Source organism: Scyliorhinus torazame, chromosome 2 (assembly GCF_047496885.1).
Source record: "Scyliorhinus torazame isolate Kashiwa2021f chromosome 2, sScyTor2.1, whole genome shotgun sequence".
NCBI classification, from domain to species: Eukaryota; Metazoa; Chordata; class Chondrichthyes; order Carcharhiniformes; family Scyliorhinidae; genus Scyliorhinus; species Scyliorhinus torazame.
In genome coordinates, this window is record NC_092708.1 from 15,180,383 (window position 1) to 15,324,561 (window position 144,179).

At 52.4% G+C, this 144,179-nt stretch overlaps 1 protein-coding gene across 1 annotated transcript; it reads left to right on the plus strand.

The window, feature by feature from the left end:
* Positions 1-2,537: 2,537 nt before the first annotated feature.
* Positions 2,538-119,970, plus strand: plcd4a (phospholipase C, delta 4a). Its single transcript, XM_072468692.1, has 13 exons — positions 2,538-2,691; positions 3,943-4,072; positions 14,189-14,423; positions 30,663-30,864; positions 38,030-38,174; positions 44,391-44,543; positions 73,540-73,704; positions 75,324-75,480; positions 81,561-81,677; positions 85,572-85,750; positions 95,311-95,446; positions 116,829-116,978; positions 118,301-119,970. Exons 1-13 carry the CDS (start codon positions 2,666-2,668, stop codon positions 118,396-118,398), a joined length of 1,893 nt encoding a protein of 630 aa, XP_072324793.1. The 5' UTR covers positions 2,538-2,665; the 3' UTR covers positions 118,399-119,970.
* Positions 119,971-144,179: the final 24,209 nt, after the last annotated feature.

A 144,179-nucleotide genomic window follows, 5' to 3' on the forward strand; every position in this document is an offset into this window, starting at 1 on the left:
CTCCTATGGGCCATTGCATGGCATTATCCATCGGGGAACATGTTGGGGCCTGTATGGGCTCCGCCCATGTCTCCTCCCCTTGAAGGGAGGTATAAAGAGCAGTCGACCTGTAGGTGGTTCTCAGTATTGGATCAGTCGCAGGCAGGCACTGTTCTAAGTTGATTAAAGCCACAGTTTACTTCTACTCCCGTCTCGAGTGAATTGATGGTCGCATCAGAGGTATAGACAGGGTGGATAGCAAGAAGCCTTTTCCCCAGAGTGGGGGACTCAATTACTAGGGGTCACGAGTTCAAGGTGAGAGGGGAAAAGTTTAAGGGAGATATGCATGGAAAGTTCTTTACGCAGAGGGTGGTGGGTGCCTGGAACGCAGTGTCGGCGGAGGTGGTAGAGGCGGGCACGATAGCGTCATTTAAGATGCATCTAGACAGATACATGAATGGGCTGGGAGCAGAGGGATGCAGATCCTTAGAAAATAGGCGACAGTTTTAGATCGAGGATCTGGATCGGCGCAGGCTTGGAGGGCCGAAGGGCCTGTTCCTGTGCTGTAATTTTTCTTTGTTCTTTGTTCTAGTCCTGGAGGAGCAGTCACTTTCTGGATTCCTCCCACCTTTCCAAGCTCCTCTGTCCTGTCTCTCAGGCAGGATTAAGAGAGCGGCTGGGATGCTCCTCGGAGCATGCTGATCTGGCCGCACACTCCCACCTTCTTCAAGGTGGTATTCGCCAGGAAGGCGCCCAAGACCTTTGAAGACATCTTTGTGATTTTTCGCGGATTTGTCCAGCAGCCAATGGCTTTGCGCCGTGTGAAACACCGCAAACCGCTTCGGGTACACCGAGGGAGGGTTGCCAGTCCAGGTGTTTGACTTGTCCCAGCTGAGGTGTGGGCGATTTTGTTTTGTGTTTGTCATTTGGAACCACAAATCTCTTTCCTTCCCATTACACTGGCTCTCAGCTTAGTTTGCCCCTGAGGATGAGGACTGTTCCATCATATCGCCTCAACTCTACCTCTGTCTTCAGTTCCGGTCTCCATCTGGAGCAACTTCACACAGGTCCGTGAAGATCATGGTATTGCTTGTAACACCGGTGTTTCACCTGACACTTCATATTAACGTGATGCTCTTGGGTCATAAAATCATAGAATTTACAGTGCAGAAGGAGGCCATTCGGCCCATTGAGTCTACACCGACCCTCGGAAAGAGCAGCCCACTCAAGCCCACGCCTCCACCCTATCCCCGTAACCCAGTAACCCCACCTAACCTTTTTGGACGCTAAGGGGCAATTTAGCGCGGCCAATCCGCCTAACCTGGACTGTGGGAGGAAACCGGAGCACCCGGAGGAAACCCGCGCAGACATTGGGAGGATGTGCAGACTCCGCACAGACAGTCACCCGAGGCTGGAATTGAACGCGGGACCCTGGCGCTGTGAGGCAGCAGTGCTAACCACTGTGCTACCGTGCCGGTCATCATTCCAATAGTCACACACCATTTTTTTTCTTTGAGAGTTGAGGGTGTCGCCCTGTTCTGGGACGTAACCTGCCGCCGGAATTTCCCGAGAGGAAGAGCGAGGAGGAGAGAAAGTGAGGAGAGGGGATGAGTGAGAGGGGAGCTAGAGAGTGAGATAGAGGAATAAAGAGGGCAAATAATTCAATTCTGATTGGTGAACATTTTAATACGGACGCGGAGAATCCACACCGAGTGAGATTAAAGAACTTTGGTTTATTTCCAGTTATGTTATATACAACTCCCGGTAGATCCCTATCGGAACTCTCCAGGGTCACTGCCTTACTGGTCGACCTTCTATACACAGACGAATGGAGTTACCCCGCCCCTCAGCGGAGAGTTTGTACTCTTGCGAGAACCACGGGCAGTGAATCATTCCCACCCCGTATAACTCGAGCGGGATATGACAAACGCATTTGAATAAATTCAATTTCTCCCTCATTCTGCAACGCCGCAATTTACAAATTCTCACCCACGTTTTCCAATCCCTCCATGGGTTCATCGTTCATTCTCACTCCACCATCGAGGGCCCAATCTCCGGAATTCCCTCCATAACCCTCCCAACCTTCTTGAAGCCAGTCCTTAACACCTGCCTCTTTAACCGAGCTTTTGGTTAATGTTCCATTCATCCCCATGTGACTTCGGATAATCCATAGAACCCCTACAATAATAATAACAATCTTTTATTGTCACAAGAATGAAGTTACTGTGAAAAGACCCTAGTCGCCACATTCCAGCGCCTGTTCGGGGAGGCCGGTACGGGAATTGAACCCATGCTGCTGGCCTTGTTCTGCATCACAAACCAGCTGCCTAGCCCACTGAGCTAAACCAGCCCCATACAGAAGGAGGCTCAAATGTTTGTCCTTGAGCATGGGGATGTTTTATTCGGCTAAAGATGTTGTTTATAGAAACCCTGTTGACTGTTCAGTACGGGAGAGGTTCTGCACTTTGCTCTTTTCCGCGCAGTCTCCATCAGTGACATCGAAACCGTTCGTGAGGGGCACCAATCGGAGGTCCTGCAGAGACTGGCAGATGAGTTTAATCCTGACCGCTGCTTCACCATCGTATTCCGTGGCAGGCGAGGGAACCTGGATCTCGTGGCAGATTCAGCTCAGCAGGCAGATCGCTGGGTCCAGGGACTCCGCAAGCTTATTGAGAACGTCAAAAACATGGACCTGAAGGAGAAGCTCGATCAGTATCCTTTCGCAATTTCTTCTTCATTGTTAATGAGTTTCCTCTGACAGCTATTAGGAAGGAGAATTTCACTGGCAGGAGTCAGGATGGTCCCGTTAAAGGGCTCGAGCATCAAACACAAAACATAGACCAAAACCTGCTGCGAGTGTTTGATGGGGACAGTGTAGAGGGAGCTTTACTCTGTATCTAACCCCGTGCTGTACCTGTCCTGGGAGTGTTTGATGGGGACAGTGTAGAGGGAGCTTTACTCTGTATCTAACCCCGTGCTGTACCTGTCCTGGGAGTGTTTGATGGGGACAGTGTAGAGGGAGCTTTACTCTGTATCTAACCCCGTGCTGTCCCTGTCCTGGGTGTGTTTGATGGGGACAGTGTAGAGGGAGCTTTACTCTGTATCTAACCCCGTGCTGTCCCTGTCCTGGGAGTGTTTGATGGGGGCAGCGTAGAGGGAGCTTTACTCTGTATCTAACCCCGTGCTGTACCTGTCCTGGGAGTGTTTGATGGGGGCAGCGTAGAGGGAGCTTTACTCTATATCTAACCCCGTGCTGTACCCGTCCTGGGAGTGTTTGATGGGGACAGTGTAGAGGCAGCTTTACTCTGTATCTAACCCCGTGCTGTACCTGTCCTGGGAGTGTTTGATGGGGACAGTGTAAAGGGAGCTTTACTCTGTATCTAACCCCGTGCTGTACCTGTCCTGGGAGTGTTTGATGGGGACAGTGTAGAGGGAGCTTTACTCTGTATCTAACCCAGTGCTGTACCTGTCCTGGGAGTGTTTGATGGGGACAGTGTAGAGGGAGCTTTACTCTGTATCTAACCCCGTGCTGCACCTGTCCTGGGAGTGTTTGATGGGGACAGTGTAGAGGGAGCTTTACTCTGTATCTATCCACGTGCTGCACCTGTCCTGGGAGTGTTTGATGGGGACAGTGTAGAGGGAGCTTTACTCTGTATCTAACCCCGTGCTGCACCTGTCCTGGGAGTGTTTGATGGGGACAGTGTAGAGGGAGCTTTACTCTATATCTAACCTCGTGCTGCACCTGTCCTGGGAGTGTTTGATGGGCACAGTGTAGAGGGAGCTTTACTCTGTATCTAACCCCGTGCTGTACCTGTCCTGGGAGTGTTTGATTCGGGACAGTGTAGAGGGAGCTTTACTCTATATCTAACCCCGTGCTGCACCAGTCCTGGGAGTGTTAGATGAGATGGAGTTTTACTCCACATCACTCGCACTGGATTTTTATTTCCTGAACTCCCCTCTCAGGTGGATTGGTGACTGGTTCCAGAAAGCTGACAAGGATAAAGATGGCCGGATGAACTTCAAGGAAGTGCGGGATTTGCTGAAAATGATGAATGTTGATATGGCTGAAGTCCGCTCCCTGCAGCTTTTCAAGGTGGGTCCCCAACTGCACTCCTGATATGATTGTGGAATGATAGACTCTCAGAGCACCGATTGAGTCCATTTGGCCCATCGTGCTGTACTGGCTGAGTTAGCCTGTGTGGTAAACAGAGAATCCTCGCGACCGGCGCGAATTGCGCAAGTTGCCCCGACGCCGGGACACGATTCTCCGCAGAGCGGGGAACCCCTGCCATTGGCACCGGCGTGGCTGGCACAGCGCCGGTCAGGGGCCGCTCTATGCATCCCCCCCGCCGATTCTCAGCCCGGGTTGATCCGAGCGGCCGTCGTAAAAAACCCGAGTCCCGCCGGCGCCGTTCACACCTGCTCTGAGCCGGCGGGACCTCGGCGTGGTAGGGTCCGGGGGCGGCCTGTGGGGGGCAGGAGGGGGCCGACCCCAGGAGGGGCCTCCGATGTGGCCTGGCCCGCGATCAGGGCCCACCGATCGGCGGGCCGGCCTCTCTGGTTGGGGCCCTCCTTTCTTTCGCGCCGGCCCCTGTAGCCCTGCGCCATGTTGCGTCGGGGCAGGCGCGTTGAAGGGAGTCACTGCGCATGCGCGCGTTGGCGCCAGTGCCGCTGCGTATGCGCGGACCCCGCGGTTCCTTGTTCACGCCTGGAGTTCACTTCAGTGCCGTGTTGGCCCCCTGTAGGGGCCAGAATTGCTGATCCTGAGGCCGTGTTGATGCCGTCGAGAAACGCGACGGCGATTCCGACAGCGTCAACACTTAGCCTCAGGATCACAGAATCCCGCCCACCATTTGCCTCCTTTACTGCCGGCTGTACCCGCGCGCTTACTTTCAGCGACTGATGCATGAGGACACCAAGATCTCGCTGAGTATCCGCCTCTCTCAATTTACACTCATTCAAATAATAATCTGCCTTCCTATTTTTGCTACCGAAGTGGATAACCTCATATTCATCCACATTATACCGTATCTGCCATACATGTGCCCACTCACTCAGCCTGTCCAAATCCCACTGAAGCATCTCTGCATCCTCCTCACTGCTCACCCTCCCACCCAACTTTGTGTCATCTGCAAATTTGGAGAGAATACATTTAATTATCTCGTCCAAATCATTAATATATAATGTGAACAGTTTGGGTTCTAGCACAGATCCCTGCGGTACCCCACTAGTCACTGTCGCCAATCTGAAAAAAAAAACATTTATTCCAACCCTTAGCTTCCTGTCTGCTAACCAGTTTTCTCTCCATCTCAGGACACTTCCCGTAATCCCATGTGCTTTAACTTTACAGTTTGTCATGTGAGACTTTGTCGAAAGCCTTCTCAAATTCTAAATAAACCACTTTCACAGGTTCTCCCTGATCAACTGTACTAGTTACATCTTCAAAGAACTCTGGTAGATTTGTCAAGCATGATTTTCCTTTGTAAATCCACGCTGACTTTGTCTGATTACACCACTGCTTTCCAAATGCTGTGCTGTGAAATCCTTGATAATGGACTCCAGCAACTTCCCTACTGCCGACGTTAGGCTCTCTGGTCTCTCGGTCCCTGTTTTCTCTCTCCCTCCCTTTTTGAACAGTGGGGTTACATTCGCTACCCTCCAATCTGTAGGAGTCATTCCAGAGTCCAAAGATTTTGGAAAATGACCACCAATGGATCTACTATTTCGAGGGCCACTTCCTTAAGGACTCCGGGATGAAGATTATCAGGCCCTGGAGATTTGTCCACCTTCAATCCCAATAATTTCATCAAAACCATTTCTTTACTAATACTGGGCGGAATTCTCTGATCCTGAGGCTAAGTGTGGAGGCTGTCAGAAACGCCGTCGCGTTTCCCGACGGTGTCAACATAATAATAATAATCGCTTATTGTCACGAGTGGGCTTCAATGAAGGATCTGTGAAAAGCCCCTAGTTGCCACAGACCGGCACCTGTTCGGGGAGGCTGGTATGGGAATTGAACCCGTGCTGCTGGCATGGTTCTGTATTACAAGCCAGTGAGTTAGCCCACTGTGCTAAACACGGCCGAAGGATCGGCAATTCTGGCCCCTACAGGGGGCTAGCACGGCACTCGAGCGACCCACACCGCTCCAACTGCCGATCCCGGCGTCAACTGGGTGCCACGGGGTCCGTGCATGCGCAGTGGCACCGGCACCAACAAGCGCATGCGCAGTGGCACGGCGCCAACAAGTGCATGCGCAGTGGGACCAGCGCGATTGCCGCGCATGCGCAGTGGCTCCCTTCTCCGCTCCAGCCCCGATGCAATATGGTGCAGGGCTACAGGGGCCGGCGAGGAAGAAAGGAGGCCCCCAGCCCCAGAGGCCTGGTCCACTGATTGGTGGGTCCCGATCGCGGGCCAGGCCACAACGGAGGCCCCCCCCCCCCCCACCGGGGTCGGACCCCCTCTTCCCCCCCACCCCCCTCCACCCCCCACAGGTCGCCCCCGGACCCTTCCACGCCGTGATCCCGCCGGCTAAGAGCAGGTTAGAACGGGGCTGGCGGGACTCTGGTTTTTTGTTACGGCCGCTCGGCCAATCCCGGGCCAAGAATCGCCGGGGGGGTGGGGGGGCCCGTAGAGCGGCCCCTGGGCGGTGCCAAGCCGACCACGCCGGTGCCAATGCCCGCCGACTCGCCGCTCTGCGCAGAATCGCATCCCGGCTTCGGGACGATCGCGCCGATTCTCTGGCCCGGTGTCGGGCTGAGAAAATCCCGCCCACTAATTTTCAGCAGCTCACTAAAATTTGTGTTTCTCAGAACCTCCGGTACATTATTCATGTCCCCCTTTGTGAAGACAGAAGCAAAGTATGAATTTAGTTCCTCAGCCATTTCTTTGTTCCCAGTTACGAATTCCCCCGTTTCTGACTGTCAGGGGCCTACATTAGTTTTTATCAATCTTTTTCTCTTCACATACCTGTAGAAACTTATGCAGTCAGTTTTTATGTTCCCGCTAACTTATTTTCAAATTGTATTTTCTCCTTCTTAATCAATCTGCCTTTGCTGAATTTTAAACTGTTCCCAACCCTCAGGTCCATTGCTTTATTTTTAAGCTAACTTGTATGTCTCTTCTTTGAATCTTAATACTAACTCTAATTTCCTTTGTAAGCCATGGTTTGGCCTCCGCTCCCTTTGTACTCTTGAGCCAAATAAGAATAAACAACTTTTGGAGTTCACCTATTCGTTCCTTGAATGCCTGCAATTGCCTGTCCGCTGTCCTTTCTTTCAGTAATGTTTCCCAATCTGTTATAGCCAGCTCATGCCTCATACCATCATAGTTACCTTTATTGAGGTTCAGGACACTGGTCTCAGAATCAACTACCTCACTATTCATCTTGATAAAGAATTCTACCATGTTATGGTCACTCATCCCCACGGGTTCTTTCACAATTCGATTACCAACTAATCCTTTCTCATTGCACAATACCCTCTTTAGCACAGGGCTAAATCGCTGGCTTTGAAAGCAGACCAAGGCAAGTCAGCAGCACGGTTCAATTCTCATACCAGCCTCCCCGAACAGGCGCCGGAATGTGGCGACTAGGGGCTTTTCACAGTAACTTCATTTGAAGCCTACTTGTGACAATAAGCGATTTTCATTTCATTTCCAAGACGGCCTGTTCCCTTGCTGGTTCCTCAACAAACTGGTCCAGAAAACCATCCCTTACACACTCCAAATAGAAATTCCTCCTCTATTGCACTGTGACTAATTTGACCCACCCAATCTATAGGCAGATTAAAGTCACCCCTAATCTCATATGTTCCTTTATCACATGAATCTCTGATTTCCTGTCTAGTGCTATTCCCAATATTACCACTGCAGTTTGGTGGTCTGTATACAACCCCTACCAATGGCTTTTGCCTCTTGATGTTTATGAGGTCTCCCATGAACTGAGGATAAATAACCTGAGTGAATAATCAGAATTAATTACCTTAGAATACTGTGTGCAGTTTTAATCCCCTTATTTACTTGGTTTAGCACACTGGGCTAAATCGCTGGCTTTGAAAGCAGACCAAGGCAGGACAGCAGGACGGTTAGATTCCCGTACCAGCCTCCCCGAACAGGCGCCGGAATGTGGCGACTAGGGGCTTTTCACAGGAACTTCATTTGAAGCCTACTTGTGACAATAAGCGATTTTCATTTCATTTGAGGAAAGGTTGTCACTGGAGGCAGCACAGAGGAGGTTTCCCACGATGACCCTTGATATGGAGTGACTGCCATAAAATGCATCTTAAATAAGCACCCACTTATTCTGAGACTGCGCCCCCTGGTCCCATGCTCTCCCATGAGTAATGGCACGGCAGCACAGTGGTTAGCGCTGATGCTTCACAGCGCCAGGGACCCGGGTTCGATTCCTGCTTGGGTCACTGTCTGTGCGGAGTCTGCACGTCCTCCCCGTGTCTGCGTGGGCTTCCTCCGGGAGCTCCGGTTTCCTCCCACAAGTCCCGAAAGACGTGCTGTTAGGTGAATTGAACATTCTGAATTCTCCCTCTGTGTACCTGTAGCGCACAAAGACTCCGTGAGACAAATAGAGTGAAGTCGATGAGGCTCTATTAAGCGTGTCTGTTCCCCCGCAGCTCGATAATAAACTGGCCTGCGGGGGAAGGCACCGGCTTCTTATACTCCGCCTTCAGGGCGGAGCTTGAGGTCAACGGCCAACCAGGACCCGGGATCTGTCAGCCAATGACATTAGGGCTTCCAGTCCCACATGACCCCCAATACATACTACCACATTCACCCCTTGTCAAAAATGAACCCGGCGGGGTGATGCTTCGTATGGTGGTAAGGGTTTACAGGGCTGGTCCTGGGAGGAAAAAAAACATTCACATGGCAATACGGTATGTACAATTTTGTCCTGTTGCAACTATTTACAGAGGGTATAGGAAGAAAAGCAAAATGTTCTTGTGAACAGTCCATATTTGTGTTACATCGACGCCACGAGTCGGTCGGGTGGTCTGGCCGTCCGTGTCGATCGCCTCGGCCCCGGCGGTGGTGGTGCTTGGATCGGTGTTGTCGCCTCCAAGAGCCTTACGGTTTCAGCTTGGGCTTTATTCTTGGTCAGTGCTGAGGGGAGGGGAACCGATCCTCCTGGGAAGGGGGCGGTCGCGGGGTGCGGCGGTGGCAGGAAGGGGGGCGGTTGGGTTGATGGTGTCGGGGGGGTGTGCGTGGTGCCGGCGGGCGCCAGATCCCGCAGGGAGACCGTGTCCTGTCAGCCGTCGGGGTACTCCACGTAGGCGTACTGGGGGTTCGCGTGGAGGAGGTGAACCCTTTCGACCAACGGGTCCGCCTTATGTGCCCGCACATGCTTTCGGAGCAGGATGGGTCCTGGGGCCGCCAGCCAGGTCGGCAGCGACGTTCCAGAGGAGGACCTCCTAGGGAAAACGAGGAGACGCTCATGAGACGTTTGATTAGTGCTCGTACATAATAACGACCGGATGGAGTGGAGAGCGTCCGGGAGGACCTCCTGCCACCGTGAAACTGGGAGGTCCCTGGACCGTAGGGCCAGTAGGACGGCCTTCCAGACCGTGCCGTTCTCCCTCTCTACTTGCCCGTTCCCCCGGGGGTTGTAGCTGGTCGTCCTGCTTGAGGCTATGCCCTTGCTGAGCAGGAACTGGCGCAGCTCATCACTCATGAAAGAGGACCCCCTGTCGCTGTGGACGTATGCGGAGTAACCGAACAGTGTGAAGATGCTGTTCAGGGCTTTAATGACTGTGGCCGCGGTCATGTCAGAACAGGGAATGGCAAAAGGGAAGTGGGAGTATTCGTCCACCACATTAAGAAAATATGCGTTGCGGTCGGTGGAGGGGAGGGGCCCTTTGAAATCGAGACTGAGGCGTTCAAAGGGGCGGGAAGCCTTAATCAGGTGCGCTCCATCCGGCCTGAAAAAATGCGGCTTGCAACCTGCGCCGATGTGGCAGTCCCTTGTGACTGTACGGACCTCCTCTAAAGAGTATGGGAGATTGCGGGACTTGATGAAGTGGAAAAACCGAGTGACCCCCGGGTGGCAGAGGTCCTCGTGGAGGGTTTGGGGGCGGTTAATTTGTGCGTTGGCACATGTGCCGCGGGATAGGGCATCGGACGGCTCGTTCAGCTTTCCGGGACGATACAAAATCTCATTGTTGAAGGTGGAGAGCTCGATCCTCCACCTTAAGATCTTGTCGTTTTTGATTTTGCCCCGCTGTGTATTATCGAACATGAAGGCTACCGAGCGTTGGTCAGTGAGGAGAGTGAATCTCCTGCCGGCCAGGTAATGCCTCCAATGTCGCACAGCTTCCACTATGGCTTGGGCTTCCTTTTCTACTGAAGAGTGGCGGATTTCTGAGGCGTGGAGGGTTCGGGAGAAGAAGGCCACGGGTCTGCCCGCTTGGTTAAGGGTGGCCGCTAGAGCTACGTCGGAGGAGTCGCTCTCGACCTGGAAGGGGAGGGACTCGTCGATGGCGCGCATCGTGGCCTTTGCGATATCCGCTTTGATGCGGCTGAAGGCCTGGCGAGCCTCTGTCGACAGAGGGAAGGTCGTGGTCTGTATTAGGGGGCGGGCCTTGTCTGCGTACTGGGGGACCCACTGGGCGTAGTATGAAAAGAACCCCAGGCAGCGTTTCAGGGCTTTTGGGCAGTGCGGGAGGGGAAATTCCATGAGTGCGCGCATACGTTCGGGGTCGGGGCCTATTATCCCATTGCGCACTACGTAGCCCAGAATGGCTAGCCGATCGGTGCTAAAAACGCACTTGTCCTCGTTGTACGTGAAGTTCAAGGCTTTGGCGGTCTGGAGGAATTTTTGGAGGTTGGCGTCGTGGTCCTGCTGATCGTGGCCGCAGATGGTTACATTGTCGAGATACGGGAACATGTTGATCAACCATTCGGTCCATCTCCCGTTGGAAGACCGAGACCCCGTTTGTGACACCAAAAGGGACCCGTAGGAAATGGTATAATCGCCCGTCTGCCTCGAAGGCTGTGTACTTGCGGTCACTTGGGCGGATGGGGAGCTGATGGTAGGCGGACTTGAGGTCCACGGTGGAGAAGACTTTATATTGGGCAATCCGGTTGACCATGTCGGATATGCGGGGGAGAGGGTACGCGTCTAGTTGTTTGTACCTGTTGATGGCCTGGCTATAGTCAATGACCATCCTTTGTTTCTCCCCTGTCTTCACTACTACCACCTGCGCTCTCCAGGGACTATTGCTGGCCTGGATTATGCCCTCCTTTAGTAGCCGCTGGACTTCGGACCGAATGAAGGACCGGTCCTGGGCGCTGTACCGTCTGCTCCTAGTGGCGACGGGTTTGCAATCCGGGGTGAGGTTCGCAAACAAGGACGGGGGTTGCACCTTGAGGGTGGCGAGGCCGCAGATAGTGAGTGGGGGTATTGGGCCGCCGAATTTGAACGTAAGGCTCTGTAGGTTACATTGAAAATCTAAGCCCAGCAAGGTGGGGGCACAGAGTTGGGGAAGGATGTTTAGTTTGTAGTTTTTGAACTCCCTCCCCTGCACCGTTAGGGTAACTACGCAGAATCCCTGGATCTGTACGGAGTGGGATCCTGCAGCTAGGGAAATCTTTTGTGCGCTGGGATAGGTGGTCAAGGAACAGCGTCTTACCGTGTCGGGGTGTATAAAGCTCTCCGTGCTCCCGGAGTCGACTAGGCATGGCGTCTCGTGGCCGTTTATTAGCACCGTTGTCGTCGTTGTCTGGAGTGTCCGGGGCCGAGCCTGATCGAGCGTAATCGAAGCGAGATATGGTTGTAGTAGTGGAGTGGGGTCCGTTGTTGCCGTCCAAGGTGGCGTCAGGGATGGACAAAATGGCCGCCCCATACATCGCACGTGGCTGGGGGGTCACAAGATGGCGGCGGGGGTGGACAAAATGGCCGCCCCATATATCGCACGTGGCTGGGGGGTCACAAGATGGCGGCGGGGGTGGACAAAATGGCCGCCCCCACGCGTCGTACAGGTCTGGGGCGGTCCAAGATGGCGGCGCCCCATCTCCCCTCGTGGTGGCCGGGACCCAAAATGGCGGCGTCTGTGGGTCGCACATGGTGCGCTGGGGGGGGCTGGGGAGCGCTAGGACCGCGAGCGCTAGGACCGCGCGGAGCTGCCTCACCGGGGACAGCGGTGGTCGGGGCCCAAGTAGGTGGCGCCGGTGGGTCAGGCGTGGGGCGCGGGGTGAGGGTTAGGGGGGCGTTAGGGACGCGCAAAACTCCCTCCTCTCCGTGGAGAGTGTTGGCCGGGACCCAAAGCGGTAGCGCCGGCGGCGGGTCATACATGGGCTGCGGGGAGGGGGGTTGGGGAGCGTAAGTGGCGTGCAGGGCTCCCTGTTCTCCCGGGACCGCGGTGGTCGGGACCCAGAGCGGCTGCGCCTGCGGGTCGTACATGGCGTGCTGGGGGGGTTGGGGCGCGTAAACGGCTTGCAGGGCTCCCTGTTCTCCCGGGACAGCGGCGACCTCGCGGGACCGGCACACAACCGCATAATGGCCCTTTTTCCCGCAGCTCTTGCAGATAGCTGCGCGGGCCGGGCAGCGCTGTCGGGGGTGTTTCGCCTGGCCGCAGAAATAACAGCGGTCGCCCCCGATGCGACTCGGCGTTGGGACCGCGCAAGCCTGTGGGGTGTCCGGGGGGGGGGTTTGCCACGACGGGTACGTACGGGGCCCAATGGGCTGCCGCGCGGTTGGGGCCGTAGGCGCGGGTATTACGCGCGGCCACGTCTAGGGAGGCTGCTAGGGCCCGTGCCTCTGAGAGTCCTAGCGACTCTTTTTCTAGAAGTCTTTGGCGGATTTGGGAGGATTGCATACCTGCCACAAAAGCGTCGCGCATTAACATGTCCGTGTGTTCGTTTGCGTTCACCGACGGGCAGCTGCAGGCTCGTCCCAAAATCAGCAGCGCGGCGTAGAATTCGTCCATCGATTCTCCGGGAGCTTGCCGTCTCGTCGCGAGCTGGTAGCGAGCGTAGATTTGGTTAACTGGGCGGACATAGAGACTTTTCAGTGCTGCGAACGCCGTCTGGAAATCGTCCGAGTCTTCGATGAGGGAGAAAATCTCCGTGCTCACCCTCGAGTGCAGGACCTGCAGTTTTTGGTCTTCTGTGACCCGGCCGGTGGTCGTTCTGAGGTCGGCCTCGAAGCAAGTCTGTCAGTGCTTGAAGGCTGCTGCCGCATTCACTGCGTGGGGGCTGATCCTCAGGCATTCCGGAATGATCCTGAGCTCCATAGTCCTTTTTAGGCACGCTTAATAAATTGTAGCGCACAAAGACTCCGTGAGACGAATAGAGTGAAGTCGATGAGGCTTTATTAAGCATGTCTGTTCCCCCGCAGCTCGATAGTAAACTGGCCTGCGGGGGAAGGCACCGGCTTCTTATACTCCGCCTTCAGGGCGGAGCTAGAGGTCAACGGCCAACCAGGACCCGGGATCTGTCAGCCAATGACATTAGGGCTTCCAGTCCCACATGACCCCCAATACATACTACCACAGTACCCGAACAGGCGCCGGAGTGTGGCGACTAGGGGCTTCTTTTCACAGTAACTTCATTGCAGTGTTAATGGAAGGCTACTTGTGACAATAATAAAGATCATCATTACCCTGTTTAACCCCCTAAGAATCTTACAAGTTTCAATCAGATCACCTCTCATTTTTCTGAAATAATCGCTTATTGTCACAAGTCGGCTTCAATGAAGTTACTGTGAAAAGCCCCTAGTCGCCACATTCCGGCGCCTGTTCGGGGAGGCTGGTACGGGAATTGAACCGTGCTGCTGGCATCGTTCTGCATTACAAGTCAGCTGTTTAGCCCACTGTGCTAGACCCAACCTGTTTAATCTGCCCCTCTCTCAGAGAGTGGTGAATCTTTGGGATTATTTAGCGCAGGAATCTGTGGAGGCCGAGTCCGCGAACATTTTCCAGGTCGAGACCGAGAGGTCTTTAATCAGTTGGGGAATGAAGGGTTACGGAGTGACGGCAGGAAAGTGGATTTAGTGAGTGTGAGATCAGCCGTGATCTTAGTAAATGCCGGAGCAGGCTCGAGGGGCTGAATGGCCTCCTCCTGTTCCTATTCCTTATGGTCTTGCGATTGGTTGGTGCTCTCAGTGGCATTCTCTGATAGATCCTGCCAAAGCCTCTTTTGGTTGGTTGGGTGGACAGCCGTCTTGGGATAGCCTGATCAAACAGTTATTTCTGTGCCTTTCAGATGGCAGACAAGTCACGATCAGGAACACTGGAGGGAGATGAGTTTGTTTTGTTTTATAAAGCACTAACTCACCGTGACGACATTCACCGACTCTTCAATGAGTTCTCCAAAGACGAGAAGAAGCTGACGCTCCTCGAGTTTGTCGACTTTCTGACGTGTGAACAGCTCGAGCAGATAGACAATGTGGAGATGTTTGCCATGGACCTAATTGCCAGATATGAGCCATCAGAGACAGGTACTGCACCCGCTTAGACTAAACATCCTGTCATGTGACAGGCACACCTACTCCAGGCGACACGATCCGCACAGAGAGGAAAATCCCCTCCACTCTATCTTAAATCCCCTCCACTCTATCTTAAATCCCCTCCACTCTGTCTTAAATCCCCTCCACTCTGTCTTAAATCCCCCTCCACTCTGTCTTACATCCCCCTCCACTCTGTCTTAAATCCCCTCCACTCTGTCTTAAATCCCCCTCCACTCTGTCTTAAATCCCCCTCCACTCTGTCTTAAATCCCCTCCACTCTGTCTTAAATCCCCCTCCACTCTGTCTTAAATCCCCCTCCACTCTGTCTTAAATCCCCCTCCACTCTGTCTTAAATCCCCCTCCACTCTGTCTTAAATCCCCTCCACTCTGTCTTACATCCCCCTCCACTCTGTCTTAAATCCCCCTCCACTCTGTCTTACATCCCCCTCCACTCTGTCTTAAATCCCCTCCACTCTGTCTTAAATCCCCTCCACTCTGTCTTAAATCCCCTCCACTCTGTCTTACATCCCCTCCACTCTGTCTTACATCCCCCTCCACTCTGTCTTAAATCCCCCTCCACTCTGTCTTACATCCCCTCCACTCTGTCTTACATCCCCTCCACTCTGTCTTAAATCCCCTCCACTCTGTCTTAAATCCCCCTCCACTCTGTCTTAAATCCCCGTCCACTCTGTCTTAAATCCCCTCCACTCTGTCTTAAATCCCCTCCACTCTGTCTTAAATCCCCTCCACTCTGTCTTAAATCCCCTCCACTCTGTCTTAAATCCCCCTCCACTCTGTCTTAAATCCCCGTCCACTCTGTCTTAAATCCCCGTCCACTCTGTCTTAAATCCCCTCCACTCTGTCTTAAATCCCCCTCCACTCTGTCTTAAATCCCCCTCCACTCTGTCTTAAATCCCCTCCACTCTGTCTTAAATCCCCCTCCACTCTGTCTTACATCCCCTCCACTCTGTCTTAAATCCCCCTCCACTCTGTCTTAAATCCCCTCCACTCTGTCTTACATCCCCTCCACTCTGTCTTAAATCCCCTCCACTCTGTCTTAAATCCCCTCCACTCTGTCTTAAATCCCCCTCCACTCTGTCTTAAATCCCCCTCCACTCTGTCTTAAATCCCCTCCACTCTGTCTTACATCCCCTCCACTCTGTCTTAAATCCCCTCCACTCTATCTTAAATCCCCCTCCACTCTGTCTTAAATCCCCCTCCACTCTGTCTTAAATCCCCTCCACTCTGTCTTAAATCCCCCTCCACTCTGTCTTAAATCCCCTCCACTCTGTCTTAAATCCCCCTCCACTCTGTCTTAAATCCCCTCCACTCTGTCTTAAATCCCCTCCACTCTGTCTTACATCCCCTCCACTCTGTCTTAAATCCCCCTCCACTCTGTCTTAAATCCCCCTCCACTCTGTCTTAAATCCCCCTCCACTCTGTCTTAAATCCCCTCCACTCTGTCTTAAATCCCCTCCACTCTGTCTTAAATCCCCTCCACTCTGTCTTACATCCCCTCCACTCTGTCTTAAATCCCCTCCACTCTGTCTTACATCCCCTCCACTCTGTCTTAAATCCCCCTCCACTCTGTCTTAAATCCCCTCCACTCTGTCTTAAATCCCCTCCACTCTGTCTTAAATCCCCCTCCACTCTGTCTTACATCCCCTTCCACTCTGTCTTAAATCCCCTCCACTCTGTCTTAAATCCCCTCCACTCTGTCTTAAATCCCCTCCACTCTGTCTTAAATCCCCCTCCACTCTGTCTTAAATCCCCCTCCACTCTGTCTTAAATCCCCCTCCACTCTGTCTTACATCCCCCTCCACTCTGTCTTAAATCCCCCTCCACTCTGTCTTACATCCCCCTCCACTCTGTCTTAAATCCCCCTCCACTCTGTCTTACATCCCCCTCCACTCTGTCTTAAATCCCCCTCCACTCTGTCTTACATCCCCCTTCCACTCTGTCTTACATCCCCCTCCACTCTGTCTTACATCCCCCTCCACTCTGTCTTACATCCCCCTCCACTCTGTCTTACATCCCCCTCCACTCTGTCTTAAATCCCCCTCCACTCTGTCTTACATCCCCCTCCACTCTGTCTTAAATCCCCCTCCACTCTGTCTTACATCCCCTCCACTCTGTCTTAAATCCCCCTCCACTCTGTCTTACATCCCCCTCCACTCTGTCTTAAATCCCCCTCCACTCTGTCTTACATCCCCTTCCACTCTGTCTTACATCCCCTTCCACTCTGTCTTACATCCCCCTCCACTCTGCCTTACATCCCCCTCCACTCTGTCTTACATCCCCCTCCACTCTGTCTTAAATCCCCCTCCACTCTGTCTTACATCCCCCTCCACTCTGTCTTAAATCCCCTCCACTCTGTCTTAAATCCCCTCCACTCTGTCTTACATCCCCTCCACTCTGTCTTAAATCCCCCTCCACTCTGTCTTAAATCCCCTCCACTCTGTCTTACATCCCCTCCACTCTGTCTTAAATCCCCTCCACTCTGTCTTAAATCCCCTCCACTCTGTCTTAAATCCCCCTCCACTCTGTCTTAAATCCCCCTCCACTCTGTCTTAAATCCCCTCCACTCTGTCTTACATCCCCTCCACTCTGTCTTAAATCCCCTCCACTCTATCTTAAATCCCCCTCCACTCTGTCTTAAATCCCCCTCCACTCTGTCTTAAATCCCCTCCACTCTGTCTTAAATCCCCCTCCACTCTGTCTTAAATCCCCTCCACTCTGTCTTAAATCCCCCTCCACTCTGTCTTAAATCCCCTCCACTCTGTCTTAAATCCCCTCCACTCTGTCTTACATCCCCTCCACTCTGTCTTAAATCCCCCTCCACTCTGTCTTAAATCCCCCTCCACTCTGTCTTAAATCCCCCTCCACTCTGTCTTAAATCCCCTCCACTCTGTCTTAAATCCCCTCCACTCTGTCTTAAATCCCCTCCACTCTGTCTTACATCCCCTCCACTCTGTCTTAAATCCCCTCCACTCTGTCTTACATCCCCTCCACTCTGTCTTAAATCCCCCTCCACTCTGTCTTAAATCCCCTCCACTCTGTCTTAAATCCCCTCCACTCTGTCTTAAATCCCCCTCCACTCTGTCTTACATCCCCTTCCACTCTGTCTTAAATCCCCTCCACTCTGTCTTAAATCCCCTCCACTCTGTCTTAAATCCCCTCCACTCTGTCTTAAATCCCCCTCCACTCTGTCTTAAATCCCCCTCCACTCTGTCTTAAATCCCCCTCCACTCTGTCTTACATCCCCCTCCACTCTGTCTTAAATCCCCCTCCACTCTGTCTTACATCCCCCTCCACTCTGTCTTAAATCCCCCTCCACTCTGTCTTACATCCCCCTCCACTCTGTCTTAAATCCCCCTCCACTCTGTCTTACATCCCCCTTCCACTCTGTCTTACATCCCCCTCCACTCTGTCTTACATCCCCCTCCACTCTGTCTTACATCCCCCTCCACTCTGTCTTACATCCCCCTCCACTCTGTCTTAAATCCCCCTCCACTCTGTCTTACATCCCCCTCCACTCTGTCTTAAATCCCCCTCCACTCTGTCTTACATCCCCTCCACTCTGTCTTAAATCCCCCTCCACTCTGTCTTACATCCCCCTCCACTCTGTCTTAAATCCCCCTCCACTCTGTCTTACATCCCCTTCCACTCTGTCTTACATCCCCTTCCACTCTGTCTTACATCCCCCTCCACTCTGCCTTACATCCCCCTCCACTCTGTCTTACATCCCCCTCCACTCTGTCTTAAATCCCCCTCCACTCTGTCTTACATCCCCCTCCACTCTGTCTTAAATCCCCTCCACTCTGTCTTAAATCCCCTCCACTCTGTCTTAAATCCCCCTCCACTCTGTCTTAAATCCCCTCCACTCTGTCTTAAATCCCCTCCACTCTGTCTTAAATCCCCTCCACTCTGTCTTAAATCCCCTCCACTCTGTCTTAAATCCCCCTCCACTCTGTCTTAAATCCCCTCCACTCTGTCTTAAATCCCCTCCACTCTGTCTTAAATCCCCCTCCACTCTGTCTTACATCCCCCTCCACTCTGTCTTAAATCCCCCTCCACTCTGTCTTACATCCCCTTCCACTCTGTCTTACATCCCCTTCCACTCTGTCTTACATCCCCCTCCACTCTGCCTTACATCCCCCTCCACTCTGTCTTACATCCCCCTCCACTCTGTCTTAAATCCCCCTCCACTCTGTCTTACATCCCCCTCCACTCTGTCTTAAATCCCCTCCACTCTGTCTTAAATCCCCTCCACTCTGTCTTAAATCCCCCTCCACTCTGTCTTAAATCCCCTCCACTCTGTCTTAAATCCCCCTCCACTCTGTCTTACATCCCCTTCCACTCTGTCTTAAATCCCCTCCACTCTGTCTTAAATCCCCTCCACTCTGTCTTAAATCCCCTCCACTCTGTCTTAAATCCCCCTCCACTCTGTCTTACATCCCCCTCCACTCTGTCTTAAATCCCCCTCCACTCTGTCTTAAATCCCCTCCACTCTGTCTTAAATCCCCTCCACTCTGTCTTAAATCCCCCTCCACTCTGTCTTAAATCCCCTCCACTCTGTCTTAAATCCCCCTCCACTCTGTCTTACATCCCCCTCCACTCTGTCTTAAATCCCCTCCACTCTGTCTTAAATCCCCTCCACTCTGTCTTAAATCCCCCTCCACTCTGTCTTAAATCCCCTCCACTCTGTCTTAAATCCCCCTCCACTCTGTCTTACATCCCCTTCCACTCTGTCTTACATCCCCTTCCACTCTGTCTTACATCCCCCTCCACTCTGTCTTAAATCCCCCTCCACTCTGTCTTACATCCCCTTCCACTCTGTCTTAAATCCCCCTCCACTCTGTCTTAAATCCCCTCCACTCTGTCTTAAATCCCCCTCCACTCTGTCTTACATCCCCCTCCACTCTGTCTTAAATCCCCTCCACTCTGTCTTAAATCCCCTCCACTCTGTCTTAAATCCCCCTCCACTCTGTCTTACATCCCCCTCCACTCTGTCTTAAATCCCCTCCACTCTGTCTTAAATCCCCTCCACTCTGTCTTAAATCCCCTCCACTCTATCTTAAATCCCCCTCCACTCTGTCTTACATCCCCCTCCACTCTGTCTTAAATCCCCCTCCACTCTGTCTTAAATCCCCCTCCACTCTGTCTTACATCCCCTCCACTCTGTCTTAAATCCCCTCCACTCTGTCTTACATCCCCTCCACTCTGTCTTAAATCCCCCTCCACTCTGTCTTAAATCCCCCTCCACCCTGTCTTACATCCCCCTCCACTCTGTCTTAAATCCCCTCCACTCTGTCTTAAATCCCCTCCACTCTGTCTTAAATCCCCTCCACTCTGTCTTAAATCCCCTCCACTCTGTCTTAAATCCCCTCCACTCTGTCTTAAATCCCCTCCACTCTGTCTTAAATCCCCTCCACTCTGTCTTAAATCCCCTCCACTCTGTCTTAAATCCCCTCCACTCTGTCTTAAATCCCCTCCACTCTGTCTTAAATCCCCTCCACTCTGTCTTAAATCCCCTCCACTCTGTCTTAAATCCCCTCCACTCTGTCTTAAATGGGAGGCGCCTTGGGTGGGATTCTCCCCTACCCGGCGGGGCGGGTTTCCCGGCGGGATGGAGTGGCGGGAACCACTCCGGCGTCGGGCCGCCCCAAAGGTGCGGATTTCTCCGCAACTTGAGGGGCTAGGCCCGCGCCGGAGTGGTTGCCGTACCGCCTTTGGCGCGACGCCCGCCGGGGCCGAAGAGACTCCCCCGGCCGGTGGAAGTCCGCGCATGCGCGGGAGCATCAGCGGCTGCTGACGTCATCCCCGCACATGCACAGGGGGGGGGTCACCTATGCGTCGGCCATCGTGGAGACCTACACGGCCGACGCGTAGTATAAGAGTGCCCCCACGGCACAGGCCCGCCCGCGGATCGGTGGGCCCCGATCGCGGGCCAGGCCACCGTGGGGGCACCCCGCCGGGGCCAGATCGCCCCGCGCCCCCCCCCCCCCCCCAACCAGGTCCCAGGATCCCGCCCGCGCCGCCTAGTCCCGCCGGTAAGGGAGGTGGTTTAATTCACGCCGGCGGGACAGGCATTCCAGCAGCGGGACTTCGGCCCATCGCGGGCCGGAGAATCGCCGGGGGGGGGCCCGCCGACCGGCGCGGCACGATTCCCGACCCCGCCGCCCCCCGGCGATCCGTTCCCCCGGCGATCCGTCCCCCCGGCGGGGAGTCGGAGAATCCCGCCCCTTATCTTGAAACTGTAACATCTGCTTCAGATTCCCCCACAGGGGGAAATATCTTCTCAGCATCCACCCTCAGGACCATAGAAACCTGGAAAATAGGAGCAGGAGGAGGCCATTCGGCCCTTCGAGCCCACTCCGCCATTCATTATGATCATGGCTGATCATCCAGCTCATTAATCTGGTACCACCTTCCCCCATCCCGATATCCTTTGATCCCCTTCCTCCAAAGTGCGATTTCTAACTGCTTCTCGATAGCATACAACACTGGAGGGAGAGGAGTTTGATAGGGGCTGGTTTAGCACTGTGGGCTAAATAGCTGACTTGCATTGCGGAACCAGGCCAGCAGCGCGGGTTCAATTCCCGTACCAGCCTCCCCGAACAGGCGCCGGAATGTGGCGACTAGGGGCTTTTCACAGTAACTTCATTGAAGCCTACTTGTGGCAATAAGCGATTATTATTATTACAATGTTCTGGTCTCAGCTACTTCCTGTGGTAATGAACTCCACAGGCTCACCACTCTCTGGGTGAAGAGATGTCTCCTCATCTCTGTCCGAAATGGTTTACCCTGAATTCCCAGACTGTGACCCCTGGTTCTGGACACACCCACCATCAGGAACATCCTTCCCAGGGGCATCATGTGGCGCAGTGGTTAGCACTGGGACTGCGGCGCAGAGGACCCGGGTTCGATCCTGGCCCTGGGTCACTTTCCGTGTGGAATTTGCACATTCTCCCCGTGTCTGCGTGGGTTTCACCCCCACAACCCAAAGAAGTGCTGGTTAGGTGGATTGGCCACGTTAAATTGCCCCTTAATTGGAAAAAAAATAATTGGGCACTTTAAGTTTATAAAAAAAAAAGGAACATCTTCCCTGCATCTACCCTGTCTAGTCCTGTTAGAATTTTATACGTCTCTATGAAATCCCCCCTCATTCTTCTGAACTCCAGCGAGAACAATCCCAACCGAGTCAATCTCTCCTCATATGACAGTCCCGCCATCCCTGGAATCAGTCTGGTAAACCTTCGCTGTACTCCCTCGAGAGCAAGAACATCCTTCCACAGAGAAGGAGACCAAAACTGCCCACAATACTCCAGGTGTGGCCTCACCAAGGCCCTGTACAATTGCAGCAACACATCCCTGCTTCTGTACTCGAAACCTCTTGCAATGAAGGCCAACATCCCATTAGCCTTCTTTACCGCCTGCTGCACCTGCATGCTTACCTTCATCGAATGGTGCACAAGGACACCCAGGTCCCGCTGCACACTCCCCTCCCAATTTACAACCATTCAGGTAGTAATCTGCCTTCCTGTTTTTGCTTCCAAAGTGGATAATCTTACATTAATCTACATTATACTGCATCTGCCATTGGTTTGCCCACTCGCCCAACCTGTCCAGATTACATTGCTCATCCTCCCATCCAGCTTTGTGTCCTCTGCAAATATGGAGATAATACAATTAGTTCCACCATCACTGGTCTTTTTACCTCAGGAGGGATACACTGGCGTGGGAATCAGATTTCTGCATCCCAGTGCTGAGGGAGCGCTCTGTCCCAGTGCTGAGGGAGCGCTCTGTCCCAGTGCTGAGGGAGCGCTCTGTCCCAGTGCTGAGGGAGCGCTCTGTCCCAGTGCTGAGGGAGCGCTCTGTCCCAGTGCTGAGGGAGCGCTCTGTCCCAGTGCTGAGGGAGCGCTCTGTCCCAGTGCTGAGGGAGCGCTCTGTCCCAGTGCTGAGGGAGCGCTCTGTCCCAGTGCTGAGGGAGCGCTCTGTCCCAGTGCTGAGGGAGCGCTCTGTCCCAGTGCTGAGGGAGCGCTCTGTCCCAGTGCTGAGGGAGCGCTCTGTCCCAGTGCTGAGGGAGCGCTCTGTCCCAGTGCTGAGGGAGCGCTCTGTCCCAGTGCTGAGGGAGCGCTCTGGCCCAGTGCTGAGGGAGCGCTCTGGCCCAGTGCTGAGGGAGCGCTCTGGCCCAGTGCTGAGGGAGCGCTCTGGCCCAGTGCTGAGGGAGCGCTCTGGCCCAGTGCTGAGGGAGCGCTCTGTCCCAGTTCTTTTTTTTAGAAATATATTTTATTCAAGATTTTGTGGTCAAACATAACAGTACGTAGTGTTTCTTTTAAACAACAATAAAGCAATATAAATAACAGTGGCCAGTTTTAAACAAATAAATAAATAATATATAAACAAGAACAAAAAACAAACTAAATGGCAACTGCCTTGTCAAAAATAAATACTCTCCAAAGATACAACCCAACAGTCCAATATACATGACCTAAAACAAGTGCCTATACATATACAATAACATCCCTGAGAGTCTGTCCGATTCCTCTCTCCACCCCCCCCCCCCCCTCCCCTGGGTTGCTGCTGTTGTCTTCTTCTTTTCCATTCCCTCTATCTTCTCTATCTTTCTGCGAGGTATTCGACGAACGGTTGCCACCGCCTGGTGAACCCTTGAGCCGAACCCCTTAGTACGAACTTAATCCGTTCTAACTTTATAAACCCCGCCATGTCATTTATCCAGGTCTCCACCCCCGGGGGCTTGGCTTCCTTCCACATTAACAATATCCTGCGCAGGGCTACTAGGGACGCAAAGGCCAAAACATCGGCCTCTCTCGCCTCCTGCACTCCCGGCTCTTCTGCAACCCCGAATATAGCCAACCCCCAGCTTGGTTCGACCCGGACCCCCACTACCTTCGAAAGCACCTTTGTCACCCCCACCCAAAACCCCTGTAGTGCCGGACATGACCAGAACATGTGGGTGTGATTCGCTGGGCTTCTCGAGCATCTCGCACACCTATCCTCTATCCCAAAAAATTTACTGAGCCGTGCTCCAGTCATATGCGCCCTGTGTAACACCTTAAATTGTATCAGGCTTAGCCTGGCACACGAGGACGATGAGTTTACCCTACGTAGGGCGTCGGCCCACAGCCCCTCCTCAATCTCCTCCCCAGCTCTTCTTCCCATTTCCCTTTCAGCTCATCTACCATGATCTCCCCCTCGTCCCTCATTTCCCTATATATGTCCGACACCTTACCATCCCCCACCCATGTCTCTGAGATCACTCTATCCTGCACCTCCTGCGTCGGGAACTGCGGGAATTCCCTCACCTGTTGCCTCGCAAAAGCCCTCAGTTACATATACCGAAATACATTCCCTTGGGGCAACCCATATTTTTTGGTCAGCGCTCCCAGACTCGCAAACGTCCCATCTACGAACAGATCTCTCAATTGTGCTACCCCTGCTCTTTGCCATGCTCCAAATCCCCCATCCGTTCTCCCCGGAGCAAACCTATGGTTATTTCTTATCGGGGACTGCACCGAGGCTCCCGTCTTTCCCCTATGCCGTCTCCACTGCCCCCAAATTTTCAATGTAGCCACCACCACCGGGCTTGTGGTGTATTTCTTCGGTGAGAACGGCAATGGTGCCGTCACCATAGCCTGTAGGCTAGTCCCCCTGCAGGACGCCCTCTCCAATCTCTTCCACGCCGCTCCCTCCTCTTCTCCCATCCACTTACACACCATTGAAATATTGGCAGCCCAGTAGTACTCACTTAGGCTCGGTAGTGCCAGCCCCCCCCTGTCCCTACTGCGCTGCAAAAATCCCCCCCTCACTCTCGGGGTCTTCCCGGCCCACACAAAACTCATAATACTCTTCTCGATTCTTTTGAAAAAAGCCTTCGTGACCACCACCGGGAGGCACTGAAACACAAAAAGGAATCTCAGGAGGACCACCATTTTAACCGCCTGCACCCTACCTGCCAATGACAGGGACACCGTGTCCCATCTCTTAAAGTCCTCCTCCATCTGTTCCACCAACCGCGTTAAGTTAAGCCTATGTAATGTACCCCAATTCTTGCCTATCTGGATCCCCAAGTACCGAAAGTCCCTTGTTACCTTCCTCAGCGGTAAGTCCTCTATTTCTCTGCTCTGCTCCCCTGGATGCACCACAAACAACTCACTTTTCCCCATGTTCAATTTATACCCTGAAAAATCCCCAAACTCCCCAAGTGTCCGCATTATCTCTGGCATCCCCTCCGCCGGGTCCGCCACATATAGCAACAGATCATCCGCATACAGAGGTACCCGGTGTTCTTCTCCTCCCTGAGTACTCCCCTCCACTTCCTGGAACCCCTCAATGCTATGGTCAGGGGCTTAATCGCCAGTGCAAACAATAACGGGGACAGAGGACATCCCTGCCTCGTCCCTCTATGAAGCCGAAAATAATCGGACCCCCGTCCATTCGTGACCACGCTCGCCATCGGGGCCCTATACAGCAGCTGTACCCATCTAATATACTCATCTCCAAAGCCAAATCTCCTCAACACCTCCCACAAATAATCCCACTCCACTCTATCAAATGCTTTCTCGGCATCCATCGCCACCACTATCTCCGCTTCCCCCTCTGGTGGGGGCATCATCATTACCCCTAGCAGCCTCCGTATATTTGTATTCAGCTGTCTCCCCTTCACAAACCCAGTTTGGTCCTCATGAACCACCCCCGGGACACAATCCTCTATCCTCGTTGCCATTACCTTGGCCAGAATCTTAGCGTCCACATTCAGGAGGGAAATAGGCCTATAGGACCCGCATTGCAGCGGGTCTTTTTCCTTCTTTAGGAGGAGCGATATCGTTGCCTCTGACATAGTCGGGGGCAGCTGCACCCTTTCCCTCACCTCATTAAAGGTTCTCATCAGTAGCAGGGCCAGCAAGTCCATATATTTCCTGTAGAATTCAACTGGGAATCCGTCTGGTCCCGGGGCCTTCCCCGCCTGCATGCTCCCAATCCCTTTCACTACTTCCTCCATCTCAATCTGTGTTCCCAGTCCCGCCCTCTCCTGCCCCTCCACCTTGGGGAATTCCAGCTGATCCAGAAAGCACATCATTCTCTCCTTCCCTTCCGGGGGCTGAGCTTCATATAATCTTTCATAAAATGCCTTGAACACTCCATTCACACTCTCCGCTCCCCGCTCCATCTCTCCCTCCTCATCTCTCACCCCCCCTATCTCCCTCGCTGCTCCCCTTTTCCTCAGTTGGTGGGCCAGCAACCTGCTCGCCTTCTCCCCGTATTCGTACTGTACACCCTGTGCCTTCCTCCATTGTGCCTCTGCATTACCCGTAGTCAACAAGTCAAATTCTACATGTAGCCTTTGCCTTTCCCTGTACAGTCCCTCCTCCGGTGCCTCCGCATATTGCCTGTCCACCCTCAGAAGTTCTTTCAACAATCGCTCCCTTTCCCTACCCTCCTGCTTTCCTTTATGTGCCCTAATAGATATCAGCTCCCCTCTAACCACTGCCTTCAGCGCCTCCCAGACCACTCCCACCTGGACCTCCCCATTATCATTGAGTTCCAAGTACCTTTCAATACACCCCCCTCACCCTTAAACACACCCCTTCATCTGCCAATAATCCCATGTCCATTCTCCAGGGTGGACGCTGTTCTTTTTCCTCCCCTATCTCCAGGTCCACCCAATGTGGAGCATGATCCGAAATAGCTATAGCCGTGTACTCCATCCCCGTCACCTTCGGGATCAGTGCCCTTCCCAAAACAAAAAAGTCTATCCGTGAATAAACTTTGTGGACATAGGAGAAAAACGAAAACTCCTTACTCCTAGGTCTACTAAATCTCCAGGGATCTACTCCTCCCATCTGCTCCATAAAGTCCTTAAGCACCCTAGCTGCAGCTGGCCTCCTGCTGGTCCTGGACCTCGATCTGTCCAGCCCTGGGTCCAGCACCGTATTAAAATCTCCCCCCATTACCAACTTCCCCACCTCTAGGTCCGGGATACGTCCTAACATACACCTCATAAAGTTGGCATCATCCCAGTTCGGGGCATACACGTTCACTAATACCACCGCCTCCCCTTGCAATTTGCCACTCACCATCACGTATCTGCCCCCACTATCCGCCACTATGGTCTTTGCCTCAAACATTACCCACTTCCCCACTAGTATGGCCACCCCCCTGTTTTTTGCGTCTAGCCCCGAATGAAACACCTGCCCCACCCATCCTTTGCGTAGTCTGACCTGGTCTATCAGTTTCAGATGCGTCTCCTGCAGCATAACAACATCTGCCTTAAGTTTCTTTAGGTGTGCGAGTACCCGTGCCCTCTTTATCGACCCGTTCAGCCCTCTCACATTCCACGTGATCAACCGGGTTGGGGGGCTCTTTACCCCCCCCCTTGTCGACTAGCCATCTCCTTTTTCAATCCAGCTCCTCACCCGGTTCCCACGTAGCCGTATCTCCCCCCAGCGGCGCCCTCCCGCCCCGACCACCCCACCCCATACCAGCTCCCCCTTCTCCCCAGCAGCAGCAACCCAGTTAACCCCCCCCCCCACCCCCCCCCCCCCCCGCTAGATCCCTCACTAGCGTAATTGCACCCCCCATGTTGCTCCCAGAAGTCAGCAAACTCTGGCCGACCTCGGCTTCCCCCCATGACCTCGGCTCCCACTGTGCGAGGCCCCCTCCTTCCTGCTTCCCTGTTCCCGCCATGATTACCATAGCGCGGAACAAAGCCCGCGCTTCCCATTTGGCCCCACCCCCAATGGCCGGCGCCCCCAGCTCCTCATCCTCCCTCCCCCCTCCCCCACGACATGGGGAAGAGAGAAAAGTTACAGGGTCGCAGGATTAACAACTTGGGAATTCATCTCTTCCCCCTTTTCCCCCCCTCTTCACCCCACACATTCGCCCCACCACTTTGTCCCAAACGTGCTTATTCCAGTTTCTCCTCGACAATAAATGTCCACGCCTCTTCTGCCGTTTCAAAGTAGTGGTGTTTCCCTTGATATGTGACCCACAGTCTTGCCGGCTGCAGCATTCCAAATTTAACCTTCCTTTTGTGCAGCACCGCCTTGGCCCGATTAAAACTTGCCCTCCTTCTCGCCACCTCCGCACTCCAATCTTGATATACGCGGATCACCGCGTTCTCCCACCTACTGCTCCGAGTTTTCTTTGCCCATCTGAGGACCATCTCTCTGTCCTTATATCGGAGAAATCACACCACTATGGCTCGAGGAATTTCTCCAGCCCTCGGTCTTCGCGCCATAACTCGATAGGCTCCCTCCACCTCCAGCGGCCCCGTCGGGGCCTCAGATCCCATTAACGAATGCAGCATCGTGCTCACATATGCCCCGACGTCCGCCCCTTCTGCACCTTCGGGAAGACCAAGAATCCTTAAATTCTTCCTCCTCGCATTATTCTCCAGCACCTCCAGCCTTTCCACACACCTTTTGTGTTGTGCCTCGTGCGTCTCCGTTTTCACCACCAGGCCCTGTATGTCGTCCTCATTCTCAGCAGCCTTTGCCTTCACGACCCAAAGCTCCTGCTCCTGGGTCTTTTGCTCCTCCTTGAGCCCTTCAATCGCCTGTAATATCGGGGCCAACAGCTCCTTCTTCATCTCCTTTTTAAGTTCTTCCACGCAACGCCGCAGGAACTCTTGTTGGTCAGGGCCCCATATTAAACTGCCTCCTTCCGATGCCATCTTGCTTTGTGCTTGCCTTCCTTGCCGCTGCTCTAGAGGATCCACCACAATCCGGCCTCCTTCCTCTCCTTTTTCCATCCGTGTCCAGGGGGGATTCCCTTCTGGTTTACCGCACAGTGATTTTAGCCGTTAAAATTGCCTTTTGGGCTCCGATTAAGAGCCCAAAAGTCCGTTCCACCGGGAGCCGCCAAAACGTGCGACTTAACTGGTCATCGCCGCACCCGGAAGTCCGCTCTGTCCCAGTGCGGAGGGAGCGCTCTGTCCCATTGCGGAGGGAGCGCTCTGTCCCAGTGCCGAGGGAGCGCTCTGTCCCAGTGCGGAGGGAGCGCTCTGTCCCAGTGCGGAGGGAGCGCTCTGTCCCAGTGCGGAGGGAGCGCTCTGTCCCAGTGCGGAGGGAGCGCTCTGTCCCAGTGCGGAGGGAGCGCTCTGTCCCAGTGCGGAGGGAGCGCTCTGTCCCAGTGCGGAGGGAGCGCTCTGTCCCAGTGCGGAGGGAGCGCTCTGTCCCAGTGCGGAGGGAGCGCTCTGTCCCAGTGCGGAGGGAGCGCTCTGTCCCAGTGCGGAGGGAGCGCTCTGTCCCAGTGCGGAGGGAGCGCTCTGTCCCCGCAGCCGAGGGAGCGCTCTGTCCCCGGTGCCGAGGGAGCGCTCTGTCCCCGGTGCCGAGGGAGCGCTCTGTCCCCGGTGCCGAGGGAGCGCTCTGTCCCCGGTGCCGAGGGAGCGCTCTGTCCCCGGGGCCGAGGGAGCGCTCTGTCCCCGGTGCCGAGGGAGCGCTCTGTCCCCGGTGCCGAGGGAGCGCTCTGTCCCCGGGGCCGAGGGAGCGCTCTGTCCCCGGTGCCGAGGGAGCGCTCTGTCCCCGGTGCCGAGGGAGCGCTCTGTCCCCGGTGCCGAGGGAGCGCTCTGTCCCCGGTGCCGAGGGAGCGCTCTGTCCCCGGGGCCGAGGGAGCGCTCTGTCCCCGGGGCCGAGGGAGCGCTCTGTCCCCGGGGCCGAGGGAGCGCTCTGTCCCCGGGGCCGAGGGAGCGCTCTGTCCCCGGGGCCGAGGGAGCGCTCTGTCCCCGGTGCCGAGGGAGCGCTCTGTCCCCGGTGCCGAGGGAGCGCTCTGTCCCCGGTGCCGAGGGAGCGCTCTGTCCCCGGTGCCGAGGGAGCGCTCTGTCCCCGGTGCCGAGGGAGCGCTCTGTCCCCGGTGCCGAGGGAGCGCTCTGTCCCCGGTGCCGAGGGAGCGCTCTGTCCCCGGTGCCGAGGGAGCGCTCTGTCCCCGGTGCCGAGGGAGCGCTCTGTCCCCGGTGCCGAGGGAGCGCTCTGTCCCCGGTGCCGAGGGAGCGCTCTGTCCCCGGTGCCGAGGGAGCGCTCTGTCCCCGGTGCCGAGGGAGCGCTCTGTCCCCGGTGCCGAGGGAGCGCTCTGTCCCCGGTGCCGAGGGAGCGCTCTGTCCCCGGTGCCGAGGGAGCGCTCTGTCCCCGGTGCCGAGGGAGCGCTCTGTCCCCGGTGCCGAGGGAGCGCTCTGTCCCCGGTGCCGAGGGAGCGCTCTGTCCCCGGTGCCGAGGGAGCGCTCTGTCCCCGGTGCCGAGGGAGCGCTCTGTCCCCGGTGCCGAGGGAGCGCTCTGTCCCCGGTGCCGAGGGAGCGCTCTGTCCCCGGTGCCGAGGGAGCGCTCTGTCCCCGGTGCCGAGGGAGCGCTCTGTCCCCGGGGCCGAGGGAGCGCTCTGTCCCCGGGGCCGAGGGAGCGCTCTGTCCCCGGGGCCGAGGGAGCGCTCTGTCCCCGGGGCCGAGGGAGCGCTCTGTCCCCGGGGCCGAGGGAGCGCTCTGTCCCCGGGGCCGAGGGAGCGCTCTGTCCCCGGGGCCGAGGGAGCGCTCTGTCCCCGGTGCCGAGGGAGCGCTCTGTCCCCGGTGCCGAGGGAGCGCTCTGTCCCCGGTGCCGAGGGAGCGCTCTGTCCCCGGTGCCGAGGGAGCGCTCTGTCCCCGGTGCCGAGGGAGCGCTCTGTCCCCGGTGCCGAGGGAGCGCTCTGTCCCCGGTGCCGAGGGAGCGCTCTGTCCCCGGTGCCGAGGGAGCGCTCTGTCCCCGGGGCCGAGGGAGCGCTCTGTCCCCGGGGCCGAGGGAGCGCTCTGTCCCCGGGGCCGAGGGAGCGCTCTGTCCCCGGGGCCGAGGGAGCGCTCTGTCCCCGGGGCCGAGGGAGCGCTCTGTCCCCGGGGCCGAGGGAGCGCTCTGTCCCCGGGGCCGAGGGAGCGCTCTGTCCCCGGGGCCGAGGGAGCGCTCTGTCCCCGGGGCCGAGGGAGCGCTCTGTCCCCGGGGCCGAGGGAGCGCTCTGTCCCCGGGGCCGAGGGAGCGCTCTGTCCCCGGGGCCGAGGGAGCGCTCTGTCCCCGGGGCCGAGGGAGCGCTCTGTCCCCGGGGCCGAGGGAGCGCTCTGTCCCCGGGGCCGAGGGAACGGTGTGTTGTTCAGTTCCTTGATTGGCCGAGAGGTGATTTTTGATTTTCCTGCTGACTTTGTATCTCTGATGTTCGAATAATCCGTAATTTTATTTACCATCTGTGTGTTTTCAGCCAGGAAGCTTCATGCTATGACCCTCGATGGGTTCCTCATGTACCTCTGCTCTCCTGATGAGTCTATCTTTAATTCCAAACATGAGTCTCGATACCAGGACATGTCACAGCCAATCTGCCATTACTTTATCTCTTCATCGCACAACACATATCTGATGGAGGACCAGCTGTGTGGACACAGCAGCGTGGAAGGTTACATCAGGTATTGACACAACTCATCCTACTCACTGGATGCTACAGCTTACCCAGAGTTTCATTTGCACTGTGTCCCATTCCATATTAACCCCTTTACTCACTGACCCTTATTGGGACCCGTTCCACCTTTGCATTGATTTTAAAATTTGCATCCTTATTTTCAAATCCGCTGTGATCTCTGTAATCTCCTCCATTACCAATCCTCCCTAATCTCTGTAATCTCCTCCAATCTCGCAATTCCCTCCGAATCTCTGTAATCTCCTACAATCCCTCAATCCCCCCAGAATCTCTGTAATCTCCTCCATTACCAATCCCCTTCTAATCTCTGCATTCTCCTACAATGCCGCAATCCTCCCCGAATCTCTGCATTCCCTTCCAATCCCTCAATCCCCCCCGAATCTCTGCATTCTCCTCCAATCACTCAATCCCCCCCGAATCTCTGCATTCTCCTCCAATCCCTCAATCCCCCCCGAATCTCTGCATTCTCCTCCAATCACTCAATCCCCCCCGAATCTCTGTAACCTCCTCCATTACCAATCCCCTTCTAATATCTGCATTCTCCTACAATCCCTCAATCCCCCCCGAATCTCTGCATTCTCCTACAATCACTCAATCCCCCCCGAATCTCTGCATTCCCCTCCAATCACTCAATCCCCCCCGAGTCTCTGTAATCTCCTCCATTACCAATCCCCTTCTAATATCTGCATTCTCCTACAATGCCTCAATCCTTCCTGAATCTCTGCATTCTCCTACAATCCCTCAATCCTCCCCGAATCTCTGCATTCCCCTCCAATCCCTCGATCCCCCCCGAATCTCTGTAATCTCCTCCATTACCAATCCCCTTCTAATCTCTGCATTCCCCTCCAATCCCTCAATCCCCCCCGAATCTCTGCATTCTCCTCCAATCACTCAATCCCCCCCGAATCTCTGCATTCTCCTCCAATCCCTCAACCCCCCCCCCGAATCTCTGCATTCTCCTCCAATCACTCAATCCCCCCCCGAATCTCTGCATTCTCCTCCAATCACTCAATCCCCCCCGAATCTCTGTAAACTCCTCCATTACCAATCCCCTTCTAATCTCTGCATTCTCCTACAATGCCTCAATCCTTCCTGAATCTCTGCATTCTCCTACAATCCCTCAATCCTCCCCGAATCTCTGCATTCTCCTACAATCCCTCAATCCTCCCCGAATCTCTGCAATCTCCTCCAATCCCTCAATCCTCCCGATCTCTGTAATCTCCCAAATCCCTCAATCATCTTTGAATCTCTGCAATCCCGTACCAGCCTCCCCGGACATGTGCCGGAATGTGGCGACTAGGGGCTTTTCACAAACTTCATTTGAAGCCTACTTGTGACAACAAGCGATTTTCATTTTATTTTTCATTTCAATCTTCTCCAACCCCTCAATCCTCCATGATCTCTACAATCCCCTCCAATCCCTCAATCCTCCATGATCTCTACAATCCCCTCCAGTCCCTCAATCCTCCATGATCTCTACAATCCCCTCCAGTCCCTCAATACTCCATGATCTCAACAATCTCCTCCAAACCTCCAAACCTCTACAATCTCCTCCAGCCGTCCCAATCCTTAGAATAATAATAATAACAATCTTTATTGTCACAAGTAGGTTTACATTAACACTGCAATGAAGTTACTGTGAAAAGCCCCTAGCCGCCACACTCCGGTGCCTGTTCGGGTACACAGAGGGAGAATTCAGAATATCCAATTCACCTAACAGCACGTCTTTTGGGACTTGTGGGAGGAAACCGGAGCACCCGGAGGAAACCCACACAGACACGGGGAGAACGTGCAGACTCCACACAGACAGTGACCCAAGCCGGAATTGAACCCGGGACCGTGGAGCTGTGAAGCAACAGTGCTAACCACTGTGCTACCATGCCATCCACCTCCCTGATCTCTGCAATCTCCTCCAATCCCCAAATCGTCAGTGATAGCTGCAATCGCCTACAGTGCCTTAATCGTCCATGATCTCTGCAATCTCCTCCAATGGCTCAATGCTCCGTGATTTCTGCAATTTCTTATAATCCCTCAATTCTCCGTGATTTGTTCAATCTCCTCCAATGCTTCAATTCTCCATGATGTCTGCCATCTCCTCCAATCCCTCCAACCTCTCTAATCTCTGCAATCTTCTCCAATCCCCTGTGATTCTCCTTCAATCCCCCCAATGCTCTGTGATTTCTGCAATCTCCTCCAATCCCTCAATCCTCCATAGTCTCTGCAATCTCCTCCAATCCCTCAATCCTCCATAGTCTCTGCAATCTCCGCCAATCCCTCAATCCTCCATAGTCTCTGCAATCTCCTCCAATCCCTCAATCCTCCATGGTCTCTGCAATCTCCTCTAATCCCTCAATCCTCCATGGTCTCTGCAATCTCCTTCAATCCCCCCAATGCTCTGTGATTTCTGCAATCTTCCAATTCCTCAACCCCCCATAGTCTCTGCAATCTCCTCCAATCCCTCAATCCTCCGTGATCTCTGCAATCTCCTCCAGTCCCTCAATCCTCCGTGATCTCTGCAATCTCCTCCAATCCCTCAATCCTCAGTGATCTCTGCAATCTCCTCCAGTCCCTCAATCCTCAGTGATCTCTGCAATCTCCTCCAATCCCTCAATCCTCCGTGATCTCTGCAATCTCCTCCAATCCCTCAATCCTCAGTGATCTCTGCAATCTCCTCCAATCCCTCAATCCTCAGTGATCTCTGCAATCTCCTCCAATCCCTCAATCCTCAGTGATCTCTGCAATCTCCTCCAGTCCCTCAATCCTCAGTGATCTCTGCCATCTCCTCCAATCCCTCAATCCTCAGTGATCTGTGCAATCTCCTCCAATCCCTCAATCCTCCGTGATCTCTGCAATCTCCTCCAATTCCTCAATCCTTAGTGATCTCTGCAATCTCCTCCAGCATCGCAATGCTTCGTGAATTCCTGCAATCTCTCTCTCGAATTCCCCCCCTAAACCTCTCGACATTGGGCAGCACGGTAGCACAGTGGTTAACACTGGTGCTTCACAGCTCCAGGGTCCCAGGTTCGATTCCCGGCTGAGTCACTGTCTGTGCGGAGTCTGCACGTTCTCCCCGTGTCTGCGTGGGTTTCCTCCGGGTGCTCCGGTTTCCTCCCACAGTCCCAAAAGACGTGCTGTTAGGTGGATTGGACATTCTGAATTCTCCCTCTGTGTACCCGAACAGGCGCCGGAATGTGGAGACTAGGGGATTTTTGCAGTAGATTCATTTCATAAATACATACATGCATGGAAGATAGGAGCAGGAGGAGGCTTTTGGCCCTTCGAGCCTGCTCCGCCATTCATCACCATCATGGCTGACCATCCAACTCAATAGCCTAATCCTGCTTTCTCCCCATAGCCTTTGATCCCATTCTCCCCAAGTGCTATATCCAGCCGCCTCTTGAATATATTCAATGTTTTAGCATCAACTACTTCCTGTGGTAATGAATTCCACAGGCTCACCATTCTTTGTGTGAAGAAATGTCTCCTTATCTCTGTCCGAAATGGTTTACCCTGAATCCTCAGGCTGTGACCCCTGGTTCTGGACACACCCATCATTGGGAACATCTTCCCTGTCTAGTCCTGTTAGAATTTTATAAGTCTCTATGAGATCCCCCCCTCATTCTTCTGAACTCCAGCGAGAACAATCCTGACCTAGTCAATCTCTCCTCATATGACAGTCCCGCCATCCCTGGAATCAGTCTGGTAAACCTTCGCTGCACTCCCTCGAGAGCAAGAACATCCTTCCTCAGAGAAGGAGACCAAAACTGCTCACAATACTCCAGGTGTGGCCTCACCAAGGCCCTGTACAACTGCAGCAACACATCCCTGCTTCTATACTCTAAACCTCTCGCAATGAAGGCCAACATACCATTAGTATTCTTTACCGCCTGCTGCACCTCATGCTTACCTTCAGCGACTGGTGCACAAGGACACCCAGGTCCCGCTGCACACACCCCTCTCCCAATTTACAACCATTTAGGTAGTAATCTGCCTTCTTGTTTTTGCTTCCAAAGTGAATAACCTCACACTTATCCAAATTATACTGCATCTGCCATTGATTTGCCCACTCGCCCAGCCTGTCCAGATCATGCTGTAGGATCCCTGCATCCGCGTCACAATTCACCCTCCCACCTAATTTGGTATCATCGGCAAACTTTGAGATGTTACATTTTGTTCCCTCATCCAAATCATTAATATATATTGTGAATAGCTGGGGTCCCAGCACCGATCCCTGTGGTACCCCACTAGTTACTGCCTGACAATTTGAAAAGGACCCATTAATCCCTACTCTTTGTTTCCTCTCTGCCAACCAGTTTTCTATCCACCTCAATACATTTCCCCCAATCCCATGTGCTTTAATTTTGCACAATAATCTCTTATGCGGGACTTTGTCAAACACCTTCTGAAAGTCCAAATATACCACATCGACTGGCTGCCCCTTGTCGACAGTACTGATCACCTCTTCTTTTTTGTTTGGAAAATATTTTATTGAAGCATTTGTAATTTTCACAATTTAACATATTTACATTTCTAAAACAACCGCGCGGATCGACGCACAAAATACTCCCTAAAGTAACAATAAACCACGTACCCCACTTCTCCTGCCCTATCCCCAATTACCTGTATACTAAATTCCTTGTCCTTATTTAACATTACCCTGCCTCCTATTTTCCGCCCCCCCCCCCCCCCGCCTTTCCTTTTCCCCCCTCACTGCTGACGTTCCGTTTCTGTTCAAGAAATCGATGAACGGCCGCCAGCTCCAGGCGAATCCCTGTATTGATCCTCTCAGAGCGAACTTGATTTTCTCCAGACAGAGGAACCCGACCATATCGCTGACCCACACTCCTGATTTCGGGGGCTCCGAGTCCCTCCATCTCAGCAAGATCCGTCTCAGGGCCACCAGGCGAAGGTCAGGATATTGGCCTCCCCCCCCCCCCCTTTGCCCCCGGAACTTCCGACACCCCAAATATTGCTAATTCTGGACTCGGAGTTACCCTACCTTCCAGGACTTCCGACATAACATCTGTAAATCCCTGCCAGAATTCCCTCAGTTTCCGACATGCCCAAAACATTTGAACATGGTTGGCCGGCTACCCCCACACCGCCCACATCTGTCCTCCACCTCCTCGGAGAACCTACTCATCCGGGCTACTGTTATGTGGGCCCTGTGGACCACCTTGAACTGAATCAAGCTGAGTCTAGCACAGGACGAGGATGCATTTACCCTTTTCAAGGCTTTTTCCCACAGTTCAGTTTCCAGCTCCCCTCCTAGCTCCTCTTCCCACGTCCTCTTCACCTCTCTGATAGGGGCCCCTTCCCACTCTAACAATTCCCTGTATATCTCCGAAACCTCCCCACCTCCAACTCCTGTTTTTGACAGCACTTTATCCTGTAGTCCCCTCAGGGGGAGGCGAGGAAAGCTTGGGACCTGTCTCCGTACAAAGTCTCACACTTGAAGATACCGAAACACCGTTCCCACCCGGTAAATCAAACTCCTCCTCTAATGTCCCCAAGGTCGGAAAGCCCTCCTGGATGAATAGATCCCCAAACCTCTCAGTCCCTGCCCGCTGCCGTACCTTAAAGCCCCCATCCAGCCCCCCCGGGACAAACCGGGGATTGTCACAGTTCGGTGACCACACTGATGCCCCCTCCAGTCTCATATGCTGCCTCCATTGCCCCCACACCCTCAGAGCTGCCACCACCACAGGACTTGTGGAGTACCGAGCCGGCGAGATCGCAGGGGCGCCGTCAGTAAAGCCTCCAGACCCGTACCTTTGCAGAATGCTGCCTCCATCCGCTCCCAGACCGACCTCTCCCCCACTACCCAGTAATAGTTAATAAAGCTCGGGAGGGCCAGTCCCCTTCCCCGCAGGCCCGTTCCAGGAGTGTCCTCTTTCACGTTTTACCCGCCCATATAAACCTCGATATCGCCACATTCATACCTCTGAAGAAAACCTTTGGGACAAAAATCGGGAGATACTGAAAAAAGAAAAGCAGTCTCGGAAGGACCGTCATCTTCACCGTCTGAACCCTCCCCGCCAGCGTCAGCGAGAGCATGTCCCATCTACAACAATCCCTTCTCATTTGATCCACTGCTTTGAGCAATTTAACTTGTGAAGCTGCCCCCAATCCTTGGCCACTTGAACCCCCAGATACCCAAAACTCCTCCCAACCACTTTAAAAGGTAGCACCTTCAGCCTCCTTTCCTGCCCCCGGGCCTGAATCACAAACATTCTTTCCCATATTTAACTTATAGCCTGAAAATCATCCAAATTCTCCTAATACCTCCATGATTTCGGTAATCCCCCCACCGGGTCCGTGATATAAAGCAACAAATCGTCCACAGAGAGAGAGACCCTGTGCTCCACACCCCCTCGCACTATTCCCCTCCAGGTATTCGCTGCTCTCAGAGCCATTGCTAAGGGTTCTATGGCCAGGGCAAACAGTAATGGGGAGAGCGGGCATCCCTGCCTTGTCCCCCGACAAAGACTAAAGTATTCTGACCGAACTCGGTTAGTTCTTACATTTACCACCGGGGCCTGGCACAGCAGCCGGACCCACTCCACAAATCCCTGCCCAAACCCAAACCTGGCTAAAATATCCCACAGATACTTCCACTCCACCCGGTCGAAAGCCTTCTCCGCGTCCACGGCAACTACCACCTCAGCCTCACGCCCCTCCGCTGGCAGCATAATTACATTAAGAAGCCGTCTAATGTTGGATGTCAGGTGCTTGCCGTTTACAAATCCCGTCTGATCCTCCCCAATTATCTTCGGGACACAATCCTCTATTCAAGTAGCCAGGATCTTTGCCAATAATTTGGCATCTACATTCAAGAGGGAGATTGGCCTGTACGATCCACAGCTCTCCAGATCCTTGTCCCGCTTCAGGATGAGAGAAATTGGTGCCTGTGATAACGTTGGGGGGAATACTCCCAGCTCCTTGGACTCGTTGAAAGCCTTAACCAGGAGCGGCCCCAGTAACCCAGAGAACCTCTTATAAAGTTCCACTACCTCACTGGCCAAGTTTCAGGTTAGCTGCCTGGTACCTCACATTGCCCTAGACCTGGCTCTCCGGTCTCAGCTCCTCCCCTGGTCTCCAGGTTGTAGAAATAGGGAAAAGCTCTGATTCCCATTCTCCATGTTCCCCCTCAGAGCGTTGAAAAAGGGGTGTCGATGTGTGGAGGTTGACTGCTGGGATGGACCGCACCTGGAACCGGTTGTATACCACGGACACACGCTGACCTCCAAGATCCTCTTCAAAGATGTCATCTCTGCGGTCAACAAGTATGCCTTCATGGTAGGTACATGCGGGCGAGGCACTGGCACGTGTGCGAGGAGGTCACGCACTGACCTGTGCCCCACAGTGAGTGGCCAATTGGTTTTGAACCTTGAGGTCCAGTGACAGCCTGTGGAGGAACAGTGGGAAGTGCAGCTTCCAGAATGTTCTTCATGACCTCCCAGCAGTCCGTGTGGAACTTTATTCCTTGATGGGATGCGGGTGTCACCGGCATTTATTGTCAATCCCTAATTGCCCTTGAGGGGCAGTTAAGAGATCAACCACATTGCTGTGGGTCTGGAGTCACATGTAGGCCAGACCGGGGTAAGGATAGAAATTAGGAGCAGAAGGAGGCCAGTAAGTAAGGACGGCAGAATTCCATCCCGAAATGAGATTAGTGAACCAGATGGGTTTTTATGGCAATTGATGATTGTAAGAGGGAAATAATGAATATGGTTTATGACAACAATGATGGTGGCACAGCGGTTAGCACCGCTGCCTCACGGCGCCGAGGTCGCAGGTTCGATCCCGGCTCTGGGTCACTGTCCGTGTGGAGTTTGTGCATTCTCCCCGTGTCTGCGTGGGTTTCACCCCCACAACCCACAGATGTGCAGGGTAGGGGGATTGGCCACGCTAAATTGCCCCTGAATTGGAAAAAGAAATTGGGTACTCTAAATTTATGACAACAATTTCTTGGGGACGGTGTAAGAGTGAATTAATAGGTTGAGTAAAAGGGGAAATGATCTAACGCCCCTGCCTCAGAGTAAAACCACTTGCTAGTTAAATGCCTCAAGGTCCTAACATCAGTAGAACTTGCCAGCAAGGTGGTTTACACTTTAGAAGAAGACAGTTTGGGACTAGACAGTTTGAGGCTAGACGATTACAAATGAGCCTTTGGACGTGGGTTTAATAATAAACCTACATGAGCAAGATCGAAATTTGGGGACTTCTGGTGGTGGCCATGGAGTGAGTGGTCGCACATTTGGTGTCTCTTGCTCAAGGAGGATTCTTGAATTTGGTTTTGGGTTTATTGTCAGGTGTACCGAGGTACAGTGAAAAGTATTGTTCTGCGTACAGTCCAGACAGATCGTTCCATACATGAGAAACATAAAACATACGATAAATACGCAATGTAAATACATAGACACAGGCAACGGGTGAAGCATACAGGAAGGAGTGTAGTACTACTCAGTAGAGATCAATTCAGTCCATAAGAGGGTCATTGGAGAAGCTGTTTTTGAGTCTGTTCGTGCGTGTTCTCAGACTTCTGTATCTCTTGCCCGATGGAAGACGTTGGAAGAGTGAGTAAGCCGGGTGGGAGGGGTCGTTGATTATGCTGCCCGCTTTCCCCAGGCAGCGGGAGGTGTAGATGGAGTCAATGGATGGGAGGCAGGTTTGTGTGATGGACTGGGCGGTGTTCATGTATCTGTTGGTCTTTCCCCATCTGTATGGGGGTTATTCTGAGGGCAAAAGGTGTGTGAGTGCTCAGGGAAGGTTATACTCCTCTGGTGAACCTGGCGTATGGAGCAGATGACGAGAAGCACCATGAGAAAGAGAGAGCAGCTGGAGCAGGAAGGTTTTCGTGATCCGCCTCAGGTGAAGATGGCAGAGGCCCAGTGGTCGATGGTGCAGATGGTGGAGTTTGCGGACGGACAATTCCAGCAGCAGAGGGAAGAGGCTTCGGAAGACCTGGCTAAGGGGGTGGAGCCGCTCAGAGCTGCGATTGAGAGAGTGGAGCAGAGATTAGAGGCTCAGGGCCTGGCGATCCAGGAGGTGGCAGGGGGGCATGAGGAGTGGATGGCCTTGTTGGAGGCAGAGTTAGACCATAAGACATAGGAGCAGAATTAAGCCACTCGGCCCATCGAGTCTGCTCCACCATTCAATCATGGCTGATATTCTCAAATCCCCATTATCCTGCCTTCTCCCCATAACCCCTGATCCCCTTATTAATCAAGAACATAAGGCCATAAGACATAGGTTGTGGATGGTTCTGGACGGCCAGAAGAGGCTGCGAGAAGTTAGAGGTCCTGGAGACAGAACCTGAGGATGGTCAGGGTGCCTGAGGGCACTGACGGAGTGAAGGCCTCCAGGTATGTGGCGAGGATGCTGGAGAAGTTGATGGGGGACGGGGCCTTTGACTGTCCCCTCGAGGTGGACCGGGCGCACAGGCCACTGAGGAGGGGGCCGCAGGCGAGGGAACCGCCGAGGGTGATGGTGGTGAGGTGGCATCGATTCTTGGACACAGAAAAGATCTTGAAATGGGCGAAGCCGACCAGGAGGTGCCCCTGGGGAGGGAGGGAGCTGCGGGTCTCCCCGGACCTGGGTGTGGAGTTGGCAAGCTGGAGAGTCGGGATCAACCGGGTAAAGGCTGCCCCCCTTTGAGGAGTTTGAAGTGAAGTTTGGGGTTTTGTACCCGGCCCGCTTGTGGGTGACACATCATAATCAAGAGTTTATTTTGACTTGCCAGAGGAGGTGATAGAAATGAGGGACTATGGACTGGGAGGAGGGGGAGGACACGGAACTTTGGGGAGGAACTTGGTGTTTTTGGTGTTTATGGTAAAGTTTGGAGTGGGTTTCGACGGGAGAGTGGCGATGGGGAATGTGCCTTTTGTTCTTTGGGGTGGGCTGGGGGGGAGAGGGTGGACTGGGGGGGGGGGAGAGGGTGGACGGGGGGGGGGGGAGGGTGGACTGGGGGGGGCAGAGGGTGGACTGGGGGGGGCAGAGGGTGGACTGGGGGGGGGAGAGGGTGGACTGGGGGGGGGAGAGGGTGGACTGGGGGGGGAGAGGGTGGACTGGGGGGGGGGAGAGGGTGGACTGGGGGGGGGAGAGGGTGGACTGGGGGGGGGAGAGGGTGGACTGGGGGGGGGGGGAGAGGGTGGACTGGGGGGGGGGGAGAGGGTGGACTGGGGGGGGGAGAGGGTGGACTGGGGGGGGGAAGAGGGTGGACTGGGGGGGGGAGAGGGTGGACTGGGGGGGGGGAGAGGGTGGACTGGGGGGGGGGGAGAGGGTGGACTGGGGGGGGGGAAGAGGGTAGACTGGGGGGGGAGAGGGTGGACTGGGGGGGGGGGGAGAGGGTGGACTGGGGGGGGGAGAGAGTGGACTGGGGGGGGGGAGAGGGTGGACTGGGGGGGGGGGAAGAGGGTGGACTGGGGGGGGGGGAGAGGGTGGACTGGGGGGGGAGAGGGTGGACTGGGGGGGGAAGAGGGTGGACTGGGGGGGGGGAAGAGGGTGGACTGGGGGGGGGAGAGGGTGGACTGTGGGGGGGGGGGAAGAGGGTGGACTGTGGGGGGGGGAAGAGGGTGGACTGTGGGGGGGGGAAGAGGGTGGACTGTGGGGGGGGGAAGAGGGTGGACTGTGGGGGGGGGAAGAGGGTGGACTGTGGGGGGGGAAGAGGGTGGACTGTGGGGGGGGGAAGAGGGTGGACTGTGGGGGGAAGAGGGTGGACTGTGGGGGGAAGAGGGTGGACTGTGGGGGGAAGAGGGTGGACTGTGGGGGAGGGGGGTGGACTGGGGGGGAGGGGGGTGGACTGGGGGGGAGAGGGGTGGGCTGGGGGTGGGCTGGGGGTGAGGGGGGTAGACTGGGGTGGGCTGGGGGTGAGGGGCTGAGGGGGTGGACTGGGGGGGTGGAGAGGGGTGGGCTGGGGGTGAGGGGGTGGACTGGGGGGGAAGAGGGGTGGACTGGGGGGGGAAGAGGGGTGGACTGGGGGGGGAGAGGGGTGGATTGGGGGGGAGAGGGGTAGATTGGGGGGGGAGAGGGGTAGATTGGGGGGGGAGAGGGGTGGGCTGGGGTGGAGAGGGGTGGGCTGGGGGGGGTGAGGGGCTGGGCTGGGGGGGGGAGAGGGGTGGACTGAACCCCTTGGGCTAGCTGGGTGGGCTAATTAACGGGAGTGAGGTGGGGGTTACCAGGAGGTAGGCGTGGGGGGGGGGTTGTTTGAGGGTGGGGGTGTGGAGAGGGGGAGGGTTACTGACATGGGCGCGGTTGGTGTTGCGCAGTTGGGACGGGAGAGATGGTGGCGGACATCCGAGGACAGTTCTGGAGGGGAGCTCCCCGACCAGGCTGCTCACCTGGAACGTGTGAGGGTTGAATGGGCCACATGGTCACGTGTGTTCTTGCACCTGAGAAGTCTGAAGGCGGATGTGGCATTTACAGGAGACACAGCTGTAGTTTGGGGGTCTGACGAGGCGGAGGAAGGGATGGGTGAGGCTGGATATGAAGGTGAGGGGGGTGGCGGTGTTGGTGAACATGAGGGTGACGTTTGAGGTGGGGCGCATTGTGAGCGATCCGTGAGGGGGGAGCTGGAGTGGATGGGGGGGGGGAGCTGGAGTGGATGGGGGGGGGGGAGCTGGAGTGGATGGGGGGCGGGGGGCTGGAGTGGATGGGGGGGGGAGCTGGAGTGGATGGGGGGGGGGCTGGAGTGAATGGAGGTGGGCTGGAGTGGATGGGGAGGGGCTGGAGCGGATGGGGAGGGGCTGGAGCGGATGGGGAGGGGCTGGAGTGGATGGGGAGGGGCTGGAGTGGATGGGGAGGGGCTGGAGTGGATGGGGAGGGGCTGGAGTGGATGGGGAGGGGCTGGAGCGGATGGGGAGGGGCTGGAGCGGATGGGGAGGGGCTGGAGCGGATGGGGAGGGGCTGGAGCGGATGGGGAGGGGCTGGAGCGGATGGGGAGGGGCTGGAGCGGATGGGGAGGGGCTGGAGCGGATGGGGAGGGGCTGGAGCGGATGGGGAGGGGCTGGAGCGGATGGGGAGGGGCTGGAGTGGATGGGGAGGGGCTGGAGCGGATGGGGAGGGGCTGGAGCGGATGGGGAGGGGCTGGAGCGGATGGGGAGGGGCTGGAGCGGATGGGGAGGGGCTGGAGCGGATGGGGAGGGGCTGGAGCGGATGGGGAGGGGCTGGAGCGGATGGGGAGGGGCTGGAGCGGATGGGGAGGGGCTGGAGCGGATGGGGAGGGACTGGAGCGGATGGGGAGGGGCTGGAGCGGATGGAGGTGGGCTGGAGCGGATGGAGGTGGGCTGGAGCGGATGGGGAGGGGCTGGAGCGGATGGGGAGGGGCTGGAGCGGATGGGGAGGGGCTGGAGCGGATGGGGAGGGGCTGGAGCGGATGGGGAGGGGCTGGAGCGGATGGGGAGGGGCTGGAGCGGATGGGGAGGGGCTGGAGCGGATGGGGAGGGGCTGGAGCGGATGGGGAGGGGCTGGAGCGGATGGGGAGGGGCTGGAGCGGATGGGGAGGGGCGGAGAGGATGGGGGGGGCGGAGAGGATGGGGAGGGGCTGGAGCGGATGGGGAGGGGCTGGAGCGGATGGGGAGGGGCTGGAGCGGATGGGGAGGGGCTGGAGCGGATGGGGAGGGGCTGGAGCGGATGGGGAGGGGCTGGAGCGGATGGGGAGGGGCTGGAGCGGATGGGGAGGGGCGGAGAGGATGGGGGGTGAGCTGGAGTGGATGAGGGGAGGTGCTGGAGTGGATGGGGAGGGGAGGTGCTGGAGTGGATGGGGGGGGGAGGTGCTGGAGTGGATGGGGGGGGGAGGGGGCCCTGGAGAATATTTATGTCCCGACTTGGGACAAGGTGGATTTTATGAGGCGGATGTTGGGGAAGATTCTGGACCTGGACACGTAGCGGTTGATAATGTTGGGTCCTGGACCCAGGTCTGGGAGTGTGAGTGGTGTGGGTGTGGGGTGAGAGCAGCATGGTGGGGTGGGTGGGTGTGTGGGGTGTGGGAGGCTGCGGGGGGGTGAGTTAGGGTGTGGGTTTTGATTGGGGCATGTGGGTGTATGTGGGTGGGGGTGTGAGCTGTGTGTGGGGTGTGGGAGGGTGTGGGTGTGAGTGGGGGTGTGAGCTGTGTGGGTGGGTGTGGGAGGATGGGGTGGGGTGGGGGGGTGCAGGGTGTGGGTGGGGGGGTGAGCTGTGTGGGGTGTGGGTGGGGAGGGGTGCAGGGCGTGGGTGGGGTGGGTGTGTGGGAGGGTGGGGGGGTGTGGGGAGGGGGGGTGCAGGTGGTGGGTGGGGGTGTGAGCTGTGTGGGTGGGTGTGGGTGGGGTGAGTGTGTGGGAGGGTGGGGTGGGGTGGGGTGCGGGTGGGGGGGTGCAGGGTGTGGGTGGGGGGGTGAGCTGTGTGGGGTGTGTGGGGTGTGGGTGGGGAGGGGTGCAGGGTGTGGGTGGGGTGGGGGGGTGCAGGGTGTGGGTGGGGAGGGGCTGTGTCCTGTGTCACTGTCGGGCAGTTTTGTTGATGGTTTTTGATGGGTTGCAGGTTTCGGAGTGCCCGGTGATCCTGTCCATGGAGAATCACTGCAGCATTGAGCAGCAGACGGTGATGGCCCAGCACCTACACAACATCCTGGGAGACAAGCTGGTCAAATGCACCATTGACGGGAGGATCCCGACTCAATTCCCATCTCCGGAGGTAAGAGCTGAGTACAGGAACGCACAGGGCAGGATGCCCCCCGGTGTCATGGGACATGTGACTGAATTCTAGAGGTTTCTGCAATGACTGTGGGTTGGTAACAAAATGAAAACCATTTCTGTTGCTCAATGAGGCTGTTGACAAACAGGAAGAAAACACGGCGTGTATTTAAACGGAATCGCAATTCTCATGACCACCAATGTCTCAACGTGCTGTACAGCTGACACAACCTTCCCTCACAACTCCATCCCTGTCAACATCCTGGTAAATCTCCTCTGTGTCCTTTCGAATGCAATTACACTCTAGCCTGTTATATTACTCTGTGGTAATATATTGTTACTCTTTGCTTCGTAATGCAGAATGGTCTGATGGTGTGGTTGGAAAGAAACCACCAATCTCTAACTTAAAGCAAAACTGATTTACTGAATAACGATTCATTAATGTTGAGTTTGCACACTCCACAGAACCATAAGACCATAAGACATAGGAGCAGAATTAGGCCACTCGGCCCATCGAGTCTGCTCCACCATTCAATCATGGCTGATATGTTTCTCATCCCCATTCTCCTGCCTTCTCCCCATAACCTCTGATCCCCTTATTAATCAAGAACCTATCTATCTCTGTCTTAAAGACACTCGGTGATTTGGCCTCCACAGCCTTCTGCGGCCAAGAGTTCCACAGATTCACCAGCCTCTGGCTGAAGAAATTCCTCCTCATCTCTGTTTTAAAGGATCGTCCCTTTAATCTGAGATGGTGTCCTGCCGTTCTAGTTTTTCCTACAAGTGGAAACATCCTCTCCACGTCCACTCTATCCAGGCCTCGCAGTATCCTGTAAGTTTCAATAAGATCCCCTCTCATCCTTCTAAACACCAATGAGTACAGACCAGAGTCCTCAAACATAGAACATAGAACATAGAACAATACAGCGCAGTACAGGCCCTTCGGCCCACGATGTTGCACCGAAACAAAAGCCATCTAACCTACACTATGCCATTATCATCCATATGGTTATCCAATACACTTTTAAATGCCCTCAATGTTGGCGAGTTCACTACTGTAGCAGGTAGGGCATTCCACGGCCTCACTACTCTTTGCGTAAAGAACCTACCTCTGACCTCTGTCCTATATCTATTACCTCTCAGTTTAAAGCTATGTCCCCTCGTGCCAGCCATTTCCATCCGCGGGAGAAAGCTCTCGCTGTCCACCCTATCCAACCCCCTGATCATTTTGTATGCCTCTATTAAGTCTCCTCTTAACCTTCTTCTCTCCAACGAAAACAACCTCAAGTCCATCAGCCTTTCCTCATAAGATTTTCCCTCCATACCAGGCAACATCCTGGTAAATCTCCCCTGCACCCGCTCCAAAGCCTCCACGTCCTTCCTATAATGTGGTGACCAGAACTGTACGCAATACTCCAAATGCGGCCGTACCAGAGTTCTGTACAGCTGCAACATGACCTCCTGACTCCGGAACTCAATCCCTCTACCAATAAAGGCCAACACTCCATAGGCCTTCTTCACAACCCTATCAACCTGGGTGGCAACTTTCAGGGATCTATGTACATGGACACCTAGATCCCTCTGCTCATCCACACTTTCAAGAACTTTACCATTAGCCAAATATTCCGCATGGCAGGGGGGTGGACACAGGAGCAATAGGTCAGAAGGTGAGAGCATTGAGGGAAAACTAGGGAATAGGGACAGTGTGGCTCTGAGGCAGAGCAGACAGGGAGAAGTTGCTGAACACAGCAGGTCTGGTGGCCTGAAGTGCATATGTTTTAATGCAAGGAGCATTACGGGTAAGGCAGATGAACTTAGAGCTTGGATTAGTACTTGGAACTATGATGTTGTTGCCATTACAGAGACTTGGTTGAGGGAAGGGCAGGATTGGCAGCTAAACGTTCCAGGATTTAAATGTTTCAGGCGGGATAGAGGGGGATGTAAAAGGGGAGGCGGAGTTGCGCTACTTGTTCGGGAGAATATCACAGCTGTACTGCGAGAGGACACCTCAGAGGGCAGTGAGGCTATATAGGTAGAGATCAGGAATAAGAAGGGTGCAATCACAATGTTGGGGGTATACTACAGGCCTCCCAACAGCCAGCGGGAGATAGAGGAGCAGATAGGTAGACAGATTTTGGAAAAGAGTAAAAACAACAGGGTTGTGGTGATGGGAGACTTCAACTTCCCCAATATTGACTGGGACTCACTTAGTGCCAGGGGCTTAGATGGGGCGGAGTTTGTAAGGAGCATCCAGGAGGGCTTCTTAAAACAATATGTAGACAGTCCAACTATGGAAGGGGCGGTACTGGACCTGGTATTGGGGAATGAGCCTGACCAGGTGGTAGATGTTTCAGTAGGGGAGCATTTCGGTAACAGTGACCACAATTCAGTAAGTTTTAAAGTACTGGTGGACAAGGATAAAAGTGGTCCGAGGATGAATGTGCTAAATTGGGGAAAGGCTAATTATAACAATATTAGGCGGGAACTGAAGAACATAGATTGGGGGCGGATGTTTGAGGGCAAATCAACATCTGACATGTGGGAGGCTTTCAAGTGGCAGTTGAAAGAAATACAGGACCGGCATGTTCCTGTGAGGAAGAAAGATAAATACGGCAATTTTCGGGAACCTTGGATGAGGAGTGATATTGTAGGCCTCGTCAAAAATAAAAAGGAGGCATTTGTCAGGGCTAAAAGGCTGGGAACAGACGAAGCCTGCGTGGAATATAAGGAAAGTAGGAAGGAACTTAAGCAAGGAGTCAGGAGGGCTAGAAGGGGTCACGAAAAGTCATTGGCAAATAGGGTTAAGGAAAATCCCAAGGCTTTTTACACGTACATAAAAAGCAAGAGGGTAGCCAGGGAAAGGGTTGGCCCACTGAAGGATAGGCAAGGGAATCTATGTGTGGAGCCAGAGGAAATGGGCGAGGTACTAAATGAATACTTTGCATCATTGTTCACCAAAGAGAAGAAATTGGTAGATGTTGAGTCTGGAGAAGGGTGTGTAGATAGCCTGGGTCACATTGAGATCACATTGAGGATCTACTCCCATTTGGAAGCAAATGGACTTATTAGTGAGAGGCAGCACGGTTTTGTGAAGGGGAGGTCGTGTCTCACTAACTTGATAGAGTTTTTTGAGGAGGTCACTAAGATGATTGATGCAGGTAGGGCAGTAGATGTTGTCTATATGGACTTCAGTAAGGCCTTTGACAAGGTCCCTCATGGTAGACTAGTACAAAAGGTGAAGTCACATGGGATCAGGGTTGAGTTGGCAAGTTGGATACAGAACTGGCTAGGCCATAGAAGGCAGAGAGTAGCAATGGAGGGATGCTTTTCTAATTGGAGGGCTGTGACCAGTGGTGTTCCACAGGGATCAGTGCTGGGACCTTTGCTGTTTGTAGTATATATAAATGATTTGGAGGAAAATGTAACTGGTCTGATTAGTAAGTTTGCAGACGACACAAAGGTTGGTGGAATTGTGGATAGCGATGAGGACTGTCGGAGGATACAGCAGGATTTAGATTGTCTGGAGACTTGGGCGGAGAGATGGCAGATGGAGTTTAATCCGGACAAATGTGAGGTAATGCATTTTGGAAGGTCTAATGCAGGTAGGGATTATACAGTGAATGGTAGAACCCTCAAGAGTATTGAAAGTCAAAGAGATCTAGGAGTACAGGTCCACAGATCATTGAAAGGGGCGACACAGGTGGAGAAGGTAGTCAAGAAGGCATACGGCATGCTTGCCTTCATTGGCCGGGGCATTGAGTATAAGAATTGGCAAGTCATGTTGCAGCTGTATAGAACCTTAGTTAGGCCACACTTGGAGTATAGTGTTCAATTCTGGTCGCCACACTACCAGAAGGATGTGGAGGCTTTAGAGAGGGTGCAGAAGAGATTTACCAGAATGTTGCCTGGTATGGAGGGCATTAGCTATGAGGAGCGGTTGAATAAACTCGGTTTGTTCTCACTGGAACGAAGGAGGTTGAGGGGAGACCTGATAGAGGTATACAAAATTATGAGGGGCATAGACAGAGTGGATAGTCAGAGGCTTTTCCCCAGGGTAGACGGGTCAATTACTAGGGGGCATAGGTTTAAGGTGAGAGGGGCAAGGTTTAGAGTAGATGTACGAGGCAAGTTTTTTACACAGAGGGTAGTGGGTGCCTGGAACTCGCTACCGGAGGAGGTAGTGGAAGCAGGGACGATAGGGACATTTAAGGGGCATCTTGATAAATATATGAATAGGATGGGAATAGAAGGATATGGACCCAGGAAGTGTAGAAGATTGTAGTTTAGTCGGGCAGCATGGTCGGCACGGGCTTGGAGGGCCGAAGGGCCTGTTCCTGTGCTGTACATTTCTTTGTTCTTTGTTCTTTGTATTCCTGTTATTCCTTCCAAAGTGAATCACCTCACACTTCTCTACATTAAACTCCATTTGCCACCTCTCAGCCCAGCTCTGCAGCTTATCTATATCCCTCTGTAACCTGCTACATCCTTCCACACTATCGACAACACCACCGACTTTAGTATCGTCTGCAAATTTACTCACTCACCCTTCTGCGCCTTCCTCTAGGTCATTGATAAAAATGACAAACAGCAACGGCCCCAGAAAAGATCCTTGTGGTACTCCACTTGTAACTGAACTCCATTCTGAACATTTCCCATCAACCACCACCCTTTGTCTTTCAGCTAGCCAATTTCTGATCCACATCTCTAAATCACCCTCAATCCCCAGCCTCCGTATTTTCTGCAATAGCCTACCGTGGGGAACCTTATCAAACGCTTTGCTGAAATCCATAAACACCACATCAACTGCTCTACCCTCGTCTACCTGTTCAGTCACCTTCTCAAAGAACTCGATAAGGTTTGTGAGGCATGACCTACCCTTCACAAAGCCATGCTGACTATCCCTGATCATATTATTCCTATCTAGATGATTATAAATCTTGTCTCTTATAATCCCCTCCAAGACTTTACCCACTACAGACGTGAGGCTCACCGGTCTATAGTTGCCGGGGTTGTCTCTGCTCCCCTTTTTGAACAAAGGGACCACATTTGCTATCCTCCAGTCCTCTGGCACTATTCCTGTAGCCAATGATGACATAAAAATCAAAGCCAAAGGTCCAGCAATCTCTTCCCTGGCCTCCCAGAGAATCTTAGGATAAATCCCATCAGGTCCCGGGGTCTTATCTATTTTCAGCCTGTCCAGAATTGCCAACACCTCTTCCCTACGTACCTCAATGCCATCTAATCTATTAACCTGGGGCTCAGCATTCTCCTCCACAACATTATCTTTTTCCTGAGTGAATACTGACGAAAAATATTCATTTAGTATCTTGCCTATCTCTTCAGACTCCACACACAACTTCCCATCCCTGTCCTTGACTGTTCCTACTCTTCCCCTCGTCATTCGCTTATTCCTGACATACCTATAGAAAGCTTTTGGGTTTTCCTTGATCCTCATACGACAAGTTCTTCATTCCAGGGATCATTCTTGTGAACCTCCTCTGGACCCTTTCCAAGGCCAGCACATCCTTCCTTAGATACGGGGCCCAAAACTGCTCACAATACTCCAAATGGGGTCTGACCAGAGCCTTATACAGCCTCAGAAGTACATCCCTGGTCTTATATTCTGGTAACTATAACTAGTAATCAAGTAATCTATATTTAAGTAATAACTAATTTAAACTACACATGCTACTTCTATCTAGCCTTAACTATGCTGTGATCTAACTCTCTCTCTGCTTATACGCTACCGACTAGTTACCCAAGATTCCCTGAGTTCTTATATTTATACTGGGAACTAGTGTTGCCCTCTAGTGGTTGTGTTACACTGAGATGTAATAATTAACCCTTTACTTGTATGCATATATACATATCATTACATCCCCCTTTTTTAAAAAACATTTTATGTGTGACAAAAGGAAAAAAATGCAGACAATTTTTGTGTCACCCACAAACTTCTTAAACATTCCACCTATATTTACGACCAAATCATTAACGTATCCCGCGCAAAGCAGGGGTCAAGTGGAGTCAATTCCGACCATTCTGGAGGTGCTATTCCTGTGAGATTTGGAGAACGGGGATCACACAGTTTATAAGGGACTGAATTAGAAATATTTCCGCCATCCCCAAATTTCAATTTTTTACATTAATGGAGTCCAAGAAAACTATTTCTTTTAAAATTGACAATTTTACTGAAGGAATTGTTTGTCAACAAAAGAAAACAGGAACAATTTTAAACCTTACGATGACATAACACAATATATACCTGAAGTGCAATTTACAAATCGCAATAGTGTACAAAGGGCATTGTCCTCAATTCAGAAATACAAACAAAGAACAAAGAAAATTGCAGCACAGGAACAGGCCCTTCGGCCCTCCCAGCCTGCGCCGATCCAGATCCTTTATCTAAACCTGTCGCCTATTTTCCAAGGAAATACTTCCCTCTGTTCCCCACCCGTTCATATGTCTGTCTCGATGCATCTTAAATGATGCTATCGTGCCCGCCTCTACCACCTCCGCTGGCAAAGCGTTCCAGGCACCCACCACCCTCTGCGTAAAAAACCTTCCACACACATCTCCCTTAAACTTTCCCCCTCTCACCTTGAACTCATGACCCCTTGTAATCGACACCCCCACTCTTGGCAATAGCTTGTTGCTATCCACCCTGTCCATACCTCCCAGAATTTTGTAGACCTCAATCAGGTCCCCCCCTCAACCTCCGTCTTTCCAACGAAAACAATCCTAATCTACTCAACCTTTCTTCATAGCTAGCACCCTCCATACCAGGCAACATCCTGGTGAACCTCCTCTGCACCCTCTCTAAAGCATCCACATCCTTCTGGTAATGTGGCGACCAGAACTGCACGCAGTATTCCAAATGTGGCCTAACCAAAGTCCTATACAACTGTAACATGACCTGCCGACTCTTGTACTCAATACCCCGTCCGATGAAGGCAAGCATGCTGTATGCCTTCCTGACCACTCTATCGACCTGCGTTGCCACCTTCAGGGTACAGTGGACCTGAACTCCCAGATCTCTCTGTACATCAATTTTCCCCAGGACTCTTCCATTGACCGTATAGTCCGCTCTTGAATTAGGTCTTCCAAAATGCATCACCTCGCATTTGCCTGGATTGAACTCCATCTGCCATTTCTCTGCCCAACTCTCCAATCTATCTATATTTTGCTGTATTCTCTGACAGTCCTCCTCGCTATCTGCAACTCCACCAATCTTAGTATCATCTGCAAAAATGTTCAAGAGGATTTGACAATCGTGGATGGATTGTTGCTTCGACTTGACCGGATTGTCATACCACTGACTCTCTGACCACTGACTCTCGGACCACTGACTCTCGGACCACTGACTCTCCGACCACTGACTCTCGGACCACTGACTCTCGGACCACTGACTCTCCGACCACTGACTCCCCGACCACTGACTCTCCGACCACTGACTCTCCGACCACTGACTCTCCGACCACTGACTCTCCGACCACTGACTCTCTGACCACTGACTCTCCGACCACTGACTCTCCGACCACTGACTCTCTGACCACTGACTCTCCGACCACTGACTCTCCGACCACTGACTCTCCGACCACTGACTCTCCGACCACTGACTCTCCGACCACTGACTCTCTGACCACTGACTCTCTGACCACTGACTCCCCGACCACTGACTCTCCGACCACTGACTCTCCGACCACTGACTCTCCGACCACTGACTCTCCGACCACTGACTCTCCGACCACTGACTCTCTGACCACTGACTCTCCGACCACTGACTCTCCGACCACTGACTCTCCGACCACTGACTCTCCGACCACTGACTCTCCGACCACTGACTCTCTGACCACTGACTCTCCGACCACTGACTCTCCGACCACTGACTCTCCGACCACTGACTCTCCGACCACTGACTCTCCGACCACTGACTCTCCGACCACTGACTCTCCGACCACTGACTCTCCGACCACTGACTCTCTGACCACTGACTCTCCGACCACTGACTCTCCGACCACTGACTCTCTGACCACTGACTCTCCGACCACTGACTCTCCGACCACTGACTCTCCGACCACTGACTCTCCGACCACTGACTCTCCGACCACTGACTCTCCGACCACTGACTCTCCGACCACTGACTCTCTGACCACTGACTCTCTGACCACTGACTCTCTGACCACTGACTCTCCGACCACTGACTCTCCGACCACTGACTCTCCGACCACTGACTCTCCGACCACTGACTCCCCGACCACTGACTCTCCGACCACTGACTCTCCGACCACTGACTCTCTGACCACTGACTCTCCGACCACTGACTCTCCGACCACTGACTCTCCGACCACTGACTCTCCGACCACTGACTCTCCGACCACTGACTCTCCGACCACTGACTCTCTGACCACTGACTCTCCGACCACTGACTCTCCGACCACTGACTCTCCGACCACTGACTCTCCGACCACTGACTCTCGGACCACTGACTCTCCGACCACTGACTCTCCGACCACTGACTCTCCGACCACTGACTCTCCGACCACTGACTCTCCGACCACTGACTCTCCGACCACTGACTCTCCGACCACTGACTCCCCGACCACTGACTCTCCGACCACTGACTCTCCGACCACTGACTCTCCGACCACTGACTCCCCGACCACTGACTCTCCGACCACTGACTCTCCGACCACTGACTCTCCGACCACTGACTCTCCGACCACTGACTCTCCGACCACTGACTCTCCGACCACTGACTCTCCGACCACTGACTCTCTGACCACTGACTCTCCGACCACTGACTCTCCGACCACTGACTCTCCGACCACTGACTCTCTGACCACTGACTCTCCGACCACTGACTCTCCGACCACTGACTCTCCGACCACTGACTCTCTGACCACTGACTCTCCGACCACTGACTCTCCGACCACTGACTCCCCGACCACTGACTCTCCGACCACTGACTCTCCGACCACTGACTCTCCGACCACTGACTCTCTGACCACTGACTCTCCGACCACTGACTCTCCGACCACTGACTCTCCGACCACTGACTCTCCGACCACTGACTCTCCGACCACTGACTCTCCGACCACTGACTCTCCGACCACTGACTCCCCGACCACTGACTCTCCGACCACTGACTCTCTGACCACTGACTCTCCGACCACTGACTCTCCGACCACTGACTCTCTGACCACTGACTCTCCGACCACTGACTCTCCGACCACTGACTCTCCGACCACTGACTCTCTGACCACTGACTCTCCGACCACTGACTCTCTGACCACTGACTCTCCGACCACTGACTCTCTGACCACTGACTCTCCGACCACTGACTCTCCGACCACTGACTCTCCGACCACTGACTCTCCGACCACTGACTCTCCGACCACTGACTCCCCGACCACTGACTCTCCGACCACTGACTCTCCGACCACTGACTCTCCGACCACTGACTCTCCGACCACTGACTCTCCGACCACTGACTCCCCGACCACTGACTCTCTGACCACTGACTCTCTGACCACTGACTCTCCGACCACTGACTCTCCGACCACTGACTCTCCGACCACTGACTCTCCGACCACTGACTCTCCGACCACTGACTCTCCGACCACTGACTCTCCGACCACTGACTCTCCGACCACTGACTCTCCGACCACTGACTCTCCGACCACTGACTCTCCGACCACTGACTCTCCGACCACTGACTCTCCGACCACTGACTCTCTGACCACTGACTCTCCGACCACTGACTCTCCGACCACTGACTCTCCGACCACTGACTCTCCGACCACTGACTCTCTGACCACTGACTCTCCGACCACTGACTCTCCGACCACTGACTCTCCGACCACTGACTCTCCGACCACTGACTCTCCGACCACTGACTCTCCGACCACTGACTCCCCGACCACTGACTCTCCGACCACTGACTCTCTGACCACTGACTCTCCGACCACTGACTCTCCGACCACTGACTCTCTGACCACTGACTCTCCGACCACTGACTCTCCGACCACTGACTCTCTGACCACTGACTCTCCGACCACTGACTCTCTGACCACTGACTCTCCGACCACTGACTCTCCGACCACTGACTCTCTGACCACTGACTCTCCGACCACTGACTCTCTGACCACTGACTCTCCGACCACTGACTCTCCGACCACTGACTCTCCGACCACTGACTCTCCGACCACTGACTCTCCGACCACTGACTCTCCGACCACTGACTCTCCGACCACTGACTCTCCGACCACTGACTCTCCGACCACTGACTCTCCGACCACTGACTCTCCGACCACTGACTCTCCGACCACTGACTCTCCGACCACTGACTCTCCGACCACTGACTCTCCGACCACTGACTCTCGGACCACTGACTCTCCGACCACTGACTCTCCGACCACTGACTCCCCGACCACTGACTCTCCGACCACTGACTCTCCGACCACTGACTCTCCGACCACTGACTCTCCGACCACTGACTCTCCGACCACTGACTCTCCGACCACTGACTCTCCGACCACTGACTCTCCGACCACTGACTCTCTGACCACTGACTCTCTGACCACTGACTCTCCGACCACTGACTCTCCGACCACTGACTCTCCGACCACTGACTCTCCGACCACTGACTCTCGGACCACTGACTCTCCGACCACTGACTCTCCGACCACTGACTCTCTGACCACTGACTCTCCGACCACTGACTCTCCGACCACTGACTCTCTGACCACTGACTCTCCGACCACTGACTCTCTGACCACTGACTCTCCGACCACTGACTCTCCGACCACTGACTCTCCGACCACTGACTCTCCGACCACTGACTCCCCGACCACTGACTCTCCGACCACTGACTCTCCGACCACTGACTCTCCGACCACTGACTCTCCGACCACTGACTCTCCGACCACTGACTCTCCGACCACTGACTCCCCGACCACTGACTCTCCGACCACTGACTCTCGGACCACTGACTCTCCGACCACTGACTCCCCGACCACTGACTCTCCGACCACTGACTCTCCGACCACTGACTCTCCGACCACTGACTCTCCGACCACTGACTCTCCGACCACTGACTCTCCGACCACTGACTCTCTGACCACTGACTCTCCGACCACTGACTCTCCGACCACTGACTCTCCGACCACTGACTCTCCGACCACTGACTCCCCGACCACTGACTCTCCGACCACTGACTCTCGGACCACTGACTCTCCGACCACTGACTCCCCGACCACTGACTCTCCGACCACTGACTCTCCGACCACTGACTCTCCGACCACTGACTCTCCGACCACTGACTCTCCGACCACTGACTCTCCGACCACTGACTCTCTGACCACTGACTCTCCGACCACTGACTCCCCGACCACTGACTCTCCGACCACTGACTCCCCGACCACTGACTCCCCGACCACTGACTCTCTGACCACTGACTCTCCGACCACTGACTCTCCGACCACTGACTCTCCGACCACTGACTCTCCGACCACTGACTCTCCGACCACTGACTCTCCGACCACTGACTCTCTGACCACTGACTCTCTGACCACTGACTCTCCGACCACTGACTCTCTGACCACTGACTCTCCGACCACTGACTCTCTGACCACTGACTCTCCGACCACTGACTCTCCGACCACTGACTCTCTGACCACTGACTCTCCGACCACTGACTCTCTGACCACTGACTCTCCGACCACTGACTCTCCGACCACTGACTCTCCGACCACTGACTCTCCGACCACTGACTCTCCGACCACTGACTCTCTGACCACTGACTCTCCGACCACTGACTCTCCGACCACTGACTCTCTGACCACTGACTCTCTGACCACTGACTCTCCGACCACTGACTCTCCGACCACTGACTCTCCGACCACTGACTCTCCGACCACTGACTCCCCGACCACTGACTCTCCGACCACTGACTCTCCGACCACTGACTCTCCGACCACTGACTCTCTGACCACTGACTCTCCGACCACTGACTCTCCGACCACTGACTCTCCGACCACTGACTCTCCGACCACTGACTCTCCGACCACTGACTCTCCGACCACTGACTCTCCGACCACTGACTCTCTGACCACTGACTCTCCGACCACTGACTCTCCGACCACTGACTCTCCGACCACTGACTCTCCGACCACTGACTCTCTGACCACTGACTCTCCGACCACTGACTCTCCGACCACTGACTCTCCGACCACTGACTCCCCGACCACTGACTCTCGGACCACTGACTCTCGGACCACTGACTCTCCGACCACTGACTCTCCGACCACTGACTCTCCGACCACTGACTCCCCGACCACTGACTCTCTGACCACTGACTCTCCGACCACTGACTCTCCGACCACTGACTCTCCGACCACTGACTCTCTGACCACTGACTCTCCGACCACTGACTCTCCGACCACTGACTCTCCGACCACTGACTCCCCGACCACTGACTCTCGGACCACTGACTCTCCGACCACTGACTCTCCGACCACTGACTCTCCGACCACTGACTCTCCGACCACTGACTCCCCGACCACTGACTCTCTGACCACTGACTCTCCGACCACTGACTCTCCGACCACTGACTCTCCGACCACTGACTCCCCGACCACTGACTCTCGGACCACTGACTCTCCGACTACTGACTCCCCGACCACTGACTCTCCGACCACTGACTCCCCGACCACTGACTCTCGGACCACTGACTCTCCGACCACTGACTCTCCGACCACTGACTCTCTGACCACTGACTCTCCGACCACTGACTCCCCGACCACTGACTCTCCGACCACTGACTCTCCGACCACTGACTCTCCGACCACTGACTCTCCGACCACTGACTCTCTGACCACTGACTCTCCGACCACTGACTCTCCGACCACTGACTCTCCGACCACTGACTCTCCGACCACTGACTCTCCGACCACTGACTCTCTGACCACTGACTCTCCGACCACTGACTCTCCGACCACTGACTCTCCGACCACTGACTCCCCGACCACTGACTCTCCGACCACTGACTCCCCGACCACTGACTCTCCGACCACTGACTCTCTGACCACTGACTCTCTGACCACTGACTCTCCGACCACTGACTCCCCGACCACTGACTCTCCGACCGCTGACTCTCCGACCACTGACTCTCCGACCACTGACTCTCCGACCACTGACTCTCCGACCACTGACTCTCCGACCACTGACTCTCCGACCACTGACTCTCTGACCACTGACTCTCCGACCACTGACTCTCCGACCACTGACTCTCCGACCACTGACTCTCCGACCACTGACTCCCCGACCACTGACTCTCCGACCACTGACTCTCCGACCACTGACTCTCCGACCACTGACTCTCCGACCACTGACTCTCCGACCACTGACTCCCCGACCACTGACTCCCCGACCACTGACTCTCCGACCACTGACTCTCCGACCACTGACTCTCCGACCACTGACTCTCCGACCACTGACTCTCTGACCACTGACTCTCCGACCACTGACTCTCCGACCACTGACTCTCTGACCACTGACTCTCCGACCACTGACTCTCTGACCACTGACTCTCCGACCACTGACTCTCCGACCACTGACTCTCCGACCACTGACTCTCCGACCACTGACTCTCCGACCACTGACTCCCCGACCACTGACTCTCCGACCACTGACTCTCGGACCACTGACTCTCCGACCACTGACTCCCCGACCACTGACTCTCCGACCACTGACTCTCCGACCACTGACTCTCCGACCACTGACTCTCCGACCACTGACTCTCCGACCACTGACTCTCCGACCACTGACTCTCTGACCACTGACTCTCCGACCACTGACTCTCCGACCACTGACTCTCCGACCACTGACTCTCCGACCACTGACTCTCCGACCACTGACTCTCCGACCACTGACTCTCCGACCACTGACTCTCCGACCACTGACTCTCTGACCACTGACTCTCCGACCACTGACTCTCCGACCACTGACTCTCCGACCACTGACTCTCCGACCACTGACTCTCCGACCACTGACTCTCCGACCACTGACTCCCCGACCACTGACTCTCCGACCACTGACTCTCCGACCACTGACTCTCCGACCACTGACTCTCCGACCACTGACTCTCCGACCACTGACTCTCCGACCACTGACTCTCTGACCACTGACTCTCCGACCACTGACTCTCCGACCACTGACTCTCCGACCACTGACTCCCCGACCACTGACTCTCCGACCACTGACTCTCGGACCACTGACTCTCCGACCACTGACTCCCCGACCACTGACTCTCCGACCACTGACTCTCGGACCACTGACTCTCCGACCACTGACTCTCCGACCACTGACTCTCCGACCACTGACTCTCCGACCACTGACTCTCCGACCACTGACTCTCCGACCACTGACTCTCTGACCACTGACTCTCCGACCACTGACTCCCCGACCACTGACTCTCCGACCACTGACTCCCCGACCACTGACTCTCCGACCACTGACTCTCTGACCACTGACTCTCCGACCACTGACTCTCTGACCACTGACTCTCCGACCACTGACTCCCCGACCACTGACTCTCTGACCACTGACTCTCCGACCACTGACTCTCCGACCACTGACTCCCCGACCACTGACTCCCCGACCACTGACTCTCCGACCACTGACTCTCTGACCACTGACTCTCCGACCACTGACTCTCCGACCACTGACTCTCCGACCACTGACTCTCTGACCACTGACTCTCCGACCACTGACTCTCCGACCACTGACTCCCCGACCACTGACTCCCCGACCACTGACTCCCCGACCACTGACTCTCTGACCACTGACTCTCCGACCACTGACTCTCCGACCACTGACTCTCCGACCACTGACTCTCCGACCACTGACTCTCCGACCACTGACTCTCCGACCACTGACTCTCTGACCACTGACTCTCTGACCACTGACTCTCCGACCACTGACTCTCTGACCACTGACTCTCCGACCACTGACTCTCTGACCACTGACTCTCCGACCACTGACTCTCCGACCACTGACTCTCTGACCACTGACTCTCCGACCACTGACTCTCCGACCACTGACTCTCCGACCACTGACTCTCCGACCACTGACTCTCCGACCACTGACTCTCTGACCACTGACTCTCCGACCACTGACTCTCCGACCACTGACTCTCCGACCACTGACTCTCCGACCACTGACTCTCTGACCACTGACTCTCCGACCACTGACTCTCTGACCACTGACTCTCCGACCACTGACTCTCCGACCACTGACTCTCCGACCACTGACTCTCCGACCACTGACTCCCCGACCACTGACTCTCCGACCACTGACTCCCCGACCACTGACTCTCCGACCACTGACTCTCCGACCACTGACTCTCCGACCACTGACTCTCCGACCACTGACTCTCCGACCACTGACTCTCCGACCACTGACTCTCTGACCACTGACTCTCCGACCACTGACTCTCCGACCACTGACTCTCCGACCACTGACTCTCCGACCACTGACTCTCTGACCACTGACTCTCCGACCACTGACTCTCCGACCACTGACTCTCCGACCACTGACTCTCCGACCACTGACTCCCCGACCACTGACTCCCCGACCACTGACTCTCGGACCACTGACTCTCTGACCACTGACTCTCCGACCACTGACTCTCAACCAAATTCATGAAGGTCACCTCGGCATTGAAAAATACACGAGGGGGCGAGACGAGCAGTAGTCTGGCCAGGTGTCAATCGGGACATCACTGATATGGTCCAATAGTGGAGTCAGATGGAATGGGTGACATGGTTGTTGGCGGCATTGATGCGGATGATTTTGGTGAGATGAGCAATATTATTGTTGACTGTTTTGCCTTTTGTTTTTCAATTTTGTCATGTTCTCTGTCGAGATCACTAGCTGTGTCAATTGCGCTACAAAACATTTGGAAAGCATGAATGGGACTGGACAAAGACAGCGTGGGGTTTATGAAAGCCAAATCAAGTTTAATCTACTGGAATTTTTGAGGCTGGAACTAGTAGAATAGATAAGGGAGAACCAGTGGATGTGGCGCACTTGGACTTTCAGACGGCCTTTGATTAGGTTAGTGGTCACAATTCAAGCACACGGGATAGGGGATAATGTATTGGCATGGACCGAGAATTGGTTGACAGACAGGAAACGGAGAGTGGGAATAAAGGGGTAATTTTTTGGGTGGCAGGCAGTGACTAGTGGGGTACCGCAGGGATCAGTGCTTGGGCCCCAGCTGTTCATGATTTATATAAATGTCCTGGATGATGGGAACCAAATGTAAAATTTCCAAGTTTGTTGATGGCACAAGACTGGGCGGAGTTGTGAGTTGTGAGGAGGATGCAAGGAGGCTTCAAGGTGACTTAGACAAGCTGAGTGAGTGGGCAAACACATGGCAGATACTGTTCAACGTGGCTGACCTCGGTGTGGAAAGGAGAAAGCAAAAGCATTATTTTAATGGTGATATATTGGGAAGTGTGGATGTACAAAGATCTTTGTACACACTGTCAATGGAAGCGGACCGTCAGGTGCAGCAAGCAATTAGGGAGGCAAATGGTTTGTCGGCCTTCCATTGCAAGAGGATTTGAGTTCAGAAATCTTACTGCAATGATACTGGGCCTTGGTGAGGCCACACCTGGAGTATTTTGTACAGTTTTGGTCTCCCTACCTACGAAAGGATAAACTTGCCATAGCGGGAGTGCAGCAGAGGTTTACTAGGCTGATGCCAGGGTTGGCAGGACTGTCCTATGAGGAGAGATTGGTTTGACCGGGTCTGTATTTACTGGGGGTTAGAAGGATGAGAGAAGATCTGATTGAAAGGTATAAAATTCTAACAGGCTGGACAGACTAGATGCAGGGAGGATGTTTTCTCCGGTTGGGGAACCGAGAACCAGAGGACACAGTCTCGGGATTCGGGGTAGACCATTTTGCACTGTGATGTTAAGAATGGCCATAAGATCATAAGACCATAAGACATTAGCAGAATTAGGCCACTCGGCCCATTGAGTCTGCTCCACCATTCAATCATGGCTGATATTTTTCTTCTCCCCATTCTCCTGCCTTCTCCCCATAACCCCTGATCCCCTTATTAATCAAGAACCTATCTATCTCTGTCTTAAAGACACTCAGTGATTTGGCCTCCACAGCCTTCTGCGGCAAAGAGTTCCACAGATTCACCACCCTCTGGCTGGAGAAGTTCCTCCTCATCTCTGTTTTAAAGGATCGTCCCTTTAGCCTGAGATGGTGTCCTCTGCTTCTAGTTTTTCCTACAAGTGGAAACATCCTCTCCACGTCCACTCTCTCCAGGCCTCGCAGTATCCTGTAAGTTTCAATAATATCCCCCCTCATCCTTCTAAACTCCAACGAGTACAGACCCAACGAGTACAGACCCAGAGTCCTCAAACATTCCTCATATGACAAGTTCTTCATTCCAGGGATCATTCTTGTGAACCTCCTCTGGACCCTTTCCAAGGCCAGTGATATGCCATCAATGAACACATGACGAGTGGTGAACGTAACTGAGCCTTTAATACACTAAACAGAACGCCTCCTGGCCTCTGATCCCGAACTGGATCGGAGGCAGAGATCGGCCACCTTTGTACATCAGCCCGAGGGGAGGCGCCACAGGCGGAGCCAGCCGGGATAAGCCCAGGCTGTAACAATGCAATACAGTACAATACAGTGGTTTACCACAGCCAGCATAATCCTTCCCTAGATACGGGGCCCAAAACTGTTCACAATGGCCTGTGGAAGCTAAGTCACCGAGTATGTTTAAAATAGAGTTTGCCAGATTTCTAAATGACAGGAGGGGATATGGGCTTAGTGTGGGGAAAAGGCACTGAGGTGGATACTCAGCATGGATTGTATTGTATCGTAATCTCTAGTATTAGTGTCACAAGTAGGCTTACATTAACACTGCAATGAAGTTACTGTGAAAAGCCCCTAGTCGCCACATTCCGGCGCCTGTTCGGGTACACAGAGGGAGAATTCAGAATGTCCAGTTCACCGAACAGCGCGTCTTTCGGGACTTGTGGGAGGAAACCGGCGCGACGGGCTGTGTAGCCTCCTCCTGTTCCTATGTTGCCACGTTCCGTTGACACCCCCCCACTCGCCCCATTCAGGGCACCCCTTCACGCCCCACCCATTCAAAAAACCCTTGAAGTGAGACAGCTGGGTTACATTATCATCTTAAAAAGATAAAAGTCACAACATAGAACATAGAACAGTACAGCACAGAACAGGCCCTTCGGCCCTCAATGTTGTGCCGAGCATTGTCCGAAACCAAGATCAAGCTATCCCACTCCCTGTCATTCTGGTGTGCTCCATGTGCCTATCCAATAACCGCTTGAAAGTTCCTAAAGTGTCCGACTCCACTGTCACAGCAGGCAGTCCATTCCACACCCTAACCACTCTCTGAGTAAAGAACCTACCTCGGACATCCCTCCTATATCTCCCACCCTGAACCTTATAGTTATGCCCCCTTGTAACAGCTACATCCACCCGAGGAAATAGTCTCTGAACGTCCACTCTATCTATCCCCCTCATTATGTTTCAACCTCTAAGTCGACTCTCATCCTCCTCCGCTCCAAAGAGAAAAGCCCTCGCTCCCTCAACCTTTCCTCATAAGACCTATCCTCCAAACCAGGCAGCATCCTGGTAAATCTCCTTTGCACCCTTTCCAATGCTTCCACATCCTTCCAGAACTGCACACAGTACTCCAAATGTGCTCTCACCAGGGTCCTGTACAGTTGCAGCATAACCCCACAGCTCGTAAACTCAAGCCCCCTGTTAATAAACGTTAACACGCTATAGGCCTTCTTCATGGCTCTATCCACTTGGATGGCAACCTTCAGAGATCTGTGGACATGAACCCCAAGATCTCTCTGTTCCTCCACATTCCTCAGAACCCTGCCGTTGACCCTGTAATCCGCATTCAAACTTTTTCTACCAAAATGAATCTCCTCGCACTTATCAGGGTTGAACTCCACCTCCCATTTTTTGGCCCAGCTCTGCACCCTATCAATGTCTCTTTGCAGCCTACAACAGCCCTCCACCTCATCCACTACTCCACCAATCTTGGTGTCATTAGCAAATTTACTGACCCACCCTTCAGCCCCCTCCTCCAAGTCATTGATAAAAATCACAAATAGCGGAGGACCCAGCACTGATCCCTGTGGTACACCGCTGGTAATTGGTCTCCAGTCTGAAAATTTTCCATCCACCACCACCCTCTGTCTTCTATGTGATAGCCAGTTACTTATCCAATTGGCCAAATTTCCCTCTATCCCACACATCCTTACTTTCTTCATGAGCCGACCATGGGGAACCTTATCAAACGCCTTACTAAAATCCATGTATACGACATCAACTGCTCTACCTTCATCTACACACTTAGTCACCTCCTCAAAGAATTCAATCAAATTCGTGAGGCAAGACCTACCCTTCACGAATCCGTGTTGACTATCCCGGATTAAGCTGCATCTTTCCAAATGGTCATAAATCCTATCCTTCAGGACCTTTTCCATTATCTTCCCGACCACCGAAGTATGACTAACTGGCCTATAATTACCAGGGTCATTCCTATTCCCTTTCTTAAACAGAGGAACAACATTCGCCACTCTCCAGTCCTCTGGCACTATCCCCGTGGACAGTGAGGACCCAAAGGTCAAAGCCAAAGGCTCTGCAATCTCATCCCTTACCTCCCAAAGAATCCTTGGATATATCCCATCTGGCCCAGGGGACTTGTCGACCCTAAGGTTTTTCAAAATTGCTAATACATCCTCCCTCAGAACATCTACCTCCTCCAGCCTACCCGCCTGTATCACACTCTCATCCTCAAAAACATGGCCCCTCTCAAACAAAGAACAAAGAAATGTACAGCACAGGAACAGGCCCTTCGGCCCTCCAAGCCCGTGCTGACCATGCCGCCCGACTAAACTACAATCTTCTACACTTCCAGGGTCCGTATCCCTCTATTCCCATCCTATTCATGTATTTGTCAAGATGCCCCTTAAATGTCACTATCGTCCCTGCTTCCACCACCTCCTCCGGTAGCGAGTTCCAGGCACCCACTACCCTCTGCGTAAAAAAACTTGCCTCGTACATCTACTCTAAACCTTGCCCCTCGCTCCTGAAACCTATGCCCCCTAGTAATTGACCCTCTCCTTTGTGAACACTGAAGAAAAGTATTCATTCAACGCCTCTCCTATCTCTTCTGACTCCATGTACAAGTTCCCACTACTGTCCTTGACCGGCCCTAACCTTACCCTCGTCAATCTTTTATATCTCACATAAGAGTAAAAAGCCTTGGGGTTTTCCTTGATCCGACCCGCCAAGGACTTCTCATGCCCCCTCCTAGCTCTCCGAAGCCCTTTTTTTTAGCTCATTCCTTGCTACCTTGTAACCCTCAAGCGACCCTACTGGACCTTGTTTTCTCCTCCTTACATACTCTTCCTTTTTCCTCTTGACAAGACATTCAACCTCTTTTGTGAACCATGGTTCCCTCACACGGCCATTTCCTCCCTGCCAGACAGGGACATGCCTATCAAGGACACGCAGTATTTGTTCCTTGAACAAGCTCCACTTTTCATTTGTGCCTTTCCCTGACAGTTTCTGTTCCCATCTTATGCTCCCTAATTCTTGCCTAATCGCATCATAATTGCCCCTCCCCCAATTATAAACCCTGCCCTGCCCTATCCCTCGCCATTGCAATAGTGAAAGACACCGAATTGTGGTCACTATCTCCAAAGTGCTCTCCCACAAACAAATCTAACACTTGGCCCGGTTCATTACCCAGTACCAAATCCAATGTGCCCCCCCCCTCTTGTCGGCCTATCCACATACTGTGTCAGGAAACCCTCCTGCACAGACTGTACAAAAACTGCTCCATCCAAACTGTTCGACCTGTAGAGGTTCCAATCAATATTTGGAAAGTTAAAGTCACCCATGACAACTACCCTGAGACCTCCACACCTATCCATAATCTGATTTGCAATTTCTTCCTCCACATCTCTATGACTATATAGAAAACTCCTAACAATGTGACCGCTCCTTTCCTATTTCTAACTTCGGTCCATATTACCTCAGTAGGCAGATCCCCTTCAAACTGCCTTTCTGCAGCCGTTAAACTATCCTTGATTAACAATGTTACTCCTCCACCTCTTTTACCACCTTCCCTACTCTTACTGAAACATATATACCACGGAACTTCCAACAACCATTCCTGTCCCTGTTCTAACCATATCCCCGTAATGCCCACAACATCGTAGTCCCAGGTACCAATCCACGCTCCAAGTTCACCTACCTGGGCGAGATTCTCCGACCCCCCACCGGGTCAGAGAATCGCCGTGGGCCGTTGTGAATTCCGCCCCCGCCGCCCGCCGAATTCTCCGAAGGGAGAAAAGTCGGCGGGGCGTCAATCGCGCCGCACGCCTCGGAGAATAGCACGGGTGGGCGCGAGGCAATGGATTTCGGGGCTGCCGATATTCTCCCGTCCGGATGGGCCGAAGTCCCGCGATGTGACCATGGGTCACGTCGGCGTAAATCAAAACAACTTTCAATCGGCGTCAACCAGTGTTCATGGAGCGTGGAGGTGGGTGACGGCCTGGGGGGTTGGCCGCTGGAGAGGCGATGGCGTGGCCGCAGTCTGTATGTGTGGGGGAGAGGTGTGTGTGTGAGGAGGGGGGGGGGTCCGTGCCGGGGAGGGGGACGGGGACGGGGTCCGTGCCGGGGAGGGGGGGTGCGAGGGCAAGTGAGTTGGTCCACCTGGCCAGGTGCCAGCCTCCAACAGTCGGACCCCTGCGGTCCATGCCACCTGGCTAGGGGGGAGGAGGGGGTATGGGCAATGATGACATGACAGGGGCTACCCATTGCGATCGTGGCTGATGACGCCTATACGGAGGCCACACAATGAGGCGGAGAACCGCTACAATGATGCCCATGTAGCGACAAGGGGAGTGATAGAGAGGTGCTTTGGCGTGCTGAAGATGTGTTTCAGGTGCCTGGACCTCTCTGGGGGCGCCCTCCAGTATCGGTCAGATAGGGTCGGCCGCATCATTGTGGTGTGCTGCGTCCTGCACAACATAGCCCAGCAGAGGGGCGATGTGCCGCAGGCAGAGGAGGGCGGAGTGGAGGAGCAGCAGGAAGAGGCGCAGTCCTCCCCAGATGAGGGGGATGGGGGCAATGGTCAAAGCAGACGGGCTAGACACAGGCGGGTGGCTGTCCACCGTTACCGGCTGGCCCAGTGGGCACAGGACAGGCTGTTAGCCGCCCGCTTCACTGACTAGATGGGCGTGGGAATCGGGTAGTATGGCCACAGACCGCACACCATGGCAACAGCCGACCACCCACCCCCCCACCCATCCACCCACCCAGCACCCTCACCCCCCTCCCCAACCCCACCCACCCCACACGCATGCACACCACCCCCCCATTGCCGATCCACCTCCAGCACAACGGCCGGGCTCACACAGTTGCGGGTGGACGCGTGTCTATTGCAGGCCATGGAGGATGATGACAACCCGCCCTGCGGTGAGCTCCTGGCTCCACATCGTTGGACTATGTCTGACCCATGGCCACAGTACCACCATCCACCCGGACCATCCCTGCATGCGGCTGTGACACTGCAGCGCACGGTCCCGTCCTCTGCCCGGGGGGATGTTGATGGCGGCCCAGGGGGAAGGGGGCAGACTCACCTGGGGCTGAGGTAAGACCACCCCTCACACACACACTTGCGCTAAACGTACATGACACCCCCCGCACGCTTTGGACAGAGCACAAAGGCAGCTTCGGTAGGTGTAACATTGACTTTAATAACCAAAGGAGTTCATGCATGTGCCCTAGCCCCTAAAACTCATCTGTGCCCTGCACCCGTGCCAACTTACTCAGTGTCTAATTGTTTGGCCTTACGGGCCCTTTGACTACGTCTACGTGGTTCCCCAGACGGTACAGCAGAACTGGAGGTGGACTCCTGTGATTCCTGCCCTCTGACACGGGATCCCTTTGGCGGCCGTTTCCTGGGGCGTCCTGGCCTAGATGTGCCAGGCTGCGGCCCGGGCGACTGGGATGGCGAGCTGCAAGCCTGTCCTGCCCGTTGCCCACCCGATGCACCTGGGACGGAAGGGGGGGAGTCCGAGGTGTTGAGGTGTCTGGGACCTCCCCTACAATGGGACCCGGAACAGGCCCCAGCACCTCCCTTGGGGTGCCCGATGACCCCCAGGCCTCTACATGGGTGGGGGATGCGAACAGACTGGCCAGCCGACGCCCCCCTGACATCTGGCGCTGCCAGTCCTGGAGGCCTGTGTTGGTATCGTTAAGGATCTGCAGGTTTGCAGCCATGGAGCTCAGGGGATTGGCAAACCCTGTCTGTGACTGTGCGACGCCGGCTAGCACATGGGCAATGGCGCCGATGCCCTCAGCGATGGCCTGCTGAGACTGGGCCATGGCCTGCTGAGACTGGGCCATGGCCTGCTGAGACTGGGCCATGGCCTGCTGAGACTGGGCCATGGCCTGCTGAGACTGGGCCATGGCCTGCTGAGACTGGGCCATGGCCTGCAGAGACTGGGCTATAGTGTTGAGCGCCTCTGCCATCTGCCGCTGGCGCTGGCTCATGGCCTCCTGTGAGAGGGCAGCCTTGTCCTGGGCCACAGACGCCGCCTGCACGGAAAGCCCCAGGCCTCGCAAACCGCTCCCCATGTGTGACACCATCGCACCCATTGCCTCCACCGCGGACGCTACCCGTGCGGTGTCGGCCTGGGTGGCACGCATGACCGGCACCACTCCCAGCTCCTGGACGCGGGTGGACTCCTCCACCTGCGACTGCAGCCGCCGCAAGCCGGCCGTTACCCTCTTCGCTCGTCTCCGGGTCGGTGGTTGCATCGGATCTATGTGTGGGTGTGGAAACTCCAGGAACCCGGGATCCATCTGGGCGGCAGATGTTCGCTTGGGCTGGGCTGCCCTCCGACCGCCCGGCCCCTCTGCTGCTCCTACCTCCACCTGCTGTACCAGGACGGCTGTGTTGTGCGCACCAGTGAGTGTACCAGACGCCTCATCACTAAAGTGCCCAACCGAGGTGAGCGTCTCTGCGATGGCGGAGGGTGTTGGTGACAGCAGTGGCGTTGTGTCGTGCTCTTCGTCCCACTCTGAGTCCATGGCACTTTGGGGTGGGGTTCGTCTCCACCCATCCACTCTGAGTCACTGTCCGGTATTTCAGTTTCCTGGGTAGGGGTGTCCTGGGTAGGGGTGTCGGTGGCTCACTTGCTGGTGGGCCCCCGACCTCTGCATCAGCAACCTCCCGGTCCTCAGGTCCGCCAGCCAGTTCCAGGGCCCTTCCCTCATGTTCGGTCAGTGGCCTCTCATCAGCGGGGCCTCCTCCAGTCCTCACATGCTCCCTGGTGTTGTGTGCGCGCTTCTCCTGTGGGGGGTGGTGACAGAGGTAAAAGGCAACAGTGTTAGGCAGGTATATGAATGCACGCCATCGGTTGCGCGTGTATTGCAGAGGTTAAGGTTAGGGCTGGATTCACATGGGGGAGGGGGGTTATGGGGGAGGGGGGTTATGGGGGAGGGGGGTTATGGGGGAGGGGGGTTATGGGGGAAGGGGGTTATGGGGGAGGGGGGTTATGGGGGAGGGGGGAATATGGGGGGGAGGGGGGAATATGGGGGGGAGGGGGGAATATGGGGGGGAGGGGGGAATATGGGGGGGAGGGGGGAATATGGGGGGGGGAATATGGGGGGGGGAATATGGGGGGGGGAAATGAGGGAGGAATATGGGGGAGGGGGGGATATGGGGGAGGGGGTATGAGGGGGGATATGGGGGAGGGGGGGATATGGGGGAGGGGGTATATGGGGGAGGCTCACCCTGGCTGCTCTGACGAGGTCGTTCACCTTCTTGTGGTACTGGGTGCCTGTCCGTGGTGTCAGGGCCACAGCGGTGACGGCCTCTGCCACCTCCCTCCACAGACGCTGGCTGTGGCGTGGGGTGACTTTGCGGGCGTGTCCGGGATACAGGGCCTCCCTCCTCTGCTCCACCGCGTCCAGGAGCGCCTCAGTGTCGCGGGACTGGAACCTCGGGGCTGAGCGGCGGGCGGCCATCCAGTCGGGTGTTCTGGTCGGGTGGGGGGAGCAGCGCGTCTTATGAGCCGTCACGCCGTGCGGCGTGAACCACGTGAGCCAGCGCGGATAGCGTCACGTCGCTGTTAGCCCATTCCGGGCGGGAGACTTTGCGACGTTAGGGGCGGCGTGATGCAGGTGGGATTTGTGCCGTTTTTGGCGCTGGTCGGCGGACATCGCGCCAATAACGGAGAATTTCGCCCCTTATTCCGGATGCTCCTTGCATTGAAGTAGACACACTTCAACCCACCTTTCTGTCTGCCGGTACATTCCTCCGACCTTGATACCCTCCTCAGTACCTCACTACTCTCAACACTGGCTTCTGGACTACAGCTCGCTTTCCCAGCCCCCTGACAAATTAGCTTAAACCCCCCCGAAGAGCCGTAGCAAATTTCCCTCCCAGGATACTGATGCCCCTCTGGTTCAGGTGCAAACCGTCCGGTCTGTACAGGTCCCACCTTCCCCAGAATGTGCTCCAATTATCCACATACCAGAAACCCTCCCTCCTACACCATCCCTGCAGCCACGTGTTTATCTGTCCTCTCTCCCTGTTCCTCAACTCGCTAGTACGTGGCACCGGCAACAAGCCAGAGATGACAACATGGTTTGTGCTGGCTCTCAGCTTCCACCCTAGCTCCCTAAATTCCTGTTTTAAATCCCCGTCCCTTCTCTTACCTATGTCGTTGGTACTGATGTGTACCACGACTTGTGACTGCTCTCCCTCCAAGGATTCTGAAAACACGGTCCGAGACGTCATGGACCCTGGCGCCTGGGAGGCAACATATCATCCGTGAGTCTCTTTCGTTGCCACAGAACCGTCTATCTGTCCCTCTAACTATCGAGGCCCCAATAACTATTGCTCTCCTGCTCCCCCTCCTTCCCTTCTGAGCAACAGGGACAGACTCAGTGCTGGAGATCCGTTCACCGTGGCTTACCCCTGGTAGGTCGTCCCCCTCAACAGTATCCAAAACGGTATACTTGTTACTGAGGGGAACAACCACAGGGGATTCCTGTACTGGATGCTTCCTCCCAGCCCCTCTCACCGTCACCCATCTACCTTGATTCTTCGCAGTTACTACATCCCTGAAGCTTCTATCTATGGCCACCTCTGCCTCCCGAATGATTCAAAGTTCGTCCATCTCCATCTCCAGTTCCCTAACGCGGTTTCTGAGGAGCTGGAGATGGCAGCACTTGCACAGGTGAAATCAGCAGGGACACTGACGGTGTCCCTCACCTCAAACATTCTGCAGGAGGAACATTGCACTGCCTTCCCTGCCATCCCCTCTAGATAACTTGCGGATAAAAACAAGAAAAGGAAAGAAAGAGTTATTCACTCAACCCCTGAGGTTAGAGGAGGTGGAAGGGTGGGGGACACTACAAGTGTAGTGTCTCGGGTTTAGGAACCGCCCAACTTAAATACAGATTAAAAATAAAACACTTAACCAGCAACCACTGCGCCCCACACGAGCACAGCAATCAGCTGTTCTGGGCCCGCGCAAACAATTTAAATCTTTACTACTTACCCAGCAGTCACTCTGTCCTCACTCTGACCGGATTCAGCTGGAAACCCCCAACAGTAGTTAAAAAAAAAAAAATTTACTCCCCTTCTCAGCAAGCACTCACTCAGCAACCACTGCGCCCCGCACGATAACAGCAATCAGCTGTTAAGGGCCCGTGCAAACAATTTAAACAGATTACTTTCCCGTGGTGGGAACAGCCACAACAACCCTCTCACGGCCATTTTAGAAACATTTGCTGAATAATTGAACGCATTAACCTCAGGCAGGAGATTGGCACCAGCGAGCACATTTCATCATCATCAGCTCAGGCCGCAGCGGGAGAGTGCAATTAATAACTGATGATGTGAGAGCAGTGAGATTGGTTAACCCCATGAGCACTGGGACAGCGGTGTCGTGCTGCTCCCGGTGATAAAAATCGCAGAGACCGATAGGAGGCGCCGGGAGCTGGGGAAAGTAACTCAAGAGGGAGACTGGTCACTGAAGAGAGATGAGGGGTGTGGTATTATCATAACTGTAAGATTGCAAGGGTTAATGAAGTGTCTAGAATAGCCACTAGAGGGAGCTACAGTTACAAGTATATAAGACAGTGATGCTATGTGGGATAGTGTGTACAGGAATTAGCTAGTGAGAGTCAGAAGTACAGATAGTGTAAGTGAGAGCAGATTATATTTTATATCAGTAGTGAGATTAGCTGTAAATGAGTGTAGTTTAAATGTTAATAATTAATTGTGTATTCTTTAGGAATACGCATCAAATCCAAATTTGGAATGTTAAATAAAATTATAGCTTTGTTTAAGTTCAGGCTATTTTTTAAAATATAAATTTAAAGTACCCAATTTCTTTTTTCCAATTAAGGGGCAATTTAGCGCGGCCAATCCTCCTACCCTGCACATCTTTGGGTTGTGGGGGTGAAACCCACGCAGACACGGGGAGAATGTGCAAACTCCACACGGACAGTGACCCAGGGCCGGGATTCGAACCCGGGTCCTCAGTGCCGTAGTCCCAGTGCTAACCACTGCACCACACATCGCCTAGTTCAAGCTATTGTGTGGTCTTTGTGAAGACTACGCCAACCGTCCTGAAATGAGCAACTCAAAGAACACCACAATGGTGTCGAAGAGGGAGAGGAGAGGTGGCGAGGGAGGAAAAAGGACTTGCACTTGTGTATTGCCTTTTGGAACCTCAGGACATCCTAGGCCACTGTTGTAAATATAGGAAACACAGCACAGCAAGATCCCACAAACAACGAGGTTTTGTTTCATGATGTTGTTTGAAGGATGGGTCTTTTCCCCAGGACCCGGTGAGAATTTATCTTGGGATGTTTTCTGACATCAATTGCACCCAAATTGTTGTTATTGAGTCCCAGCCAGAAGCATAGAATCCCCAGAAGGACTCCATGCAGAAGGAGGCCATTCGGCCCATTGGGTCTGCACCGACCCTCTGAAAGAGTACACTACCTAGGCCCACTCCTCCACCCAATCCCTGTAACCCCACCTAACCTGCACATCCTTGGACACTACGGGGCAATTTATCGTGGCCAGTCCATCTAACCTGCACATCTTTAGACTGTGGGAGGAAACCGGAGCACCCGGAGAAAACACACGCAGACACGGGGGAACGTGCAGATTCTGTACAGGCAGTGACCCGAGGCCGGAATCGAACTCGTGTCCCTGGCGCTGTGAGGCAGCGGTGCTAACCACTGTGCTACCATGCCACCCCTGGGTGATTCTTTGGCCTCCCCTCACAGAACAGTTGGGGTCAAATGTAGCCCCTCTCCCGACACATTGCTCAGCACGGAGGCAGGGTCAAATATGGGAACCTCAATACCAATAGCCAACTGCATTTATATAGCGCCCTTGTTGTAGCAAAAGTGACCCGAGGCGCTTCACAGGGACCATCGCCAAAGAGGATTTGACGCAGAACCACACAGCGTATTTGGACAGGCAATCAAAAGAGATGGACAGCATCTTGAGGGGGAGGGAGAGAGAGAGAGAGAGAGAGGGGGGTAAAGAGGATTCGGGGGGGGGGGGAATTCCAGAGCTTGGGGCCCAGGCAGCTGGAGGCAAGGTCGCCAATGACGGAGCGAATTAAAATCAGAGATGCTGAAGAGGTCAGAAATAGAGGAGCGCAGAGATCTCGGAGGGTTGGAGGGCTGGAGGGGATGACGGCAATAGGGAGAGGTGAGGCCACGAAGGGTTTTGAAAGGATGTGAACTGTAAAAATGAGGCGTTGCTGGACCAGGAGGCACTGATTGGCCTCAGTACCCGACTAGGCAGCCGATAAACATTGTGCTGGTGGCAAACTTGATTCAACGTTTGTTGTCGACAGGAGCTGAAACGGAAAGTTCTGGTGAAAGGGAAACGGATTGGCCTATTGGAGGACTGCCTAAACGGGCAGGGGGAGGACCACGACACGGGGGAGGTCACCGACGAGGACGAGGCAGCGGAAATGGACGACGAGAACATCAAGAACGAAATGAAAAGGAAAGAGAAGGTAACGGCTCGGGGGGTGGGGGTGGGGGTGGGGTGGGGTGGGGGTGGGGGGGGGCGAATGGGGCCAGTTCATCCACATTACCATCAAAACCAATAGGACAGGATGTCCCGGTGCTCGTGCGGGCTGGTGGGGGGAGTGGGAGGGGTGATGGCAGTAGTGAGGGAGGGTGGTGAGGAGAAGGTGGGGGGGGGGGGTTGGAGGGGATGCGGTAGAGGGTGAGAAAGTGGGTCAGGGAGCGGCTGGGGGGGTGGGGTTGGTGGGGGAGAGGGTGAGGGTGATTGTGAGGGGAGAGGTTATGGGGGGGTTGGGAGAAGGGGAAGGTGAGGGGGCGGGGGAGGACGGGGAGAATGTGAGGGGAGGAGTGGGGAAGGGGGTGTTGCAGAGTTTGGGGGGACGATGGGGGAGCGTGTGGCGGGGGAGGGGGAGGGTGGGGGGATGAAGGGGAGAGGGTGGTGCAGAAGGGGGAGGGGAAGGGTGGGGAGAGGGAGTGATGGAGTGTGGGGGAGAGGGGGAAGTGGGTGGGATGAGGGAGGATGGGGAGAGGCTGGGGGAGAGGGTGGGTGGAAGGTGAGGGTGTGGATGGGGATTGGGTGGGGTGTGGGTGTGTTAGTTGGTGGTGCAGTGGGTGGGGGTAGGGTTGTGGGTGAGGGTGTGGGGGTGGGGATTGGGTGGGGGTGGGGGTGCGGGTGGTTGTGCGGGAGGGGGTGGGGTGGGGTGGGGGAGGGGGTGGGGGAGGGGGTATGATAATTCTCCCACTGCAGAATCAGGAGGCTCTCCACCATCTTCTGAAGGGCAGTTCGGGAGGGGCAATAAATGCCGGCCGAACCAGTGACCCCCACATCCCATAAATGAATATTTTACAAACCCGAGAGGAACATCATAAAGTCAGTAAAATGATGCTTAGTTAATGTTTTGCTTTGAATATTTATTCTGTATGAGGAATACCCATCAATGGGTTGTGGAAAAAGGAGACCACAAAGGAGTTAAGCTGTAGATTGGTTCTGATCGATTGTTGGAATGAGTTCGAGGGGCTGAATGGCCTCCTCCTGTTCCTGTGTAACAGGCTGGAGGGGCTGAATGGGCCTCCTCCTGTTCCTGTGTAACAGACTCGAGGGGCTGAATGGGCCTCCTCCTGTTCCTGTGTAACAGACTCGAGGGGCTGAATAGGCCTCCTCCTGTTCCTGTGTAACAGACTCGAGGGGCTGAATGGGCCTCCTCCTGTTCCTGTGTAACAGACTCGAGGGGCTGAATAGGCCTCCTCCTGTTCCTGTGTAACAGACTCGAGGGGCTGAATGGGCCTCCTCCTGTTCCTGTGTAACAGGCTCGAGGGGCTGAATAGGCCTCCTCCTGTTCCTGTGTAACAGGCTCGAGGGGCTGAATGGGCCTCCTTCTGTTCCCGTGTAACAGACTCGAGGGGCTGAATGGGCCTCCTCCTGTTCCTGTGTAACAGACTCGAGGGGCTGAATGGCCTCCTTCTTGTCCCAAGGATAGGATACGACTGTCCAGTTGCATTTCACTTCGATCCGCTGCAGCACCCGTGCAGTTCACTGTCCCGTTGCAGCTGGAGTCCATTCTCCATTATTTCTCTACTCACTCCTGTCTCTCTGTCCATTGATCAGGAGTCGAAGCAGAGTTTGGCCAAGGAGCTGTCGGACTGTGTCATCTACTGTAAGAGTGTCCATTTCAACAGCTTCAAACACTCCCGCACATATTACAAATTTTATGAGACCTCCTCCTTCACTGAATTTAAGGCCAGGAAACAGATCAGAGATTCTGGTAAGTGATCACTTACAAAACAGACTGAGGGTTAGTTAACCTGGAATCTAACGGAGGGGCTGGGGTGGGTGGGGGGGCAGTTTGATTATAAATACTATAATAATAATCATAATAATCTCTATTAGTGTCACAAGTAGGCTTACATTAACACTGCAATGAAGTTACGGTGAAAAGCTCCTAGTCGCCACATTCCGGCGCCTGTTCAGGTACACGGAGGGAGAATTCAGAATGTCCAATTCACCGAACAAGCACGTCTTTCGGGACTTGTGGGAGGAAACCGGAGCACCCGGAGGAAACCCACGCAGACACTGGGAGAAGGTGCAGACTCCACACAGACAGTGACCCAGCCGGGAATCGAACCTGGGACCCTGGAGCTGTGAAGCAACAGTGCTAACCACTGTGCTACCGCGCCGCCACCATACATGTGGACTATAGGATTTAGGAGCAGGAGTAGGCCATTCGGCCCCTCAAGCCTGCTCCACCATTCAATAAGATCACCGCTGATCTAATTGTGGCCTCAATTCCATTTTCCTGTCTTGCCCCCCCCCCCCCCCCATAACCCTTGACTCCCGTGTTCATTAAAACATCTGTCTAACTCGGCTTTGAATAAATTCAATGATCCAAACTCCACTGCTCTCTGGCAATGAGAACTCCAGGCACTAACAACCCTCTGAGAGAAAGACTTACTCCTCATCCCCGTCTTAAATGGGAATCCCCCTATTTTTAACACTGGTTCAGGACAAAACTCCTCTCGGCGCCCCCCTGATCAAATCTCCTCAGGATCTTCTATATTTCAGTGGGATCATCTCTCACTCTTTTAAACTCCGCTGGATACAGACCCAACCTGTTCAACCTTTCCTCGTAGGACAAGCCACTCACCCCGGGAATGAGTCACGTGAACCTCCTCTGAACTCTTTCACTCACGGTTACATCCTTCATCAAATAAGGAGACCAAACGTGTGCTCAGTATTCCAGATGTGGGGCGCGATCTACCGGCCACATTGCGCCAGAAAGGCGGCGCGGCTGGTAGATTCCGGGAGATCCCTCTTCTGGGATCGACCCCGCTCGCCATCCCGATCTCAATCCCGCCCAAAGTTAGCCCCACTCTAATATGCTCTCCCCTGATCTACCCGAGACGTTGGGATCTAACCCCTTCACCTCGGAGACCTCGGGCCAGCGTCGTTCAGTCTGGCACTGCCAAGGTGCCCAACTGGCAGAGGTGGTGCCAGGCTGAAAGTGCCAAGGTGCCAGGCTGGCATTCTTCACCCAGGGGCGATCCCTTCCTGCGCTGAGGAGTCCCTGCGAGCGGGGCTCCTCCGTGCAGGAATTGGGACGAAGTGCGGCCTTTGCGGAATGTTCCCCGCTGAGGCCTCGAATTGAAACATGTTGTCAGGGCATGGGGGCGAGTATGCCAGCTTTGCCTCCATGGTCCCAGCCACTTAACAACCAGGTGTCTATCATACGCCCATTCCCCATACATTATAACCCACCCTTTACTGCTGAGCACACTGTGATGTACTAACAATGTGTTGATCATATGATCAACAAGGAGGGAATTGTAGAAGGAACTTTAGTTGGTGGATTAGTTGCCTTAATACCCTGCATTCCTTCTTAACCGGCTGCTTGACTATATTTCATGGCAATAGGCACTTGGCAAAGCATGATGGGTATATTAGCTTTATTTCAGTCAAGAAGTTCTGCATGTAATAGATAGGAGGTCAGACTATGTAAACAAGTGCACAGCTGCACATTGTTGCTGACAGCAGACAATTATTATTGTTCTTAGGCTAGGAATTCAAGGCCTGTTGTTTAACGCTGCTCGCTTTTCTGTCTCTGGGCTTATCAAAGGAATGCCTCGTTTTTCTAAATATTGCTTATTGTACCATATAAAGTACTGCTGTGCTTTTGTAAGGTGGGGGCAATTAGAAGGACTGTGGTCACTAACTCCCTCCACGAACTTCGTGTTAAATAAATGACCTTTGCGAAAACTCGAAGTGCGGACTATTTGTTCCTTCAACACTTCCCTACAGTGTGAACAAGTCCTCATTTTCCAACATTATGCTCCGTCTGCCAAATGTTTGCCCTCTCACTAAACCTGTCTGCATCCCTTTGCAGACTCTCTGCCTCCTCTTGACAACCTACTCTCCTATCTATTTTGGTGCCATCGACAAATCTAGCTTCCGAACAATCGATCCCTTTATCTAAATCATTGATATAGATTGTAAATAGTTGTAAATATTGAGGCCCCAGCACTGATCCACATGTCTTTCCACTAGTTTACAGTTTATCCGCTAATAAAGACCCAATTATCCCGAATCTCTGCTTCCTGTTAGCTAATCTATCCTTCAGTTGTGCTGATATATTACTCCCAACACTATGTACTCTCATTTCATGTAGTAACATTTAATGTGGCAACTTGTCACATCCTTGATGCACTATCAATTACGACGAGTAGAGAGTAATCGAGGCTTTATTACACCGAGATGTGTGGCCTCCTACAGCTGCTGCCGAAATGGCTGCCGTCCGGAGAGCACACACATTTATACTCCGCCTACTGGGCGGAGCCAGCAGGCAGGGATCTACCCCCATACCTGTAGTACAGGGGCCTTACCGTAATACCCTCGTATGCAGTGCAGTATATATAATATAATACAACAGTGGGGACTACCACAATGCTTTTTAGAATTTTCTCTTTATCCATCTTGCTAGTTACTTCTCAAAAAAAAAGTTAACTATGATTTCCCTTTCACAAAACCATGTTGACTCTGCCTGATCACATTGGGATTTTCCACGTCCCCTTCTACAACCTCTTTAGTCATAAGAACATAAGAACTAGGAACAGGAGTAGGCCATCTGGCCCCTCGAGCTTGCTCCGCCATTTAATGAGATCATGGCTGATCTTTGTGGACTCAGCTCCACTCTCCGGCCCGTACACCATATCCCCGAATCCCTTTATTCTTTAGAAAGGTATCTCTCTTTTTCTTAAAAACGTTGAAAGAAGGAGCCTCAACTGCTTCACTGGGCAAGGAATTCCAGAGATTCACAACCCTTTGGGTGAAGAAGTTCCTCCTAAACTCGGTCCTAAATCTACTTCCCCTTATTTTGAGACTATGCCCCCTAGTTCTGCTTTCCCCGACCAGTGGAAACAACCTGCCCGCATCTATCCTATCTATTCCCTTCATAATTTTATATGTTTCAATAAGATCCCCCCGCATCCTTCTAAACTCCAATGAGTACAGTCCCAGTCTACTCAACCTCTCGTCATAATCTAATCCCCTCAACTCTGGGATCAACCTAGTGAATCTCCTCTGCACTCCCTCCAGTGCCAATATGTCCTTTCTCAGGTAAGGAGACCAAAACTGAACACAATACTCCAGATGTGGCCTCACCAACATCTTATACAATTGCAGCATAACCTCCCTAGTCTTGAACTCCATCCCTCTAGCAATGAAAGACAAAACTCAATTAGCCTTCTTAATCACCTATTGCACCTGCACACCAACTTTTTGCGACCCCGTGCACCAGCACACCCAGTTCCCTCTGCACAGTGGCATGTTTTAACATCTTACCGTTTAAATAATCATCCATTCTGCTGTTATTCCTCCCAAAATGGATAGCCTCACACTTGGCAACATTGAATTCCATCTGCCAGACCCTAGCCCATTCACCTAACCTATCCAAATCCTTCTGCAGACTTCCGGTATCCTCTGCACTTTTTGCTTTACCACTCATCTTAGTGTCGTCTGCAAACTTTGACACATTGCACTTGGTCCCCAACTCCAAATCCAGCAATTTCCCTGTGCCAGATGTTAGACTAACTGGCCGTCTTTTCTTGCTTTCTGTCTTCCTGGTTTCTTGAATAAAGGCGTTACATTCCCTATTTTCCAATCCACTGGGACCTTTCCAGAATCTGAGGAATTTTGGAAGATTATAACCGGTGCTGCCCTGCAACCATTTCTTTTCATACCACAGGATGCAGACCATCTGGTCCTGGTCCCTTGTCAGCCTTTAGACCTAATAGTGTTCCCAGCACCTTTTCCCTCGGGATGGTGATTGTTTTAAGTTCTCCCTCACTTTCGTCTCTTGCTTTTTCAAGCATCTTTGGGAAGTTTTCCCAATATTCCACAGTGAATTCAGAAAGACACAAAAGCCCTATTCAAAGCCTCTGTCATTTCCTTGTTTCCCAGAATCAATGCCCCGGTCTCACTCTCTGGAGGACATTCTTTGCTGCTTCTTAAAACCTGACCAACTTCCTGACCCACCACTAAACTTTGCAGATTTGTATAGTGTTTCTTTCAATGTGGTACTATCCTCAACATGTTTATTCAGCCATGGATGATGCATGTTTCTCACTGGGATAAGTATTTGTTGAGGGTCATTAACTGTCTCCTTAATTGTCTGCCACTCGATCTCCATACCTTTCAATCTCGTTTCCCAGTTCACTTTAGCCAACTCTGCTTTCATATTCTTGAAACTACCTTCGCCCTCATGAGGTCAGATGACTGGAATAGTCCCCTTTAACAAATGCAGGCCTTTCCTAATGATGGGTCCAAATTTGTACCCATTGCACCAACGTCTAAGCCTGACTGCGGAGCCCTGCTCGAAGGCAAGTTATATAAAGGCAAGTTGGACTTGTGTGAGAGTAACGAGCTGCCTGGTCCCTGCTCGCTGCCTTAGACACACAATTATCTCTTTACCCAATCTTATCTATGACTGGTTCTTCACAACATGCGTCGGCCAATGCGTTGAGTTGCTACAACCAGTTCTGAGCAGGTTTTCCAGTCCGAAAGATCCCACCTCATATTCTGAGACTGTGGCCCCCTTATTCCGGAATACCCACCATAGGAACCAACATCCCGACATCCAGTCTGTCCAACTCTGTCACAACATTATAAAGAGATCGCCTCGCATTCTTCAAAATTCCACTGAATACAGGCCAAATCGATACAGTTTACATATGGCATAACAGATAACCTTAAATGAATCTAATCGAGGGGTTCGGGGTGGTTTATATATAGAATAACAGATACCCGGGAGTGAGTTACAGACTGGAATCTAATCGAGGGGTTCGGGGTGGTTTATATATAGAATAACAGATACCTGGGAGTGAGTTACAGACTGGATTCTAATCGACGGCTTTGGGTGATTTATATATAGAATAACAGATACCCGGGAGTGAGTTACAGACTGGGATCTATTAGAGGGGTTTGGGGTGTTTATATATAGAATAACAGATACCCGGGAGTGAGTTACAGATTGGAATCTAATCGAGGGGTTCGGGGTGGGTTATATATAGAATAACAGATACCCGGGAGTGAGTTACAGACTGGAATCTAATCGAGGGGTTCGGGGGGGTTTATATATAGAATAACAGATACCCGGGAGTGAGTTACAGACTGGAATCTAATCGAGGGGTTCGGGGGGGTTTATATATAGAATAACAGATACCCGGGAGTGAGTTACAGACTGGAATCTAATCGAGGGTTTCGGTCTGGTTTATATATAGAATAACAGATACCCGGGAGAGAGTTACAGACTGGAATCTAATCGAGGGGTTCGGGGTGGTTTATATGTAGAATAACAGATACCCGGGAGTGAGTTACAGACTGGAATCTAATCGAGGGGTTCAGGGTGGTTTATATATAGAATAACAGATACCCGGGAGTGAGTTACAGACTGGAATCTAATCGAGGGGTTCGGGGTGGTTTATATGTAGAATAACAGATACCCGGGAGTGAGTTACAGACTGGAATCTAATCGAGGGGTTCGGGGTGGTTTATATATAGAATAACAGATACCCGGGAGAGAGTTACAGACTGGAATCTAATCGAGGGGTTCAGGGTGGTTTATATATAGAATAACAGATACCCGGGAATGAGTTACAGACTGGAATCTAATCGAGGGGTTTGGCTGTGGTTTTCTATACAATGTATATCTGGGCATGAATGGATTTTGATGGGCTGAGTGGTCTAATTTGATCTCCCATTTTCTGGATGGTGAAATGCTGATCAGTTACTTTGCTGTTGTGCTCTATCTGCTGTGGATTGCTCACTCTTGTCTATGTCCTCTCTGGGTAACAGCAAACGAATTTGTCCGTCACAATGCCTGGCAGTTAACACGTGTGTACCCCAGCGGATTCAGAACTGATTCGTCAAACTTCAGTCCTCAGGAGATGTGGAATGCCGGCTGCCAAATAGGTAACCAGTTCCCCCAACAGGTCCCAGGTCCCTGTGCCCCTCTGTATTGGAGCAGCTGATTTTAGCCATGGGTGGGGAGAATGACTCAACATCTTTCTTCAAATCTGCGGAATGAGGCATGAGACAAAGTCCTCCAGGGTCCCTCCAGGTCACTATCCAATTGGAAAGTGTGCAGACTGTAACTGGAGATTGGTTCCAGCACAGACGGAGGCCATTCAGCCCATCTTGTGAGTCTCTGTGTGAGCAATTCACCTTGTCCTACTTCTCAATCCATAAACATTTGGATGGAGAGTGTACATCTTCCCCCGATGTTGTCAACCTTTGATATTTATCCGGAACTCTGTGTTCTGTACCATTTTTGGACATGGCTGATCATCGAATTTTTAGAATCGTAGAATTTACAGTGGAGACGGCGGCCATTTGGCCCATCGAGTCTGCACCGGCCCCTTGGAAAGAGCACCCTACCTAAGCCCACGCCTCCACCCTATCCCCGTAACCCAGCAACTCCACCTAACGTTTTTGGACACTAAGGGGCAATTTAGCATAGCCAATCCACCTAACCTGGACTGTGGGAGGAAGCACCCGGAGGAAACCCACGCAGACACGGGGAGAACGTGCAGACTCCGCACAGACAGTGTCCCAAGCCGAGTATCGAACCTGGGACCCTGGCGCTGTGAAGCAACAGTGCTAACCGCTGTGCTGCTGTGCCGCCCTTAATGCCTTCAATTGGTTAAAAGTGAGGTCACCGGTTGTACCCCCAACACCATGGCGAAAGTCATCTGGCGAGTAAGTGAAAATGTCTGTCATTTTATGTGCTCAGTGTTATCTGGAGATGTCACATGAATGAACAATTTATACTGGTGTTCCCAGGCATAAAGCATTCTTATCACAACATATTGCCCTTGTACCTCCAGAAGTTGTTGTACAAGGCTCAATTGGTCTCTCTTATGATAAAAATAAGCAAAGAAGTTGTCTTAAATCTTACGTTATTGATTACACTTAAATGAGAAAACTATTTGAGTTTAAAAGATCTGTCTGATTTGTGTTGGTCCTTTTCAATACAGGGAGGAAGGCATCCTGAGAGTCCGTTCTGTTAGGCCTTGAGTGATTCTTTAAGACAAAGGAGTTCTGTAGTCACTCCAGACAAGGAAGCGACTCAGCTCTTATCAGTAATTCAGTTCCCTAAACTGTCAGTCAGAGTCTCACAGCTGCAGTTTTTGTTACTATTTAAGCTTAAGGACTCGAAACGTTAGCTCTTTTCTCTCCCTACAGATGCTGCCAGACTTGCTGAGATTTTCCAGCATTTTCTCTTTCGTTTCAGATTCCAGCATCGGTAGTAATTTGCTTTTATTAAGCTTTGATTGAACCTGCTTTCGCTGCACTCTCAGTCGATGCATTCCAGAGCCTAACCACGCGCTCTTCAAAAACATTTTTCCTCGTGTCCCCATTGCTTCTTTTACCAATTACCTTCAATCTCTGCCTTCTCCAACTTTAAAAAAAAATATTTTTCTTGAAGTATTTGTAACATTTTATAACAATAACAAAAAAAAAAGCAGTAAACATTGAACATTAACATGGTGAGGAAATAGACATTTCCCCAATCGCCTCTGTCTTTGTCATGATATGCACAGAATGAGATACAGACAGGCAGTGACAGACATCCAGTACAGCCAATCAACACACAGGACAGAACACAACCAATCACCAGGCAGAACACTAAAGGGTGGTCTCCCACTATAAAACACACGAGGCATCAGCACTCTGCCTCTTTCCACTGGTGACAACTGTAGTGACAGTCAGGGTGTATATATCAGTTAGCACCTTCTACACGTGGCTCAGAGCTAGTCTGGTCTAGTTAGTTATAGTAAGCACGCTTAGGTTAGTAGAGTGTCAACCTACGGCAAGCTGTGTGCACTACTTAACAAGTTCGATAAAGCGTATTGAACCAACACCAAAGTTTGGAGTCTACTTTCAAGTACAACTGCATCCAGTTGCAGTCCGTGTTACCCCAGGGTGAATAACTCGGCAGTCTTCACACACCACATGAAATAACATAATATAACACTTACCCCCCCCCCCCCCCTCCCCCTCTCGAAATGCCGCTACTGCCGACATTTTAAATTTCTCCAAGAAAGTCGATGAACGAATACCACCTCCGGGAGAACTCTAGCATTGATCCTCTTAAGGCAAACTTTATTTTCTCGAGACTGAGAAACCCAGCCATGTCACTGACCCAGGTCTCTACACTCGGGGGGTTTCGAGTCCCTCCACATTAAAAGGATCCGTCTCCGGGCTACCTGGGAGGCAAAGGCCAGAACGTCGGCCTCTTTCGCTTCCTGCACTCCCGGAGCCTTCTCTATCTTGACCCTTCCACCAATGGGAACAGTTTCTCTCTAACGACTCTGTCCAGACCTCTCTTGATTTTGAACACCTCAACCAAATCTCCTCCCATTCTCGTCTTCTCCAAGGAGAACGGTCCTCAGTTCTCCAATCTATTTTCAGAACCGTAGATTCTTACCTCTGGAACCATTCTTGCGAATCTGTGCTGCAGCCTCTCTCGTGCCTCCGCAGTCTTCCTCAAGGTTGGTGCCCTGGACTGGACGCAGCCCTCCAGCTGAAGCTGAACCAGTGTTTTATGTGAGTTTAACATGGGGGCAGCACGGGTGCACGGTGGTTAGCACAGTTGCTTCACAGCCCCAGGGTCCCAGGTTCGATTCCCGGCTTGGGTCACTGTCTGTGCGGAGTCTGCACGTTCTCCCCGTGTGTGCGTGGGTTTCCTCCGGGCGCTCCGGTTTCCTCCCACAGTCCAAAGATGTGCAGGTCAGGTGGATTGGCCGTGCTAAAATTGCCCTTAGTGTCCAAAATAAGGTTAAGTGGGGGTTACAGGGATAGGGTAGATACGTGGGCTTGAGTAGGGTGCTCTTTGTAAGAGCCAGTGCAGACTCGATGGGGCTCCTTCTGCACTGTAAATTCTATGATAAGCCCCTTGTTTTGCACTCTATGCTTCTATTAATAAAGCCCAGGATACTATATCCTTTATTGACTGCTCTCTCATCCTGACCTGGCTCCTTCAATCACTTCTACGCACTGTCTTCAGCTCCTCCTGCACCCCATTTAGAATTGTATCCCGCATTTAATGTTGCTTCTCTATGTTTCTACCAAAATGAATCACTTCACACTGCTCTGCATTAGATTTTATCTGCCACTTAGCTGACCATTCCATTGACTTGGCCATGTCCTTTTGAAGCTCTACACAACCCGCCTCACCGTTCACAATTATTCCCAGTTTTATCATCTGCAAGTTCTTGAGTTGTGCCCCTGTACAGCCAAGTCCAGGTCCCGGAGAACCCCATTATGAACCTTCGTCTAGTCTGAAGCACAAACGTTCGCCACTGCTCTCTGTTCCCTGCCACTTAGCCAGTTTTGTACCCAAGCTGCTGCTGGCCATTTTAATCCTTGAGCTCTGACTTTGCCCGCAAGTCTGTTGTGTGGCACTGTAATCAAATGTCTTCTGGAAGTCCATGTACACAACGTCAACAGCATTGCCCTTTTCTAACCTCCCTGCCACATCATCAAAAACTCAAGCAGGTTAGTTCAACATCATTTTCCCGGAATAATCCATTCTGGCTTTCCTTAATTAAGCTGCAATTGGCTAAGTGACTATTGATTTTGTGAGCCCATGTGTGTGTAAACTTGAATATGTATGTTCAGCGAGCTGATACAGCCACGATGGGTCAAATAGCCTCCTGTGTTGTAATTGTTGTGTGTGTGTTTGATCAGTGATGGAGTGAGTGATAAATAGAGATTGCACACTCAGTAATGGTCCTCTCGACACTCCAGCAATCATGTCGACAGAATTGACTAACATGGCGTCTCCTGTTATCTCTCTTCGAGTGGCGTTGAATTTCCAGACAGCCGGGGAGGAGATGGACCTGAATGATGGTCTCTTCAGTCGAAACGCTCACTGTGGGTTTGTGTTGAAACCCTTGTTTATGAGAACGATAGAATCAAACTTTGACCCGGAACATCCTCAAGATACAGCTGGATATCGGCCTCTCAATCTAACTATTCAGGTAAGTGCATCAAAATCTGGCTGTTTCTCTCTCTCTGTCTGTTTGTCTCTTCTCTCTGTTTCTCTCTCTCTCTCTCTGTTTCTCTCTCTCTCTCTCTCTCTCTCTGTTTGTCTCTCTCTGTCTGTTTGTCTCTTCTCTCTGTTTCTCTCTCTCTCTGTTTCTCTCTCTCTCTCTGTTTGTCTCTCTCTGTCTGTTTGTCTCTTCTCTCTCTCTCTCTCTGTCTGTTTGTCTCTTCTCTCTGTTTCTCTCTCTCTCTCTCTCTCTCTCTCTCTCTCTCTCTCTCTCTCTCTCTCTCTGTTTCTCTCTCTCTCTGTTTCTCTCTCGCTGTTTGTTTCTCTGTTCCTCTCTCTGTTTCTTTCTCTGTTTCTCTCTCGCTGTATGTTTCTCTGTTTTTCTCTCTCTCTCTCTCTCTCTCTGTTTCTCTCTCTCTGTCTGTTTGTCTCTTCTCTCTGTTCCTCTCTCTCTCTCTCTCTCTCTCTCTGTTTCTCTCTCTCTCTCTCTCTCTCTCTGTCTGTTTGTCTCTTTCTGTTTCTCTCTCTCTCTGTTTCTCTCTCGCTGTTTGTTTCTCTGTTCCTCTCTCTGTTCCTCTCTCTGTTTCTCTCTCTCTGTTTTTCTCTCTCTCTCTCTCGCTGTTTCTTTCTCTGTTCCTCTCTCTCTCTCTCTCTGTCTGTTTGTCTCTTCTCTCTGTTTGTCTCTTCTCTCTGTTTCTCTCTCTCTCTGTTTCTCTCTCGCTGTTTGTTTCTCTGTTCCTCTCTCTCTTCCTCTCTCTGTTCCTCTCTCTGTTTCTCTCTTGCCGTATGTTTCTCTGTTTTTCTCTCTCTCTCTGCCTCTGTCTCTCTCTCTCTATCGGTTGGATTCTCCGATTCTGTGGCTATGTCTGCAGGATCTGTCTGGTCTTAAGGTCAGAAAGTAGGTGCCGCCCCCGCACCGACCCTCCTCCCAGTGGGGGGCTAGCAGCCGCGCAGCGTAAAGCCCCCGGTTTTACCTACGGATACGGCCGGAGAATGGCCGTGTCCGTGGCCGCGCATACGCACAGCGGCCTGCAACATGGCACCGGCCACGCGCAGACCCAGTCTGCCAACAACTGCCCCCCTGTAACCCTCCTCGCCACCCCGGACCTCCCCAACCAAAGCCCCCCCCCCCCCGCCAGCGAAACGGCTCCGCCCTTGACTGTGGTGGTGCTGGACACAATCCGCAGGTGCCACGCGAGGCCCCCGAACGGTGTGAGCACACGTGTGCCACGCTGTCGGGGACTCGGTACATCGGGGGCCGAGCATCGGGGGAGGGCCTCGGGTAGAGTCCTGATGCCGTCCATGTGCCGTACTCGGGTACGCTGTTTTTCAGGGGGTGGAGCATCACACAAACGGCACAGCCCCCGATTCCTGATGTATCGTCAATTACCACGAGACGAGAATGGTGGAACGATCGAGGCTTTATTGAGCAAAGATGTTGTGCCTCCTGTAGCTGGAACCAGAATGGCTGCAGCACCGGGGAGCACACACTTTTATACACCACCTACTGGGCGGAGCCAGCAGGCAGGGATTTACCATTGTACCCTTAATATACGGGCTGTACCGTAATACATACAATATTCCACTAGTGGTGACTACCAAATTCACCCCCTGTTAAAAAAGTGTCTGGCGGGGGTGGTGGAAAACATTACAAATTCAGTCTGTCGGGGGCCTTGACCCTCCGCTGCGATCGCCTCAGTCCTGGTGGTGATGTGGGCACCGACTTGGTCACCTGTGACTCCGGGAGCGTGTTGGCCTCGTCTTCATCACCCCTGAGTGGAACCAGTGGGAGGACGGATCCCGCTGGGGTAGGGGCTGCAGTGAGGTTCACTGGAGGGAGGGTGAGTGGCGCAGGGGTGAATGAGGGAACTGGGGGGGGGGGGGGGGGGGAGGTGCCAATTCGGGGGTCGTGGCTGGGGACCCAGCGGGAGCCAGATCCCGGAGGGAGACTGTGTCCTGGCGCCCGTCGGGGTGTGCCTCGTAGGCGTACTGCGGGTTCGCGTGTAGGAGGTGGACCTTTTCGACCAAGGGGTTCGACTTATGGGTCACGCCTGCTTCCGGAGGCGGACGGGTCCAGGAACTGTCAGTCATGTTGGGGGCGGGTCCCCGGAGGTGGACTTCCTGGGGAAGGCAAGCACACGTTCGTGAGGGGTCTCGTTAGTCGCGGTGCATCGGAGCGACCGGATGGAGTGGAGCGCGTCGGGGAGGACCTCCTGCCAGCGGGAGACTGGGAGATGTTTAGACCGCAGGGCCAGCAGGACGGCCTTCCAGACCATCCCGTTCTCCCTCTCCACCTGCCTGTTTCCCCGGGGTTGTAGCTGGTCGTCCTGCTCGAGGCGATGCCCTTGCTGAGCTGGAACTGACACAGCTCATCGCTCATGAAAGAGGATCCCCGATCGCTGTGGATGTAGGTGGGGAAACCGAACAGAGTGAAGATGCTGTGCAGGGCTTTGATTACCATGGCAGAAGTCATATCGGGGCATGGGATGTTGAAGGGAACCTGGAGTACTCATCAATCACGTTCAGAAAGTACGTATTGCGGTCGGTGGAAGGGAGGGGCCCTTTGAAGTCCATGTGGAGGCGTTCAAAGGGGCGGGAGGCCTTCACCAGGTGTGCTCGATCTGGCCGGTAGAAGTGCGGCTTGCACTCTGCGCAGACTTGGCAGTCTCTGGTGACGGTCCTGACCTCCTCAATACAACATAGAACATTACAGCGCAGTACAGGCCCTTCGGCCCTCGATATTGCGCCGACCTGTGAAACCACTCTAAAGCCCATCTACACTATTCCCTTATCGTCCATATGTCTATCCAATGACCATTTGAATGCCCTTAGTGTTGGCGAGTCCACTACTGTTGCAGGCAGGGCATTCCACACCCTTACTACTCTGAGTAAAGAACCTACCTGTCCTATATCTATCTCCCCTCAATTTAAAGCTATGTCCCCTCATGCTAGACATCACCATCCGAGGAAAAAGGCTCTCACTGTCCACCCTATCCAATCCTCTGATCATCTTGTATGCCTCAATTAAGTCACCTCTTAACCTTCTTCTCTCTAACGAAAACAGCCTCAATTCCCTCAGCCTTCCCTCATAAGATCTTCCCTCCATACCAGGTAACATTCTGGTAAATCTCCTCTGCACCCTTTCCAATGCTTCCACATCCTTCCTATAATGCGACGACCAGAATTGCACGCAATACTCCAAATGCGGCCGCACCAGAGTTTTGTACAGCTGCAACATGACCTCATGGCTCCGAAACTCAATCCCTCTACCAATAAAAGCTAACACACCGTACGCCTTCTTAACAACCCTCTCAACCTGGGTGGCAACTTTCAGGGATCTATGTACATGGACACCGAGATCTCTCTGCTCATCCACACTACCAAAAATCTTACCATTAGCCCAGTACTCTGTCTTCCTGTTATTCCTTCAAAAATGAATCACCTCACACTTTTCTGCATTAAACTCCATTTGCGACCTCTCAGCCCAGCGCTGCAGCTTATCTATGTCCCTCTGTAACTTGTAACATCCTTCTACACTGTCCACAACTCCACCAACTTTAGTATCATCTGCAAAATTATTCACCCATCCTTCTACGCCCTCCTCCAGGTCATTTATAAAAATGACAAACAGCAGTGGCCCCAAAACAGATCCTTATGGTACACCACTAGTAACTGGACTCCAGTCTGAACATTTCCCATCAACCACCACCCTTTGTCTTCTTCCAGCTGGCCAATTTCTGATCCAAACTGCTAAATCACCCTGAATCCCATGCCTCCGTATTTTCTGCAGTAGCCTACCGTGGGAAACCTTATCAAACGCTTTACTGAAATCCATATACACCACATCAACTGCTTTACCCTCATCCACCAGTTTGGTCACCTTCTCAAAGAACTCAATAAGGTTTGTGAGGCACGACCTACCCTTCACAAAACCGTGTTGACTATCTCTAATCAAATTATTCCTTTCCAGATGATTATACATCCTATCTCTTATAAACCTTTCCAAGATTTTGCCCACAACAGAAGTAAGGCTCACTGGTCTATAGTTACCGGGGTTGTCTCTACTCCCCTTCTTGAACAAGGGGACAACATTTGCTATCCTCCAGTCTTCTGGCACTATTCCTGTAGACAAAGATGACTGAAAGATCAAAGCCAAAGGCTCAGCAATCTCCTCCCTAGCTTCCCAGAGAATCCTAGGATAAATCCTATCCGGCCCAGGAGACTTATCTATTTACACACTTTCCAGAATTGCTAACACCTCCTCCTTATGAACCTCAAGCCCTTCTATTCTAGTAGCCTGAATCTCAGTATTCTCCTCGACAACATTGTCTTTTTCCTGTGTGAATACTGACGAAAAATATTCATTTAGCACCTCTCCTATCTCCTCGGACTCCACGCACAACTTCCCACTACTGTCCTTGACTGGCCCTACTCTTACCGAGTCATTCTTTTATTTCTGACATATCTATAGAAAGCTTTAGGGTTATCCTTGATCCTACCTGCCAAAGACTTCTCATGTCCCTTCCTGGCTCTTCTTAGCTCTCTCTTTTGGTCCTTCCTCGCTAACTTGTAACTCTCGAGCGCCCTAACTGAACCGTCATGTCTCATCTTTACATAAGCCTCCTTCTTCCACTTGACAAGTGTATCGACTGCTTTAGTAAACAACGGTTCCCTCGCTCAACCACTTCCTCCCTGCCTGACAGGTACATACTTATCAAGGACACGCAGTAGCTGTTCCTTGAACAAGCTCCACATTTCCATTGTGCCCATCCCCTGCAGCTTTCCTCTCCATCCGATGCATCCTAAGTCTTGCCTCATCGCATCATAATTGCCTTTCCCCCAGATATAACTCTTGCACTGCGGTATATACCTATCCCTTTCCATCACTAAAATAAACGTAATCTAATTGTGGTCACTATCACCAAAGTGCTCACCTACCTCCAAATCTAACACATGTCCTGGTTCATTACCCAGTACCAAATCCAATACGGCCTCGCCTCTCATTGGCCTATCTACATACTGTGTCAGGAAACCCTCCTGCACACATTGGACAAAAACGGACCCATCTAATGTACTCGAACTATAGCGTTTCCAGTCAATATTTGGAAAGTTAAAGTCCCCCATAACAACTACCCTGTTGCTTTCGCTCCTATCCAGAATCATCTTTGCAATCCTTTCCTCTACATCTCTGGAACTTTTCGGAGGCCTATAGAAAACCCCTAACAGGGTGACCTCTCCTTTCCTGTTTCTAACCTCAGCCCATACTACCTCAGTAGACGAGTCCTCATCAAACATCCTTTCTGCCACCGTAATACTGTCCTTGACTAACAATGCCACCCCTCCCCCTCTTTTACCACCTTCCCTGAGCTTACTGAAATATCTAAACCCCAGCACCTGCAACAACCATTCCTGTCCCTGCTCTACCCATGTCTCTGAAATGGGCACAACATCGAAGTCCCAGGTACCAACCCATGCCGCAAGTTCACCCACCTTATTCCGGATGCTCCTGGCATTGAAGAAGACACACTTTAAACCACCTTCCTGCCTGCCGGTACACTCCTGCAACTTTGAAACATTACTCATGACCTCACTACTCTCAACCTCCTGTATACTGGAGCTACAATTCAGGTTCCCAATCCCCTGCTGAACTAGTTTAAACCCTCCCGAAGAGCATTAGCAAATTTCCCCCCCCCAGGATATTGGTACCCCTCTGGTCCAGGTGTAGACCATCCCGTTTGTAGAGGTCCCACCGACCCCAGAATGAGCCGCAGTGGAGTAGGGCAGGTTGCGGGCCTTGATAAAATGGAAAAGCCGGTTGACCCCGGGTGGCAGAGGTCATAGTGGAGAGCCCGGAGTCGGTCCACTTGTGCGCTGGCACATGTACCGCGGGATAGGGCATCAGGGTGCTCGTTGAGCTTACCCCGGCGATACAAGATCTCATAATGATAGGTGGAGAGCTCGATCCTCCATCTCAAGATCTTGTCAATTTTAATCTTGGCCCGCTGTGTATTATTAAACATAAAGGCAACCGACCATTGGTCAGTGAGGAGAGTGAATCTCCTGCCGGCCAGGTAATGCCTCCAATGTCGCACAGCTTCAACAATGGCTAGGGCCTCCTTTTCGACAGAGAAGTACCGAATTTCAGAGGCATGGAGGGTGCGGGAAAAGAAGGCCACAGGCCTGCCTGCCTGGTTGAGGGTGGCGGCCAGAGCTACATCCAATGCATCGCTCTCCACCTGAAAGGGGAGGGACTGATCGACCGCGTGCATCGTGGCCTTGGCGATGTCGGCCTTGATGCGGTTGAAGGCCTGGCGGGCCTCAGCCGCCAGGGGGAAAACTGTGGACTGAATGAGTGGGCGGGCCTTGTCCGCATAATTAGGGACAGTGGGGGAGAGGGAGTTCCAGGAGGGGGCGCATGCGGTCGGGGTCGGGCCCTAGAACTCCATTTTCCACGACATAGCCAAGGATGGCTAAGTGGTTGGTGCGGAACACGCATTTCTCCTTATTGTACGTGAGATTAAGGAGTTTGGCGGTCTGGAGGAATTTTTGGAGGTTTGCGTCGTGGTCCTGCTGATTGTGGCCGCAGATGGTGACATTATCTAGGTACGGGAAAGTGGCCCGCAGTCCGTACCGGTCAACCATTTGGTCCCTCTCTCGCTGGAAGACCGAGACCCCATTAGTGACGCCGAAGGGAGCCCTAAGGAAGTGATAGAGGCGGCCATCTGCTTTGAACGCAGTGTATTGGCGGTCCTCCGGGCGGATGGGGAGCTGGTGGTGGGCGGACTTCAAGTCCACTGTGGAAAAGACCCGATACTGCGCAATCTGATTGACCATGTCAGATATGCGTGGGAGGGGGTACCCGTCGAGCTGCGTGTACGGATTGATGGTCTGACTGTAGTCAATGACCATCCTGTGCTTCTCCCCAGTCTTCACTACCACTACTTGAGCTCTCCAGGGGCTGTTGCTGGCCTCGATGACCCGCAGAAGCCGTTGGACCTCCGACCTGATGAAGGTCCTGTCCTGGGCACTGTACCGTCCTGGGCACTGTACCGTCCTGGGCACTGTACCGTCCTGGGCACTGTACCGTCCTGGGCACTGTACCGTCCTGGGCACTGTACCGTCCTGGGCGCTGTACCGTCTGCTCCTGGTGGCGACGGGTTTGCAATCCGAGGTGAGGTTCGCAAACAGGGAAGGTGGATCGACCTTGAGGGTCGTGAGGCCGCAGACGGTGAGGGGGGGGGTAGCGGTCCGCCGAATTTTAAAGTTAGGCTTTGGAGATGGCACTGAAAATCCAGGCCGAGGAACAGGGCAGCGCAGAGGTGGCGGAGGACGTAGAGCCGGAAGTTGCTGAACTCTACGCCCTGGACGGTGAGGGTCGCGATGCAGTACCCCCGGATTTCCACGGAATGGGATCCGGAGGCCAGGGAGATTTTCCGGGTGACGGGGTGTATCGGGAGGGGGCAGCGCCTTACCGTAGTGGGGTGGATGAAGCTCTCGGTGCTCCCGGAGTCAAAGAGGCAGGTCGTCTCGGGCCCATCGATCTTCACCGTCGTCGTCACGGTCGCGAGGTCGCGAGGTCGCGGGGCCGGGACTGATCCAGGGTGATCGAGGCGAGCTGCGGCAGATGCTGGGAGTGGCGGAGGTAGCGGCAGGCGATGAACGGCCAGACGAGCAGGGGTCCTGAGGCGCCGTCCAAAATGGCGCCGAAGATGGCGGCGCCCACGGGGCACACATGGCCTGCGGTGAGGAAGATGGCGGCGCCCATGGGCCGCACGTGGCTTGCGAAGGGGAAATTGGCGGCGCCCCTGGGTCGCACGTGGAGGGCGTAGGAACGCCGGGTCTGGCAAACAGCGGCGATCGACCGGGCCTGGCAAACAGAAGCAAAGTGTCCTTTTTTCTCTCTCTGTCTCTCTGTCTCTCTCTCTCTCTGGGGCACATGGGGCTGTAACATTCCCAGGATAGTCAGCAGATGGGATTGGAGGAAATGGCCTCCCAGGGCATTGGTTTTCTAGAATACCAACAGCAACTTGCAATTACATAGAGCCTTTAATGGAGCAAAGCAGGCTGAGGTGTTTCATAGTGGCATCCGCTGACAAAACCTGACATTGAGGCGGTGCAGCCTTCCCCAGCCGGACAGCCCTCCAAGGTAGGAACATAGGATTTAGGAGCAGGAGGGGTCCATTCGGCCCCTGGACTCTGCTTCACCATCCAATAAGATCATGGCAGATCTGGTCATGGCCTCCCCTCCACCTTCTTGTCTGCCCTCACACAATCCTCCACTGCCTTGTCGTTCAAAAACTGTCTAACTCAATCCTGAATACATTCCGTAGCCCAGCCTCCATTGCTCCCTGGGGTAGAGTGGAATGGAATACTCACTAGTCGGCTGGATGAGCGCAGCTCCAACAACACTTCAGAAGCTCAACACCATCCAGGACAAAGCAGCCCTGCTTGATTGCTCCCATTCCAGAAACATTCAGTCCCTCCACCACCGACGAACAGTTGCAGCCGTGTGTACCGTCTACAAGATGCACTGCAGCAACTCAACAAGACTCCTCAGGCAGCACCTTCCAAACCCACGACCACTACCATCTAGAAGGACAAGAGCAGCAGATACCTGGGAACCCCACCACCTGGAGGTTCCCCTCCAAGTCACTCACCACCCTGACTGGGAAATATATCGGCCGTTCCTTCACTGTCGCTGGGGCAACAGCCTGGAACTCCCGCCCTAACAGCACAGTGGGTGTACCTACACCTCAAGGACTCCAGTGATTCAAGAAGGCAGCTCACCCCCACCTTCTGAAGGTCAATTAGGGATGGGCAATAAATGCTGGTCTAACCAGCGACGCCCTGATGCACTATCAATTACGACGAGACGAGAGTAGAATGTAATCGAGGCTTTATTACACACAGATGTGTGGCCTCTTACAGCAGCTTACGAAATGGCTGCTGTTCGGAGAGCACACACATTTATACTCTGCCTACTGGGCGGAGCCAGCAGGCACGGATCTACCCCCGTACCTGTAGTACAGGGGCCTTACCGTATTACCCATGTATACAACAGTGGTGACTACCACACGCTCATGTCCCGTAAAAATGTTGATAATAAAAGTTAACCAGGATTCTCCCCCTCGCAGGCTGCCTGTCCCTGTCTATGTTGGAAGAATTTTCAGATTGCCTGTTTGGCTGCATTGCGAACGCACCTTCCTCAGCCATCTCTGCCTCTCTCCCTCCCTCTCTCTCTCTCTCCCTCTCTCTCTCCCTCCCTCTCGCTTCCACTCCCTCTTTCCCCCACTCACTCTCTCCTGCCCACTCTCTCCTGCCCACTCTCTCTCTCCCTCTCTCTTTCCTTCTCTCACTCCCTCTCTCTCTCTCTCCCACTCCCACTCTCTCCCTCTCGCTCTTCCTCTCTCTCCCTCCCTCTTACTCCCTCTTTCTCCCATTCACTCTCTCCCTCTCTCACTCTCTCTCACTCCCACTCCCTCTCTCTCCGACTTACTCTCTCCCTCTCTCACTCCCTCTCATTTGCTCTCTCTCTCCCTCCCTCTCCAGGTGATCAGTGCACAGCAACTGCCCAAAGTGGAGAACAGCAAAGAGGGATCGATAGTGGATCCATTGGTGCGAGTGGAGATTCATGGTGTGCCCATGGACAATGTGAAACAGGAAACAAAATACATCGACAATAATGGTATATTTACCAACATTTCACTGACCTCGTTTACCATTGACAGCCAACTATCACTGACGGTGCCAGTGCTGTGGATGTTTGAAACACGGGCGCTTAAACCATGTTAATCCGAGTTGTATTTCCATCCCACCACTATTGGCGACCGTACCTTCAGCTCCCTTTGTGACATTATGAGAAATGTACAGAACTGTAAGGGTTAATGCTATGTCCGAATCAACCACTAGAGGGAGCTAGATGCCGAACTACATAACGCATCGATGCTAAGCCTTCTGGGAGAGTGTTGAGGAGAAGGCTAGGAGAAAGACTGTAGGGAAGCTAGTGTGAGTGAGAGCAGATCATAGTTTTTGTATTAGTATAGAGATTAGTGGTAGATGAGTGTAAATTATATATTTATTGTCAAGTGTTTACTATACAGAAGTGACAGGTCAAAATCAATTAAGAAGTGTAAATAAATCTTTAGCTTTGTTTAATACAAAAACCAGTTGTGGTCTTTGTGAACACTACGCCAACCATTCTATGATCTGGACCACAAAGCACACCACACCCTCTGCACGGTCGCCATCAAACACTCCCAGGACACGTACAGCACGGGGTTAGATACAGAGTAAAGCTCCCTCTACACTGTCCCCATCAAACACTCCCAGGACAGGTACAGCGCGGGGTTAGATACAGAGTAAAGCTCCCTCGACACTATCCCCATCAAACACTCCCAGGACAGGTACAGCATGGGGTTAGATACAGAGTAAAGCACCCTCTACACTGTCTCCATCAAACACTCCCAGGACAGGTACAGCACGGGGTTAGATACAGAGTAAAGCTCCCTCTACAATGTCCCCATCAAACACTCCCAGGACAGGCACAGCACGGGGTTAAATACAGAGTAAAGCTCCCTCTACACTGTCTCCATCAAACACTCCCAGGACAGGTACAGCGCGGGGATAGATACAGAGTAAAGCTCCCTCTACACTGTCTCCATCAAACACTCCCAGGACAGGTACAGCACGGGGTTAGATACAGAGTAAAGCTCCCACTACACTGTTGCCATCAAATACTCCCCGGACAGGTACAGCACGGGGTTAGATACAGAGTAAAGCTCCCTCTACACTCTCCCCATCAAACATTCCCAGGACAGGTACAGCACAGGGTTAGATACAGAGTAAAGCTCCCTCTACACTGTCCCCATCAAACACTCCCAGGACAGGTACAGCACGGGGTTAGATACAGAGTAAAGCTCCCTCGACACTGTCCCCATCAAACACTCCCAGGACAGGCACAGCACGGGGTTAGATACAGAGTAAAGCTCCCTCGACACTGTCCCCATCAAACACTCCCAGGACAGGCACAGCACGGGGTTAGATACAGAGTAAAGCTCCCTCGACACTGTCCCCATCAAACACTCCCAGGACAGGTACAGCACGGGGTTAGATACAGAGTAAAGCTCCCTCGACACTGTCCCCATCAAACACTCCCAGGACGGGTACAGCACGGAGTTAGGATAGTTCTAACCCTGTAACCGCTGTGTGACAGAATGTTACATTACATTTGAAGTGAGGAAGTTCAATCTGAGGCCAGGGCGCGAAATTTGAACAAAGAAAATGATGAATGAAGGAGGGACAAACCGGCTGAGGTGGATTCGGGAAATACATTAAAAGTTTGACTGTGAATAGGCGTTGGAGAATCTTCAAAGATTATTACATTGTTCACAGCAACTATACGTTAAAAACCCAGAATGAAAAGCCAGTTACCCGTGGCTTCTGGATTGTCGGAACCTTTTTTTAAAATGATTAATAAAGTTGACAGAAATAGTAGCAAACCTGAGGATTGGGAGGTTTTTAGAATACAGCAAAGAATGGCCTAGAAACTGATAAATAAATCAGAATATGAATGTAATCTAGCACAAAACATAATAATGGACTGTGAAAAGTTTCTGTAGGTGAGTAAAAGGGAAGAGTTTGGCAAAGACAAATGCGGGTCCACTCCAGGTAGAGTCAGGAGGATTCAGAATGGGGAATAGAGGAATGGCAGAGAAGCGTAATGATTGTCTTGTGTCTGTTTTCACTAAGGAACGTCTGTTTCGCTGGAAAACAGAGATACTATTTTGGATACTGTTGAGGGGGATGGCCTCTCGGGGGAAAGCACCACAGGTGATGCTGCTGGAGGGCAGGGGAGGAAAAGGACTAAACGAGCTATAGTGGTGGGGGATTCAGTAGTGAGGAGAAGTAACAGGCGTTACTGCGGCCGCGAGCACGACTCCAGCCTGGCACGTTGCCTCCCTGGTGCCAGGGTCACGGATGTCACGGAGCGGCTACAGGGCATCCTCAAAGAACAAAGAACAAAGAAAAGTACAGCACAGGAACAGGCCCTTCGGCCCTCCAAGCCCGTGCCGACCATGCTGCCCGTCTAGACTCAAATCTTCCACACTTCCTGGGTCCGTATCCCTCTATTCCCATCCTATTCATATATTTGTCAAGATGCCCCTTAAATGTCACTATCGTCCCTGCTTCCACCACCTCCTCCGGCAGCGAGTTCCAGGCACCCACTACCCTCTGTGTAAAAAAACTTGCCTCGCACATCACCTCTAAACCTTGCCCCTCTCACCTTAAACCTATGTCCCCTAGTAATTGACCCCTCTACCCTGGGGAAAAGCCTCTGACTATCCACTCTGTCTATGCCCCTCATAATTTTGTAGACCTCTATCAGGTCGCCCCTCAACCTCTGTCGTTCCAGTGAGAACAAATCGAGTTTATTCAACCTCTCCTCATAGCTAATGCCCTCCATACCAGGCAACATTCTGGTAAATCTCTTCTGCACCCTCTCTAAAGCCTCCACATCCTTCTGGTAGTGTGGCAACCAGAATTGAACACTATACTCCAAGTGTGGCCTAACTAAGGTTCTATACAGCTGCAACACGACTTGCCAATTCTTACACTCAGTGCCCCGACCAATGAAGGCAAGCATGCCTTCTTGACTATCTTCTCCACCTGTGCTGTCCCTTTCAGTGACCTGTGGACCTGTACACCTAGATCTCTCTGACTGTCAATACTCTTGAGGGTTCTACCATTCACTGTATATTCCCTACCTGCATCAGACCTTCCAAAATGCATTACCTCACATTTGTCCGGGTTAAACTCCACCTGCCATCTCTCTGCCCAAGTCTCCAAACGATCTAAATCCTGCTGTATCCTCTGACAGTCCTCATCGCTATCCGCAATTCCACTAACCTTTGTGTCGTCTGCAAACTTACTAATCAGACCAGTTACATTTTCCTCCAAATCATTTATATATACTACGAACAGCAAAGGTCCCAGCACTAATCCCTGCAGAACACCACTAGTCACAGCCCTCCAATCAGAAAAGCACCCTTCCATTGCTACTCTCTGCCTTCTATGACCTAGCCAGTTCCGTATCCATCTTGCCAGCTCACTCCTGATCCCGTGTGACTTCACCTTTTGTACTAGTCTACCATGAGGGACCTTGTCAAAGGCCTTACTGAAGTCCATATAGACAACATCCACTGCCCTACCTGCATCAATCATCTTTGTGACCTCTTTGAAAAACTCTATCAAGTTAGTGAGACACGACCTCCCCTTCACAAAACCATGCTGCCTCTCACTAATACGTCCATTTGCTTCCAAATAGGAGTAGATCCTGTCTCGAAGAATTCTCTCCAGTAATTTCCCTACCACTGACGTAAGGCTCACCGGCCTATAGTTCCCTGGATTATCCTTGCTACCCTTCTTAAACAAAGGAACAACATTGGCTATTCTCCAGTCCTCCAGACATCACCTGAAGACAGTGAGGATCCAAAGATTTCTGTCAAGGCCTCAGCAATTTCCTCTCTAGCCTCCTTCAGTATTCTGGGGTAGATCCCATCAGACCCTGGGGACTTATCTACCTTAATATTTTTCAAGACGCCCAACACCTCGTCTTTTTGGATCTCAATGTGACCCAGGCTATCTACACCCCCTTCTCCAGACTCAACATCCACCAATTCCTTCTCTTTGGTGAATACCGATGCAAAGTATTCATTTAGTACCTCGCCCATTTCCTCTGGCTCCACACATAGATTCCCTTGCCTATCCTTCAGTGGGCTAACCCTTTCCCTGGCTACCCTCTTGCTTTTTCTGTTCGTGTAAAAAGCCTTGGGATTTTCCTTAACCCTATTTGCCAATGACTTTTCGTGACTCCTTTTAGCCCTCCTGACTCCTTGCTTAAGTTCCTTCCTACTTTCCTTATATTCCACACAGGCTTCGTCTGCTCCCAGCCTTCTAGCCCTGACAAATGCCTCCTTTTTCTTTTTGACGAGGACTGCAATATCTCTCGTTATCCAAGGTTCCCGAAATTTGCCGTATTTATCCTTCTTCCGCACAGGAACATGCCGGTCCTGAATTCCTTTCAACTGACATTTGAAAGCCTCCCACATGTCAGACGTTGGAAATTGCCATGGAAATTGTCCCATTGGGCAGACGCAGCATGGGTTCATAAAGGGCAGGTCATGCCTAACTAATTTAGTGGAATTTTTTGAGGACATTAACAGTGTGGTAGATAACGGGGAGCCAATGGATGTGGTATATCTGGGTTTCCAGAAAGCCTTTGACAAGGTGCCACACAAAAGGTTGTTGCATAAGATAAAGTTGCATGGCATTAAGGGTACAGTAGCAGCATGGATAGAGGATTAGTTAATTAATAGAAAGCAAAGAGTGGGGATTAATGGGTGTTTCTCTGGTTGGCAATCAGTAGCTAGTGGTGTCCCTCAGGGATCAAGGTTGGCCCCACAATTGTTCACAATTTACATAGATGATTTGGAGTTGGGGACCAAGGGCAATGTGTCCTCGTTTGCAAACGACACTAAGATGAGTGGTAAAGCAAAAAGTGCAGAGGATACTGGAAGTCTGCAGAGGAATTTGGATAGTTTAAGTGAATGGGCTAGGGTCTGGCAGATGGAATACCATGTTGACAAATGTGAGGTTATCCATTTTGGTCGGAATAACAGAAAAAGGGATTATTATTTAAATGATAAAATATTAAAACATGCTGCTGTGCAGAGAGACCTGGGTGTGCTAGTGCATGAGTCACAAAAAGTTGGTTTACAGGTGCAACAGGTGATTAAGAAGGCAAATGGAGTTTTGTCCTTCATTGCTAGAGGGATGGAGTTTAAGACTAGGGAGGTTATGCTGCAATTGTATAAGGTGTTGGTGAGGCCACATCTGGAGTATTGTGTTCAGTTTTGGTCTACTTACTTGAGAAAGGACGTACTGGCACTGGAGGGTGTGCAGAGGAGATTCACTATGTTAATCCCAGAGCTGAAGGGGTTGGATTACGAGGAGAGGTTGAGTAGACTGGGACTATACTCGTTGGAATTTCGAAGGATGAGGGGGGGATCTTATAGAAACATATAGGATTATGAAGGGAATAGATAGGATAGAAGCGGGCAGGTTGTTTCCACTGGCGGGTGAAAGCAGAACTAGGGGGCATAGCCTCAAAATAAGGTGAAGTAGATTTAGGACTGAGTTTAGGAGGCACTTCTTCACCCAAAGGTTGTGAATCTATGGAATTCCTTGCCCAGTGAAGCAAATGTCTTTCATTAAATGCTTTTAAGATAAAGACAGATAGTTTTTTGAAGAATAAAGGGATTAAGGGTTATGGTGTTCGGGCCGGAAAGTGGAGCTGAGTCCACAAAAGATCAGCCGTGATCTCATTGAATGGCGGAGCAGGCTCGAGGGGCCAGATGGCCTACTCCTGCTCCTAGTTCTTATGTTGATTTACCCTCAAACATCCGCCCCCAATCTAGGTTCTTCAGTTCCCGCCTAATATTGTTATAATTAGCCTTCCCCCAATTTAGCACATTCACCCTAGGACCACTCTTATCCTTGTCCACCAGCACTTTAAAACTTACTGAATTGTGGTCACTATTCCCGAAATGCTCCCCTACTGAACCCTCTGCCACCTGGCCGGGTTCATTCCCCAATACCAGGTCCAGTACCGCCCCTTCCCTAGTTGGACTATCTACATATTGTTTTAAGAAGCCCTCCTGGATGCTCCTTACAAACTCTGCCCCGTCCAAGCCCCTGGCACTAAGTGAGTCCCAGTCAATATTGGGGAAGTTGAAGTCTCCCATCACCTCAACCCTGTTGTTGTGGACGGTGATCAGCCCGAGGTCACAGTGCACCGCGGTAGAAACGGCATAGGCAGACAGAGGGATGAGGTCCTGCAACATGAATTCGGGGGGTTAGACAGAAGGTTAAAAAACAGGACCTCGAATGCTGTGATATCGGGATTACATCCTGTATCACGGGCGAGTGAGTGTAGAAAGAGGAGGACGAGTCAGATAACGTCTGGCTGGGGGGGATGTTGCAGGAGGGAGGGTATTTGTGCATGTGTGTGGTTGGGCCGGGTGTGCCCTGCAGCGGGTGTTTTTGAGGGGTGGGGGGCGGCTGGGGACATTCCCATAGCGTTGGGGTTGGGGGGAGTCGGGGATGGCGACTCCATTTTTAAATGGCGAGCGAAGCTCCTCAATGCAGAAACTGGGGTTGTGTGCAGCCTTGGCCACATGTTCCCCACCGAGACCCCGTGTCTAACGGCAGTCGCGCGTTATAGCGTTGTGCTTCTCAACGCTGCGAGCCCCGGGAAACACGCGGCTAAACGTGCTCGCTGAGGGACTGAGCTCCCATTTAGTTAAATTGCGTCCATAATCTTTTCACAACACCACTAATACCCTCCCCCCACCCTCTCACTAGCAGCTGATGGTAACTATATCTTTAAAGTAGGAAATGAATGGCCGCCACCTCAGCTAGAACCCTCGTCCCACCCCCCGACGGTGCACTTGACCTACTCTAGATATAGAAACTCCATAAGTGGCATTGTTGCTTACCGCTCCAGGGTCCCGGGTTCGATTCCCTGCTGGGTCACTGTCTGTGCGGAGTCTGCACGTTCTCCCCGTGTCTGCGTGGGTTTCCTCCGAGTGCTCCGGTTTCCTCCCACAGGTCCCGAAAGACGTGATTGTTAGGTGAATTGGACATTCTGAATTCTCCCTCTGTGTACCCGAACAGGCGCCGGACTGTGGCGACTAGGGGCTTTTTCACAGTAACTTCATTGCGGTGTCAATGTAAGCCCACTTGTGACAATAAAGATTATTATTATTATTACCAGCCAATTCCAGGGCTGGATTATTTGTTATTACTTCCTACCAGCTGGTGATGTTGTGCCATATTTAAATTGTGAAATACCGCCACCTATTGATGGGAACCTCAATTTACAACAGGAGGCAGAGAGAAATTTAGATTTAAATTTAGAATTATTGTCACGTGTCCCAAGGTACAGTGAAAAGTGTTGTTCTGTGTACAGTCCAGGCAGATTGTTCCATACATGAAAACACATAGGACGTACGATAAATACACAATGTAAATACATAGACACAGGCATCGGGTGAAGCATACAGAGTGTAGTACTACTCAGTAGGGAAGACGTGTGAAGACATCAGTTCAGTCCATAAGAGGGTCGTTTAGGAGTCTGGTGACAGTGGGGAAGAAGCTGTTTTTGAGTCTGTTCGTGCGTGTTCTCAGACTTCTGTATCTCCTGCCCGATGGAAGAAGTTGGAAGAGTGAGTAAGCCGGGTGGGAGGGGTCTTTGATTATGCTGCCCGCTTCCCCAGGCTGCGGAGGTGTAGATGGAGTCAATGGATGGGAGGCGGGTTTGTGTGATGGACTGGGCTGTGTTCACGACTCTCTGAAGTTTCTTGCGGTCCTGGGCCGAGCAGTTGCCATACCAGGCTGTGATGCAGCCAGATAGGATGCTTTCTATGGTGCATCTGTAAAAGTTGGTAAGAGTTAATGTGGACATGCCAAATTCCCTTAGTTTCCTGAGGAAGTATAGGCGCTGTTGTGCTTTCTTGGTGGTAGCGTCGACGTGGGTGGACCAGGATAGATTTTTGGAGATGTGTACCCCATGGAATTTGAAACTGCTAGCCATCTCCACCTCTGCCCCATTGATACTGACAGGGGTGTGTACAGTACTTTGCTTCCTGAAGTCAATGACCAGCTCTTTAGTTTTGCTGGCAATGAGGGAGAGATTGTTGTCGCTGCACCACTCCACTAGGTTCTCTATCTCCCTCCTGCACTAAAACCATAAGACAAGTACTCTGACTGATCATTGTTCGAGCTCTGACCCAGTATGGTCATGTCATCAGCAAACTTGTAGATGTATAGGGAGTATAGTAGGGGGCTAAGCATTAGTATTAGTATTGGTATTAATGTGGGGTATTCAAGAAGAATGAGAGTTAGAGAACGAGTGAGAGATATAATGAGAGAAGAGAGGGAATAATAATAATAATCGTTTATTGTCACAAGTAGGCTTCAATGAAGTTACTGTGAAAAACCCCTAGTCACCACATTCCGGCGCCTGTTTCATAGAATTTACAGTGCAGAAGGAGGCCATTCGGCCCATATAGTCTGCACCCTACCCAAGCCCACACTTCAACCGTATCCCCATAACCCAGTAACCCCACCCAACACGAAGGGCAATTTTTGGACACTAAGGGCAATTTTATCATGGCCGATCCACCTAACCTGCACATCTTTGGACTGTGGGAGGAAACCGGAGCGCCCGGAGGAAACCCACGCAGACACGGGGAGAACGTGCAGACTCTGCACAGACAGTGACCCAAGCCGGGTATCGAACCTGGGACCCTGGAGCTGTGAAGCAATTGTGCTAATCACTGTGCTACCGTGCTGTTCGGGGAGGCCGGTACGGGAATTGAACGCGCGCTGCTGGCATAGTTCTGCGTGAGGGAGAGAGGGAGAATGAGAGAGTGAGAGAGAAAATGAGAGGGTGAGTGAGAGGGAATGAAAGAGGAATGAGAGATTGACAGAAAGAGAGAATGAACGAGAGAGAATGAGAGGGTGAGGGAGAGAGAATGTACAAGAGAGAGTGAGTGAAAGAGAGAGAGAGAGACAGAGTGAGAGAGAGACCGAGTGAGAGAAAGAGAGAATGAGCAAGAGTGAGAGAATGAGCGAGAGTGAGAGAGACAGAGTGAGAGAGAGAGAAAGAGAGACAGGGTGAGAGAGAGAGACAGAGTGGAAGAGAGAGAATGAGCGCGAGCGAGAGAGAGAGACGGAGTGAGAGAGAATGAGCGAGAGAAAGAGAGGGACTCATAATAGAGGTCCCCCATTTAAAAGGTAGGTGGGGTGAAATGTTTTCTCTCAGAGCGTCATGAGTCTCTGGAATCCTCCCCCTGAAAGGGAAGCAGTGTCTGTGAATATTGGTAAGACAGAGGTGGATAGCTTCTTGGTGAGCAAGGGAGCTGATAGGTTATCATGAGGGTAGGTGGGATGCAGATTTGAGGCTTCTATCAGATGATCTTATTAAATGGCAGAGGGGGTTGATGGGCCAAATGGCTTACTCCTGCTCCTTGTATGAGTGGGAGAGAGAAGGTAAGAGATAATAAGAATTGCTTATTGTCACAAGTAGGCTTCAAAGGAAGTTACTGTGAAAAGCCCCTAGTCGCCACATTCCGGCGCCTGTTCGGGGAGGCTGGTACGGGATTTGAACCCGCGCTGCTGGCCTTGTTCTGCATTACAAGCCAGCTGTTTGGCACACTGTGCTAAACCAGCCCCAAGATGGAGAGAGTGGGAGGTAGAAAGAGTGAGAGAGAGAGAGCGAGAGAGTGAGATATAAAGAGAGTCAGAGATACAGAAAGAGTGAAAGATGAGAGAGGTAGAGAGAGTGAGTAAGTGAAAGATAGAAAGAGAGAGTGCATGAGAGAGTGTGTGTGAGAGAGAAAGAGTGAGAGATAGAGAGATAATCTAAATATCTAATTTTGCTTATGTTAAACATTTAGCAGCTAATTGAAATTTACTGTTTAAATTCTAAATTCCGTCTAAGATTAAGCGGGACTATACGATCTACCCACTGGAAAGCAGCTGAAGTTAGTTCATTAAGAAAACTGGTTTAAACTCCCTTTTCTGTACCAGGGGCTGAGCTGGTTTCAGGTTAAACAAATGCAGGCCTCTGTGACTCTGGGACTGTGACCTCGAATAAGAGTGCTGGGAGTTGAGCGAGAGAGAATTCAGCCAAGGTGGCGCTCCTACACTTTTTCCAACTTTTTCACTCAGTGGGAACTATTTTTAAAAATCTACTACAGGGGAACAAGCTAGCTGTCTGGTGAGTATCTGGTGACTGTGAGTGAGGCAGGTAAGGAGACCCAGAGGGCAAGGGTGCAGGAGCTTCAGAATTTGCAATTACCCCACAGGTTTGAGGTTCCCTCAGCTGATTTGGAAGAGAGCGGGGGCTGCTGAGTTTGTCGAGCTGACTGAAGGTGGTCCTGTGGTACAGGAAGCCATTTAACTGGGGGAGCAGACATTGTAGTGGCGGCGGGGGGGCGGTATCCTGAGGGGCGGTCAACACTGTTCTGTGCGGCCAAGGCGGCTGTGCAGCCAGCCCAGTGCCAGGGTTCGGGACAGCTGCTCCGGGCTGGAGAGGAACTCGCAACAGGAGGGGGAGGATCCAGTTGTCCTGGTCCATGTGGGTACCAATAGCATTGTCAGGATGAGGATGGAGATTCTGCTTGGAGAGTTTGAGGAGCCAGGCACTAAATTAAACGACAGAACCTCGAAGGTGACAATCTCTGGGTTATTACCTGAGCCACGTGGAAATTGGCAAATAAATTTAGAGGATAGAACACTTAAGTGCGTAACGATCATAGAATTTACAGTGCAGAAGGAGGCCGTTCGGCCCATCGAGTCTGCACCGGCTCTTGGAAAGAGCACCCTACCCAAGGTCAACACCTCCACCCTATCCCCATAACCCCATAACCCAGTAACCCCACCCAACACTAAGGGCAATTTTGGACACGAATGGCCAATCCACCTAACCTGCACATCTTTGGACTGTGGGAGGAAACCGGAGCACCCGGAGGAAACCCACGCAGACACGGGGGGAACGTGCAGACTCCGCACAGACATACATGGCTCAAGATTGATGTGTGAGAAGTGGGGAGGGGAGGTGGTGGCTTACATTCCACCATGGCAGATGGTGAAATTGAATTCAACAAAAACCAGGAATTAAAAGTAAAAACTCATCCGATTCACTAACATGGGCAGCACGGTAGCATAGTTGTTAGCACTGTTGCTTCACAGCTCCAGGGTCCCGGGTTTGATTCCCGGCTTGGGTCACTGTCTGTGTGGAGTCTGCACGTTCTCCCCGTGTCTGCGTGGGTTTCCTCCGGGTGCTCCGGTTTCCTCCCACAGGTCCCGAAAGACGTGATTGTTAGGTGAATTGGACATTCTGAATTCTCCCTCTGTGTACCCGAACAGGCGCCGGAGTGTGGCGACTAGGGGCTTTTTCACAGTAACTTCATTGCGGTGTCAATGTAAGCCCACTTGTGACAATAAAGATTATTATTATTATTACCAGCCAATTCCAGGGCTGGATTATTTGTTATTACTTCCTACCAGCTGGTGATGTTGTGCCATATTTAAATTGTGAAATACCGCCACCTATTGATGGGAACCTCAATTTACAACAGGAGGCAGAGAGAAATTTAGATTTAAATTTAGAATTATTGTCACGTGTCCCAAGGTACAGTGAAAAGTGTTGTTCTGTGTACAGTCCAGGCAGATTGTTCCATACATGAAAACACATAGGACGTACGATAAATACACAATGTAAATACATAGACACAGGCATCGGGTGAAGCATACAGAGTGTAGCACTACTCAGTAGGGAAGACGTGTGAAGACATCAGTTCAGTCCATAAGAGGGTCGTTTAGGAGTCTGGTGACAGTGGGGAAGAATCTGTTTTTGAATCTGTATCGTACGTGTTCTCAGACTTCTGTATCTCCTGCCCGATGGAAGAAGTTGGAAGAGTGAGTAAGCCGGGTGGGAGGGGTCTTTGATTATGCTGCCCGCTTCCCCAGGCTGCGGAGGTGTAGATGGAGTCAATGGATGGGAGGCGGGTTTGTGTGATGGACTGGGCTGTGTTCACGACTCTCTGAAGTTTCTTGCGGTCCTGGGCCGAGCAGTTGCCATACCAGGCTGTGATGCAGCCAGATAGGATGCTTTCTATGGTGCATCTGTAAAAGTTGGTAAGAGTTAATGTGGGCATGCCGAATTCCCTTAGTTTCCTGAGGAAGTATAGGCGCTGTTGTGCTTTCTTGGTGGTAGCGTCGACGTGGGTGGACCAGGATAGATTTTTGGAGATGTGTACCCCATGGAATTTGAAACTGCTAACCACCTCCACCTCGGCCCCGTTGATGCTGACAGGGGTGTGTACAGTACTTTGCTTCCTGAAGTCAATGACCAGCTCTTTAGTTTTGCTGGCAATGAGGGAGAGATTGTTGTCGCTGCACCACTCCACTAGGTTCTCTATCTCCCTCCTGCACTAAAACCATAAGACAAGTACTCTGACTGATCATTGTTCGAGCTCTGACCCAGTATGGTCATGTCATCAGCAAACTTGTAGATGTATAGGGAGTATAGTAGGGGGCTAAGCATTAGTATTAGTATTGGTATTAATATGGGGTATTCAAGAAGAATGAGAGTTAGAGAATGAGTGAGAGATATAATGAGAGAAGAGAGGGAATAATAATAATAATCGTTTATTGTCACAAGTAGGCTTCAATGAAGTTACTGTGAAAAGCCCCTAGTCACCACATTCCGGCGCCTGTTTCATAGAATTTACAGTGCAGAAGGAGGCCATTCGGCCCATATAGTCTGCACCCTACCCAAGCCCACACTTCAACCCTATCCCCATAACCCAGTAACCCCACCCAACACGAAGGGCAATTTTTGGACACTAAGGGCGATTTTATCATGGCCGATCCACCTAACCTGCACATCTTTGGACTGTGGGAGGAAACCGGAGCACCAGGAGGAAACCCACGCAGACACGGGGAGAACGCGCAGACTCTGCACAGACAGTGACCCAAGCCGGGTATCGAACCTGGGACCCTGGAGCTGTGAAGCAATTGTGCTAATCACTGTGCTACCGTGCTGTTCGGGGAGGCCGGTACGGGAATTGAACGCGCGCTGCTGGCATAGTTCTGCGTGAGGGAGAGAGGGAGAATGAGAGAGTGAGAGAGAAAATGAGAGGGTGAGTGAGAGGGAATGAAAGAGGAATGAGAGATTGACAGAAAGAGAGAATGAACGAGAGAGAATGAGAGGGTGAGGGGGAGAGAATGTACAAGAGAGAGTGAGTGAAAGAGAGAGAGAGAGACAGAGTGAGAGAGAGACCGAGTGAGAGAAAGAGAGAATGAGCAAGAGTGAGAGAATGAGCGAGAGTGAGAGAGACAGAGTGAGAGAGAGAGAAAGAGAGACAGGGTGAGAGAGAGAGACAGACAGAGTGGAAGAGAGAGAATGAGCGTGAGCGAGAGAGAGAGACAGAGTGAGAGAGAATGAGCGAGAGAAAGAGAGGGACTCATAATAGAGGTCCCCCATTTAAAAGGTAGGTGGGGTGAAATGTTTTCTCTCAGAGCGTCGTGAGTCTCTGGAATCCTCCCCCTGAAAGGGAAGCAGTGTCTGTGAATATTGGTAAGACAGAGGTGGATAGCTTCTTGGTGAGCAAGGGAGCTGATAGGTTATCATGAGGGTAGGTGGGATGCAGATTTGAGGCTTCTATCAGATGATCTTATTAAATGGCAGAGGGGGTTGATGGGCCAAATGGCTTACTCCTGCTCCTTGTATGAGTGGGAGAGAGAAGGTAAGAGATAATAAGAATCGCTTATTGTCACAAGTAGGCTTCAAAGGAAGTTACTGTGAAAAGCCCCTAGTCGCCACATTCCGGCGCCTGTTCGGGGAGGCTGGTACGGGATTTGAACCCGCGCTGCTGGCCTTGTTCTGCATTACAAGCCAGCTGTTTGGCACACTGTGCTAAACCAGCCCCAAGATGGAGAGAGTGGGAGGTAGAAAGAGTGAGAGAGAGAGAGCGAGAGAGTGAGATATAAAGAGAGTCAGAGATACAGAAAGAGTGAAAGATGAGAGAGGTAGAGAGAGTGAGTGAGTGAAAGATAGAAAGAGAGAGTGCATGAGAGAGTGTGTGTGAGAGAGAAAGAGTGAGAGATAGAGAGATAATCTAAATATCTAATTTTGCTTATGTTAAACATTTAGCAGCTAATTGAAATTTACTGTTTAAATTCTAAATTCCGTCTAAGATTAAGCGGGACTATACGATCTACCCACTGGAAAGCAGCTGAAGTTAGTTCATTAAGAAAACTGGTTTAAACTCCCTTTTCTGGACCAGGGGCTGAGCTGGTTTCAGGTTAAACAAATGCAGGCCTCTGTGACTCTGGGACTGTGACCTCGAATAAGAGTGCTGGGAGTTGAGCGAGAGAGAATTCAGCCAAGGTGGCGCTCCTACACTTTTTCCAACTTTTTCACTCAGTGGGAACTATTTTTAAAAATCTACTACAGGGGAACAAGCTAGCTGTCTGGTGAGTATCTGGTGACTGTGAGTGAGGCAGGTAAGGAGACCCAGAGGGCAAGGGTGCAGGAGCTTCAGAATTTGCAATTACCCCACAGGTTTGAGGTTCCCTCAGCTGATTTGGAAGAGAGCGGGGGCTGCTGAGTTTGTCGAGCTGACTGAAGGTGGTCCTGTGGTACAGGAAGCCATTTAACTGGGGGAGCAGACATTGTAGTGGCGGCGGGGGGGCGGTATCCTGAGGGGCGGTCAACACTGTTCTGTGCGGCCAAGGCGGCTGTGCAGCCAGCCCAGTGCCAGGGTTCGGGACAGCTGCTCCGGGCTGGAGAGGAACTCGCAACAGGAGGGGGAGGATCCAGTTGTCGTGGTCCATGTGGGTACCAATAGCATTGTCAGGATGAGGATGGAGATTCTGCTTGGAGAGTTTGAGGAGCCAGGCACTAAATTAAACGACAGAACCTCCAAGGTGACAATCTCTGGGTTATTACCTGAGCCACGTGGAAATTGGCAAATAAATTTAGAGGATAGAATACTTAAGTGCGTAACGATCATCGAATTTACAGTGCAGAAGGAGGCCGTTCGGCCCATCGAGTCTGCACCGGCTCTTGGAAAGAGCACCCTACCCAAGGTCAACACCTCCACCCTATCCCCATAACCCCATAACCCAGTAACCCCACCAAACACTAAGGGCAATTTTGGACACTAATGGCCAATCCACCTAACCTGCACATCTTTGGACTGTGGGAGGAAACCGGAGCACCCGGAGGAAACCCACGCAGACACGGGGGGAACGTGCAGACTCCGCACAGACATACATGGCTCAAGATTGATGTGTGAGAAGTGGGGAGGGGAGGTGGTGGCTTACATTCCACCATGGCAGATGGTGAAATTGAATTCAACAAAAACCAGGAATTAAAAGTAAAAACTCATCCGATTCACTAACATGGGCAGCTTGGTAGCATAGTTGTTAGCACTGTTGCTTCACAGCTCCAGGGTCCCAGGTTCGATTCCCGGCTTGGGTCACTGTCTGTGTGGAGTCTGCATCAAGCTCGGCCCCGTTCTCCATCTTGTGGGACAGGACGGCCCCAATACCATACGGGGATGCATCACATGTGACGAGCAAAGGCTTTCCAGGATCATAGTGGATTAGTAACCCAGACGACGACAATTGTTGCTTTACCCGCCGGAAAGCGGTTTCTTGCGGCTGACCCCAAACCCAGGTGTGATTTTTCTTTAGCAGAAGGTGCAAAGGGGCCAGCGTAGTTGCCAGATTGGGGAGGAACTTCCCGTAATAGTTTACGAGACCGAGAAAAGAACGAAGATGCGAAGTGTCAGTCGGGGTGGGGGCATGTTGAATTGCACGCACCTTCTCTGCGACGGGGTGCAGACCTTCGCGGTCCACCCGATAACCTAGGTAGACGACTTCCTTTGCCTGAAATACGCACTTTGTGCGACGTAAACGGACTCCAGCCTCCGAAAGGCGTCTAAGGACAGCCTCCAGATTTTCCAAATGCTCTTGCTCCGACGTCCCTGTAATCAACACGTCATCTCGGTAGACAGCCACACGTGGTAAACCTCTCAAAATGCCCTCCATAACACGTTGAAAAATTGCGCAGGCAGAGGATACTCCAAAAGGCAACCGTGTATATTCATACAGGCCCTGGTGTGTGTTAATTGTTACATATGGTCGGGAGGCAGGGTCCAGCTCCAACTGCAGGTAGGCGTGACTCATGTCTAATTTTGTGAATGAGAGTCCACCTGCAAGTTTCGCGTAGAGATCCTCTATGCGAGGCATTGGATATCGGTCGAGTCGGGAAACTGTATTCACTGTAAGTTTATAGTCGCCACACAAGCGAACTGTGGCATCTGGCTTCATTACTGGTACAATTGGTGCTGCCCAGTCAGCAAAACGGACGGGCCTGATAATACCCAAACTCTCCAAATGAGTGAGCTCCCCTTCTACCTTCTCGAGCAAGGCGTAAGGCACTGGGCGCGCCCGGAAATAGCGCGGCTCCTGGCTCAACTTGGATACGGGCTACGGCCCCTTTTATTTTCCCCAAACTGGGCTGGAATACCTCTGGGTATCGTCCTAGCACCTCAGTCAACCCTCCAGAAACTGTTTGGAGGATGTGCTGCCATTGCAACCGCAAATGGCGCAACCAGTCCCGACCCAACAGGCTGGGCCCATGGCCACGCACTACGATAAGTGGGAAACGCCCCTCCTGGCGTCCATAGACAACAGGGGTCATTGTAGTTCCTGCAATGTCCAGTGGTTCCCCCGTGTAGGTGGCCAACCTGGCCTGTGAGTCAGTTAATGTAAGGGTCTGTATACCCTGCTTGATGCGTTCGAATGTCCTCTGGGCGATCATGGAGACCGCTGCGCCAGTATCCAACTCCATCTCCAGCGGGTGGCCATTGACCCGTACTGTCACCTTAATGGGGGCCACACGGGGAGCTGCCACACAATGCAGCTGCAGGCAGTCGTCCTCCGTCTCCACGTCCTCAGGAGTGGTCGCCGCAGGTTCATCCACATGGAAGGTATGGCCTCTGGGCTGGTCCCAGTTACGGCCCCTGGGCTGGTCCCAGTTTCGGTCGGAATGACGGCGCCTCTGGCGTCCCCAGGACCGCCGTCCGCGACGGGGTCGGCGCCTACAAGTCTGGCACGGACATGGCTCCTCGTCCATTGGCTCTGGAGAAGGCTCCCTTCGGGGAGGAATGTCCGATGGCCACTGGTGTCGGTCCGGACGTTGCCTCGCCCAAGGTACCGCAGGAGTGCGGGGGGACGTTTTTGGGCGGAAAGGGTTGCGCCCCAAGGCATGCACTTCCATTCCCTGTAGCTCCTGTACTCCTCGCTCTGCGCCCTCTCGGGACAAGACTATTTGTATTGCCTGTTGAAAAGTCAATGTTGGCTCCGCTAACAACTTTCTCTGGGTTGCTGCATTGTTAATACCGCAAACCAAACGGTCACGTAACATTTCTGACAAGGTCTCACCATAGTCACAGTATTCCGCAATCCCGCGTAGCCTGGATAAAAAATCGGCAAGGGATTCTCCAGGGGTCCTCTCAGCGGTATTAAATCGGTAACGCTGGACTATCGTGGACGGGGTTGGGTTAAAATGCTGCCCCACTATATTCACAAGTTCATCAAACGTTTTGGTGTCCGGTGCAGCTGGGTACGTAAGGCTCCTAATCACCCCAAACGTATGCGCCCGCAGGTGGTGAGCAATATGACCACCTGGCGCTCGTTTTCGGTGATATTGTTTGCCCGGAAATAGTAACGCATCCGTTGTGTGTACTGGTTCCAGCTTTCCAGCGCAGCATCAAAAACATCCAAACGTCCGTACAGAGGCATGGTATAATAGAAAACAACTTCCAACCTGTATCCAACAAAAATCCCAGGGAGGTGGCTTCAGCAGTGTGGACAGCTATTCACTTTTACCTTCGTCGCCAGTTTTGTAAGGGCCACGAAGAATCCAGCACAAGTTTTAAGGATACAAAATAATAACATTTATTTACTATAACAATCTATACATAACAGTAGCAGTAACTTCCCTTGCTACCTTCTCCTTCCTGCTGGTTCCTGAACTGGCCAGCTTATTTATACTAGGAGTTTCTCCGCCCCCCTCATTGGGGAAGTTCATACTCCCACAGGATTGTGGGATAGTCATTCGTCCCCAGCCAATCGTAAGTAGGCAGGTTATAACAGTATGTTCTGATACATATTACAGAGACATGTCTGTAGGGTGACATGAATTGAGCCCGAGAATTTTCAAAGAATTTACAGCGCAGAAGGAGGCCATTCGGCCCATCGAGTCTGCACCGGCTCTTGGAAATGGGCACCCTACCCAAGGTCCACACCTCCACCCTATCCCCATAACCCAGTAACCCCACCCAACACTAAGGGCAATTTTGGACACTAAGGGCAATTTATCATGGCCAATCCACCTAACCCGCACATCTTTGGACTGTGGGAGGAAACCGGAGCACCCGGAAGAAACCCACGCACACACTGGGAGGATGTGCAGACTCCGCACAGACAGTGACCCAAGCCGGAATCGAACCTGGGACCCTGGAGCTGTGAAGCAATTGTGCTGACCACTATGCTACCGGGCTGGAGGATACATGGCATTTCGGAAGGCCAGGAAGATAGGAAATGGTTGGGGGGGGGGTGTAGCTCTGTTAATTAGTGATAGAATTAATACATTTGAGAGGGATGACATAAGTTCAGAAACCAGAATGTAGACGTGGTTTGGATAGAGATGAGAAAAGATAAAGGCTGTAACTAACTTGTCGAGTGCTGAACAGACTCCGCAGCAGTAACCAGATTGGAATGAAGTGTATAAGTGGGAAAATAATAGGGCTTAAATGATCAAAAGGGGTCAGGTGTAAAAGTAAACACTTGAAGTGGTGGCGAGTGAAACTAAGATGGGAGTCCAGTGAACAACTTGAATAGAAATTTGCATTAGGAGATAAGGTGGTGAGTTGAAGTTTAGTTGTATTTCAAGGGAAAAATGTGCAACTGGCTAAGATCATAAATGAATAAAGCAAAGTATTAGTTTCACTTCACCCAAAAGCAGTAGCCATAAAACAATCATGGAATCGGGTGCTCCGGTTTCCTCCCACAGTCCAAAGATGTGCAGGTTAGGTGGATTGGCCATGATAAAATTGCCTTTAGTGTCCAAGACATTTAGGTGGGGTTACTGGGTTACGAGGATAGGGTGGAGGTGTGGGCTTAAGTGGTGTGCTCTTTCAAAGAGCTGGTGCAGACACGATGGGCCGAATGGCCTTCTGCACTGCAAATTCTATGGGGAGAATGTGCAGACTCCGCACAGACAGTGACTCAAGCCAGGAATTGAACCTGGGACCCTGGAGCTGTGAAGCAACAGTGAACATAGAACATGGAACAGTACAGCACAGTACAAGCCCTTCGGCCCACGATGTTGCGCCGTCTATTTATCCTAATCTAAGATCAACCAGATTTCTGAGACTCCCCCTCATTCTTCTGAACTCCAGCGAACACAATCCTAACCGACTCAATCTCTCCTCATACGACAGACCCGCCACCCCAGGAATCAGCCTGGTAAACCTTCGCTGCACTCCCTTCATAGCAAGAATATCCTTCCTCAGATAAGGACACTAAAACTGCACACAATACTCCAGGTGTGGTCTCACCAGGGCCCTGTATAATTGCAGCAACACATCCCTGCTCCTGTACTCAAAACCTCTCGCAATGAAGGTCAGCATACCATTAGCCTTCTTTACTGCTTGCTGTACCTGCATGCTTACCTTCAGTGACTCATGTACCAGGACACCCAGACCTCTTTGCACATTCTCGTCTCCTAATTTATGGCCATCCAGATAATAGTCTGCCTTCCCGTTTTTGCCACCAAAGTGGATAACCTCTCATTTATCCAAATGATCTGGCATTTGCCATTCACTTGCCCACTCACTGAACTTGTCCAAATCACACTGAGGGATCTCTGCATCCTCCTCACAGCTCACCCTCCCACCCAACTTGGTGTCATCTGCAAATTTAGAGATATTTTGTTCCCTCATCTAAATCATTAATGTATATTGTGGATAGCTGGGTTCCGAGCACTGTACCTCACTTGTCACTGCCTGCCAATTTGAAAAAGACCCATTAATTCCTACTCTTTCTTTCCTGTCTGTCAATCATTTTCTAGCCCACTCAATCCACCCCTAATTTTACATGCTTTAATTTTACACGCTAATCTCGTGTGCGCCCAAAGCCTTCTGAGAGTTCAAATAAACCACATTCTCAGGCGCCTCATCAATGATACTAGTTACACCCTCAAAGAATTCCAATACATTTGTCAAGAATAATTTCCCCTTCATAAATCGATGCTGATTCTGTCCGACCCTGAAACTGTTTTCTAAGTGCTCTGCTATAATATTGACCAGCTGCCACATCATAACAGGAGAATTTTTTTCTCTCTCAGTGGTGAGCGCTCTTCGGAATTCTGTTCTTCAATATGCAGTGGAAACAAAGTCTTTGAACATTTATGAGGCAGAGCTAACATAGATTAACATAGATTAACATAGAACATAGATTAACATAGAATTTACAGTGCAGAAGGAGGCCATTCGGCCCATCGAGACTGCACCGGCTGTTGGAAAGAGCACCCTACCCAAGGTCAACACCTCCACCCTATCCCCATAACCCAGTAACCCCACCCAACACTAAGGGCAATTTTGGACACTAAGGGCAATTTATCATGGCCAATCCACCTAACCTGCACATCTTTGGACTGTGGGAGGAAACTGGAGCACCCGGAGGAAACCCACGCACACACGGGGAGAACGTGCAGACTCCGCACAGACAGTGACCCAAGCCGGAATCGAACTTGGGACCCTGGAGCTGTGAAGCAATTGTGCTATCCACAATGACATTGTGCTGCCCCTAGATATAGATTGTTGGTAAGCAAGAGGGTGAAATGTTACTGGAGGTAGGTATGTAGAATTAAGGTTAAGTCAGATCAGCCATGATCTTGGCGAATGGCCGAGCAGGCTCGAGGGGCCGAGTGTGAGTGTGACAGAGTGAGTGTGAGTGAGTGTGAATGAGTGTGAGTGAATATGAGTGAGTGTTTGTGTATGTGTGAGCGAGTGGGAGTGAAGTGAATGTGAGCATATGTGTGCGAGTACGAGTGAGTGAGGGTGTGTGAAAGTGAAGTGAGTGTGAGTGTGTGTGTGAGTTGTGTGTGTGAGTGCGTGAGAGCGAGTGTGAGCCTGAACCCAGTCTGCTTCGTGTCTGGTATCCACAGTAGCAAAATGGGTATTTTTGTCAGGAGTGTGTGGATAGAGAAGCGGAGGGAGCCGGGGTGTGGGGGGGGTGGGGAGGGACTGATTGCTGTTATAGCACAGGAGCAATGGGCTGAATGGCCTCCTGCCATTCTGAGTTGGGTAGGCTGTCACCTGAGTGATCAACATGTTCCTTTTCACTGTTCTCACCAGGTTTTAACCCCGTGTGGTACGAGACGCTGAGTTTCATTGTTCATGTCCCCGATCTCGCTCTCGTCCGATTTGTGGTTGAAGATTATGACCTAACTTCAAAGAATGATTTTGTGGGCCAGTACACGTTACCATTCACCATGATCAAGGAAGGTGAGATACCTGCCCGTTCATCTTTTACTGATAGAAAGAACTCGTCCCATTTCTATGGCACGCTTCACCCTCACATAAGATCATGAGAACATAAGTTCATAAGAAACAGGGGCAGAAGTAGGCCATTCAGCCCATCAAGCTGCTCCTCCATTCAATAAGACCACGGCTGATTTGGTTGTGACCTTCACTCCACTTTCCTGTCTGACCCCCACAACCCTTGACCCCCTTATCAGTCAAAACTCTGTCTAACTCATCCTTGAATATATCGAGTGACCCACAGCCTCCACTGCCCCGTGAGGGAGAGAATTCTAACAATTAACAATCCCAATTGTAACCAATTAATAATCCACCAAACTGGCCCACGTTTCAGGTGGTAATCCAGAGATCCTCCTTTGAGGTTCTTCCTTTTAATTTAGCTTCCATCTCCTCATGCTGCCGAAGCAGGATCTCTTTCCTTGTTCACTCTGTGTTATTGGTACCTATATGGACCACGATAAGTGTATCGTCCGCCTCCCTCGACAGTTTCTCTCCAGCCCCGAGACGATGTCCCAAATCCTGGCACCGGGCAGGCGTCACACCCGCCTGGACTCTCGGTCTCAGCTACAGAGAACAGGGTCTATCCCCCAATGTCCACCACATCCACAACACTCCTTTTCATCCCCCTCCACGTAAATGGCTTCCAGTGTCGCAGGGCCGCGCTCAGCTTCCCCATCCACCCTGCAGCCTTCGCTCTCGTTCACACCAGCTGCAGGAGCCGTATCCTGTCGGACAATAGTGAGGGTGGAGGCTCCTCCACTCCTGCCTCACTCGCGGTCACTCCCTCCTGTCCCTGACCACTGACCAGAGCCAACAAATGCTGGCCTTGCCAGTGACCCGCACATCCCGTAGTTCCCGTACCAGCCTCCCTGAACAGGCGCCGGAATGTGGCGTCTAGGGGCTTTTCACAGTAACTTCATTTGAAGCCTACTTGTGACAAGAAGCGATTTTCATTTCATTTTTCATTCATCTTGCGAGCAAGTAAAAAACAGGTAGAGGGCGAGAAGAGATGCGGGAGGGGCTGGGTGGTTGGGGGGGGGGGGAGGGGATGTGAGGGGCAGGGAAGGTGCGGAATAGGCTAATGCGGGAAGTTGAGAGGGGAAGAGGAGTAACAGAAGAGATTGGGGGAAGAGTAGAGATGGGGAGGGCAAGGGGGAGGGCGACGGGGAGGAGAGAAATGGGGTTGGAAGAGATGCACGGAAGTGAAGAGGTGACTGCGGGGCGGGGAGCTGGTCCTCTCTTTAACCTTTGCTTATCTCTAATGGCATGGTCTCTTCCTCTTCCAGGCTACCGCCACGTTCACCTGCTCTCGAAGGATGGGATGGCAATCCCTCCTTCCTCCTTGTTTGTCCACACCAGGATTACGGAGGCAGCAGGAAGATAGTTCAGCATGAGGATAATTGAACACGACCTCTCATCTCTCACCCCCACCATTCCCTCACTGTTTTTATAGCCGTGTATAGGTTTACTTGTATTTTTTATATTTAATTCACTGCTGTTTATAAGTTAGCGGGAGGTCATAGTTGAATTGTTACCACTCAATTAATACGTCAGCTGCTGTGTTTCATCGGGATGTTTCCTGAAGGCGGATTTCAATCCCAATTCCCAATTTATCTTTTCTCCGGGAAGCTGGTTGTGGTGAGGCATGGTGCCATTGTCCATTGGTGGGCTGAGCCGGGGTAGGTGGAGCCTGTCGGCATGGCAACAGGCTGGTCCCTCCTGTCAATGGATGGTGTCCAAGGTCAGGCCATCAGCTTTCTTAAAAAGGTCACTGATAGGAGTAATCTATAGGCCACCAAACAGTAACATTATGGTGAGGCAGGAAATAAACAAAGAAATAACTGATGCATGTAGTAATGGTACAGCAGTTATCATAGGGGATTTTAATCTGCTTGTCAATTGGGTTAACCAGGTCGGTCAAGGCAGCCTTGAGGAGGAGCTCATAGAATATATCCGCGATAGTTTCCTAGAACAGTATGTAATGGAACCTATGAGGGAACAAGCGGTCCTACATCTGGTCCTGTGTAATGAGACAGGATTGATTAATGATCTCATAGTTAGGTATCCTCTCAGAAGGAGCGATCACAATATGGTGGAATTTCAAATACAGATGGAGGGTGAGAAGGTAAAATCAAACACTAGTGTTTTGTGCTTAAACAAAGGAGATTACAATGGGATGAGAGAAGAGCTAGCTAAGGTAGCCTGGGGGGCAAAGACTCTATGGTGAAACAGTTGAGGAACAGTGGAGAACCTTTCAAGCAATTTTCACAGTGCTCAGCAAAAGTTTATACCATCAAAAAAGGACGGTAGAAAGAGGGAAAACCGACCGTGGCTATCTAAGGAAATAAGGGAGAGTATCAAATTGAAGGGAAAAGCATACAAAGTGGCAAAGATTAGTGGGAGACTAGAGGACTGGGAAATCTTTAGGGGGCAACAGAAAGCTACTAAAAAAAATGATAAAGAAGAGTAAGATAGAATATGAGAGTAAACTTGCTCAGAATATAAAAACAGGAAGTAAAAGTTTCTACAAATATATAAAAGAGTGACTAAATATTGGTCCTTTAGAGAGTGAGAAGGGAGATTTAATAATGGGAGATGAGGAAATGGCTGAGGAACTGAACAGGTTTTTTGGGTCGGTCTTCACAGTGGAAGACACAAATAACATGCCCGTGACTGATGGAAATGAGGCTATGACAGGTGAGGACCTTGAGATGATTGTTATCACTAAGGAGGTAGTAATGGGCAAGCTAATGGGGCTAAAGGTAGACAAGTCTCCTGGCCCTGATGGAATGCATCCCAGAGTGCTAAAAGAGATGGCTCGGGAAATTGCAAATGCACTAGTGGTAATTTACCAAAATTCACTAGACTCTGGGGTGGTCCCGGCGGATTGGAAATTAGAAAATGTGACACCACTGTTTAAAAAAGGAGGTAGGCAGAAAGCGGGTAATTATAGGCCAGTGAGCTTAACTTCGGTAGTAGGGAAGATGCTGGAATCTATCATCAAGGAAGAAATAGCGAGGCATCTGGATGGAAATTGTCCCATTGGACAGATGCAGCATGGGTTCATAAAGGGCAGGTCGTGCCTAACTAATTTAGTGGAGTTTTTGGAGGACATTACCAGTGCGGTAGATAACGGGGAGCCAATGGATGTGGTAGATCTGGATTTCCAGAAAGCTTTTGACAAGGTGCCACACAAATGGTTGCTGCATAAGATAAAGATGCATGGCATTAAGGGTAAAGTAGTAGCATGGATAGAGGATTGGATAATTAATAGAAAGCAAAGAGTGGGGATTAATTTCTCTGGTTGGCAATCAGTAACTAGTGGTGTCCCTCAGGGATCAGTGTTGGGCCCACAATTGTTCACAATTTACATAGATGATTTGGAGTTGGGGACCAAGTGCAATGTGTCCACGTTTGCAGACGACACTAAGATAAGTGGTAAAGCAAAATGTGCAGAGGATACTGGAAGTCTGCAGAGGGATTTGGATAGTTTAAGTGAATGGGCTAGGGTCTGGCAGATGGAATACAGTGTTGACAAATGTGAGGTTATCCATTTTGGTAGGAATAACAGCAAAAGGGATTATTATTTAAATGATAAAATATTAAAACATGCTGCTGTGCATAGAGACCTGGGTGTGCTAGTGCATGAGTCGCAAAAAGTTGGTTTACAGGGGCAACAGGTGATTAAGAAGGCAAATTGAATTTTGTCCTTCATTGCTAGAGGGATGGAGTTTAAAGACTAGGGAGGTTATGCTGCAACTGTACAAGGTGTTAGTGAGGCCATACCTGGAGTATTGTGTTCAGTTTTGGTCTCGTTACCTGAGAAAGGACGTACTGGTGCTGGAGGGTGTGCAGAGGAGATTCACTAGGTTAATCCCAGAGCTGAAGTGGTTGGATTACGAGAAGAGGTTGAGTAGACTGGGACAGAATTTAGAAGGATGAGGGGGGATCTTATAGAAACATATAAGATTATGAAGGGAATAGATAGGATAGATGCGGGGAGGTTGTTTCCACTGGCAGGTGAAAGCAGAACTAGGGAGCATAGCCTCAAAATAAGGGGAAGTAGATTTAGGACTGAGTTTAGGAGGAACTTCTTCACCCAAAGGGTTGTGAATCTATGGAATTCCTTGCCCAGTGAAGCAGTAGAGGCTCCTTCAATAAATGTTTTCAAAATAAAGATAGATTGTTTTTTGAAGAATAAAGGGATTAAGGGTTATGGTGTTCGGGCCGGAAAGTGGAGCTGAGTCCACAGAAGATCAGCCATGATCTCATTGAATGGTGGAGCAAGCTTGAGGGGCCAGATAGCCTACTCCTGCTCCTAGTTCCTATGTTCTTACAGTATTGGCCACAACGAGGGTCTGCCTTAGTATCACACATACAAGGAGAAAGAGTGTATGGGGGGGGTGGATTGAGGGAAGGGTAGGGGAGAGCTGTTACTGTGGTGGGGGCACAACCTGACAGCTCTGACTGGGAGCCTCAATCCTTTCTGGATGCGATGGGCCCTGGCAGAAATTCCTCAGCATCAGGACCCCCATTATAGAGAGATCTCTCAAAGAACAAAGAACAAAGAAATGTACAGCACAGGAACAGGCCCTTCGGTGTCTCCATTGGTGTCCCCAGGATAGAGAGATCTCACCATCGGGATGCATAGAATGGATATATAGAATTTACAGTGCAGAAGGAGGCCATTCGGCCCATTGAGTCTACACTGGTCACCGAAAGTGCACCCTACCCTCACCCACACCTCCACCCTATCCCCGTAACCCAGAAACCGCACCTAGGGCAGTTTATCATGGCCAATCCACCTAACCTGCACATCTTTGGATTGTGGGAGGAAACCGGAGCACCCGGGGCAATTGAAATATGAAAATATGAAAATCGCTTATTGTCACAAGTAGGCTTCAAATGAAGTTACTGTGAACAGCCCCTAGTCTCCACATTCCGGCGCCTGTTCGGGGAGACTGGTAAGGGGAATTGAACCCGTGATGCTGGCCTTGTTCTGCTTTACACGCCAGCTGTTTAGCCCACTGTGCTAAATTGAAACCCACGCAGACACGGGGAGAATGTGCAGACTCCGCACAGATAGTGACCCAAGCCGGGAATCGAACCTGGGACCCTGGCGCCGTGAAGCAACAGTGCTAACCACAGTGCTACCCAATGATATGGGGCGGCATGGTAATAGGATCCCTATCATGGAGAAATCTCTCCATCAGGACCCCCATCATAGGGAAATCTCTCTTTCTAGAGCTCTCGCCACCTGGATCGCCAATATGGAGGGATCTCTGCATCAGCACCCCCTTTGATCTCTCCATCGTGGCTCTGGTTAGAGACAGAGTCTCTCTCTCTCAATCGGACTCGATCAGACCCTTTGTGTGTAGAGATACCGAGGGCGGTGTTTATTTTTCCAGATCCCAGTACCCAGTGGAGATCCGGTAGGATTGGCGTGAAAGGGCTAAGTTATGAAGACAGGTTTCTTGGACTAGCATTGTATTGCTTTGAGTTTGGAGGATTAAAACGTGATTTAATCAAGGTTTAACAGTCCGGCCGGGGTGATGTCAGGACGGACTTCTTCACCCTCTGGGGGTGGGCGGGGGGGGCGGGCGGAGGGGGGATGCGGGGCGGGGGGGGGGGGGGGGCGGGGGGGGTGTGTGTTGGGGGGGGGGTGCGGGGGGTAGAAATCCAGAACTCTTTCCAGTGAAGCTGGGGGTGAATTGAACAGCTGGAAAATTGGCCACGTGTTGTTTGGTAAGGGTTTACATAGATACATAGAAGATAGGAGCAGGAGGAGGCCTTTGGGCCCTTCGAGCCTGCCCCGCCATTCATCACCATCATGGCTGATCATCCAACTCAATAGCCTAATCCTGCTTTCTCCCCATAGCCTTTGATCCCATTCTCCCCAAGTGCTATATCCAGCCGCCTCTTGAATATATTCAATGTTTTAGCATTAACTACATCCTGTGGCAATGAATTCCACAGGCTCACCACTCTTTGTGTGAAGGAATGTCTCCTTATCTCTGTCTGAAATGGTTTACCCTGAATCCTCAGACTGTGACCCCTGGTTCTGGACACACCCGTCATTGGTAACATCTTCCCTGCATCCACCCTGTCTAGTCCTGTTAGAATTTTATAAGTCTCTATGAGATCCCCCCTCATTCTTCTGAACTCCAGCGAGAACAATCCTAACCTGGTCAATCTCTCCTCATATGACAGTCCCGCCATCCCTGGAATCAGTCTGGTAAACCTTCACTGCACTCCCTCGAGAGCAAGAACACCCTTCCTCAGAGAAGGAGACCAAAACTGCCCACAATACTCCAGGTGTGGCCTCACCAAGGCCCTGTACAATTGTAGCAACACATCCCTGCTTCTATACTCGAAACCTCTCGCAATGAAGGCCAACATACCTAGCCTTCTTTCATAGAATTTACAGTGCTGAAGGAGGCCATTCGGCTGATCGAGTCTGCACCGGCCCTTACAAAGAGCACCCTATGGAAGCCCACGTATCTATCCTATCCCAGTCACCCCCACTTAACATTTTTTGGACACTAGGGGCAATTTAGCATGGCCAATCCACCTAACCTGCACATCTTTGGACTGTGGGAGGAAACTGGAGCACCCGGAGGAAACCCACGCAGACACGGGGAGAACGTGCAGACTCCGCACAGACAGTGACCCAAGCCGGGAATCGAACCTGGGACCCTGGAGCTGTGAGGCTTTTGTTGAACCTCCCTGTGGGTCCTGAGCTGTTACCTGCTACACTGCTCCTCGCAAACCCTGTCCTATCCCTGAGTCTTTCACACATCCTGGGCTTCTACGTATCTCCAAGTAGGTACCCCCAACCAATAAAACGTCAGTATGTTGAAGTTCAATCTGTGTTGGCTTCTAGTTATTTATTTGCTGCCCTTTGGGAGCATCAACCCCACATTGCACCTCATTCCTGTCTGTCCATAACGCCCAAATAAATAATGATAACAATAATAATCTTTATTATTGTCACAAGTAGGCTTACATTAACACTGCAGTGAAGTTACTGTGAAAAGCTCCTAGTCGCCACATTCCGGCACCTGTTCAGATACACAGGGAGAGTTCAGAATGTCTAAATGACCCAACAGCGCGTCTTTCGGGACTTGTGGGAGGAAACCGGAGCCCCCGGAGGAAACCCACGCAGACACGGGGAGAACGTGCAGACTCCGCACAGACAGTGACCCAAGCCGGGAATCAAACCTGGGACCCTGGAGCTGTGAAGAAACAGTGCTAACCACTGTGCTACCGTGCTGCCAATAAAGGTGGGCGGGCGAGGGTGTAGGGAGACCTGGAGCGCTGTTTAAACAACACGTTCACGATTTATAATTGGAGGTTTGCAGTACATTAGCAAGGATATTGTTTTGAAAAGCAAACGGACCCTGGTCAGACTCTATAAATCACTGGTTAGGACTCATAGAATCAGAGAATAGAATCATCAAATCACTACAGTGCAGAAGGAGGCCATTCGTCCTGTCCAGCCTGCACTGGCTCCCTGAAACAGCACCGTAACCAAGCTCCTGCCCTCTCCTTGCAACCCAGTAACCCCACCTATGGACACCAAGGGCCAATTTAGCACACTGGGCTAAATCGCTGGCTTTGAAAGCAGATCAAGGCAGGCCAACAGTGTGGGTTCAATTCCCGTACCGGCCTCCCCGAACAGGTGCCGGAATGTGGCGACTAGGGGCTTTTCACAGTAACTTCATTGAAGCCTACTTGTGACAATGAGCGATTTTCATTCATTCATTCATTTCAATTTAGCATGGTCAATCCACCTAACCCGCACATTTTCCGACTGTGGGAGGAAACCGGAGCACCCGGAGGAAACCCACGCAGACACGGGGAGAACGTGCAGACTCCGCACAGACAGTCACCCGGGGCTGGAATCGAACCCGGCTCACCGGCGCTGCGAGGCAGCGGTGCTAACCAGTGTGCCACCCTCGTTTGGAGTACTGCGGAGAATTCTGGATTCCACACTTCAGGAAAGAGGTGAAGACCAATGAAAGGTTCCGGAGGATGTTTCCCAGGATGCACTGGAGCACCTCACCTCACCTTCCAAACCCGTTACCTCTACCACTCCACAGTAACATCACTGCAGTGTTAATGGAAGCCCGCTTGTGACAATAATAAAGATTAGAAGGACAAGGGAAGCCAGAGTGTGGGAATACTCCTAGTTACATGAGTATGAAACTGGAAGGCATCAGAACTGTGTGTGTGTGTCTCTGCTCAAAGCAAAAGTGACACCAAGACTGGATCACATGATACTTTTCCCTTTGGCAGCGCCTTCCAAAGCCATGTAGATGAACCAGGACAGCAGATGCCTGGGAATGTTCCCATCCCCACCTACACGATCCCCACTCGTCATCCTGAGGAAATATATTGCCTCACTGTCACCGGGTCAAAATCCCGGAACTCCCTCGCTAACAGCACTGGGGGTGTACCTACACCACATGGACTGCAACGGTTCAAGAAGGCAGCTCACTACTACCTTCTGAAGGTCAGTAAATGCTGGCCTAACCAGCGACGTCCACACCCCATAAATGAATAAATAAACTGTTATCAGGGGTGCGGAACGTCACTGAGGTTAGAAAAGGTTAGACTGTGATGCACTATCAATTACCACAAAGACGAGAGTAGTGGAATAATCGAGGCTTTATTGAGCAAAGATGTTGTGCCTCCTGTAGCTGGAACCAGAATGGCTGCAGCACCGGGGAGCACACACATTTATACACCACCTACTGGGCGGAGCAAGCAGGCAGGGATTTACCCATGCACCTCTACTATACGGGCCTTACCGTAATACATGTAATACTACTGAGCGGTGACTGCCACAGACTGTCCTCTGTTGGACAGGGAAGGTGAAGCGAGATCTTCAAGATGACGGGAGACTATTGGAGAGAGAGAGAAAGGTTATTCCTTGGAGATTGGATCAAGAACGAGACATCATCGATTTAAAACCATTGGGTTAAATTCGGGAGGGAAGATGAGGGGAAACATTTTCACTCAAAAGGACTGTTGGTAGAAGCTGATTCAATGGAGAATTGTAAATGGGTTCACAGGTGAGGCACGATCAGTTTGGCTGGAGACGAAGTTGAATTCAAACTGAGGCTTTATTGGTATCAGATGTGTGGCCTCCCACAGCAGCTGACGAAATGGCTGCGAGCTGGAGGCCACGCATATTTATAACCCTGCTCCTGGGCGGAGCTAGCATGCAGGGGCCCAGGTGAACCTGTACATAGAACATAGAACATAGAAAATACAGCACAGAACAGGCCCTTCGGCCCACGATGTTGTGCCGAACCTTTGTCCTAGATTAATCATAGATTATCATTGAATTTACAGTGCAGAAGGAGGCCATTCGGCCCTTTGAGTCTGCACCTATTCCTGGAAAGAGCACCCTACCCAAACTCAACGCCTCCACCCAACACCAAGGGCAATTTTGGACATTAAGGGCAATTTATCATTGGCCAATTCACCTAACCTGCACATCTTTGGACTGTGGGAGGAAACCGGAGCACCCGGAGGAAACCCACGCAGACACGGGGAGGACGTGCAGACTCCGCACAGACAGTGACCCAAGCCGGAATCGAACCTGGGACCCTGGAGCTGTGAAGCATTGTGCTATCCACAATGCTACCGTGCTGCCCTTAAGAACAAATAAATCTACACTATATCATTTTACCGTAATCCATGTACCTATCCAATAGCTGCTTGAAGGTCCCTAATGTTTCCGACTCAACTACTTCCACAGGCAGTGCATTCCATGCCCCCACTACTCTCTGGGTAAAGAACATACCTCTGATATCCCTCCTATATCTTCCACCTTTCACCTTAAATTTATGTCCCCTTGTAATGGTGTGTTCCACCCGGGGAAAAAGTCTCTGACTGTCTACTCTATCTATTCCCCTGATCATCTTATAAACCTCTATCAAGTCGCCCCTCATCCTTCTCCGTTCTAATGAGAAAAGGCCTAGCACCCTCAACCTTTCCTCGTAAGACCTACTCTCCATTCCAGGCAACATCCTGGTAAATCTTCTTTGCACCTTTTCCAAAGCTTCCACATCCTTCCTAAAATGAGGCGACCAGAACTGTAAACAGTACTCCAAATGTAGTGCAGGCTCTACTGTACAACCCTTAATATAGGAACACAGTGGTTTACCACATTCACCCCCTGTTAAAATTGATTCCGGCGGGGGTGGTGGATAACTATATACAATTCGCAATCTTTAATATTTACAGAACAGTGAAAAGAAAATGTCTCTGGTCATCCGGTGGGCCGGTCAGAGGTTCAGCCGGTCCGGCGCCTTGATCGTCCTCTGGGATCGACGAAGTGGTGACGGCGATGTTGGTGCTGTCGTGGTCGAAGTTGACTCCAGGAGCGTGCCGAAATCCTCTTCATCAACGGCGGTGGGCAGCGGGAGGACGGACAGTCCTGGGGGGGGGGGGCGGGCGGGAGAGGGGGGGTGGCGCCGGGGGCGATGGGGGTGGTGTGGGGGCGGAACCTGCTGGTGCCAGGTCCCTGAGGGAGACGGTATCCTGGCGGCCGTCGGGGAACGCCACGTAGGCGTACTGTGGGTTTGCGTGGAGCAGGTGCACCTTTTCCACCAACGGATCCGCCTTGTGGAGCCGCACATGTTTACGGAGAAGCACAGTTCCCAAAGCTGTGAGCCAAGTTGGGAGTGATACCCCGGATGTGGACTTCCTGGGGAAGGCAAAAAGGCGTTCATGCTGTGTACTGTTAGTAGCAGTGCAGAGTAATGAGCGAATGGAATGTAGTGCATCAGGGAGGACCTCTTACCAGCGGGAGGCAGGGACATTTCTGGACCGTAGGGCCAGCTGGACGGCCCTCCATACCGTCCCATTCTCCCTTTCTACCTGTCCGTTTCCCCGGGGGTTGTAGCTCGTCGTTCTGCTGGAGGCGATACCCCTGCTGAGCTGGAACTGACGTAGGTCATCACTCATGAATGAGGATCCCCTGTCACTGTGGATGTAGGCGGGGAAGCCGAACAGAGTGAAGATAGAATTAAGGGCTTTAATGACGGTGGCAGACGTCATGTCGGGGCATGGGATGGCGAAGGGAAACCGGGAGTATTCACCGATCACACTGAGGAAATACTTGTGTCGGTCGGAGGAGGGGAGGGGGCCTTTGAAATCCATGCTGAGGCGTTCAAAGGGGCGGGAGGCCTTCACCAGGTGCGCGCGGTCCGGCCGGTAGAAGTGCGGTTTGCACTCCGCACAGACCTGGCAGTCCTTGGTGATCGTCCTTACTTCCTCGACGGAGTAGGGCAAATTTTGTGCCTGAATGAAGTGGGACAACCGAGTGACCCCTGGGTGACAAAGGCTGTCGTGCAGGGTCCGGAGTCGGTCTACCTGTGCGCTGGCACATGTACCTCGGGATAGGGCGTCTGGGGGCTCGTTGAGTTTGCCAGGGCGAAACTTAATCTCGTAGTTATAGGTGGAGAGCTCGATTCTCCACCGCAAGATTTTGTCATTTTTGATCTTGCCCCGCTGTGTGTTATTGAACATGAAGGCTACCGACCGTTGGTCAGTGAGGAGAGTGAATCTCCTGCCGGTCAGGTAATGCCTCCAATGTCGCACAGCCTCAACAATAGCCTGGGCCTCCTTTTCGGCGGATGAGTGCCGAATTTCGGAGGCATGGAGGGTGCGGGAAAAGAATGCCACGGGCCTGCCTTGTTGAGGGTGGCGGCAAAGGCAACGTCCGATGCGTCGCTTTCTACTTGGAAAGGAAGTGTTTCGTCTACAGCGTGCATTGTGGCCTTGGCAATATCAGCTCTGATCCGGGCGAAGGCCTGTTGGGCCTCTGCTGTCAGGGGGAAATGAGTGGACTGTATGAGTGGGCGGGCCTTGTCCGCATAGTTTGGGACCCACTGAGCGTAGTACGAGAAGAACCCCAGGCAGCGTTTGAGGGCCTTTGCGAAGTGGGGGAGGGGAAGCTCCATGAGGGGGGCGCATGCGGTCGGGATCGGGCCCCAGAACTCCGTTCTGGACCACGTAGCCGAGGATGGCTAAGCGGTTTGTATGGAACACACTCTTCTCCTTGTTATACGTGAGGTAGTGAGGCGGCCGCTGCGTTGGGGTCTTGAATCGCCGTTGGTCTCCGTGTGCTGCGGGGTGGGAAAGATGGTGGCGCCCGGACATCCTGGGGGGTCACAAAATGGCAGCGCCCATGGAACGCACGTTGCGGGGGGTGGAGCAAGATGGCGGCGCCCGTGAAACGCATGTGTTGTTCGGAGGAGGAGATGGCGGCGCCCATTGCTCACACATGGCCTGGGGAGGAGCGGAGGATAGCGGTGCCCATTGTCCGTGACCGGGGGTGGGGTGGGGGCGACCTCTGCCGCTGAGCGGGCCTGGTGCGGGGGAGAAGATGGCGGTGCCCATTGCTCGCACATGGCCTGGGGAGTGTTGCTAACTTTTGGTTGGTTCAATTGGCTCTGTTTTATAACCTTTGCTCGAGAGTCGCCAGGTATCTTTATGATACCGCCACGTGGTTCAAGTCCAAGTAATGATCAATAACTCAACACACCAATGAGTAAGATTCAAATCAATACACATTTATTATACACAGCAAATCGCTACTCATGCATAAACTCTACTTTCTAGGCTATTTCTACAACTAACAGACCTATACTTAGCTTCCGACTGGCCCGCCAGGTCAGGGGAACAAATGGCCTTTCATTAGGGTTCTGAAACTGCGGGCTTCAAAGCTGGTATGGACTGGTAGCTAGGAGCGCCTATCTCGTAGCGAGCGTTGACTTGAGACTTACGTTCTTGGAGCGGCAGCTTGGACAGTTCACTCTCAGTGGTTGCTTCGTGTTGCTGAGTGAGACTGTCAAGAAGGACGATTTGAACTTGGGGGCTTTACTTTATAGTCCCCAGGGGCTTCCCGCCTTTCGGGGCGGACCCCATACCTGGTTTGAAGTGATTGGACTTTGTTCCAATCGCTTGGTTCGATTTCCCCAATGCTGGAGCGGTTCCCTGATTGTTGGGCGGTCTTTAAGTGTCCGTTAACCTCTTTTGTGTTGGCTCCTGCTGGTGCCGAGGAGTCTGGCTTGGCCTTGTTTACCTCAAATGTTTCGATTGTTCCCGGGGATCGCTCATTACTATGTAGATGGCTGCTTGTATCGATGCTGTCTGGGCTTTTGCAGAGTCTAATACACAGTAAACTTGCGCCTGCTAGTTTTTGCCTGTGTTGGCTGAATTTCCCTTCAGCCTTTGCTGTTCTCCATTTTAAGTCGGGAAGTGGTCAACTAAGGTGGCTACAGGAGGAGGGGAGGATAGCGGCTCCCATTGTCTGTGACCGTGGGGGGGGGGGCGACCACTGCTGCTGAGCGGGCCTGGCACACCGCTGGGTAGTGGCCCTTCTTCCCGCAGGCCTTACAAAGGGCAGCGCGGGCCGGGCAGCGTTGGCGGGGGTGTCTTTGTTGGCCTCAAAAATAGCATCGGGGGCCCCCCGGAGATCACTGGCTGGCGCGTAGCGCAGGCGTACTGGGTGGGTAGCACCCCCGCTGGGGCGGCTGCCTGTGGGGCCCATGAAGCGTAGGGGGAGAGGGCCGCGCGGTTGGGGGAGTAGGACTGTACATTGCGCAGGGCGACCGTCATGGAGAGCATAGTGTTTTAGTCTCTGCGAGGTCGCGCGTGGCCCCTTCTAGGAGCCGCTGCCTGATAACATCGGACCCAAACCCAGTTACAAAAGCGTCCCGCAGAAGGAGATCTGAGTGCTCCTTAGCTGTAACGACCTGGCAGTCACAGTCCCGAACTAGTGGGATCAGGGCCCTCCAGAAGTCCTCGATTGACTCACCAGGTAGTTGAGTACACGTTGCGAGCGCGTGTCTGGTGAAGAGCGTGTTTGTTTTCTGCTCATAACTGTCTTTGAGTCGAGTCATTGCGTCAGCGTAATTGGGCGCATCCTGTATCAGCAGGAAGATTTTAGAGTTGAGTCTGGAGTACAAGGTTTGAATCTTCTGAGCCTCTGGAACAGGGGTCGGCGCCGCGTTGATATATGCTTCAAAACAAGCTAGCCAGTGCTGAAAGTCCTTTCTGGCGTCGCTTGCGTGTGGATCCAGCTTCAGTCGATCTGGTTTAATCCGGAGGTCCCTGCTCTGAATCTGATACTAATAAATTGAGGCACGATCAATTTGGCTGGAGACGAAGTTGAATCCAAACGGAGGCTTTATAAGTATCTGAAGTGTGGCCTCCCACAGCAGCTGGCGAAATGGCTGCGAGCTGGAGGCCGCGCATATTTATAACCCGGCTCCTGGGCGGAGCTAGCATGCAGGGGCCCAGGTGAACCTGTAGTGCAGGTTCTGCCGTACAACCCTTAATCGAGGAACACAGTGGTTTACCACACCAGGTTCTGGAGAATGAGGGATTTACAGAGTTTGAGAGGGAAAAATGGCAAAGTGGGAGGAAACATCTCTGTTCTTTCAAAAAACAATGCAGTGCAAAGAACTGAATGACTCCCTCCTCAAAAGGTCTGTAGATGTAATACCGTGAAATTATGCCAAACCTTTATCTAAAAATTCTAAATTGCTCATCCCACCCACCACTTCTAACTGGACAGTGATCCTGGAGTTCCTAAAGGCCACCTTTGGTAAAGTTCAGCCAGAATCCCTGGTACGCACAAATCCCAGTTTTCAAAGCCGAGAATCACCAAAATCCAATCCTGGGTGTGTGAAGCTGAGCGTGAATGTGTGAGAATGACAGTGTGCATGTGTGTGTGAGTGACTGTGTGCGTGTGTGTGTGAGTGACTGTGTGCGTGTGTGTGTGTGTGACTGTGTGAGTGACTGTGTGTGTGTGTGTGTGTGTGTGTGTGTGTGTGTGTGAGAGAGATTGACTGTGTGTGAGTGTAACTGCGTGTGTGAGAGTGACTGTGTGTGTGAGAGCGAATGTGTAAAAGTGACTGTGTGTGTGTGTGACAATATGTATATGTGATTGTTGTGGTGTTGGGTGCTCTGAGGTACAGATGAACCAACACGGTTGCGATTGGTACAACGCCGTTTTATTCCAACTTGTTATTTACACATCTGTCTTGGTACTCAGTGTGGTGTTGGGTGTTCTGACACACAGATGAGCCAACACAGTTGCATATGGTACAACACTTGTTTATTTAAACTCACTATTTACAACTTGGTCTTTGCACTCTGCACGTGGGGGGCTCCCTGCTTGTGGTGTTTCAACAGCTCTTTCATGCTTCCTTCTCCCCAGACCTACTGACCTCCAGGTGTCGTGCTCGTGCTTTTTATGTGGTTGGTGTTCTTGTCTGTGATTGGTTGTGGTGTTGTGTACTCTGATTTGCCTGTTAGTGTGTCCATCATGATGTGTGTGTTTGAATATCATGACATCCCCCCTTTTTACAAAGATATGTGCCTACGTGGTAATAAATATGATCGTGACGTGAGTGCATCTAAGAGTGTGTGTGTGTCGTGTGCAGCATGTGTCTATGACGGAACTATGTACATGGGGCGATGTCGAGTGCGTCACATGAATCCAGTTGTACCATAACATAACAGAAATGCGAACGAGAGAAGAAGAAAAAAAATTTTGAACAGTTGTCCAGTCAGACGACATCTGGAACGATAAACAACAACAGGTTATCATGTAAAATTGTCCAACTTATTAAACATATGAACTGTATTATAAGTCCATTCTAATGGGTTTGCGACGAATTCGGGTTGACCGCCTTAAGGGTGGATCAAGAACCACCGGCTGCTGTGCAGGCATGGCCATGGGTGGCGATGGAAAGGGCGTGATGTGCGGCAGCTCCACAAAGTCATCCTCGGAAGCCTGTTGAGGATCTGGCGTGTTGTGTGGCTGTGAACGTGGAAGTCGGCGAAGGGCGCGCCGATTGCGGCGACGCACGGAACCATCCGGCATGCGAACCAGGAACGAGCGGGGAGCCACTTGTCGGAGGACTTCGGCCGGTGCTGACCAGCCACCATACGGTTGATGGACGCGTACTTTGTCTCCGGAGGACAGGGGGGGCAGGTCCGTCGCTCGTGTGTCGTACCGACCTTTCTGGCGATCACGCTGCAGTTGCATGTCCCGAAGAACCGCCTCATGGTCTGTTGTCGGTGCCAGGACGGAAGGTACCGTCGTCCTGAGGGAGCGACCCATTAGTAGCTGCGCTGGCGAGAGGCCCGTGGATAACGGGGCCGATCGATAGGCCAGCAAGGCAAGGTTAAAGTCCGATCCGGCATCAGCCGCCTTGCACAGGAGCCGCTTTGCGATGTGGACACCCTTTTCAGCCTTCCCGTTCGATTGTGGATGCAGAGGGCTGGATGTCACATGAGTGAAACCATATGCTGCGGCAAAGGACGACCATTCACGGCTGGCAAAACAAGGTCCATTGTCTGACATGACAGTCCTTGGAATGCCATGGCGAGCAAACGTTTCCTTGCAGGCCCCAATGACTGCGGACGACGTCAGATCATGGAGAGGCATGACTTCCGGGTAGTTTGAGAAGTAGTCTATAATAACAATGTAATCTCTGCCGAGCGCGTGAAATAGGTCAACACCCACCTTCGCCCAGGGGGACGTCACCATCTCGTGTGGTAGAAGTGTTTCCGGAGGTTGCGCCGGCTGAAACCTCTGACAGGTTGTGCAGTTGAGCACCATGTTGGCTATGTCTTCATTAATACCCGGCCAATATACCGCCGCCCGGGCCCTTCGTCTGCATTTTTCGACACCCAAGTGGCCTTCGTGTAGTTGACGAAGAATCATCTGGCGCACACTGTGTGGAATGACGATCCTATGCGATTTCATAAGGACCCCGTCTATATTGGTGAGATCATCTCGCACATTGTAAAACTGGGGGCACTGCCCTTTTAGCCACCCTTCCGTCATGTGGCGCATCACTCGCTGCAGCAGAGGGTCAGTCGCCGTCTCTGCGCGTATGTGGGCCAGACAAGGATCATCAGCTGGCATATTTGCTGCTGTCAGAGTCACGTGTGCCTCAATTTGACGCACGAACCCCTCCGCATCTGGTGGTGTGCTCACTGCTCGGGAAAGAGTGTCCGCCACTATGAGTTCCTTCCCCGGAGTGTAGATCAGTTCAAAATCGTACCTCCTGAGTTTGAGTAAGATGCGCTGGAGGCGAGGAGTCATGTCGTTCAGGTCTTTGTTAATGATGTTGACCAGGGGGCGGTGGTCAGTTTCGACCGTGAATCGTGGCAGGCCATACACATAGTCGTGGAACTTGTCCAGTCCAGTTAACAAGCCCAGGCATTCTTTTTCGATTTGCGCGTAGCGCTGTTCGGTAGGGGTCATGGCTCGTGAGGCATACGCAACCGGGGCCCATGATGACGTGCTGTCTTTTTGCAGGAGTACCGCTCCAATACCAGATTGGCTGGCGTCTGTTGAGATCTTTGTAGGGCGAGTCGCGTCAAAGAAGGCCAGCACTGGTGCCGTGACCAGTTTGTGCTTGAGCTCCTCCCATTCCTGCTGATGCGACTGGTGCCAGTTGAATTCCGTCGATTTTTTTACGAGATGGCGCATGTTTGTTGTATGAGAAGCCAGGTTGGGAATGAACTTCCCAAGGAAGTTGACCATGCCCAGGAATCTTAAGACAGCCTTCTTGTCAGCCGGTCGTGGCATGGCTGTGATGGCGCTAACCTTGTCTGCATCGGGACGGACCCCGGACCTTGAGATGTGGTCCCCGAGGAATTTCAGCTCCGTCTGGCCGAAAGCACACTTCGCACGGTTGAGACGCAGGCCATTTTGCCGTATGCGGGTGAAGACACGTCGAAGACGATGCATGTGTTCCTGCGGAGTGGTGGACCAAATGATGATATCGTCCACATATACACGTACCCCTTCGATGCCTTCCATCATCTGCTCCATAATGCGGTGGAATACTTCAGATGCCGAAATGATGCCGAATGGCATCCGGTTGTAGCAGAATCTGCCAAAAGGGGTGTTGAATGTGCATAGTCTTCGGCTGGCCGGGTCCAGTTGGATCTGCCAGAATCCTTTGGACGCATCCAATTTAGTGAATATGTTGGCTCGCGCCATCTCGCTGGTGAGGTCTTCTCGTTTTGGGATGGGATAGTGTTCCCGCATGATGTTGTTGTTCAGATCTTTTGGATCTATACATATACGGAGCTCGCCAGAGGGCTTCTTTACACAGACCATGGAGCTGACCCATGGCGTGGGCTCCGTGACCTTGGATAGGACCCCTTGGTCCTGAAGAATCTGCAGTTGTGCCTTGAGGCGGTCTTTGAGAGGCGCAGGAACCCTGCGAGGTGCGTGAACGACAGGGATGGCGTCCGGTCTGAGTCGAATCTTGTACGTGTGTGGCAATGTCCCCATGCCTTCAAAAACCTCCTGGTTGTGAGCGAGGAGGGAATGGAGATTCGCGTGGAACTCAGCATCCGGGAAGTCGGATATCTCATCTGGAGAGAGAGACATGATGCGCTGTACCAGGTGAAGGACCTTACACGCTTGTGCGCCCAGTAACGAGTCCTTTGATGAGCCCACAACTTCGAAGGGGAGTGTGGCCGTGTACCTCTTGTGAGTCACCTGTAGCTGGCAAGATCCTACGGACGGGATAACGTTCCCGTTATAGTCAACCATCTTAAGCCGGGATGGTGTGATGAGTGGTTTGACCTTCATGGCCTGGACTGCAGAGTAAGCAATCAGGTTGGCGGATGCGCCGGTGTCCAGACGGAAGGCGACGCGCGATCGGTTGACCGTCAGGGTGGCACACCACTCATCGTCTGGATTGATGGCATTGACCTTGTTGACATCAATGACGGCAACTCTGAAGTCATCCTGGTCATCTGCATCACTTAACTGGAAGTCTTGATGCGTGGGCTGGACGGTCCTGACTCGTGTGCGAGGTTGTCGAGGATGCGCCGGATCCATGGGTTGAGCCGCACGACAGCGGGCTGCGTAGTGGCCTATCATGGCACATCTGTTGCACTGTTGGTATTTTGCAGGACATTGCCCTTTTAAGTGTAGACCTCCACACTTGCTGCACGTCATGACGTCACGGCGTTCGTTGCGCCACTGCGCATGCGCAGTGCGATCTTGCGGTGGGCGCGCCTGCGCAGTGCGTCCCTCGTTGTGGCCGTTATTTTTGGCGCGCACCTGCGCGGGAGACCGCGAAAAGCGCGGGAAGCGGCCGCTGTCGTCCGGGCCGTGGGGCGGGAAGAAATCGACGGCCTGGATGCGTTCAACGTCGTGGGCGGCCTGGCTTGCCGATTCGACGGCTGGGGACCCCCTCCGTGCCAACTCGGACGCCTGAAATCGGGCAAAACGGCAGGTCGCATTTTCATGGAGGACACAGGCTTCCACAGCAGACGCTAAGGTGAGGCTCTTTATTTTAAGAAGCTGCTGGCGTAGGCCACTGGAGGCAACGCCAAAAACAATCTGGTCCCTGATCATGGACTCTGTGGTGGTGCCGTAACCGCAGGACTGCGCTAGAATCCGGAGGTGCGTCAAAAAGGGTTGAAAAAGCTCCTCCTTACCTTGCAGGCGTTGCTGAAAGATGTATCTTTCGAAAGTTTCGTTTACTTCAGTTTGAAAGTGCTGGTCCATTTTGAGGATGACCGTGTCATATTTGGCCTGGTTTTCGCCTTCCTCGAACACCAGTGAATTAAAGACATCATTTGGGTGGGGGCCTGCGTAGAAGAGGAGCATTGCAATCTTCGAATCATCCGAGACATTCTGTTTTTCGGTGGCACGGATGTACAGGTCAAATCGCTGCCTGTAGAGCTTCCAGTTGGTGCCTAGGTTCCCCGTGACTTGCATCGGCTGCGGTTTGCCGGTGTGGTCCATGTCCAGAATGGCAGGTTGGTAGGCAGGTATCGATCCACTCCTGTACCATGTGGTGTTGGGTGTTCTGACACACAGATGAGCCAACACAGTTGCATATGGTACAACACTTGTTTATTTAAACTCACTATTTACAACTTGGTCTTTGCACTCTGCACGTGGGGGGCTCCCTGCTTGTGGTGTTTCAACAGCTCTTTCATGCTTCCTTCTCCCCAGACCTACTGACCTCCAGGTGTCGTGCTCGTGCTTTTTATGTGGTTGGTGTTCTTGTCTGTGATTGGTTGTGGTGTTGTGTACTCTGATTTGCCTGTTAGTGTGTCCATCATGATGTGTGTGTTTGAATATCATGACACTCAGCACGTGGTGACTGTGTGAGTGTCTTGTTAATCAGGTCCTGTCCTTGTCCTGTCTCCAGATGGATTGGCCACCCGGTGTCGTGTTTCTTGTCTTATACTGTGTCTGCTCTTGTCTGTGATTGGCTGTCGTGTTATGTGTGCTAATTAGTCTGTTGGCCTATCTATCATGATGTGTGTGTTTGAATATCATGACATCCCCCCTTTTTTACAAGATTATGTGCCTACGTGGTTATAAATATGAATGTGTCCTGAGTGCAGCTAAAGGTGTGTGTGCATGATATTTACAGCATGTACATGTGGCGTAACTAAATACATGGAGCGATGTCAGGTGTGGCATGCTAACGAGGTTGTACCATAACAAAAGAAGAAAAACTTTGAAGTGTGGTCCGGTCAAACGAGAGCTGGAACGATAAAACAGTAACATGTTACAATACAATAGTTGCTAAACTTTGACGTGTGAACAGTCTCATAAGTCCAGTCTAGTAGGTGGGCGACGAATTCGGGTTGACCGCCTCAAGGGTGGGTCGAGAACCACCGGCTGAGGTGCGAGCCTGGCCACGGGCGGCGACAGAAGGGGCATGGTATATGGCAGCTCCACGAAGTCGCTATCAGGAACCAGTGGAGGACACGGCGTCTGTGTAGGGTCCCGTTGCGAGCGTGGAAGTAAGCGAAGGGCTCGGCGATTGCGCCTATGCACGGATCCATCCAGCATGCGTACCAGGAACGAGTGGGGAGCCACGCGTTGGAGAACTTCGGCAGGTGCTGACCAGCCACCGTCTGGTAGGTGAATGCGGACTTTGTCTCCAGGGGCCAGGGGGGGAAGATCAGTTGCCCTTGTGTCGTACGATCTCTTCTGGCGATCACACTACAGTTGCATCTTAAGCAGTACCGGAGCATGGTTTGTTGTTGGTGCCAGGATGGAAGGCACAGTGGTTCTGAGGGTGCGACCCATCAGCAGCTGTGCTGGCGAGAGACCCGTGGCTAGCGGGGCCGAGCGATAGGCCAGCAGGGCGAGGTAGAAGTCCGATCCGGCAGCAGCAGCTTTGCAGAGGAGCCGCTTGGCAATGTGAACACCCTTCTCCGCCTTTCCGTTGGACTGGGGATGCAGAGGGCTGGACGTCACGTGTGTGAAGCCATACGAGGCGGCAAAAGACGACCATTCATGGCTGGCAAAACAAGGCCCATTGTCCGACATGACAGTCATCGGAATGCCGTGGCGAGCAAAGGTGTCTTTGCAGGCCCTGATGACAGCAGTCGACGTCAGATCGTGCAGGCGTATGACTTCTGGGTAATTGGAGAAGTAGTCCATGATGATAACATAGTCCATGCCAAGCGCATGAAATAGGTCGACACCCACCTTCGCCCAGGGGGATGTCACCAGCTCATAGGGCAGCACGGTAGCACAGTGGTTAGCACAATTGCTTCACAGCTCCAGGGTCCCAGGTTCGATTCCGGCTTGGGTCACTGTCTGTGCGGAGTCTGCACATCCTCCCCGTGTCTGCGTGGGTTTCCTCCGGGTGCTCCGGTTTCCTCCCACAGTCCAAAGATGTGCAGGTTAGGTGGATTGGCCAGGATAAATTGCCCTTAGTGTCCAAAATTGCCCTTAGTGTTGGGTGAGGTACTGGGTTATGGAGATAGGGTGGAAGCGTGGACCTTGGGTAGGGTGCTCTTTCCAAGAGCCGGTGCAGACTCGATGGGCCGAATGGCCTCCTTCTGCACTGTAAATTCTATGAAATTCTATGAAAAAATAAGCGTCTCAGGAGGTTGCACCGGCTGAAACCTTTGGCAGGTTGTGCAGTTGAGTACCATGTTGGCAATATCGTCACTGATGCCCGGCCAGTATACCGCCTCTCGGGCCCTCCGTCTGCACTTCTCGACCCCCAAGTGGCCTTCGTGTATTTGATTGAGAACCATCTGGCGCATACTGTGCGGAATGACGATCCTCTCTAGCTTCAGAAGGATCCCATCAATGATGGCTAGGTCGTCCCGTACGTTATAGAACTGCGGGCACTGCCCTTTGAGCCATCCTTCCGTCATGTGACGCATCACTCGCTCCAGAAGGGGGTCGGCCGCTGTCTCTCGGCGGATGCGGGCCAGACTGGAGTCGTCAGCCGGCAGATTTGCCGCTGTCAAGGCCACCTGTGCCTCGACCTGACATACGAACCCCTCCGCATCTGGTGGCGTGCTCACTGCTCAGGATAGGGTATCCGCCACGATGAGGTCCTTCCCTGGAGTATAGACCAGTTGGAAGTCGTACCTCCTGAGTTTAAGTAGATACGCTGGAGGCGAGGGGTCATCTCGTTCAGGTCCTTGTTTATGATGCTGACCAGGGGGCGGTGGTCAGTTTCGACCGTGAATCGTGAAAGACCATAGACGTAATCGTGGAACTTGTCTAAACCGGTTAGCAAGCCCAGGCATTCTTTTTCGATTTGCGCGTAGCGCTGCTCTGTGGGGGTCATGGCCCGCGATGCATAGGCAACCGGGGCCCATGACGACGTGTCATCCCTCTGCAGGAGCACTGCTCCAATGCCGGATTGGCTGGCATCAGTTGAGATTTTGGTGGGACGAGACGTGTCGAAGAACGGCAACACTGGTGCCGTGGTGAGTTTGCGTTTGAGCTCCTCCCATTCCAGCTGGTGTGTGTGTTGCCACTGGAACTCTGTGGATTTTTTTACGAGATGGCGCAGAGTCGTTGTGTGGGAGGCAAGGTTGGAAATGAATTTCCCTAGGAAGTTGACCATGCCAAGGAAGCGTAGGACAGCCTTCTTGTCGGCCGGCTGCGGCATGGCTGTGACGGCGCTCACCTTGTCTGCATCCGGACGGACCCCTGACTGGGAGATGTGGTCCCCCAGGAACTTCAATTCGGTCTGGCCAAAGGCGCACTTGGCTCGGTTGAGACGCAGGCCGTTTTCCCGTATGCGGGCAAAAACGCGTTGGAGACGATGTATGTGCTCCTGCGGTGTGGTGGACCGGATGATGACATCGTCCACATATACGCGCACCCCTTCGATGCCTTCCATCATCTTCTCCATGATTCTATGGAAGACCTCGGATGCCGAGATGATGCCAACTCCAGTTGTAGCAGAATCTGCCGAAAGGGGTGTTAAAGGTGCATAGCTTTCGGCTGGACGGGTCCAGTTGGATCTGCCAAAACCCTTTAGAAGCATCCAGTTTCGTGAATATCTTCGCTTGGGCCATTTCACTGGTCATCTCCTCCCGTTTTGGTGTGGGATAATGTTCCCGCATAATGTTATTATTTAGGTCTTTAGGGTCAATACAGATGCGGAGCTCGCCAGAGGGCTTCTTGACACACACCATGGAGCTGACCCATGGGTTGGGCTCCGTGACCCTGGATAGGACCCCTTGGTCCTGGAGATCCTGCAGCTACAGCTTGAGATGGTCTTTAAGTGGCGCAGGAACCCTGCGAGGTGCGTGAACGACCGGGATGGCGTCCGGTTTGAGGCGAATTCGGTAGTTGTATGGCAGTGTTCCCATGCCTTCGAATGCCTTCTGGTTGTGGGCGAGGAGCGATTGGAGCTGTGCGCTGAACTCTGCATCCGGGAAGTCAGATGTGCCGTCTGGAGAGAGAGAGTGGACTCGTTGCACGAGGTGGAGAGCCTTGCATGCCTGTGCGCCCAGCAAGGAGTCCTTCGATGAGCCAACTATTTCGAACGAGAGTGTGGCCGTGTGTGTTCTGTGTGTCACCTGGAGCTGGCAGGATCCCATGGCCGGGATAACGTTCCCGTTGTAGTCGACCATCTTGCACCGGGATGGCTGGATTGGTGGTCTGACCTTCATGGCATAGAATGCTGACCATACTATGAGGTTGGCGGATGCGCCAGTGTGCAGGCGGAAAGTGATCGGCGATCGGTTGACCGTCAGGGTGGTACTCCACTCATCGGCCGGATTGATGGTGTTGACGCGGTTCACATCAATGACCGCAACCCGGAAGGCATCTTTGTCATCTGTGTCATTGGGTTGGATGTCGTGATGTGTGGGCTGGACGGTCCTGACGTGTCTGCGAGGTTGTCGGAGATGTGGAGGATCCATCGGTTGAACCGCTCGACAGTAGGCAGCGTAGTGGCCCATCTTGCCACAGCGTAGGCATTGTCGGTTTTTAGCAGGACATTGCCCTTTTAAATGTGCAGCTCCAAAGTTGCCGCACGTCATGGCGTTCGTTACGCCACTGCGCATGCGCAGTTCGGTCTTGCGTCGGGCGCGCCTGCGCAGTGCATCCCTCGATGTTGCCGTTGGTTTTGGCGCGCACAAGCGCGGGAGACCTCGAAGAGCGCGCGAAACGGCCGCCCTTGTCCGGGCCGCGGGCCGGGAGAAACTCGATTGCCTGGATGCGTTCGGCCTCGTGGGCGGCCTGGCTTGCCGATTCGATCGCTTGGGACCCCCTCTGTGCCGATTCGGTCGCCTGAAATTGGGCAAAGCGGCTGGTCGCATTTTCATGGAGGACACAGGCTTCAACTGCAGATGCTAAGGTCAGGCCTTTAATTTTTAGAAGCTGCTGGCGTAGGCCACTGGAGGCAACGCCAAAAACGATCTGGTCCCGGATCATGGACTCTGAGGTGGTGCCGTAACCGCAGGACTGCGCGAGTATGCGGAGGTGCGTCAGGAAGGACTGAAAGAACTCATCCTTACCTTGCAGGCGTTGCTGAAAGATATACCTCTCAAAGCTTTCATTGACCTCAACGTTGAAGTGCTGGTCGAGCTTGAGGAGGACCGTGTCATATTTAGATTGGTTCTCGCCTTCCGCGAACACCAAGGAGTTGTACACATCAATGGCGTGCTGACCTGCGGTAGTGAGGAGCATCGCAATCTTTGTTTCGTCCGAGGCACTCTGTTTTACGTTGGCTCGCATGTACAGTTCAAATCGCTGCTTGAAGAGCTTCCAATTGGTGCCCAGGTTCCCAGCGACTTGCAACGGCTGCGGTTTGTTGCGGGTGTCCATGGCTCAGGATGGCAGATTTGCCGGCAGGTATCGATTCACTCACTGGTATCATGTGGTGTTGGGTGTTCTGAGGTACAGATGAACCAACACGGTTGCAATTGGTACAACGCTGTTTTATTCTAACATGCTATTTACAGTTCTGTCTTGATACTCTGCACGTGGTGAGTCTCTGAGTGTGATGTTAATCAGGTCCTGTCCTTGTCCTGGTCTCCAGATCGACTGGCCACCAGGTGTCGTGTTTCTTCGCTTATACTGTCTCTGTCCTTGTCTGTGATTGGCTATCGTGTTATGTGTGCTAATTGGTCTGTTGGTCTGTCTATCATGATGTGTGTGTTTGAATATCATGACAATTGTGTGTGAGAGTGACTGTATGTGTGAGAGCGAATGTGTAAAAGTGACTGTGTGTGTGTGTGTGTGACAATATGTGTGAGAGTGACTGTGTATGATTGACTGCACTCACACAAACACACACACACATACCTCACACTAACAAACACACACACGCATACACACACAACCACTCAATCTCGCACACACACTCAAACTCACTTTTGCACACACAAATTCTTACATTCACAAACTCACACATTCATGCACATTCATACTCATTCTCACACACACACTCAAATGTATTCTCACACTCACACTCACACATATGCTCTCACACACATTCTCACACACACAATAGCACTGTTGCTTCACAGCTCCAGTCACTCTCTCTCACACACACTCACTGTCCAGGGTCCCAGGTTCGATTCCCGGCTTGGGTCACTGTCTGTGCGGAGTCTGCACGTTCTCCCCGTGTCTGCGTGGGTTTCCTCCGGGTGCTCCGGTTTCCTCCCACAAGTCCCGAAAGACGTGCTTGTTGGGTGAATTGGACATTCTGAATTCTGCCTCTGTGTACCTGAACAGGCACCGGAGTGTGGCGACTAGGGGCTTTTCAAAGTAACTTCATAGAATCATAGAATTTACAGTGCATGAAATGAAATGAAAAAAATGAAATGAAAATCGCTTCCACCCTATCCCCGTAACCCAACCTAACCTTTTTGGACACTAAGGACAATTCATCACGGCCAATGCACCTAACCTGCACATCTTTGGACTGTGGGAGGAAACAGGAGCACCCGGAGGAAACCCACGGGGAGAACGTGCAGACTCCGCACAGACAGTGACCCAAGCCGGGAATCGAACCCGGGACCCTGGAGCTGGGAAGCAATTGTGCTATCCACTGTGCTACCGTGCTGCACTTCATTGCAGTGTTAATGTAAGCCTACTTGTGACAATAAAAATTATTATTATTGCATACACATACACAATCACACATACACAATCACACATACACAATCACACATACACACGCATACACAATGTGAGGTAATGCATTTTGGAAGGTCTGAAACAGGTAGGGAATATACAGTGAATGGTAGAACCCTCAATAGTTTTGACAGTCAGCGAGATCTAGGTGTACAGGTCCACAGGTCACTGAAAGGGGCAACACAGGTGGAGAAGGTAGTCAAGAAGGCATACGGCATGCTTGCCTTCATTGGCTGGGGCATTGAGTATAAGAATTGGCACGTCATGTTGCAGCTGTATAGAACCTTAGTTAGGCCACACTTGGAGTATAGTGTTCAATTCTTGTCGCCACACTACCAGAAGGATGTGGAGACTTTAGAGAGGGTGCAGAAGAGATTTACCAGAATGTTGCCTGGTATGGAGGGCATTATCTATGAGGAGAGGTTGAAAAAACTCGGTTTGTTCTCACTGGAACGAAGGAGGTTGAGGGGCGACCTGATAGAGGTATACAAAATTATGAGGGGCATAGACAGAGTGGATAGTCAGAGGCTTTTCCCAGGGTAGAGGGGTCAATTACTAGGGTGCATAGGTTTACGGTGCGAGGGGCAAGGTTTAGAGGAGATGTACGAGGCAAGTTTTTTTACACAGAGGGTAGTGGGTGCCTGGAACTCGCTGCCGGAGGAGGTGGTGGAAGCAGGGACGATAGTGATATTTAAGGGGCATCTTGACAAATACATGAATAGGAT

What these genes read in the sequence shown, in the direction of transcription:
- plcd4a (XM_072468692.1), top strand. Translation starts at nt 2,666, where the DNA reads ATGGACCTGAAGGAGAAGCTCGATCA. An exon ending in TCAACAAGTATGCCTTCATG is followed by an intron (nt 38,175 to 44,390) that starts GTAGGTACATGC and finishes GATGGGTTGCAG; the next exon opens with GTTTCGGAGTGCCCGGTGAT. An exon ending in CTCTCAATCTAACTATTCAG is followed by an intron (nt 85,751 to 95,310) that starts GTAAGTGCATCA and finishes CTCCCTCTCCAG; the next exon opens with GTGATCAGTGCACAGCAACT.